We start from the raw sequence: 124975 nt of genomic DNA on the forward strand, positions 1-124975 counted from the left end.
GCAACTGGAGCTAGTCAAACGTAGCTTTGAAGAGTATGTCGGTCAAGCTGCCCAAGTCGACGAGTATGCGCCTGACCTCAAAGTCGTTGATTCTTAGCTTTATTACGAGCGCGTCATGGGGGTAATGGACCCCTCGCGCATCATCTTTTGTGAAGAAAATTGGCTCCTCCATTCTCGGCCGCTTTGGGGGGTTCTGCTCCTCCCGGGTGACCTCACGAATCGACGTCCGAGCTACCACTGAAGTGTAACCCGCAACGATTCAACCTCCCACTATTATGTGGATGGTCCCCCAAACTGGCCTCTCCTCTGGAGGCTACCTCTGTGGTTATTCGGTCGGCCTGCTGCTGGACTCGAGAGCATCTTTACCGTGCTCCCCTTGCTGACCTGCTCTATTACTATTATTATTATTTTGTACAAAGTTTCTCAAATATCCGCGACGGATGAGTTCTTCTCTCTCGTCGCGGAGGTTCTTACAACTCTCGGTACTATGACCGTGGTCTTTGTGAAAACTGCAATACAGACTTATTTCTTTCATTGGGATTCCCCCTCAGACGGGGTGGCCACTTCACGTACGGGGCGTCATTGATCGCAATCACGATTTCTGCCCGCTTCGCGTTTAGTGGGGTGTAATCTGCTCGGTCTGGTGCAGGAATTCGGAATAATTGACCCGACCTTGCACCCCAAACTTTTTCCTTTTTTCTTCGGGTGTCCCCTTGACTGGAAGGTCCTCCTTTTCTCTTTCTTTTTTCGGGTGTGCCCTCGCCCTTCTGGTTGATCTCCTCTTCAGTGGCTATGAACTTATCTGCAAGCTTTAGGAACTCGGTTATGGTCGCGGGTTGGTTGACGACCATGTGCCACTTGAACTCTTTGTGCATCATGCCCTTCTTGGCTGCAGCAAGGCGTACGGCGGGGTCCAGGCACAGTATCTGCATACAAGTGTCGTTGAATCGCTTGATATAGCTCCGGATGGACTCTTCCTCTCTTCGTGCTACGTTGAAGATGCTTTCTTCGTTTTGCGGGCACCGTTTGCTAGTGACAAAGTGGGACGTGAAGGCTTGTGCGAACTGCGCCCAACTTCTTATTGACTCGGGTGCCAAGTTCCGTTACCACGTACGGGCCACTCCCCTGAAAGTAGTGGAGAAGGCCACGCACATGCATAACTCACTGGCTCACGCCAGGTGCATCTGTGACTGAAGGGCATCTACATAATCATTCAGGTCGAACGACCCGTCATACTTGTCAAGAGGGGGGAGCTTGAAATCCCTGGGCATCGGGACCGCCAGGGGGGATGGAACCAAGAGGAGGGGAGCTTTGGCTTCGGCCGAGCCTACCTCTTCTTTGCCCATGAGCTCGGGCAAATCACGCGTGACAGATCGGCAAGCTCGGCGGCGGCATCTCTGCTTCTTGATGGGCTCGGCGTTCGTGCTGCTCACCTTCGCGCTATCCAAAATGGTATGCGTCGGGAGTAGCCCGATCTGCTGGTGATGGCTACGGACAGAAGGGTCCTGCTTGGAATCTATTGCTAGGATCTCGAACCGGTTTTCAAGGATCAGGGTTCCAAACTTTGACTGTCCAGGCGACGTAGACTTGCCGACTCGGGGTCCTCTCGACCTGTCCGCTTGCGACGAGATCGGGGTAGCCGATCTCTCCCGTCTGCTGTGGGGGGAGGCCTGATTTTTTGAGAGATTTTGGGGGGGCCGCTCCTCGGCCGGAGGGGTGCTCACTCTGGTGGTGAGACTTGGCTTGTTGTGAGGCTAGGCGCTGAGGCGGGAGTTGAGGCTGCTGAAGCTATGGTTGGGGCAGCTGGGGGAACTATTGCTGATACTGATACTGGGAGACCCGGTGCAGTACGTGCTGTTGATAGAGTTGAAGTTGTTGGAACTGTTGCATCTGAGCCTGCATGGCCCTCATGCACTGCACTAGGTCCTCTATCTGGTTCGGGCCGGCCGTCGGGGGCACGATCAAAGGTTTGGTGAATGTCAATCCGACTGTAGCAAGAAGTGGGGCGATGACAGGTGCCATTGTGAGAGGCACGCTTAAGCTGGGGATTCTGTCCGCTGAGAGGGGGACGGTGAACTATCCGATACAAACAGTAGGAAGCTGGGGTTGTTCCTTGGAGTTATCCATTTCTGTGCTTTGTTCGACGTTGCTAGAGGAAGCCATGAGCGTTGGATCGTTTCAAGGAAGAAGAGGGAACTGAAAAAGTTTAGAGAGAAAGACTTTTTGAAGCGTTTCCCACAGATGATGCCAAATGATGTAGCGTGATCCGGACACTCCTAGTTGACTGCTGACTGGCTCCTTGTTGGCAACAAACGACACTTGAGAAAATGAAAGGAAGAATTCCCGGGGATTTACCCGGTGGGAATACTCTAATGCTTAAGTTAGTATTGTGTATGGGAAGTAAAGAAAAAACCAAGGCTAAGAGTGGAGGTTGCGCTTTATCACTATATTCGTGCGATTAGAGTTTTTTCAGAAGAGGTTTCTCCTCTGCCCTGAGGGATTTTATAGAGGCGCTATTGTGAGATCGGGCATAACTGCCACTGGGCCCCTGCCATAGCCGTTACGTGCCAGGGCTATGCAGGTGGCCGTTGTGACGCACTCCTTGCCCGGGTGAGTGACATGTCTCCAAAGTAACAGGCACGCCTCCGCCTGCTGATAGATGTTGGTGCAGACTGTCGAAAGGACAGGGACTGTGCCATCAGTAAGGGGCGTGGCGCAGTCTGATTGGTACGGCCTGTTGGATAGAAGCTTCCTGAGGAATGCTCGTGCGGCCCATTCGCAAGCTACTTTGCAGCGGGCTCGGAATACTTCAGAAGTGCCCTTAGTAGAATTGGTCATCGGGGTGACTTGTCTGCTTGGGAGCTTGGGCGAGCTGGTTTTCTTAGCTTGCAAGTTAAAGTTGCTTCGGAATATCCCTTTAGAGGTAGCTCAGGGAACCCAGAGCTCGCGTCGTGGCGAGCTCCTCCTTTTGCGCGTTACTATGTAGCATGCTACTTTATGGGCCTGTTACTTAGTTGTACTGGACCACAATGCTGAACTGTCGCTTACGTTGAGTCAGTATCCACATGTCGCCATTTTATAGGTCGGGTCAAATCATCCTTCATCAGAAGTCATAGAGATGATAAAAAGTAATACAGTTTGTGTAGATCCTAGTGGTGGTAGGGAGATCACTACCACTTGAACTAATAGTAATTTATATATTAAAGTTACAATCAATTAAACCCTATTCGTATGCCAAGTAGATCGATAGGCTTGCCCATGAGAATGGCCATGAGTTTGAGTTGTAACTATCAAACCCTATTATATTTTTGGTAAGGCTCAAGCTTGTATAAATAAGCTTCACTCGATAATATTACATATAATCAAAAAATGTTTGTTAAATATTAATAAAAATAATATTCCGTATATTAGTAATATATAATACAAATATTTATTAATAATATAATAAATGTTGCTTGTATATCAAATTTATTTTTACTTCCTATTTTGACTAGCCTTCAAGCTTGGAATGAGCTTTATATATTAGGGTCGGGTTGGGCTTAGGCTCAGGTATTTTCTATTGATAAGTTGTAAAGCCTGCCCCCACATTGGCTTGTACACAAGTCTATAATTAATATATGATAAGGTGGATTATTAAAAAAATATTTGTACTTAATTAACTTATAACTTGGGAAACTTAAGCTTTAGTATTTACACTAATTTGACTTTAAATTTAGTTAGAGTAAAAGTAATTATTAATAATTATTATAAATTAAATTATTTAATTATTGTTTATGTAAATATTCAAAAGAAATTCAATATGGCTTTTACTATCAGATGGTTACTTATGCCTAACATCTAGATGTAATTAATTTTAATTGTTGTCAAGAAAGCCATAAATCATCACTTAGGGCTCTTTGTAAAGAAAAAAGATATAATCTATACTATAAATAAAAGTGTAAATCTTTTTTTGGAGTAAAATTACCTTTTTCTTCATTGTTTGAGAAAGGATATAAAAGTCATTTTATTATAACTTTAATGCCATCTTTAATGGCTACTAAAATGTCCATAATTGTGCATTTAGTCCATGTCTAATGGTAAGATAGAAAATGTAACTTCAATTATTACTTCCTACCTAATTTAATCATCTCTCATTAAGTCTTGTACTTAAATTATTAACTCCCATTTTCTCTTATTAAATTAGATTTGTGCCAATATTTTTAACATTATAAACCCATATATTTTAAAACTAACTCTAAAACAAAACCATTTTTAATCCAAGTGGTGGTTAAGCAATTCAATCATCCAAATCAAATTAATTGATCAACCTATGATGACATAGTTAGGTAATAAAAATTTTAAAATAGAAATTAATGTAGAAACTTACAAAAAATTAGACACATTTATGATATTTTTATTAATTTATGATATTTTTATTAATCACATTAAAAAAATAAGTGTAATAAACAAGAATTATTTTTATTGGTAATGGAAATGAAATACATAATTTAGAACTGACCAAAAATGAAATTGTTTTATTGTTTGGAAAAGATCAATAGTTCAAATTTTGGGTCAAACATGTTAACCTTTAATGTCAAAAATAAATAATAAAAGTTAATAAAATATAAAAATACATAATTTTTACAAAAAAGCATTTAGACACATGTATAATATCATATATTTGTCATATTAAACAAAAATTAAGTGTGGCATATTAGAATTATTTTCACACAAAAATACAAAAAAAAAGTTATAAAAAAATTGAATACATCTATAATTCTATACAATGTTTTCAACTCACCATTGACCTAGTCGGTTGAATCATTCGAATCGTCACCCGATCAGGTTTCCGGGTCCAGTTCAGTTAAAACCTATTAGATGGTAAAAAGCCATTGACTTGATCAAGAAACGTTTGGCTTAGTCAGGTCAATCGTTGACCAATTCGACCCGGTCATCGGGTTACGGGTTGCACACCCAATACTTGCAAACTTTCAGAGGCCATAATTTTACACTCCGATGTCTAATTGGGGTGATTTTTTTTTTGGTAACTTTTCAAGGTCTATTCGTCCCAAGGGGCCATCCCGTTATTTTTGCGAAAACCCCTTTTTTGGCCTCAAATTGCAATTTTTAATATTTTTACAAGTAAAAAAAATAAAAAATTGAATTAAAGAAACATAAATTTAATATAGAAATACATATAACATATCTAAAACATAATTATACATTATTTATTGATAAAATATATATTTACACACATACGCACACATATGTATGTATGTATGTATATATATAAATACATGTGGGGTGGCCTGATCTGTTTGACCCAGACGATGACCTGTGACTCAGAGGCAAAAATGGTTCGGCCTCTGGTCGGTTTTAAAGCATTAATTCTATATTTACACTACTATTAAAAATATGAATAAGATTGTGGAACTTACTTTTTAGTAAAATACTAATTTCTTAATTTAGTTTCTTTTTAATTATGAGGTTTAATTTGTAAATCGAATGACTACTTTTCATCCAATTCAATTCCTTCTATTTAAATCTATATTTTTTTATAAATGAACAAAAAAAAAAAGATACACCAAAAAAATTAAATATTACAAAAAGAAGAATCTAGCCAAGCAAATAGGCTTATCGATGATACTTGAAACTTCACAACTTGATCCGATTATCACATATTTGGATAAGGTGTTTATGTAATCAAATTTGGATTTTCAATCCACATCCAATTAATAATGAAAACAAAAAATAAGAAAAGCATAAAGTTTATAGAAAAATTTGAATACATTATTATTATCATTATCATTTAGAATTACCACATGCAAAGCACATGCATACTTACTAGTCTCGTAAACATAAAAAATTGAGTTTCATTTTGGAAGTAGCACAAATACAAATACATAAAAACACATCGCAAAATACAAGGCTTTGCACTCTACATGCATATTTGTATCTTTACTCTTTTCAAATTGAGCCTATAAAACATTAGAGCACTCCTTTTATCTCAGTTTTACTTAACAAACCACATACATCACATGAATATGAGATCTTATTATAATCATGGGCCAATCTGTATAATCTAATCCCAAACCGACGCATGTCCCATAATAGAATGCTCAAGGAACTTGCCCAGCCAACCTACCCAACCAACCAATTTGCCTAAACATCTCCAATGCATCTGAATTCTAGTAAGGGTATTATCGAGAAACTTGGGCCAAGTCCAACAACCATCTCCTAATAGAATTAGGACACCTCAATGAGCACAATATGTCTTCCATAAATGGATTAAGGCATTCCCAAAAAAAGGTACACACATCATAGCCCTCTTGTTGCCCTCACCTCATCCTCTTGCTTTCATGGTCGACCTAGCCTCTTCTACTTAGTCTGGTGACCCCTTACATACTTATTAACTTAAGCATTATAGATTTCTCTTTGGGGATAGACCTTAGGATTTTCTCTTTCGCATGTATCTCCAGAAGCCATGTAACTTATTAACTCAATCTGATATTTTATTGATAATTCCTTGAAAGAAATTTAAAGCCAATCCCAAACTAGTAAAGCCAAAGCATGGTAGAAAATTGATGCACCATGTCTAGCTAACCCATATCATCTTTCCTCTTTTAATTTTTCATCTTACATTTCCTTGCTCTCTATTTGTTTGTACCAGCTATGACATGCTTGTTTATGTTGTGTGTGTGATTGCAACAATGAAACCTCAATCTCAAATAATTCCACTCTGTGTTGGTGAGCAAAAAACCGAATCGAGTGCTCAAGAAGGAAATTAGATAAGAAACCTCCTTCTTAGGTAATGAAGCTTTGAGACATGCAACCATTGTAATAAGTTTTGCCTTTCCTTCACTTGCCCAAGTTTGCAATAGTTGTATGGTTTTTAACAATTACAACTTCTTATTATTTTAGACATTACCCACAACTTAAGAGAATTCATTCTCTCTATCTTCTCAATTGGTCTTGTTGCAAAATAATCATAATCCAAATTTCATATTCATAATCAAATCATCCATTTTGTTGAGTTTGAGACTTTTGATTGATCCTTTTTATACTTGATATCTTCAAAATGTTATGGAATGAATGTTATAAATATTTGAAAGTGACAATGTTCTCAACTCCATAGAAAACATAAAATCTTTGTACTTTGGTGGGTGGAGTGTGATTACAGTTTTGCATGAAGTTAAGGTAAGGCATCTAAGAAAGAATGATGACCATCATCATCTCCTTTTCCTCTACCCTCTAGAACATGTGATTTCATTGTGACTACAGTGTCCTCCATTGCAAAAATAGATATCCACTGACCTCTAAGTGAAGCCCTTTGATATCTAATCTCCCTATTAGATAATTCTTTGAGAGAAAATTAGTATCACTACATTAGTGTGAATTTGGAATGAGTTAATGATTCTTTGAAAAAAAATCTTAATCACCATATCAGTTTGTTGATTGTTCTTCCACTTATTGTCATTGTTGTAATATGCTCATAGCACGTCTAGGTTGGAGGAAAATAGGGCAGACTTATAGAGGGGCAAAAAGGGGGTTTTAAATGTTTAAACAAGTCAAGTAATGTTAATAGAGAGTATGTTTAAGACCAATGGAGTCAGCACATAAAGTATATTTAAGGCTAATTGAAAAACTAAGGGTATGGTTAAATCAATTTATGAAGGCTAGATATGTTTAAGTCTTTTACCTCATATTTATATTTAATAAAATCTTATTTATGAAAGAAAATATGTATATATATGGTTTTAATTTATATTTTATTTTACTTTTTTATTTTTTATAAATAAAATTCTAAAAATTTTCTAGCTAAGAAAAGGAATCTTTTTGGCAAAAATTAGTAGGGTGGTGCCTTGGAACGAGAGCGCATTTTGTGCACCCGTGGGTGCACCAGACAAGTGCACCGTGAATAGCATATTGACACATCAACCAGGCTAACATTAACGCATTTTTGAGCATTAACGGGGTTTAATTCGATTCATATGGAAATGAACTGGTTTGTGTGAACACGAATTGGCTAAGTGCCCAAGCAAAAAGCCCATTTTTCTAGTCTTTCTTCATTTTTTCTTCAAATTCTTTCTTCCATTTCTCTCCACTAAACCCTACCCATACAACAAACCCTTGTCCATCAGTGGCGACAGAGCTCTAGCGACAAATCGACAGTGATAGAGCTCCGGTAGCGATATATCATTCTTCTCTTCTTTTCTTCAACTATCTATTATTCTTCTTCTTAGTCTTCTCCAGTGGTAGCTTCGATCTGAAGGACGAACAAGTATGACTGCTGCTTTCTCTTCCATGTTATTTTCTTCTATGTTGCTTAAATGTGCGTTAGGTAAAACCGAACCTAGATAAGCATATTTCTTCTTCAATCTTAAATGGCTGAATTGAAAAACTTATTATCTACAAAATGGTTCTTTCACAAGTTTCAAATGGATTGAACTAAACTAGTGTCCCTTAAAGGGGTTGAATTTTTAATATTATTAAAAGTTAAATGAAACTTTAATTGTACCGATGAACTGATCAAATGACCTATACAGCAACAGGTTGGACATCTTGTTTAGTAGGAAAAATCATTTTGAATAAAGAGAAACCAATAGAACTTACAATAGGTTCACCATTACTATGGTCAACTCTACCATTAGCAGTTGTTGATGCATAATTTGGAGCCTTAGTTTTCTATTTTCTTTTGGTTGCAAAGACATGTAGTTCAAAGTAAAAAAAATGGTATCCAAAAGATTTAATTAATGAAAAGAGAATATTCAAACATAATAGGCTAAAATATAAAATAACTATTTGGTCAGTTTACAATGGACTAACCAACCCTTCATAGACAGTTTTTTCTTGTTTTTGTATATTTGTTTTTACTTGATGTGAATGATTAATTCTGTCATCTTATATAATTTTGCTCCTCAACTTTCTCTTGTTTTTGTAGATTTGTTTTTACCTGATGTGAATGATTAATTATGCCATCTTATATAATTTTCCTCATCCTTTTAGAATTCTTGGAATGGGTACTCAAGTTGAAGATTGTAGTAGGATTCGCAATGAAGATGAAATTCTTTTAGATATTGATTACCATACTACACGTAATTTAGTGTTAGATGATGTAAATGCTGAGGAGGTAGACAAAACAATATAAGAACTAAGGTTGGGAAAGATGTTTGAAAACGTTGATGATGCTTATTGTTTTTACAATGAATATGCTAGAAGAGTGGGGTTTAGCACTTGGAAGGGCAAGGAACGTAAAACAAGGAGTGGGGTAATAGAATACAAGATATTTTGTTGTTTTTCCAAGATTTTCGCAATCTCAAACCATGAGATAATGTGAAATACTATCGTGACAGTACAAGAATTGGATGCCAAGCACATATGCTTGTTGGATTGAAAGAAAGCAGTCAATATAGCATTATCGATTTTGAGAAGCTACACAATCACGAGGTTGTAACTCCAAGCAAGACATACATGTTAAGGTTAAATAGGAGAAGGGCAGTGGCCCAAACTTCTAAGGATATTTTTGTAGACAAGTCAGGGATAACACCAAAAGCCACTATGGAGTATATGGCCAATCAAGTTGAAGGTGTTGAGAATCTGGGATTCACTCATTCTGATTATTGCAATTATCTGTGGGCAAAGAGGCAAAAAGATATGGAAATGGGAGGTGCATGAGCCATTTTAAAATTTTTTGAAAAGTTGCAGATGGAGAACTCCTCATCATTCCACTCCATACAACTTAGATTCTACAGATTAGATTACAAATGTCTTTTGGGCTGATGCAAAAATGGTAGCTGATTATAATTTTGTTGGTGATGTAATTTTCTTTGATACCACCTTTAGAGCCAATTGGGATCATCGGCCATTTGCGCCATTTCTTGGTATTAATCACCATAGGCAAACAGTAATATTTGGTGTTGCATTAATATACGATGAGACTATTGAATCATTTAAGTGGGTTTTTAAAGCATTATTGAATGCAATGGATGGCAAAAAACCAATAACAATCTTAACGAATCAATGTGCAACAATGGAAAAGGCCATTCAATATATTTTCTTGGAAGTTAATCATCGCCTCTATATTTAGCACATTTATCGGAGTGGAATTAAACACTTGTCTCATGTATTTTGTGTTTCCAAGACATTCGAGAAAGATTTCACAAATTTGATATATGACTATGAAGCAGATGATGAATTTCTAAAGGAGTGGAAAGAAATGCTTTATCAATATGGTTTGAAAGAAAATACATAGTTGAAAAGGGTTATTTGAAGTGAAAAAGAAGTGGGTATTAGTTTATGGGAGAAACTACTTTGCTAGTAACATGAAGAGCACTCAAAGGAGTAAAAGCATGAATAGTTTGTTGAAGGGTTATTTGAAATCATCACTGAATATATCTCGATTCTTGGAAGACTTTGAAAGGGTTGTGAGAGATAGACGCCAAAAGGAATTAGAGATGAATTTCAAGATGATTCATAAAATCCCCATTTGAGCATATAGTTACTAATTCTTGAACAAGCTGCTATGGTTTACACCCCCACAATTTTTAGAAAATTTAAAGAGTACCACAACTCTATGATTTACTTTGTAGACAACAAAATTAAGGTTGATGAAGGGGTCAAGACTTCTATAAGCATGTATGATAAAAAAGGTGCATGTTGTATTATTTTGATCATTGGATTTATCAGTTTCATGTAGTTGTATAAATTTTGAATTCACGAGGCTACTTTGTGGTCATGCACTGAAGGTGCTTTATGAAAATAGGGTAATGCATATTCCATCTCGATACATCTTAAAATGATGGACAAGAGAGGCAAAAGATGGGATTGTAATAGACTATCATGGTTGTGCAATTAATCTTGATCCTAACAATTGATATATTATGAGGGCAATTGAAATGGTGAGGATTTCACGAGACATATCCAATCCAACTGCAAAAAATGAAAAATGTTACCACTTTGCATTGAAGATGTTTGAATAGATTTGTAATGGAGTTGAGAAAATAATAAAAGTGGATGTTTCAGCTAATGCACAGACTAGTCATTCTCTTAATGTCGAAGATGATTTGGTTCCATATCTACAATATGACAGTCAACTAGGATCTTGTTAGCTAGATGATGCTGTTAATTCACAAAAGGAAAGGGACACTGGCCGAATCCATATTGTAGAACAATCATGACCTCACACACAAAGTGGTAGGATTTGCAAAGAAGCCCAAGAGTGGCAAGACTAGTCATGGTGGTGGCAGAATAAAATAGCCATTTGAGAATAAAAAGAAAAGTAAAAAAAATAATCCCGATTCCAACCACAAAATCCAACTACTATGATAGTTGAAATTCAGCCTTCAATACATCTTACTTCGATATTAACCTAACTCACATATGTATTATGTAGCCATTTTTACTAATATATTGTTTTGGTTATAGTTTATTTATTTATGTATATGTCATTTCTCATATGGTAGGAATCATATGGTGTTGGTCCAAGCATGATTCAGTTAGATACAACATGTCAACCATATGCAATGAATATTGACACCATTGGATTGGCACATACCCTAGATCTTAATCAATTTGCATCTCATAACCCCATCTGCATGATAGGATTGCTACATGCTTCAGGCACATTTCAAGAACAAACAAGCCAGATATGTATGGAGTTAAATATAAAAGTTATGAAGATAAAATGCATTTTTTTTCAAATTATTCAACATTTTCTTATTTGTTGTAGGAAAATGTTATAGATTCACAAAACTAGTGTTTTGGCACAAATTTAGTTGGAGGATACCAACCAACATCTCAAGATAGGCAATAAAACCATGTTGGTGAGTGCACTTTTTTTTAAACAAATTGTTACTTGATTCATTTTTTTCAAAGATTTTGGCATTTATTTATTTTTAAATATATACATTATTGGAATTTATACTGAGATTCCCTCTTCCTATCTCCATCACTAGCTATCTATGGATCACTAATTGCATTTATGGTTTCAAACCATATGAATTAAAAGAATATAGCTCCACTTAGTAACTCTAAAGGGCCATTACCCAACTTATTTGGTCATAGCTATCTAAACTTGATAAAGGTAGATTGGATATGGACTTAATTATCCTTCAGCATTTTTGTATAAAGTGATTGTTCTCTGACTTAAACTTGTGCACTGATGCTTGTGGGCCTAATATTTTACCACTGCAATAATTATTGAAAAATGGTTGCTTACACATTAATAATCACCAAAGGGTGTTTAAATAACATCCATTTGTAACAAATAAAACAATAACTTAAGATCTAAGAGAAATCCAAATTCATAAAAGACTTCTAACCCAAATCTATAGTTGACCTACATTGTACAATAAACTATTAACTTTCTCAAAATGTATATCATTCAAAAGTGATCTCTTTGGATAGGACTAATTTTATGAAACTCATCTTAAAAACTAGTTAAATATCATTTCTAATATTTCCATGTTTGTTTTAACTCTAATTTGTATCAAGAGCTTCCTAAAAATCTTGAAGAATTTGTGAGAAGGTTATACTGCTCTGTCTTACATCTCACCACCTACACCTCATATATCAGAAGACTCTAGTGCCTCACATCATGCTACCACATTTCAAAACATTGGTGTTGATCCTTAAAAATTATGAAGCAAGAGAAATGATGAACCTAAGACACCAACAATTACTCGATAATGATAAAAACACAAACATCAAGTCAGTTGACAGTGTTTCTTGGACCAACTTTGGTACTATGGTGTTTTAAACAAGTTTTTGGGTCTTAGTCTTGCAACAAAGTCCAAAATGGATTTAGTTTATTTCTTCTTTGAAATATTCATTTATGTTAATTTCTTATTTGGAATGTTTGTTGAAACAGGGCTTTCTTAGGGAGTGTGAGCTGCTAGTGTGTTCATCATTCATAATTACAAATGTCTTATTCTTGTAGTGAAGAAACAAGAAGAGAATGTTGGATGTCAATGTCTTGACAAGTTGACATATCAAGTGAATTTGAAAGTTTGAATAGCTCTAGATCTGTTGATACTATTGTTAACACTTCCTATCAATGCCACCTTTGGATGCCAATGTTTTTCACTTTGCACTCGCAGTAAACTTATATTCAGCTTGCTTTTGTTGGTGTCAAAGCTGGATATGGGTCACAATGAAATGTGCAATCAATGTGCGTTTTTGTTGGTTTATAGTAAATTCTTATGGAACTTAGGCTGATGTGATTCCATTGCGGTTGTATTTGAAAGAAAAAAATTTCTCTTAAAAAAAAGAGAAGCCCTTTCCTGTTAAGAAATGAGAAAAGAGACCATTTTGGGAGTTCTTGTAATGCAACTATCTTTCATTACTCGAACAATCGGGCAGGTAAGTGGTGAGCACTCAATTTTGCAAGAGTAGATGACATTATCGGTTCAAGTGCCATTAGGAAGTAAAGCCATTTTTATCCACACTACCCCATGGTAATAGTGCATTGGGTTATAATCATTATCGTTTTGGTATACACACATAAGCTAACTTTGGGCTCCAAATATTTATATGACTGGTTCTTTTGGTGTTTGTCACAATTTGTGGCCGAGCTGGACCCTGGGAGCTTGCTTAGTTCTTTGCTTGGTCCTCTGAACCCAACCTCAACATATACTGAGAACTGGCCTTAACAGAAATCTTAGTCCAAGTTTAAGAAAGTGTGTACGACATGAAGTGAATTGATCCACAAATTCTAAGTGAAAAAAGACTATTATAGGCTGGAGGGCTTGCTATATGTGATGGAACGAGCAACAGAGAATAGATAACTTGTGAAGATGGGAACTGGTAAGGGTTGGGGCAGGGTGGTCCCAGTCCTGAATTGATTAAGGACTAAATATTTTGCTGGTGCAAACAACTAAATATTTTGCTGGTCCTATGGTGTAAAGAACATTAGTATAAACAACTAAATATTTTGCTGGTATCAATCCACATTAGTGCTCCAAATCAAAAACTAAAAATTGTTTCACATAGGTCATTAATGGTTCATGAGTTGGGGGTTGGAGGTTATATTGGGATTAATTCTTATGCATATATACTAAAATAAAACTAATCATAAAAATAATAATTAAAAAAAGTGTCGTCTTCATCCCTTTAGTATGTATTTGGTGGGAAGATAACAATGATTTCAGTATCTTCAGGCGACTATCCATATTAGCCACTAACTTGTCAAGCTCATCAATTCAGCATTTTAGATCTTGATTATGCATGTTTGAAATGTCATCATCATCAAACCCTTTGGGAATTGCCCACACAATATAATCACAATGCTTACCATATGATTTGTTTGCCTACATAGACACAACATACTAGTCATCAAATCTTTCAATTGTCATTATTAACATACATAGAACATGAAAATGTGTTATTTCACCAACGACTTTTCCGGAATAAGTGTAAAACAATTTGTACCGATTTTGAGGTGTTTTTGATACTCGAATTATGTAGCTCCTTCCACAATCACAAAACATTGGACTATATTTCAAGTCCTTATACGATGAATGATCACATGCGGATTGAAAACTCATACCTTTGCACAATAGTGTAAAAAGAATTATAATCCAAATGTATGATAATACTTAGGGATTCTTCAAGTCTAAAATGTCACAAGCTTAAGGATTGTTGAAGATCTAAAGAACTATTGAGTGTAGCATATTCTTGTTGGTAGAAAAAAAAATGGGGAATTTGCATAAAGTTGTAAGAACATCCTTGGATATAAACAAAAATCGGCAGAATTTTTCCTTACCAAATAGAGACATATAGAGACATAAAAATAAATCCTATGACTATAAATTCTCTTATTTATATATGATTTTTTATTTAAAGAAAATCATACACATAGAGACATATAGATTAATCCTAGTCCTACAAATTCTCAAACATACAGAAAGGTATTTGTGTCATTTGATATTAAGTATATTTGTCAGCTACTCTATGAAGGTAGTTCTTTATACCCTCTCTTGTTCTTTTATTCAAGTGAATCAGTTCATTTGATGGGCTGATTTTTGCTTTATTAGAGACACATCTTGTCTTCTCTCTTACCTTTTCTTCTCTTTTCTTCTATCTCTATCTGAAACCAAGAATCAAAATTGAAACTTGTAATTTGGCATGTGAACCCCAAGGCTAACCCTCACAAACTAAAGTTGATTGGGTCATAAAGCACCTGAAACATTCCAATGAAATTACATAGCTAATTCTAATAAACAACTTTGAAGTCTTTAGAATCATGCATCACATGTCAACACATTTAGAGGGTTTGATGATATTTGAAATTGTGTGCACGGGGCCGAATGTTGCAAAAATCCCTTTAAGGGACTACTAGTTTAGTTCAATCCATTTGAAACTTGTGAAAGAACCATTTTGTAAATAATAAGCTTTTCAATTCAGCCATTTCAGCTTGGAGAAGTAATATGCCTATTTGGGTTCAGTTTTACCTAATGCATATTTGAGCAACATAAAAGAAAATAACATGGAAGAGAAAGCAATGGCCATACCTGTTCGTCCTTCAAATCGGAACTACCACTGGAGAAGAAGAAGAAGAAGAAGAAGAAGAAGAAGAAGAAGAAGAATAGAGAGTTGAAGAAGAAGAGAAAAATGATACATTGCCGCTGGAGCTCTATTGCCACCGATGGACAAATGTTTGTTGTATGGGTAGGGTTTGGTAGAGAGAAATAGAAGAAGAATCGAAGAAAGACTAGAAAAAGTGGCTTTTTGCTTGGGTACTCGACTAGTTCGTTTCCGTGTGAGTCGGATCAGACCACGTTAACGCTTAAATGCATGTTAACATTAACTTGGTCGACGTGTCGATACACCATTTGCGGGTGCACTCGTCCAATGCACCGATGGGTGCACTTTTTGTGTAAATCTCAAAAAGTTACCCAAAATTAAAATACTCCAATCAGACAATGATAACTTTGCATTTTGATGCCTTAAGGGCATCGATTTAGGGGTATTTTTTGCTTAAAAAAAGTCAAAATGTGTCATTTTCTCAATTAAAATAAATTATGTGACATCAAAGGGTCTCTATGCAAATTATGTAGAAAATTAGAAAGTTTTCTAGGTTGAAGTGCAGTTTTTGGGAAGCTGGGGTGAAGACCAGCTGAGAGAGGGGGTATTTTTGTAAAGAATTGAGAACAGGAGGACGCCTCTTATCTGCTAAACCCATTTGGCGCCCATCCTATTGTATTACTATGCTCCCCTCTCCCTAACAAACCCCAGGGAGCCTTTTTAACCTAATATTTTCACTCTTAGCAAACCCTAGCCGCCCCTAGGTGTTTAATCTCCACCCTCCATCTCTTTTAATCTCAACCACTCATTTTAGGGCTCTCCTTTATAGCTTTTAAACCCTAGGGCGCCACCTATTCTGCTAATCTTCAACATTCAGCCCCTCACCTCCAAATCTCACCCACTCCCTCCATCTTATATCCTAACCATTCAATGTAAGGCACCACCTATTCTTTTAATCTTAACCCTTCAACCCTAGATGTTCTAATCTACACCCTCCATTTTTAGGTGCCTAAATCTCAGCCCTACATAATATTGGGCGCCCTCTCCTTTTATTTTCAGCCATAGGATCACCCCCAAAATCATCTTAGCCATCCATTAGAAACCCTAGGGCGTCTCTAACTTTGCTAAATTCCAACTGCCGCCCCCCATCTTTCTCTCTAATTTCAGTTATATCCACATTTCTCTATAAAAGGACCTTAGGGGCCTTGGAGTCAATTCACCTAGGTAAGAAGAAAGGCTGATCTTGAGAAGTTCAAGGGTAGAGGAAGAGGAGGACCCCCAGGCAAGAGGAGAGGTTCCTACTTGCATTTCGCCAACACCACTACTGCCACTTTTGGATTTGAATGCCAACCATATTTTCTTCAATTTTAGAATTACTTTATGTTCTTTAATTTCCAGTTTAATTTTTCCCTCTTGCAAATTTATTTTTATTAGATTTAATTTGTGTTTTATTTTTTTTCTGCAGACCTAAAATTTGGCCAGGTAAGACGGAAGGCCTAGCTCGAGAAGTTCGAGGGTGGAAGGAGAGATCTGGAAACTACTACCTCTTATCGGATTCTCTGACATTTTTATTTTGTTTCTTTTATTTATTTGTTTTTGTTATTTATTTATTTTTATGCACTTATTATTATCAGTACTATTCAAATTTGGTTTTCATGAATTCTATTTTTTTAATTAATTAATTTTATATTTCTACAACTCCCATTTGTGTTCTCTTGTCCGGATATAAAAAAATATTAATTTTTCCCTCGCTTCCCTGTGGATACGATCCGTTCTTATCCATTTATTATGTTAGTAGTTGTTTGAAAATCAGAATAAAATTATAAATGTTTAAACTGATGTTCTGAAATATTTAACGACGTACTTCCAGATACAGCAGACAACTAATTACGAAGTTATAGCCTTTCAATACAATGTGAATCGTAGACCTAATGGTTCGGTCAAATAGGTCAGTGGTCCAACTGTTTGAAATGACTAATCTCTAATACCAGGCTCCTATACAATAAATATCAGCCAATAAGAGCCGATAAGTTACGAGATTTTAATCCTTGTCTTAAAGTCAAAGCAGCTCTGTCCAATTCAACCAAAGCGTCAGCTAAACGGGCCCAAATTTAGTGCCTGTTTGGAAGCGCTTTTCCTGAGCGCTTCTGGTGTTGCAAGGTAGAACCCCACGGAAGGTTGGCAAAAGTTGATCTGAGAACTCAACTTTACGGTGAAACTAGCTTTGATAGTTTCTTCCCTCAGTCAACGGAGCTCAATCAACTTAAAAGCCCTCCCAAACGGGCTATAACATGTATGGTCTAAGCTGGATTCCATTTAATTACCAAAAAAAATCTAGCCCTGCCCAGCTTGTATCTTCGACCTTGTGATAGCATTGTAATTTACTAAATTCTGAACAGGCGCCCTCCCCATGCTCCCATTGTCTAAACTCTGAACCATCCCATTGGATGGACCCACCTAGCAGCTTACTTGGGCCAAAAGTGATCCCATGCCGCTAGGATTTTGGACGGTGGACAAAAGGTCGAAAGCTACTGATCAAATCGGAATCTCTCTTCATCTCTTGGTGGAACCGTCCATTAGTCAAGTGGGTTCTGAATACTACTGATCTCCTAAAGCCAGGACATTCGAGCTCACTGTTTTACCAAAGCAGAATTACTGTTCGTAGTCCGATAACGGAAAAGGTATCATACCTGCAACCATTCCGTCCAGGTTCATGTGGGTTTTTGATTGGTTGAAGTTGTTCAGTTATGAACTTATGATACCTTTTCGGTATCATAAAGATTGCCTACTCCGTATCCCTACTCTTTGTGTACAGCGTGTCAAAGAGGATGGCGTGTAAGTTTCCATTTCCTTAGTTCTTACTGGTTCGAGTAGCGGTCGATTTCCTCTGTAGTTGATGAGAAAACAACAAACGCCTACCCTTCTTCATACGGGTAATTATTGACTTCTTACCTCAGCATCCATTGATTCTTTTTCATCTGGGAAATAGTGCCCGTCCTATCTAACCCCCATCTAGTATATTTGTTTATTTTGCGGTGGGTTGGGCTGAATTGTAGTTGAATCTTGATTAGAAGAAGAATCTTGTGATCTTCGTTCGTTCTGAGACATGGGTTCCCAAGGGGAGGATAGCTTGCTCTTGGAAGATGGGCTTCTGAAGGAGGTTAGCGCAATTGCATCTTTGAACTTCTCTCTTTCTGTTTTGCTGGTTTTATTGTTTGTTGAATTCATATCTTTAACTATCTCTACTCGGAATTTTTTAACTTCATTTTTTTTCTGTTTGGTGTTTATTTATTTATTGTTGAAAATGGAAATTTGAGCTGTTAATTTACTTCGATTGTTGGTTTATTTGGATCGGTTGCTATATCAGCTGATATGAAGGGAAAAGGAAGGGGTTGTTTTGCCAGCGATTATAAAGATCGTCTTTTGGCTGACCTAGAAAGGTTTTGTCATGTTATGATTAGATCGATGTCGTTCTGTTTCCCCGCTAGTCCAATTCTAATTTATGAAGTTTTTTTTTTATTTTTTTTATTTTACATTTTTTGGTTCTCATGAGGATTTGTACTCACTTGATTAATCACCTTGCTAACATGAATTTACCAGATGGTTTGATAGTTTAATTTACTTCCCAAATTCATTAAGTTGGGAAAGGGTGACTGAGCAATGATTATTAATAGATGAAATCAACATATCTGAAAATCGATTTGGATTCATGTTGGGGAAATCAAGTACCGAAGCTATTCTGATTGATAAGAAGTGGGGAACACAGGAGAAATCTCCACTTGGTATTTGTTAATTTTGAAGAAAGATATGATAAGGTCCTTAGTGAAGTCGCTTGGTGTGTTTTGGGAGAGAAAGGGGTTTTAATTAGGCATGTTTGACATCACTTATCAAAAAAAAAGTTGGGCATATTGACATCATTAAGGATATGTATTAAGGAGCAATAATCAATATGAGAACTCAGGAAGGGGAGACACAATAGAAATACCAAGTGCCAGCACTTAGACCATATTTTTTTCACATTGTTTATGGATAAACTAACTGGGCATTTAAAGGAGACGTGGTCTCATGTTTTGTGTTGTTTGTTTGATGACAAAGTATTCATTGATAGGACTAAAGATGAGCTGAATGCAAAGTAGAATATAGAAAAAGGTTTCAAAATAAGCTAGGCTAAGACAAAATATACGTTGCAATTCTAGTAAAAGTATTAGTAACAATGGTGGTGCAATTTAGATGGATGATCAAGAGTTTTCCCAAAGTTATCACTTCCGATACCTTGGATTGATCATTCATGACAAGGGAGAAATTAAAGAGGGTTTCGTACATAAAATTAGAGCTGGGGCTACAAATGGTATCTGTTTGTCCAAATCTGAATTCAAACTTGATCTGATTAGGAGTGGTTTGAATTCAACCCATTTATAATTGGATTGAATATGAATCCATATATTTATACATACATATAAATCCAATGGACAAGATTCAATTTGAATCTGAATATTACAAATCAAATCTGGATCTAAGTATATCTGATTCAATCTGATCCATTTGTAGACCTAATGAGGGCAGGATGTTTAAGTGGAGAAGTTCATATGGTAAGCTGTGTGACCCATACCAATTAGGCTACAAGAAAATTTTTATAAGATAATCATAAGATTGGCATTACTATATGGGACAAAGTGTTGGATAATCAAGAAGCAGCATGTTTAGAAAATGAATGTAGTTAGAAAATGAATGTAGTTGAGATGGATGAGTGACAAGACTGAAGGGACAGAATCAGAAACAATCATATCACAGAGGATGTAGGAGTAGCTCATATCACAAAGGAAATAAAATCTAACCCACCAGGGCAGGTTTTGTCACAATTCTTCCTTGTTAGTTCCTTCACTAGTATCCATCTAAACAAGGTGTTCATGATGGCTGCCAATGATCACATTTCTCTATTATTGGTAAATATATAACCAGCGTATGGAACTTTCTTTTCTCATCTACTCAATTACAACTTGAGACTGCCCTTTAATATCCAATCTAACATACCTGAACCAAACACGATATCCAATTTCAGTCCTTGTATTATGTAAAGTAGTTTAGCCTGAATTGGGTTGTCATTACCGATAGAGCCAATAATAAATGGTCAAGACCCTAATGATATGGCATATACGTCATATGTCTGAGGTGCTAGGATTTCCAAGACTACATGATAAGGAAAGCAAAGGATCTCAAATTCAAAACTATAACGGAATTACTTGAGCTTCAAGTTGAAACTTGGGAGGCATATTTTTAATTAATCACTGTATTTGCATCCAGAATTCGAAGTATCAAAACTTGTTCAACTGTCTTGATTTTGGTATTATTAGAAAGGTCATTTAAATGTCAATCAAACAAGTCCAAAATCTCATGAATTGGGCATAAAGTGATCAAGTGATGCCCAATTTATGGACAGACAATGAATCTATGATGTGATTTCTCTCTCTCTCCAATTGTTTCGAGTTAAAGTTCTAGTAGTTTTAACCTTCTATGATTTATTTTGGTAAGTATTTGTTTCAGAAGTTGTTGCGTTAATAGAAAATATGTCATACTTGTAATTAATCAAGCCAATAAATAGAAGAGTTCTAAAGAATTTTAGACAGTTGAAGTTGATCTAGCGATTGATATGAGTTCGAAAGTGATTAGGAATCATTAGGTTAGGGAAATAAGTCTATGTAAGTTTCATATTTTTGTTTTCAAGGAGGAATTTGAGAACTAACATAACATTTGCCTTTGGCTTTGTTCTGTTTGGTGTTGAGGCCAAGTTTTCTTGATGGTGCTAACTATTAGGTTTTGAATCCTAATAGCTTGTCCAGATGCTAATTCCTAGGGAAGCCTAGGTGCTAATTCCTAGGTTATTCTATTATTTTTTTCTTATTTTTCAGGTCCATCCTGCATGCTGCACATACTGCTGCCTTTGAGGAAATTATCCATGATGAAACCCATAATTTTTCCTACAATGATAACTTTGCAGACTTCTGCAATGCAGTCAACCCCATAATTTTTCCTGTAGAGAGTAGGTTTTGTCATGCTCTTACATATGCACACCAAAGTTTGAAATGTGAACAAACTACACTACAAAGCCCCATAGCTCAAACAAGAATCAATGTCTCTGATGCTATTTACAACAGAATCAATGTCAATTATATCTCTCCTGTCCACTTTTTTTCTATAAATCACAGTTATTCTTTTATTTATCTTATAAACCTTGCTCTGGACCTATATGTGACGTTTTCTGTTACATTAGAATGTAATTAGAGGATCATACACTGGAGATGGATCGGTTGACATTAATGGAAATCCAATACTTAAGCACAATACAGGAAACTGGAGAGCATGTCCTTTTATTCTAGGTACACTAAATTCTCTGCATTGTCCAAATTGCTGTTGCCTATGTGCTAAATTCCATTTTCTTCTAACATTTGCAAATAAAATACAGGTACTGAATGCTGTGAGCGCTTGGCTTACTATGGAATTGCAACCAACCTTGTTACTTATCTCACCAACAAACTACATGAAGGAAATGCTTCTGCTGCAAGAAATGTTACCACCTGGCAAGGAACTTGCTACCTTGCACCCCTCATTGGAGCAGTTTTGGCAGATGCATATTGGGGAAGATACTGGACTATTGCAGTTTTCTCCACAATATACTTCATTGTAAATATACATTTGAATGCTTTTTCTTTTAGTTTAATTGAATTGTTTACTGGTATATGATGTTGATAGCTTTCAGAGAATATGTGATGAACCTCATATTTATGGTCCTGACTCCTGAATGGGCATTGCCCCCTAATGAATTATCTGAGACCTCTTGCCCCTTGCCCCTTTTTTTGAAGGCAATACATACAAAAAAAAAAAAAAAGAAAAGAAAGAAAAAGTAAAAGCAAAATCTTAATTGCCCATATGAGTTATACCTGTCCATTTAGAAGTAAAGCATGGATGGCTGAAAAGAATCAAGTTAAGAGTTAGTACAATAGTATTCTATTCTGCTGCTAGAAATTTCCTTGTTTTTTTAGGTCCTCTCTGCTCAATTAGTGTCATTCACTCATTTTGTGGATGGACCATGTTTGATGATGGTGGAATAAAGACTTTCTAGAGAATGATATACCTCAGTCATTCTTGCATCTCTTAATCTGTTCTAGTCACTACTTTATGTAATTTATTATCCTCTTCTTCTCTTTCACAACTGATCAGATGTAAATATTTTCTACACATGCATAGGGAATGGGTACTTTGACTCTGTCAGCTTCAGTTCCTGTCTTCAAGCCTCCTGCTTGTGTGGGGTCCATTTGCCCAGCTGCAACTCCAGCTCAGTATGCTGTATTCTTTTTTGGTCTGTATCTGATTGCACTGGGGACTGGAGGGATAAAACCTTGTGTCTCATCCTTTGGGGCAGATCAATTTGATGATACTGATACAAAGGAGAGAGTTAAGAAGGGGTCTTTCTTCAATTGGTTTTACTTTTCTATCAACATCGGGGCTTTCGTATCAAGTAGTTTTCTTGTTTGGATTCAAGATAATGCTGGGTGGGGCCTAGGATTTGGCATACCTACACTGTTCATGGGTCTTGCCATCATAAGTTTTTTCTCAGGCACGCCCCTTTATAGATTCCAGAAACCAGGTGGAAGCCCCATTACAAGAATGTGCCAGGTTGTGGTTGCCTCTCTCCGGAAATGGAATGTGAAGGTCCCCCATGATAGTTCTCTTTTATATGAACTGCCTGACAAAACCTCTGCTATTGCAGGGAGTCGGAAACTGGAGCATAGCAACGAACTCAAGTATATTTCCTATTCATCTTCTTTCTTGAATTCTAACATATCCTTGGATTTGAGAAAACCAATTAGATTCTATTCTACCTCCAATACAATGGCTTATTAACTTGATTGCAGTGCATCTGATTTTTCTGTTTCCTTTTCTTGGTAAGATAGCATTAGTTTAATTAGGATTTTGTAACAAGGATACCTAGTATTCTCTAAATTTTATTTGATTTTAATCAAACATATATGGCCATCCATGACCTCTAAAAAAAAAGAATTTATACTTCTTCCTGTAGTATGTGTTCTGCTATGCTAACAATGTAGAAGTACCTCTTATAAGAAATTAAGCAATATCAAAGTAACACAAATTCAAAAGAAAAGTGAGCATTTTTAGTTAATTACATCTTGTTCCTTTTATGGTGCTAGATTTTGAGAAGAAAATGATATACAAGTAAAGCACTTCTATATATTCTTTTATGGTCTTTAACTCGTATTCCCTTACTGTTAATAAGCATTATTTTACATTGTATATAATACATGTGTCATAGCTGCAAGAATTAGAGAAGTAACAAATAATTAAATGACTTGTTCTATAATTCCACTATACATAAACATATATGTACATGTAGACCTGTTCACGGGCTGGGCTTCAGGCCTGACTTACACTGTGTCGGGCTTGGGCTTCAGGCCGGGCCCCATTCAAAATTTGGCAAAAGCCAAACCCGAGCTCGACCCATGAACAGGTCTATGTACATGTATGTATATCGTTTTTATGCATATATGTATTGTATGTTGAAATATATATTTTTCTTTGTTTTTCTTAATTAATGTTGTATGTTGAATGTGGTAAACATTTATGGATGCTCTGTAATCTTAGATTAATAGACTAACTAGCTAGAAATCATCACACTTTACTTTCTGTCCAGGTGTCTTGATAAAGCTTCTGTGGTCACTGATCATGAATCTGAAAGTGATGACTTTTCCAATCGGTGGAAGCTCTGTACTGTGACCCAGGTAGAGGAACTGAAGATACTAATCCGCATGTTTCCTATCTGGGCTACTGGTATAGTTTTTTCCGCTGTCTATGCACAGATGTCTACCATGTTTGTGGAACAGGGAATGGTTATGGATACATCCATTGGTTCTTTCACCATTCCTCCAGCATCTCTATCAACTTTTGATGTAATCAGTGTCATTGTTTGGGTCCCAATCTATGACAAAATCCTTGTCCCAATTGCAAGAAAGTTCACTGGTAAGGAGAGAGGCTTCTCGGAGTTGCAGAGGATGGGTATAGGCCTCTTCATATCAATACTGTCCATGATAGTTGCTGCATTAGTAGAGATGAAGCGGTTGCAACTGGCAAAGGAACTTGATCTGGTGGACCAAAACGTAGCAGTGCCTATCAGTATTTTCTGGCAGATACCCCAGTATGTCTTAGTGGGGGCTTCAGAAATATTTACCTTCATCGGGCAGCTCGAGTTCTTCTATGATCAATCTCCAGATGCAATGAGGAGTCTATGTAGTGCCTTGTCCCTCCTTACAACAGCATTAGGTAATTACCTAAGCTCTTTTATTCTTACAGTTGTGACAACAGTAACAACTAAAGATGGAAATCCTGGATGGATACCTGATAACTTGAATGAGGGGCATCTTGATTACTTCTTCTTGCTCATAGCTGGCCTCAGCTTCTTGAACTTGCTGGTTTATGTCTTATGTGCTGCTAAGTACAAATGCAAGAAGGCTTCATAAGGGGTTTTCCAACAAGATGGTACAATGCAATTTCCAATACATGCAACTTCTTGTATGAAGACATGTAATGTAAATATGGTTCTGCAGCTGTAAGATTTTTATGGTGAAATCTGTAATTATTTCTATTCTACTTCCCTTTCATGTGTTTATATAATTATAAAACTGACGTTGTATTTCTTTTGGAATAAGCTAATACTTCTTAGATACATTTCATTTGTTAGTACTTAGAAGATAGGGCTTTACTCTGTAGTCCTTGTAAGTGGCATATTTTTGCCCTTTCTTTTGAAACTTGTGTAACTTGAGAAGATGGAAAGATATGAGGGTGGGCATGTTCTGTGAAAAAGTTTCAAAGGTTAGGACTGCACTTGGTCTACCCGTCCCAAGACCCCAGATAGCTTGGACTAACATTGGGTAATGGCAATGCATTGCACATATGATGTATTTGCACTTTTAAAAAGAAAGCAACAAAAAGAAACCTAAACAAAAGGAAGACAATCCGCTGCCAACACATCCTCCAACCACTAAGGGCAGGTCTCTATCCATTCATGGGACAGAGACCGTAGAAGCCAATAGGTGGACTGCTGCATTACTAGATCTGGGCAAAAAAGAAAAAGAAAACATCAACTCCTCGACAAGGGTGGTGTTCAGTTTCATGGAACAGCCACAAAATATTGCATTTTGGGTTTAGGACATTCGGCTGGTTCATGGTGTGGATCACACCACGAGCCAATTTCTTGTCCACGGGTTTATCTTGTGGATTAAACCACACTACCTTGTTGTATGGGATGAAGAGTTATCCCATGCTTTGCATCTCATATTTACCCTATGTAAGTATGTACAGTTCACCCAAACCTTCAAAGAACACTCAGACACCAAGAGTAGCACCACAGAAGCACTTATGAGTAGTTTGCAATCAACCCTCACGCTGCGATAAACTTGCGGCACATCGCCACCTTTGTGATAAACCCACAACGCATTAAACAAAACCACGATAAACCCACGGTCTACCAAGTCCAATCAACACCCGAACCTAAATAAACCTTAGAAAGACCCTTCCAAGAGACCCAAGCACACCTAAGTGTGCGATGTTGCCACACTCGCTACGACGTGCGATGAACTCACAACCTGCGAACTCGCTCTTGATGACGGGTTGGCGAGGCCCATATTTGCTCGGACACATGTGAACCCACTGACAGCAAAGGACTTTGCGAGAGCCGCCACGTGGAATTGACGAAGTACCGACCGTCGAACGATGACGTCACTGTTGCCACATAGGACTAGTTATGACATGCAAAAAGGTAGTAGCACACGTGAGTAATGAGGGATTTCAAGGATAAGGAAAGCCAATCCTTGAGAAGATCCTCATGAGACACATGGCGATACCCTAGTAGTGCATCCAATAATTGACAGCGAATCAAATACTCCCTTCCTTGATATGGAGCGAATATCTTCATCTCCTACCTTTTTTAGGATCTTGGGACCTCCTCCATAAATAGAGATTCTCCTCACATTAGAACTCATCTGATCCCAAGCCATCTGTCACCTAGCATTCCCAAAGTACATCCCGAGTTTTCCCTTATCTTTCCCGCATCCTCGACCTAAGAGGATCCTCCCTTCTGTTCACGAGACCCTTCTCTGTCTTTCAAAGAGACCACTCTCTACCCCAACCTTCCGCCGCCTATAGTAGAATCTCTGGTTCATCTTTGATCACAGAGAATGGCCTCAAGAAGAATCAACCTCACCACCATCCTAGAGGAGCATAGCAACACTCAAGAAAACGCTAACCTTGGAGCTGAAAACTGGCCCAAAATGCAAACGCCTATCTAAGCTGATATTGAGATCTTGTCGAACAAGGTCCATCGGTTTGAGGTTCTCTTCGAAGAACGGTTCAGAAAACTCAAAGAGAGCCAGGAGGAGACAAGGAACACTCTCCAGATCCTGCTCAACCATTCAGCTCAAGCCGAACAGACCCCTGGTTGCTACTATCCCCGGCGTCCCAAATTCCAACCCCAACCCCAGTTGTCACACCTCTAACCCTACACCCACTGTCCTAGAACAGCCCAACAGGGCCAACCCGACCCCAACTCAAGTAGGTTACCACACCACCCACCAATTTCACACCTTCCCCCACATCGACCCAATAACGAAGACCTCTTTCAGTCGGGGCGAGCTGAGGGAATATGTCTAGGGGATGGTAGTCGAAAGCTGCAACTGGGTCCAAGATTCAGCCGTCTTGCAAAAGCCCTACTTCGATCGCATCCTATACAAGCCCTACCCTATCGGGTACACCCCTCCCCAACAATGGCCTCAATACGACATACAGAGATGTAGCCTGTAAGAGTACATCAGCAAGTTCGAGGACATCCTTGGCTCCTTCCCTCTCGATGGGGACCTCAAAGTGCAAGAGTTTTCGAAGTCGTTGACCAGCCCAGCGTACACATGGTTCGTAAGTCTCACCCCTGGGAGCATTGATTCATGGGGCGAATTAGCCAAGAAGTTCTTGTCAAAACGATTCATCTTAGAAAGGAAATTGATAATGGACGATATACGGAACGTAGAGCAAGGACCAGAGAGAAGATCTCCTGGCCTGCGTCATGAGATTCTAAAAACTTAATCACTCTGTCTTCGATGAGCACACCATCAAAAGAAGTTTTGTTGAGTAGTGCGTTCAGGGTATGTACCCTACCCATAAAATCGGCATCGAAAACATTGAAGTCGAAACCTTTAGCCAACTCTGGAGGTGCGCGGAGAGAATAGCACGAACTATCAAAGACACCTCCCCATATAACAGAAATGAGGCATACATAGTTGACAAGAGACCCAAGAACAATGGAGGAGCTAGACAAGGGTTGTATTAGCAAGACAGTGCCCAAGGGAAGAGAAACCCACTGCCACCCCTCCCTTCTCCTGCACAAGGGAGGAGGTGGTCATGAACATGAACAACCTAGTGGAAGACAGGGTCATAAGCCTACCGCCGCCACCGCCAAGAGTAGACCTAGAGAAAGACAAGCGCAAAGGAAGGTGGTATAACTACCATCAGACACCACACCACGACTTAATGGATTGCTTCACACTGAGGAGGATATTCATGCATAAGGTAAAGTTAGACCAGTTCGTAAAGAAGGACCCAACCCACGTGAAAACTGATCCCCTCCTAGCCCATACCCAGGGAGGCAGCATCAACATAGTTGGGGCATCCAGACAGTACCAGGCTGACATTCTGATAGAGAAACTAGAACAGAGTGAAGAACTACGTCAGTTCTTCACCAAACAGGGGGCCAACACAACAATACAGAAGTTGGCCATCAGAGCATTAGCAGAGATATTCCAACACCCTCTACAACCCTATAGTCGCGACTGCAATAGTGTAGACTTCATAGCGGATGACATGTTGGTTGCTGACCCCCATCACAATACATCATGGCAAAGATAGGGGGTTTCAACATGAGAAGATTGATGGTCGACCTGGGAAGTTCTATTAACCTCATTTCCATCCATACACTAGAGTTAATGAATGTTCAAAATGAGGACATCAAGGGATTGCCTTTAGAGGTAACAGACTTCAACGGGAACCCGTCTATCACCGAAGGATCCATCGAACTATAGGTTACGATCGGGCCATTCACCGTAGTACAAGAGTTCTAGGTAATCTCGGGAAGGACCTGCTATTACGCTCTCTTGGGGCACCCACTGATCCATGACCTCACCCTCGTTCCCTTGACGTACCACCAATGCATCAAAGCCAGATAGCAGAAGACGACGAAACAAGGATAGCCAAGGTTGAGGGAACGAAGCTGCCACACCCACCTGAGGGCGAACCTACAGGAACATCAAAACATCGAAAGAGAAGTAGATGCGTCTGAATGATAAGGGATGACGGGAAGGAGTACTACACCATTGTTGAGGACCATGAGGACGACAAGCCACCTGTAGCTAAGAAGATCATTTCTGAGGTATGATTCTATAATTTGTTTAGCGTAGCCTTATCGCAACATGTACCAAAAGCAAAGTATATTTTCCAAAAAAGGGGATTCAACCTTGATCTATTATAGATATTTTTCAAAACAAATAAACATTTATTTGCTACAAAGTCACTGCATTTCTCTAATGAAAAACTCTAAGTAATGTCTCAACTAGTACCATTTCACCACATCGCAAATTGATGTCGCTACAGTCACGCCATCAAGCAATAATCCAACCATTGGATATGGCACAAAGTTACAACATTTAAAACACAGACCCGTATAGACATGAAGCTCCCAAAATTTGAGACAAATAATAACTTGAACAACCTCAGGAGTTGAAAGAAGATACGTTGGAATACTACGATGAGGTCAGAGTATCTTTGAGGTTTATGATGGATTCCATCGATACGGTTGAGGAACCATTGGAGAAGATCAACCTAGCAACTGACAGAACAGACAAAAGACTTTTATACATATCCGCTAAGCTAGCAGCCGAGGACAGAGGAAAACTCATCGCACTTTTAAAAGAATTTTAGGATGTATTCACCTAGTCATACGACCAGATGCCGGGACTAGATTTAGAACTTATCTGCCATTCCTTATGCATAGATCCCAAGTTCCGGCCAGTGAAGCAAGCACAAAGGATCTTTAAGCCAGAAATAACTTTAAAGATCAAGGAGGAAGTAGAGCAAATTTTGAAAGTAGGCTTCATTAAACCTATAGCGCATCCTCAGGGGCTTGCTAATGTGGTCCTTGTAAAGAAGAAGAACGTACAATTGAGATGTTGCATCGATTTTAGGGACCTAAACAAAGCCTGCCCAAAAGATGGGTTCCCTCTTCCCAACATGGAGGTATTGATAGACTCAATCACAGGACATGAGCTCTTCTCCTTCCTAGATGCCTATAGTGGATACAACCAAATCTTCATGGATCCTGCAGACGCACCCCACACAGCCTTCAAGACACCTATAGGGAACTTCTATTACAAGATGATGCCCTTCGGCTTGAAGAATGTCGGGGCCACATACTAGAGGGCAATGACTAACGTCTTCCACGACATGATCCATAAAGAAATTGAGTGTTACGTAGAAGACATAGTTGTCAAAGCAAGGAAAAGAGAAGAGCACTTAGAGGTTTTGAGAAAGGTGTACAAGGTGCAGAGAATTCAAGTTGAGATTGAATCCACTAAAGTGCGCATTTAGGGTACAGTCCGGGAAGTTCTTAGGCTATTGGTTAGATCAGACCGGGATACACCTAGACAAAAACAAGGTTAAAGCCATCATAGACCTCTAGCCTCTAGCAAACGAATCCCAATTAAAAACCTTCATAGGAAAAGTTTCATATTTAAGAAGGTTCATCCCTGGCCTCGCGCACGCAGCTCTGCCATTGATGAAGTTAGTCAAGAAATCTATCGAATTCAGATGGACTCAGGAGCATCGAGATACTTTTGAGCAATTAAAGACAGCACTGGCTAGGGCACCGACGATGTCACCACCCAAGGACGAGTGAGAATTCAGAATATACATTGCAATAGGGATTGAGGCCATAGGATGCCTATTAACATAGGAGGATGAGAGCAAAGTGGAGCTCCCCATCTATTATGCTAGTAGGACCCTCAAACCGGCGGAGAAGAACTATTCCCACATGGAGCAACAATGCCTGGCCCTTTTCTTGCTACACAAAAATTCATGCACTGCATACTAGGGCAAAAGGTGAGACTCATCGAACAAAGCGACCCAATTAAGTTCTTCATGGACAGACCTCCTCTTTCTGGAAAACCCATCAAATGGATGATGCAGCTCAATGAGTATGCAATAGAGTACACACAGCCTAGAGCTATTAAGTGTCAAGTTGTAGCAGATCTATTGGCCACTTTCCCATCGAGCACAAACTTTCCTATATCAGATAAGGTTCTTGGAGAAACACCCATGATTGCCCCAGTCAAAAGAAGAGAATGGGTCCTAACCTTCGACGGGAGTAGCACGAGTACATCGGTCGGTGCTGGAGTAACCCTAACCTCGCCTAATGGACAGACCTCCTTTAAACTTCAATTCCCCTGTTCCCACAATATAGAAGAATACGAAGCACTGGTCCTTGGCCTGGTCAAAGCAATAGAAGCTGGCGCGAAGAAAATAAAAGTAATTGGTGATGCCAAACTGGTGATCGGATAGCTCGATGGAAGCACGACGGCGAAAGAGCTAACCATCCTACCATATAGGACCCTGATCCATAAGCTAATCTGCAACATGGACGTAGACTTCAAACACTAGAGTAGAGCCAAAAAACAGGTTTGCTGACGCATTAGCCACCTTAGGGTCCAAAATGCAAGCCAGCCCAGAGCCAATAGAGATTACCATCCAATCGGTTGACAAACAATAGATGATTGGTGATATGAAGTAATACAGAAGCTAAAAAGTTAGGCCATAGGGACACAAGACATCAGGCTAATCACAAAGTTCCAACTAGTGAATGGGGTGTTGTACTACAAAGAATTAGATGGTGTAAGGACAAGGTTTCTAGGCAAGTCAAAGGTGGAATCGGTGTTGAATGAAGTTCACAAGGCCATTTGCGGGGATGTCACAAGTACACTATTCCATAAACTGCAGAGTTCAGGGTATTACTGGTCTATGATGAAGTGGGACTCTACTAAGGTGTAAAGAGAATGCGACAAATTCATCCCATAGACAAATGACAGAGAATGTTTAGCAATCTGCGAAGAGAACTAGAGACGGATGTATATAGAATACCTACAGGAACACACATTGCCTATCAACATTACACTGAGGAGGAAGCTATTGTCTAAGGTTAAGAGGTTCTACCTCCAAGATGGAATGTTGTAAAGAAAATCATACACAGGAAAGCCTCTACGATGCTTAGCTGGTGAAGAGATTGATGATGTCCTAGAGGCAACCCACAGTTCTGAACTTGCAGCCCACCAAGGCCAGCTCGCCCTACATAACCATACCCTACACCTAAGCTTCTACTGGCCAACTACGATGGAGGACACACAACGACATGTGTGCCGATGCCACAAGTGCCAAATCCACGGTGAAAAGATCGATAAGCCTGCCAACAACCTTCACCCGATCATTACACCCTGGCCATTCCACACTTTGGGGGGTAGATCTAATAGGCAAAATACACCCACCCTCTAGAGGATACTGTTTCATCATCGTAGCCACAGACTACTTCACCAAGTGGGCAGAGGCCATCGCCCTATGACGAATCTATGTAGCTAACATAGCAAATTTTCTAAGACAACATAATCCACACATTCGGAGTACTAATGTGGATATTGACTGACAACAACCTACATATCAAAAATCAAGAAGTCCATGACCTCCTAGGGCAATATGGGGCAAGATTAGGAACATTTACAACATATTACCCCCAACGAAACAGTCAGGCAGAGGCCACAAACAATACATTACTAAGAATGTTGAGCAAAACAGTGGTTGATAATCAAAAGGATTGGATAGACAAGCTATCGAAAACATTTTGGGCTTATCGTATATCTATCAGAAAGAGTACATAGGCGACACCCTACTCCTTAGTCTATGGTCAAGAGGTAGTACTCCCAACAGAGATAAAAGCCGTGTCCTCCAGGGTAGCTTTCGCGATGGGTAGGAAGATCAAGCCAGAAGACTTAGATGCACTACTTGCAGACAGACTCGAGGTAATGGATGAAATTAGAGGCACAGCCTCTCAGAAGCAAAGCAAGTACAAACAGGCCCTAGCCAACAATTTCAATAGACACCTAAGGCCTAGAAGTTTCAAAGAGGGGGGCAAAGTACTGAAGACGGCTCTCAACGTTCGGTAAGGCAAGTCTGTGGGAAAGTTCGCACCAACGTGGGAAGGGCCGTACTTAATAAAGAAAGCCCATGGTTCGGGCTACTATGTATTAAAAACCATAGACATGAATGAGGATGATGAAACCATAAACGGTTATTGGTTGAAACCTTACTTTAATTAGACATATGTTTTTGTAATCACATAAACAGATGTACATGTTTTACATTCATGATGTTTTATATGACATTTTTTTTCTTCAATCACTCTTTGACCTGCGATGAAGTCTAGCATTCTAATTGCGATAAAGTTGTTCTACCCTTCAATTAAGAATACATGTATCTGTAATACAATGAATGATACTACTATTTGTTTTTTTTACACTTGCTTACATACACATCTTGCTTATTGTTACACAATCTGTTTTGTTATACTCACAAAGCCCTGACAACCCCAAGCACTCTCATTCCATGGTCGGTTCAATGATGCCACATGATCCATGCAAAAGCGCTAGACACTCCGGTCACTCCACTAAGTCCTGGAACCCCAGACACACATGCAAAGCCCCAGAACCCTAGACACACATACAAAGCCTTGGATACCCCAAGCACTCTACTAAGCCCTGGCACCCCGAGCACACATACAAAGCACTAGACATCCTAGGCACTCTACTAAACCCTGGCACCCTGAGCACACATACAAAGCCCCGAACACTCCAAGCACTCTACTAAGCCCTGGCACCCTGAGCACACATACAAAGCCCAAGACACCCTAGGCACTCTACTAAGCCCTAGCATCCATGGTACACACACAAAGCCCTGAACACCCCAGGCATTCTACTAAGCCCTAGCACCCTGGGCACACATACAAAGCCCCGAACACCCCAAACACTCTACTAAGCCTTGGCACCCTAGGCACCCTAGGCACACATACAAAGCCTCGGACACCCTAGTTACTCTACAAAGCCCTGTCACCCCGGGCACACATACAAAGCCCCAGACACCCCAGTCACTCTACTAAGCCTTGGCACCCTAGGCACACAAACAAAGCCTCGGACACCCTAGGCACACCACTAAGCCTTGGCACCCCGGGCACACAAACAAAGCCCCAGACACCCCAAACACACCACTAAGACCTGGGACTCCGGACACACAAACAAAGCCCTGGACACCTTAAGTAGACCACTAAGTCCCGGAACCCAAGGCACAAATAAAGCCCTGGCAACCCTAGGCATAGACAAGCCCTAACAATCCCATGCATAGATAAAAGCCCTGACAACCCTAGGCACAAACAAGCCTTGACAACCCCTAGGCACAGATAAAGCCCTGGCAATCCCAGACACTACCAAAACCTTGGCAATCCTGGGCATAGCCACACCCCCCCATGTTACCATTGGGGGGCTTCATCGACGATAGATGCGATTCTTATCCAATTTATAACTACAAAACACTTTGTCAAATTCTAATAAACTAACGACAGACAAACTTCATCTGTCTCTACATTGGCAATAAACCTCTTCAAAGAACAACACTTTGCTTCCCCGAACATGGTTGCGATGAAATTCTAACCTATGCTACCTACTTATAGCATGATTGAGGCCCAACTATATCGCCCATGAAGAGCCTTGCCTTCTTAAGGTACAACAACCAATGATAAAAAATGGGGCAATACAAAGAAGATTAGCATGACCCTTGACCCTTATGCAAGGATTACAGACATCCACAAAATCATTGGGGGGGGGGGGGTGCTCCGCCATCAGGACGCATGACCCCCCACCGAAATTCACAAACATAAATACCCATTCCCATAGCAAAATCTGGAAGGACAAATCTCACCCATGCAGCATTAGCGATAATACGTCACTTGTACTATCAGTTGCGATAGACCCAGCAGTCATTGCACAACTCATGAACAATTTACGATAAAATGACATTCCACATCACTTAGCTTCTCCACATCTGGGAACCGCATTTCCTATTTTAGAAAACTACAATTTCAATGATCAATCTTGAACCAAACTGGACCAGATCTGAAACCAAAAGGGAGGAGAGGAATATACCAGATACGAAGTAGTAGTAACTCCCAATGAAGGTGTTCACACCCAAGGAGAAAACCAAAACCTGCTTCCACTGAAGATGACACAGTGTGAGGTGAAGCAGGATCAGTAGGACGACTCTTTAGTAAGAACCAAATTCTTCAACAAGAATGGAGTAGAGGGCTAGTGAGCACGATTTCAGATTGCTTCTTTTACCAAAAAACAATATCAAGAACAATTCTTGATCACTCCCACAAGTGGAAATCGAATTGGGTAGGGGCAGCAAGAACAGGGAAGAACTCTGCGGATTGCTGTGTTGTGTATAACTGAGGAATTCACCCCCTTTCTTTATAGCCTTCTCAGGATCAGCCTCCTAATCCAATTAAGAGAGAGTTCCTTAATCCAAATCTAATAGTTGGATTTGGACTCTTGAATGGATAAGACTTATTTTATCCTTCTACTAATCCTAATCAGATTATAAATCATATCTTGCCCCTTTTAATTAACTAACTTAAGCCTAGTTCGAATTGGGCTTTAGACCCATTAAGTTTATGTGTTCACTTAACCTCTTAACCTGTTGCCTAATTAACTCTTTTTGTATGGTGTGGAACTCGAACATTGATCTACACATCAGTCACATGAATTCAACCCAGCCTTTGTTACAAAGCCTGATTGAATTCATTGTAGGAGATGATCACCCACTCAGATGAATTTTCGGATTGTCCCTACATACCCAGGTTTTGATCCCCTCTAAGGATCTTATTGATTGGCATATCAAAGACAACCCGATCCGATACCTAGTACAGTACCATAATTAAGTTTAGGGGTTAGGTGTAACATTCCAATTTTGCCTATCTATCCCCAAGATTTAAGAAAATACTAAAATTTTGGTCTGGTTCCGGGTTTCAAGAAAACCCACACTATATGTACCTCAGGTCTCAACCTGACAACCGAGACAAGTCACCCCAACCAACTTGGCGACACATCAATGTCAGTCTTGACATGATAAATCTCCCTAAATTTATCCAATGACTATGAAGATTCTAAACTAACACGAATCTTATAAGTGTCCAATTTAAGGGTATTACATAGAAACACACCAAAACACATGAATCAATTATATACTTTTATTCATTTACAATAAATATCATCAAATACATCAATGTGATTGAAACTAAGGCTCTCTAACCAATCAATCTAATTGGTTAGCGTGGTAATGGTGATTAAAGCATGATGAGTCTGATTGGAACTAATGACATACTCTCTAATTAATGCAGTACCCACAATATGGATGCAGCCTTAACCACTTTGCACCAATCGTATTTGACGTGAACTTGGCAACGATGCTGGAAATGCTGTACTGCACACAATTGCCATAAACCTGTACCGACTCCACCACCGGGAAGAGCAATAACGGGAGATTGTGATTATCGCAGTACTCCAATAGTTCCCGCCATATCTAGGCCAGCTCCTCCTGGTATGACAATTCTTCGGAAGGAAAAGTAAACTCGGGTTCCATATCTTCATTTCCCGAGTGGCGTTCCATGTCACCCGAAGCCTCAGGTGCCACAAAGTAGTTGACCTCACGCTGTGGAGAAGCACCCTCGGAAGCACCACTCACCGCAACATGGGGGGAGGCTCAACAGATGTCCTCCCCCTATATCCCAGAGACATCAGCATGACCAACAGCAAAAGTAGACTCTACATGCTGTGTCGCTGCCTCTCAACCCATAGCCGGCTGACTAGCCGGGTGCACTTCCTGGACAATGGAGTCACAGACGTCGTTGCCACCTTCAACATCCTGCGCAACCATGGATTCGACTCTAGGGGGCTGCATTTCCCTAAACTCCTCGGCTAGATGCCTAAAGAAGGGCGTGTTTGGCATCCCGAGTAGAAATCCAGAGAAGAAAGCCTGCGATAAAGCCAAGTACAAACAGTCAGTTTAACGATACCGGTCATACGCCAAATATTGAACGAGTAATGAAACACAGTCGTGGCCTACCTCTTGATCCGCTTCATTAATGCCCAAAAACATCCTCACTGGGTTGAGTTTCATCGTGGTTAACCCACTTCAAAACAAAGGATTGTTTTACGATTAGTCCTTGCAACATATACTAACAATCACACATTCAAATTTAACACATAGGCTTAAGTACTCACCAAACCCGCTCCGACAGAGGAGGTGACCGGGGCCTCTATCGTCTAATCCGGAGGCACCACCCGAACCTCCGTGTCCACATGAGTACCTTCACACTCCGCAGATTGCAAAAATGAAAGGGCAAGCAACATTAACGCAACTCTTTGTTCAACCAAGCATAAAAATGTAAGGTAGAGTGCAAAGTAAGATAAGCTTACTGAACCATCACCCCCGATACCACGCTTCGGGTGAGGGGGAGCTTGCCTCTTCATTCGCCCGCTCGATAATCGGACGATAGCACCCCCGGGAAAGGATACAGTGACTAACAGCTCCACCGACTTCATGATCGGAGCAGCCCCCCCAACGGGAGCCGTTGTCCGAGCCCCCTGATCACTTGCAAGCTCATGTGATGAAGACACAACCGGAGGCTCCGGTACCACACCAAACCACGGATGACAGGGCACCCTCACAGACCATACCCTCTTCGCAACTGGAGGATAACTGCTCTCACCCTCCTCCAAGACCAGGAGTCCCTTCTTGCGTTTAGCTCCAACCATCTCTGACAGTCGCAACACAGTAGGGGGTGGGACGACACCCCGGTTGGTGGTATGACCCTCGTAGGAGCCAAAGAGTGACAAAGTGGAGAGGTTCTCCTGACTACCTCTTGAAAGCCCACAAACATCGCACAAAGATAGGACAACTATAGAGCCCTACATCTCTACACCCTGAACAAGCCAACAACTGGCAGACGCGAGCACTCTAGAAAAGCACAGTTGTGCCGCCGAGTCCAAAGACATTATCTCCCGAACACCACAAAATTGGCTACCCAGATCATCATATCCAAACTGGCGCATCACTCGGTCCAGACGATAAGCAGCCATCTCCAGTGTGATCAAGATAGGCCACAACCCCGGGTCACGTGACCAAATGGACTATGCCTGCAATAGGACTCGGACATCCATCGCACACTGTTGATCGGCGTCATTAGGAACAGGGGCACCAACATAAAACGGGATCGCGTTGCGCACTGGGTGAGCGTACAACCTCCATTCAAACCCGTCCACAAAGCCAACAACACGCCCACCATTTCCCCTAGAAACATCGAAAACCTTCTCCTCGAACTTCTCCCCTGCAGAGTAGCAACAAAGACCTGGAAACGCGTGAGGGGATGCGGAGTGATAACAAGATCAAACCTTTCGCATAGAAACATCCAAAGAAAGGGCACACAAAAATGGCTGACACGCGGATCCGCTAACTGCTGAACAGTGTTGTCCAGCTGCTCATAGAGATACCCCACGTACATAAAAGCAGAGGAAGTTGATGACCGGATGTGGCAAGAATAGCAAACACCACCAAAGAGGTACGCATACCATAAGGACAGGGGAAAAGGAAACGAGAGACAACATACAGAATGAAGGCCGCAAGATGGCACTGACTATCCGTGCTTCTCACCGTTACATCCTGTGCGCTGTGGGATTCGAACCAGAATTCTAGCCAGTGGTCCAAGGACAGCTTCCTACGTGAAGTGGTCTGAACTTCTTGCGCCTTGAACACTGCGATCTCCTAGAGAAGTTTGTCGCACAACCCCCTGTAATCTGCTAGAATAGAAACTGAACTAGCGAAGAAGACAACTGGAGACGAAAACAAAAATTGAATGCGATAGGAGGTCACCTAGTTTCCCTTTCGCTAGTTTTATAGACTTTCCGATACTCGCACACGTAGCAGATCAAACGATGCCAGCAAAGAGGAAAGGAAACTTGTGCAATGCTCGAAATAATACTAAGCAGAAAAGCAATCGAGACAATTACCTCAATACCCCTAGAAAGGCGGGACCAGAGGCGCGTTAATTTAAATGAAGCGACACGTCAGTAACCGCCATTGGAGGTGTAGAACACACAATTCACCTGCAATACTAACTACTGTTAGAAAACAAATCACCAGATAAGCGTTAAATTATGAGCGGCCAAACGCAAATACAAGGTACATACGATCTACACAAAATTACAAAGCAGGTAGAAACACCAGACCTAACGCACATAGACCAACCTACAGCAAAACCGATGACGAAAAGGCAATATGTTTATCCATAAGCTCCTATTTATGGATAAAATGAGGGGTTAATGTAAGTATGTATAATTCACCGAGAACTTCAAAGAATACTTAGACATCAAGAGTAATACTATAATAGCACTTATGAGTAGCTTGCAATCAATTCCCATACTATGATAAATTTGTGGTACACCGCCACATTTGCGATGAATCCACAATGCATTAAGCAAAACCATGATAAACCTGTGGTCCACCAAGTTCAGTAAACACCCAAACCTAAATAAATCTCAGAAAGACCCATCCAAGAGACCTAAGAACACTTGAGTAAGCGATGAAATCACACCCGCTACGACGTGTGATGAACTCACAACCCGTGAGCCCGCTTTTGATGATGGGTTAGAAAGGATAGTAGACTGAGCCCACGGTGAGGCCCGCGTGTGCTTAGACACATGCGAACCCACGACAACAAAGGACTTTGCGAGCCGCCATGTGAAATTGGCGAAGTACCGACTGCTGAGCGGTGATATCACCATTGCCACATAGGATTAGTTATGATGTGCAAAAAAGTAGTAACGTATGTAAATAATGAGTGATCTCGCGGATAAAAAAACCTAATCCTTGAAAAGATCCTCATGAAACACATGGCAATACCTTATTAACGATCCAATAATTGACAACGAATCAAATATTCTCTTTTTCAATATGAAACGAATATTCTCATCTCCTATCTTTTAGGATCTCGGGACATTATCCACAGAGATCCTCGTCACATTAGAGCTCATCCGATCACAAGCCATCTATCACCTAGCATTCCCAGACTACACCCTGAGTTTTCCCCTATCTTTCCCGCATCCTCGACCTAAGAAGGTCCGAGACCATTATCTACCCCAGCCTTTCACCGCTTACACCCTAAAATAAGCCCTCTTTGTTTTTACCATTGAAACTTGTCATAGAGCACCGCCGCTACCACTACTCCATTTGCCGCTGCAATTCCGACCACCGCTTCTTGCTTCATCACTTGCTGTTGTAATTCCGTCCAGCACTGCACCGAACTGTCGGCTGTAAGTTCTCCTTATCCATTTATTCTTATAAAACCCTTGTTTCATATTTGTTTCATAGCTGATTAACGAGTGTTCATTCTCTGATTCTTTTGCTTAGTCACTGGTTAGATCCACATGTTTATGTATTGTGAGAAACAAACTTCATCAACCCCATTAATGCCATTAATCTTCTCTTATCCTCTATCCTCATCAACAAACACGATCCTCGTAGGAGCGCTCACCTTGAGTGCCCAATCTTGGTGCCTACACGCACTTGATACCTAGATTGGAGAAAAACTAACACATGTTCCATGAAAACCACCGCTTTTACAAGCAATAAATCTAATCCTTGTGGGGTTGTTGGATAAAATTCCAGTTCCACGAAAACCACGACAACTGTAAAGGAGTTATTCTTGCTCATCCTTTTGCAATTCTTTGAGCAATCACTTTCGGTCCACCCTTGGTCTCCTTGCTGTTTACACGCAATAAGAACATCAATTAAAATAATAAAGGTTCAGCAATTTGTCATTTGTTTGCACCATGATATCATATATGAGAAGGGATGGACTTACCGAGCAAAGAATCCATAGGTTCTCTTATGCTTGATGTGGCTGGGTTTGTGTGTTATTTTGGGAAGCAAGAGCATTGTTGCATTGGTAGAACCTTCTCCTAAATAACAAAAATTTGCACAAATTTAAGATATTAATAGGACACACAGAAACTAAGAACCATAAGGTCAGAGGCATCGAAGTATAAACATGATTCAGACAATCATGTCTGTTCCTAATCATATGATATGTATCTAGATTTTGGGATAAGAACTTCAGAACAAATGAAAATTCAAACCTAAATTCCTTCCAAGGTTTCCTTGTTTTAACATATGGAACTAGACCTACCAAGCAGGGGTTTACCAAGGCATTGTTGGCCTTTATCCTATTTTTTTACTCTGATGTATAAGTTGATATTTTTGCTTCATTTCTTTTCTTTTCTTTTTCTTTGAATGGTTTATGGAAACTTTAATTTTTTAAGCACATAAAAAGCAGAAAAGTATGTTCACCAATGGATTTACCAAAGGATCACCACTACTTCTTGACTCCATTTTTATTCATCTGTTCTTTTAACAAATACATATTTTTCTTAATTTTTATGACTTTTGAAATATTTGAAAATTGGCATGCCACAATTACAAATTACATACCAGAATAAATAACTAATAAAATCAAATAATGTTAGTTTATAACATTTAATACCTCTTTTGCATTCATCAATTTCTACAGTATTTTACCTATACCTGTCATATGCATATCCCTTATTACATCATTAAAAAAGGAATAGAGCAATGTCATCAAGACCATTGTCAAGGAAAATAGTTTGTCTAGAGACACCTAGCCATGACATGCCTAACGAATTCATACTTGTATCTTTAGTGGTTAACCCAATGGTTATCCACAACCCAACCCAACCCAACCCATTTAAATTGACCCAATGAATGGTCAACCCATTTCCAACCCGTCAAAGTAAATTGGTGGGTTAGATATTGGGTGGATGGGTGAAAAATTGCCACCCTTACCTGTTGCCATTGTAAATGGCTGTTTTTTGCCCTTTCTTTTGAAATTTCTGTAACTTGAGAAGATGGAAAGATACGAGGGTGGCCATATTCTGTGAAAAAAGTTTCAAAGGTTAGGACTGCACTTGGTCTACCCGTCCCAGAACCCTAGATAGCTTGGACTAACGTTGGGTAATGGCCTAAGATGGTCACACCATCTCAAAGTGCATTGCACATATGATGTATTTGCACTTTTGTCTTTACTAGCAAATGTAAATATGCATTGTACATGACAACTTGAGATCATGCCAGTTAATAATTTTAGTATCCAAAACCCATGCAATAAAGATAAGTAATGAAAGCATGGCATACTGGTGGATTGGTGGATTTGTTGCCTTTCTACCTATATACCCTAACTTCAAATCTTCCAACTTGTAGATTATATCTTTTGTTTTGGGGTAATGAAAGGAGATATCAATAAACTAGAAATAAATACAAAAAAAAAAAGAAAAAGAAATAGAACAAAGCATCCAGACACAACGAGCAAGAAGAAACTACAAGGACTAAAAGAAAGCAACAAAAAGAAACCTAAACAAAAGGGAGCCTATCCGCTGCCAACACATCCTCCAACCACGAAGGGCAGGCCTCTATCCTTTCATGGGACAGAGACCAGCTTTTAGAAGCCAATATGTGGGCTGCTGTATCACCGGATCTGGGCACAAATGAAAAAGAAAACATCAACTGGTGGATTGGTGGATTTGTTGCCTTTCTACCTATATACCCTAACTTCAAATCTTCCAACTTGTAGATTATATCTTTTGTTTTGGGGTAATGAAAGGAGATATCAATAAACTAGAAATAAATACAAAAAAAAAAAAAAAGAAAAAGAAATAGAACAAAGCATCCAGACACAACGAGCAAGAAGAAACTACAAGGACTAAAAGAAAGCAACAAAAAGAAACCTAAACAAAAGGGAGCCTATCCGCTGCCAACACATCCTCCAACCACGAAGGGCAGGCCTCTATCCTTTCATGGGACAGAGACCAGCCTTTAGAAGCCAATATGTGGGCTGCTGTATCACCGGATCTGGGCACAAAAGAAAAAGAAAACATCAACTGCTCGACAAGATCTAAAATGTCCTGAATCAAAAAGAAAATGGGCATAAAGCAGTCTTTGCCTCTGTTCTTCAGTGAAGATAAGACTTCCTGACAGTCTGATTCAAAAACTACAGAACTGGCACCCAATTTTAATGCCAACTTAATTCCTTCTTTCAGAGCGAAAGCCTCTGCTTCTAGAGATGACCTAGCATTTGAAATACCCGATTTTGCAGTAACAGAAAGAGCTTGATGATCCCTCACCACAATCTCAAAAGACGCACAAAAAGGATTCTTAAAACCCGCATCAATGTTTACCTTTAGAGAGTCTCTAAAAGGAGGTTCCCAAACACTCATAGCTTGGCTACTTGTAGATTGTATCAATGTTTTAAACTTGCCGGAATAGTATGAAGCTGATTGACTCCTGAGCCTCTTTAAATACAAACCACTTTGTTACAAAATTTGTTGGCATAATCTACAACCTGATGATCCAAATGGTTGAATCACTGACCTGCTTGACCTGGTTACTGAGTTATGAGTTAGAATTAACAATAACTCTCATTAATTATACATATTTTTGTTTAATATAATTCCAGAGACATGCTCCGTTTTCTACAAGTATTATGATTTTTCATATTATTTTTCATTTTTATTATTTAATTTATGATATCACAAGTTGACTTATAGAGGGAAAGGCTATTTCAAGTAATTTTGAAAACATTGGCCTTGGATCAGTGTTTTTCATCTTGGTCGATTACACAGGAATTTTGGGTCCATTAATTTCATCACTAAGATGCTTGCCTCTGTTAACTCAAATAACAATGTGGTGACCTAACTAGTTGAACCATTGAACTGTTTGATCCAATCGGTAAGGTTACTGGTTAGGCATTTATTTTTTTTAATATCCACTTTGTTTTATTAGCAAATTTAGTTATATTTAGGAACTAATTGTAAAACCAGTGATAGGGAAGTGAGAAGTTTTCTAAGGACCAAATTACCCCTATATTGAAAAAGAACGAAAGTTAAATGAAAAATTACTTATTCCTGTGCTTTGACCTTTGCATAAGCCCTCCTTCACCTTTCAAATAAAACATGCACACCCTTTTGTTAAATTTCTCAACGGAAATTGCTAATATAATGCTTTGGGAAATTGTCTAAAACTCACCATGAATTTTCAATATTTTTCTTAAACTCACAACTTTTCAAAATGTCTAAAACTCACCATGTCAGTAATTTTATTTTCCAAAACTCACCTTCCATTAGTGCACCACCAATGCTTCTTAACAGATGTGTCCATGTCAGCCTAAAAAACATTTTTCATGACCAAATTACCCTTGAATGGTGAGTTAGAGGAAAAATGGTCTTTTTCAGTTTTCAAATTTCTTGTTTTTTTTTTTTTGCTTTTTTAGTGTTTTGCTATAATTTCCGATCTTTTTTAGTGTCTGTTTTTTACATTTTCTATTTTCTACAATCTATAAAATTTCCTGTATTTTTTGTTATTTATTTGCAATTTCTGTGTTTTTCTATACTTTTTTTTGTGTTTTTTCTATAATTTTTATTTTCTGATTTTGTTTTTCAATTTCTATAGTTTCTATAATTTGAAAATAATTTTTTATTTTGTTTGCAATTTTTATAGTTTTTTATATTTTTTGTAATTTCTATGTTTTTATGTATTTTATATTTGAAAATATTTTTTTAAATTTTTTATTTTTTCATGTCTAAATATTAAAATGGTAATATATCAACACCTGCTAATTCATTTTGTATATATTTTATATTTTTCTATAAAGGTTAAAATGGTAATATATTAACACCCGTTAGTCTGTTTAACATCAAGTTAGTGACATGGTAAGTTTTAGACATTTTGAAAAGTTGTGGTGAGTTTAAGAGAAATGTTGAAAACTCATGGTGAGTTTTAGACAATTTCCCTAATGCTTTAAACTTATATCTCTATTTTACCTGTGGAAACCATATATTAAAGTTCCTCCCAACAAGGAGATCAAGAAACTCAACATGGTTGTCAATCACCTTGAATAATTGTAGATATTTAATAAGGGATTAGTCATAAAGTGGCATTTTGAAATATACTTTTCTGTCTTAATGGCTTATAAGGGCATAGTCATAATTTCAGCATCTCAATTACAGGAAATTTAATGGAAGGGGTGTTTAGGAATGTCAAATTTCTCCATTTCATCAATCTTTTAGGGATCCACTCCAAATGGAGCAAGTATGAGGATGCTTTTCTCTCATGGGGACAGGGATGGGGTTCGTCCTTGTTGGTAAGGAGATGGGGATGGAAAACCATCACCTTGATATTTGTGTTTTTGATAAATGAGTTTAAGGTCGACTTATTGAGAAAGTGGAAAAAGATAGCTACCTCTGCCCAATGTAAGAGGATTCCTAGGCCCTTTTGATCCCCCTTCCCTTTGGATTCATAAAACTGAATTTTGATGGTAGTAGCTAAGGAATCTAGGGCCTTTTGGGATTGGGGGAGTGTTCAGGAATGAGGATGGGGTTTTTACTGCAATGTTCTTAGGTCCAATTGAAGTGAGTGACTCTCTTAGGGCTGAGATTTTAGCAGTTCTGGAAGGAATCCAAAGAGAAAGAGAATTACATCAGATGCTTGGACCTTGAAGGGGACTCAGAGGTGGTGATTAGGTGGCTGAACGGAGACAACAATGGTTTGTGGAGTTACAACAATGAAAAGAAAAAATGTAAATGGCTGAGTAGGGATTGAGGTGAAGTACAACTGGATGAAGAGAAGTGCTAACTGATCAATGGCTGATGAGTTAGCCAAGCAAGGGACGTTTAAGGTGGGCTAATTTTTAGCTTCTTTCTTTGCTCTTTTGTTGTTAGGGAGTTAAGATAGTTTACCTCCCCCTTTTGTTATTAAAGTTTCACAAAACTTATTCATTAATAAAGCTTTTTGCTATTGATCAAAAAAAAAAAAAGAAAAAGAAAAAGAAAAGGACTTTAAGATCTTGAGGCCTAAAACTTGGAGATTTATGTTGAGTATTTGTGTTTTTCTTATGAATTAGTTGTTGAATTTGTGTCAATATCTTTAAAAATATAGTTGAATATATTTGGATTTGTAAATTGTAACCATTTTATTTAAAAAAGTTGGAATGGAGTAGAAGTTATCAAAAATAGAGTGAACTTGGCATCATAAAAAAATGGCAGGGAATTGGGATCCCTGCAAACATGGGAAATACCTTATCCCTATTTTTGATTTCTACTTAATTCCAACTTTTTAAATAAAATGGCACCATAAAAAAGGTTGGTGGAGAATTGGGATCCCTACAAGGATGAGAAATTCCCTATCCCTATTGGTGGGGATAGGGACAGGGATTTCCATCTCTTTCCCCATTGACTTACATCTCCACCCTGTCGAGATCAGCTTCAGTCAGTGCGAGGCCCGTTCGAACACCGTTCTAATAGCTTTTACAGTCTTACACTGGGAATATCTAATTACCTATGTGTTTTACTTCATGGGAAGATATTTTCAATGCAACGCAATAAAGGCTGTATGAACGGGCTTTGCACTGACTGAAGCTGATTTCCACCATGCTCCCTTGCCTAGGTGTTTGCATATTTTATTTAAAAGGTAAATGGGGGGTTTTTTCAATGATAAAAATAGAGGGAATATTTAAGTAATTTATGATTTTCTGATGACCCAATAGTTGAGATTGTGACTTGGCATCCTCCAAGGCTCCAAGGGGAACGGGATCTGCTCCTCACACATGGGCGCCTCACATGTACATTAACCGTGCATTGAGAACATCTCCCGTGAATAATAATTTATAAATACAGGAGATGTTCCCAATGCATGATAGGATGTGCATGTGAGGTCGGTGTGAGGAGAAGATCGGGTCGCCCTCCAAGGATGGAGGCGTGGTTTTGGCTGTTGGGGCCCAACAGGATAGGCTGTTGAGAGGGCTGGTCACGTTCTGGGCAGTTCACTTATTCATGCCCGTGCTTTGGTTTTTTCTCTTCTTTTTTTCTTTTTCCTCCTTTCCATTCTCCCCTTCATCCATCGTTCAGCCACTATTTATCTTCCCTGACCTTGCAACACCCGAACCGCGGTGGTGCGGCGATCTGCGTCTTGTTCACACGAGAATGGCGAGGAGCCATGGACAAGAGCCGGAGAAGACAACTCACCAGTAAGAGATTTCACGTGAAGAAGGATTTCACGTGTGGATACCTTATCTTACTGAAGAGATATTCGCATGAGAAGAAAGAATTCACGTACGGATACTGATGTGGCGTAATCCGCCTACTCTCTATTGGAGGTGACCTGGCTTCCAGCGACGATGAGAACGGGTTCCTGAAAGAGAAGAGCTCAGAGATCCCGGGGTGAGTCACCCGGCGTGGATACTCTGATGGCTAAGTTAGAACATAGTGATAGCGTAGAACTTGAAGATGATAACAGTTAGAGCTTAGAGAGTAGAGATTTCGCACAACAATGATAGTAAAAATAGAACATACCCTCACCCCAGGTGAGTGTTGTTGGACAGTTTTTGTATGCCCTTAGCTTCAATCAGTTTTGATGTACTTTTGATATTTAATGTAAATAAATAAAGTACGTATTTGATTCATGTTGTGTGGTATGCTTCTGTGTAAATCAGTTGGTCTTACCGAATTGATTCAAGGGTTCGGATTAATCAATTGGTCATCGATCATAGGTAAGCTTCGGCAATCTTGCAATTCAAGCATTTAACCTTAGATTTATTAACATAGCCATAATAAACCTTGTGTTTTCCTAAATCATCCGACCAAACCCAGCATTCGATCAACACTTATCACTAATCGATTGGGTACGATAGCGCTCCATATTAACTAGTGATAGCATTAAACTTTGTGAAAACAGTTAAACCAAAATAATAATAATTGAGATAGCTGCAATTGTCGAATCTTGTTCCATTGATTCCCTTTAGGTTAAAACATGTCAATGCATTGGTCAAAGGCTGTCAATTGACCCAAAAAGATATTAACCTAATTGCTACTTGTACAACTATTCATGACAATTACGGATCACCGAACCATGGATAGCAGTAGGAAAATCAATATTAATTAATTTGTTAGACTAATTTACATTAACATCCATAGAGAATAAGCACAAGAATCAATGAATACTTGAATTAAAAATCAAGAACTTGAATTAAATACAGAACCTCACGATGACACAATTGAACCTCCTCCCTTGAACCAGGAAAAAAAAAGCTTAGCTGCTCATGATTTTCGAATCCTCCAGGCTTTACTTCTAAGAAGGCCGAACTGATCTTTCTTGATGGAGTTGCTTGATGCTTGATTGATGGATTGTTTGATTGATGCTTAAAGCTAATCTGCCCCCCCCCCCCCCCTTTATATAACTGATGGAGAGGGCTGTTTTCCAACTCCTTTTAGGAGATTAACCTCAATTAAGAAAGTCCTGATCTGTTTTGAACTAATCCTATCCTAACTCTTATCTAGTGATCTAATCTCAATCATCTTATCTTTTTAGGATTACATTCAAAACTTAAATCTGATAAGACTCTCTTTTTGGATATTACATTCAAAATTGAGACTCTTGGCTCTTGAATTCGAGTTGGGCTGCTTTAATGACTTGGACTGCTACCAGGCTCTTCTACGAATTGGGCTTCAGTTGTGAAATGGGCTTTGCTACAAATTTGCTCCGACTTCGGGCCCAATTTTGACCTCGATTCAGACCGAATCTGTCAAAACCCAGAACATAAAATTTGTGGAGTTCTCCCTTATCTTTCCAATTCATCTTGAATCATCCAAATCGGAGTCCAGATGTGAGAGTTAGGCCTAGATTACTGAACGGTGCCGAAACTGTGCAAAATCGTCCGATTAGACTTGTTTTCCTCCGTCGCCTTCTTGCTATCCCTGAATCGAAATAGAAGAGTAATAAGTCCAATTAAGTGCTAATTTAATGTAAAATAATGAACATTTGGGGATAAAAATATGATACTTTTTATTCCCATCAAATCCCCCCACACTTAAACCTTGCCCGTCCTCGGGTAAGACAAAATTCAAGCAAAAACAAACTAACTATCTACTGATTTTTAAACTCAACTCTCCTTCATCTTTGTCCACAAATATTCTAGGTTAAATATTGTGAACTGTTAAATCAACACAACCAAGCCATACATGACTCATTCATCAGTCAATCCAATTTTTGCTACTGCAACCCAGGTAGTAAATAAGGGAAAACCTTTTTATCTTTTCTCTCTTTTTATTTTTTTCTCTGCTAAGAAGTGAGTGCATTTTATGCTCCATCTCACTTGTGGATTACTTGGTCAGTAGGTGCATTTTATGCTCCATCCTACTGTTTGAATTACTTGTTAGTGTGTGCATTTTATGCTCCGTCCTACTATCAGATGACTTGGCTGGTAGGTGCATTTTATGCTTCATCCTACCATCGGATTACTTGACTGGTAGGTGCATTTTATTCTCCATCCTACCAATTGTGGCAATGGCGAAGTATTTACCCTATTTACTTAAACTTGAATTTAGGACTAGCTTAAAAGGGATGGCTTTAGCTGAATGGCGTACTCCCTGATCATATTTCTTTACTCAATTCACAAGAATCTTCCTAAAACACTGTTTCAATTGATTTAAAAAGAGTTGGGTTTTTTTTTTTTTTGGAAAGCAAATGCAGAAAAACGCGACGTAAATCAAATTTTAAAATGCAACCTAAATTCAAACCTAAACCCCCTCCCCCACACTTAAAACTTACATTATCGCCAATGTGAGGTGAAATGCAGAGAAAGGGCAGAAAAACTAAACTAGAAATGTAAAAACAAAAAGAAAAAGGAAAAACAAACTTTCCTATTTTTAATAATCATGAATCGGATCCTCTAACTCTCGTGGTTGTAGCTTTCTGTGTTTTCCCCTTTCATGCATCATGGGCGGGGTTCAAATCTGGAATAGGGGCATGCAAAACAGAGGGTGACGTTTTCTTCATATCCAATTGTGCACTTAATTCGAGCTCCTCATTCATATCATCTTCTCCAAAAACTTCCTGCACAATTGAATCAATAGTGTCAATAGAACAGATTGAATGGCATTCATTTGGATATTTCATAGTTTCAAAAATATTAAATTTTACAATCTCCCTGTCGAACTCGACGGAGAGGGTACCCTCATCCACATCTATTTTGGTCTTGGTTGTTTTCATGAATGGCCTGCCTAATAAAAGTGGGGCTGAACTTGTGACCGTGTCCTCCTCCATCTTCAGAATGTAAAAGTCGACTGAAAAGATTAGATCATTAACCTGCACCAACACATCCTCAACAATCCCTTTCGGATAGGCGTTAGAACGATTAGCTAGCTGAATGACTACCCTAGTTTCCTTTAAGGGACTTAATCTCAAAGCACAATAAATCGAGTATGGCATGACATTGATGGATGCACCTAAATCTAACATGGCACGCTCGATTCTTTTACTGCCAATCACACAAGGTAAAGTGAACATACCTGGATCAGCACATTTTTTCGGCAAGGTCCTCTTAATGACAGCTGAAATGTTTTCTCCAACCCTTACCTTCTCATCGATTTGCAGCCTCCTCTTGTTAGTGCACAACTCCTTCAGAAATTTTGCATATTTTGGGATCTGTTTGATGGCATCTAACGAGGGTATATTTATCTCCACCTTCCTGAAGGTCTCCAATACTTCTTGCTCATATTCTTCCTTCTTGGATTTTTCCAACCTACTAGGAAATGGAGGCACAATGGCATTAGTAATCTTTGGGAGAGGGGGGTCAGATATTACCTTAATGGGGCTCTCGTTTGAATCTTGTTTCTCCTCTTCCTTCTGTCCCTTATCTGCCTTCCTTGGTGAGGTAGGTTGTGGCTGCAATTCCTTCCCGCTTCTCAGCACCGCTGCACTAGCATTTTCCTTGGGATTAACTACCATCTGTGATGATAGCTTTCCAGAGTTCTGCGCCTCCAACTTGTTAATGGAAGTAGCAAGCTGACTGATTTGGTTCCCTAAGTTCTGTATGTTGGCCCTTGTTTCCTGTTGAATTTGTTGAGTGTTAGTAGCAAGAGCCTTAACGATTTCATCTAATGACATACCTGAACTTGAGGGTTGACTTTACGCTGAGATAGGTGCTGAAATTGGGGGTTGTCTGTTGAAAACTTGGGGCTGATATCTCTATGGTCCTCCTTGATTTTCGTAGCTCAAATTTGGATGATCCCTCTACCCTGGATTGTAGTAATTGGAATAGGGACCATACTTGCGTTGAGGTTGGCCTGGAAATCCTCCAATGGCACTAACTTGCTACATCGAACCATCCTGCAATGATGGACACATATTTGTAGGATGCCCAGGAATCAAACAGACACCACATACCCTTGCCGTTTACAATTGCCCTATAGCCAATTGTCGAACCAAGGCAGTTAAATCAGAAATTTGATTTTCTAAATTAGAATGACTTACCTCATTAACACGCTTGATAGTACCATCTGTTCTTGCTTCGAATTGTTGTGAATTTTCGGCCATGTTGGAAATCAATTCCCTAGCCGCTTCACGTGTTTTATTGACCAAGGCTCCTCCACTAGTTGTGTCTACCATACTTCTATCCATAGGTTGGAGTCCTTCATAGAAGTATTGGATCAAGAGTTGTTCGGGTATTTGGTGGTGGGGATAGCTAGCACAAAGCTGTTTAAATCTTTCCCAATATTCGTATAGTGTCTCACCACCAAACTGCCGAACTCCACAGATTTCCTTCCTAATATTTGCAACTCGGGATGTAGGAAAATATTTATCTAAAAATATTCTATTCATCTCATCGCATGTACGTATCGAACCAGGAGGAAGAATGTATAACCAATCATTTGCTTTATCTCGTAAAGTAAAAGGAAAAGCTATAAGTTTTACTTGATCCTCAGTCATACCCTGTGGTTTCATGCTTAAACAGACAACATGGAATTCCTTGAGATGCTTATGAGAGTCCTCACCTGGAAAGCCATGAAAAATAGGAAGTAGTTGAATCAATCCAAATTTTAGTTCAAAGGCTACCTCGAGAGTGGGATATATTATGCACAGGGGCTATTGGTTCATGATTGATGCAGCCAACTCCCTTAGCGTTCTCTCTCTGTCAGCCATCCATTCTTCCTCTTCGAAAATAGGTGGATCACAAGTTGGCAAGTCGAATTCAGAATTCACCCTTGGAGATGAACGGTCCTTCCTTTGCTTCGCCTCCTTCCTTAAATGACATGCGGTTTTCTTAATTTCGGGGTTGTACTATAGTTCATCTCTTTGAGAAGCACGAGTCATAAAACAAAGAAGGTTAACACAAATAGAAGGTAACGAGCTAAGAAATTAAAGTAGCTCCCTGGCAACGGCGCCAAAATTTTGACGAGTTGTCAAAGCCCTCAAAATTAATGCTAGTCCCGCAATAGAATTTTTGTAGTAATAGTGGTACTAGGTCGAATCCCACAAGGAGCTAGGGAATAATTTCTTAGCCGAATGCACAATATAATAGAGTGGGAAAATTAAATAATTAAAATTTCTAAAAGAACAAGAAAGCAATAGCAATATCAAACAAGAGAAATCAGTCTTACCGAATTTTGATTCAAGGGTTCGGATTAATCAATTGGTCATCGATCATAGGTAAACTTTGACAATCTTGCAATTCAAGCATTTAACCTTAGATTTATTAGCATAGCCATAATAAACCTTGTGTTTTCCTAAATCAGTTGACCAAACCCAGCATTCGATCAACACTTATCACTAATCGACTGGGTACGATAGCGCTCCATTTTAACTAGTGATAGCATTAAACTTTGTGAAAATAGTTGAACCAAAATAACAATAATTGAGATAGCTGCAATTATCGAATCTTGTTCCATTGATTCCCTTTAGGATAAAGTATGTCAATACATTGGTCAAAGGCTATCACGAACAATTGACCCAGAAAGATATTAACCTAATTGCTACTTGTACCATTATTCGTGACAATTATGGATCACCGAACCATGGATAGCAGTAGGAAAATCAACATTAATTAATTTGTGAGACTAATTAACATTAACATCCATAGAGAATAAGCACAAGAATCGATGAATACTTGAATTAAAAAGCAAGAACTTGAATTAAATATAGAACCTCACGATGACACAATCGAACCTCCCCCCTTGAACCAGAAAAGAAAAGCATAGCTGCTCATGATTTTTGAATCCTCCAGGCTTTGCTTCTCAGAAGGCCGAACTGATCTTTCTTGATGGAGTTGCTTGATGTTTGATTGAGGGATTGTTGGATTCTTGATTGAGGCTAGTCCTACCATCCCTTTCAAGTGCGGGGTCTTTTATACACTAGCTCAGGTGGGGAGGTGGAACGGTCACTAAACCCCTATTACGATGGGACCTGTCGCACGTTAGGTGGTTGAAGCGCCATCAAGCAGTAATACTGTCACTTCCCGCCAGAACGGGGAGTTGGTAAACTAATGTTACTGTTATAAGTACGGTCCTGCAGGGTTCAAGGATGGGGGTGTATTCCTTGAGGTGGCCATGCGGAGATCTGTACGGTAGATAAGCTACCTGTAGGATACTGTGCTCCTCGGTAGTGAGCTAATGAGTAGTGAGCTTCTCGAGCTCGCGCTTTGGTCTGCCCTTGCAAACGCCGAAGTGTCTTTGGCCCGAGGTGATCCCAGTTGGAGTATTAGCATACTCGAGCTTACTTTATACCGAGCTGGTTTGTGCCAAGTTGTCACTTGCGTCGAGTTACGTATACGCGTCGTCTGTCTATGAAGTTGGACCAAATCACCCTTCATCAATTGCCCCCCACTCCCTGAGCTAGGGGTCCTGACCTGGTGTAGGGAGTTCATGATGTGACAAATGGATTTGGCTTAGAGTTTAGGCTGATGTGGGACAGGCCACATGTGATTCACGTGCGGATGTCAGGCGATCTTATAGGCTCTACGGATGCCAAAAAATGTGCTAAATTGATTTCTATCTCGAGGGTCGTGCAACTGGTTTTCTTAGGAGCCATCAGATCGCTTTAATCTAGACCATTGCTTTCTAGGCACATTGGCTATAAATAGTGTCACCCGAGACCCATTTTCCTTTGCCACAAATCCATCAGCTCTTGTCTTGAGGTCGTGCTTGCTTCTTCAGCTTGGGTTTTCCTAATTCATCATTCCTTCCTAGTCAGGTCATCCATTTTTTGGTGAGTCTTCCTTTGCTTCTTCTTTTCTTTCAATTTTATCACCATGTCGTCTTCTAGTTCTGATGGCCCTCTTAATGAGGCCGATGTGGGTGCCCTAGCCTTGGTCGGTTGCCAGGGCGGGGCTGTCATGAGTTCAGGGGGCAGCCTGTGACCCTTCAGAAGCACAGGCACCTCGAGAGGCCCGAGAGGCCTCGGGTGGTCAGGCATCCACTTCCTACCAAGGTCGGGTGCCAGACAACTTCGGTCCTTCAACCATGACTTCAGACTGACTTCAGGCTTTAGTTCACCAGTACCACCTCCCAAGGGAGTTCTCCTATAGTCTTCATCTTCCGTTACACCCTTTGATCACCGAGGCCCTAAAGTTTTTTAATATAACCATAGATCAATTACACCCGAACTCTGATCGTAATGTGGTATGGACCATTTCGCTCTTTTACGAGTACTATCTTCCCCTTGTTCTCAACACCTTTTCCACTATCCTGTCTATCAAGAAAAAATCCTCTTGAGTTCTTCCCGAGCACAGGAAAACCTACTACTTATCCCCTCACCTGGGGTACAAGTTATTGCACAAACTTTCCAACAAGATTTCAGCATGGAAACGGGGTTACTTTGTAGTTCGTAACCCCGGGGGTGGCCCTTTTCGACCCAATGGAGGCCGATAGTCCAGGTACCTGGTGTTAGGCTAGGCTTGAAGATGAGAGAGACACTTAAGTCTTGCGCGGAGCTCGGCTTCCTCTATTCGGACTACCTTGTTGAAGATAAGCTTGTGCAGGCCGACTTGAGTCCTGGTAGGTTGTATTGGGTTTTTACTTTCTTAAGATCTTGATTAGTTCGTGACTAATCTTACCTTTTATTTTTGGCAGCTACCATGCCAGTCAACGCTGAAAGTCTTCTGAGGAGCTCCCAGAAGGGGAGAAAGGAGGGCGCGAAGAGACCGTGTTCGGAGGCCGAACAATCACCCGAGGTCGTAATCGTGGAACCGTCTCCCATACCTTGGGAGGAGGCCCAGTTTGCTGCTCCTGAGACAACTTCAGCTGAGGTCCAACACAAGGAAGTTCGGTCCCAAGAGTCGGGGAGTTCGTCCATACCTGTGGATGGACCAAAAGGCTACCTTCTAGCCCTGAAGGATAGCATCATGGATCATGTCAAAGCCATGCGTAAAAGTCGAGAAGCTGTCTTTGAGGATGAAGTTTCGAAGTGGGCCAAGCTAGCTCTAGGCGCTCTCCTGGGACTAGTTGCCAGCCACTGTATGGTGGTGAGCCTTTGACCTTTCCTCTCCCCCTTTCTCTTCCTTTTCTTTTTTTTTTTGATTCCAGCTTTCTCGTTTGCCGGTTAACTCTGTTGGTCGCGCGTTGGCTTGCCAAGCGGCGATCTGTATGAAGGAAGCTATCGACGTCAGGACGTAGATGCAAAGTCTCCATCTCGAGCTGAACCCTGCTCAGGGCGAGGCGCTCAGGGCCAAGAAGGGGGTTGAGGCCCTGAAGGAGCTTATCCTAACTCAGGTGAGGCAGATTTCCTCACTGAACGAGGAGAAAGCGCATATGGAGTAGGAGATTGCAGCCCTTGAGGCTTCTATCCTGCAGGAGAGGGTCAAGGTCATTGAGAGCTTCAAGGAGTCTATGGAATTCGGGGCTTTGCAAGTTGAATACGGATCAGACTCCTATTGTGTAGGGTTTAAGCTTTGTCGTTATTTAGTTCGTCAGAAGTTTCCCAACCTTGATCTCGATGGGATCACAATGGCAGGCTTGGACCCTGAAGTGGCCAAGTGGTGGATGCAGAGCCCGACTCTTTGGGGGAGGATGGCGACATTGAGGTCGAGACGGTGGACCCTTCCGAGTGATGGCTCTTTCTTTCTTTTTGAACTGTGGATGTACTATCTCGAGCTTTTGAGTTTGGGTGAACATTCTTGTATCTGAACCCTCTTCTGCTAATGAAATATAGTTTCTTTTGAGTATTTCTGAGTGCAAAAAATACTTCTAAGTGTGAGTGGACTCCGAGCTGGACAATTTAACGTATAGGTTGTCTGAGCTGTTGAGCTACTTGGCTAGCAATGAGTAAGGATAGCCGAAAGTGAAGTTGTGTCACTTCGGGCTGTACGAGTTACCCCAGACTATTGAGCTACTGAGCTGATAAGAGCAACAGGGCTGGAATAGACACCGTAAGGTTCATACTCGAGCTGTCCTTTCCTTGGGATAGAGATAACCAAGATTTTCGTAGCGCCCATGTCCTTTTCAGTTTGGCATTTTGTGGCCCTTAGGCTTGGAGAGGGACCCGTAGTCTGCTCTTGAATTTTACCCACGCCGAAGTGGCAACTGGGGTCTTCTTGTGGCCCTTAGGCTTAGGGAGGGACCCGTAGTCCGCTCCTGGATTTCACCCAGGCCGAAGTGGAAACTAGGGTCTTCTTGTGGCCCTTAGGCTTAGGGAGGGACCTGTAGCCCGCTCCTAGATTTCACCCAGTCCGAAGTGTCAACTGGGGTCTTCTTGTGGCCCTTAGGCTTAGGGAGGGACCCGTAGCCCGCTCTTGGATTTCACCCAGGCCGAAGTGGCAACTGGGGTCTTCTTGTGGCCCTTGGGCTTAGGGAGGGACCCATAGTCCGCTCCTGGATTTCACCCAGGCCGAAGTGGGAACTGAGGTCTTCTTGTGGCCCTTAGGCTTAGGGAGGGATCCATAGTCTACTCCTAGATTTAGTTGCTCCTTGGAGACCTATAAGGAACTAAATGCCAGAGGACCTGGGGTACTAACCTGGCGGGGTCGCTCCGATGGCTAAGTTAGTACTCTTGTATTAGGCTGTGGGCTTAGAAATCACAATCTAAGAATTAGGGCCTACTTACTTGTTTTTGGGGCTGATGCTTTCTTGATTCGTAATCAGAGATAGTACCGCCTTAGGTTGCTGATGTTCCATGCGCGGGGCACTTTCTTTTCTTCTAGGGTTTTGAGTTCGTACATGCCTTCTCCTAGTATCCGTTTCACTCAGTAGGGACCTTCCCAGTTTGGTCCGAGCTTACCTACACCGGGCTCGGGCACCATAACTTTCCGGAGGACTAGGTCTCCAACGTGTAAGTATCGCTTTCTGGGTGTTACAATACCGAGCTACTTTTTGTTGGTAAGCTATGGTCCGGATGTATGCAAGGTCTCGTACTTCTTCTATTAGGTCGAGGTTGGTGCGGAGCTCATCATTATTTCCTTCTTCGTCGTAGGCTTCTAGACTTAGTGTGGGTACCTTGATTTCAGCTGGGGTTACTACTTCCATGCCATAGGTGAGGTTGAAGGGGGTACCTTGATTTCAGCTGGGCTTCTAGACTCAGTAGGCCCATAGTACGCTAGGCAATTCTTCTATCCATAGCCCCTTAGCTTGGGATAAACGAGCTTTCAGTCCGTGGAGTATAGCTCTGTTCGTGACTTCTGTATGCCCCTTCGCCTGGGGGTCTACTATTGAAGTGAAGTTCTGTTGTATCCCCATTTCCGCACACCAGTTCTGGAACTTGATATCTTCAAACTGCTTACCATTGTCAGAAATAAGCACTCGGGGCAGTCCGAAGCGGCATACTCCCACTTTGTGAAGTAATCTACTGCTACTACTAAGAATTTCCTCTGTCTTGTCGCTGGCGGGAATGGTCCAAGGATGTCGATTCCCCACTGTGCGAAGGGCCATGGGCTAGTGAGGTACTTCAGGTCAGCAGTAGGTCGGTGGTGGATGTTGGCGTACCTCTGACATTTGTCGCATTTCTTGGTGAGCTCGAGTGTGTCTGCCTTCATCGTGGGTCAGTAGTATCCTTGTCGTAGTGCTTTTTGTGCGAGAGCCCTGCCACCCAAGTGTCCGCCGCATAGGCCTTCATGGGTGTCATGGAGAACGAGCTCAGCTTCTGATGGTCGCAAACAACGCAAGTAGGGGGGTGTGTAGAATATTCGGTACAATCGTTCGTTTATCATGACATACTTGGCCGCTTGTCGTTCTATTCTTCTGGCTGCATTGCGATCTGTAGGTCGGGTTCCGTGAAGTAGGTAGCTTGCGAATGGGTCGATCCAGCTTGGTTTGACTTGTGTAACAGGAGCGACCTCTTACTCATGCTGGCTAACCGGGATAGTGCATCGGCCTCAGCATTCTCAGACCTTGGAATCTACCTGATAAAATAAGACTGGAAGCCTTGTAGGATTTCTTTGGCCTTGGTCAAATAGGCGGCCATGGCAGGATCGCTGGCTTCGTAGTCTCCGGTGACCTGATTGACTATGAGCTGGGAGTCATTGCAGATGACGTTGTGCTATGCTTGCACTTCTTTTGCTAATGTGAGTCTGGCTAGTAGTGCCTCGTACTTAGCTTCGCTGTTGGATGCCGCGAACTCGAACCGAATTGCATACTCTAGTTTTACCCCGCTTGGTCTGTGCAGTATGGCGCCGGCTCCGCTTCCTTGTTGGTTGGACGAGCCGTCCACATGAAGGATCCAGGGTTCTTCATCCCAAGTTGGCTTTGCTTTAACCAAGATTGGTGCCATACTGATTGAAGCCTCTTCTCCGTGTCCGACCTCTGGTAGTTCGGGGATTGCGGTGCTAAAAGTACACTCTACTATGAAGTCGGCCAAGGCTTGGGCCTTAATTGCCATCCGAGGTTCGTATTGGAGGTCGTATTCGCTGAGTTCGATGGCCCACTTCGTCAATCTTCCAGATACCTCGGGCTTGAGTAAGACTTGTCTCAGAGACTTGTTTGTGAGGACTACGACAGTGTGGGCTTGGAAATATGGGCGAATCTTCCAACCTGCCGTGACTAGTGCGTACGCCAGCTTCTCGATCTCTGGGTACTTAGTTTCCGCGTCCTGCAAAACTTTACTCACACAGTAGATAGGTTGTTGGACTTGATCTACTTCTTTTATTAGTACCGAGCTGACCACCTCATCGCTCGCGGAGAGGTATAGCTTTAAAATATCGCCCTCCTTAGGTCGGGTTAGAATCGAGATACTAACTAGGTACTTCTTTAGCTCGTTGAAGGTGAGCTGGCACTCTTTAGTTCATTCGAAGTCTTTACTTTTCTTAATTGCCTTAAAAAAGGGAAGGCAGCGATCTGCCGACTTGGACATGAAGCGGCTTAAGGCAACCATGCAGTCATTTAGCCTTTGAACCTCTTTCAATTTGCAAGGTGGCTTCATTTCTAGGATAGCCTTGACTTTTTCGGGGTTTGCCTCAATTCCACGCTAGTTAACTATGTAACCTAGGAATTTACCCGAGGTGACACCAAAGATACACTTACTAGGATTCAACTTCATACTATACTTACGCAGGATTTCAAAAACACGCTGCAAGTCACTTATTAAACAGTCTGAAAACTGGGTTTTGATGACCATGTCGACTACATAGCACTCAACCTTATCACCAATCAACGGCTCAAAAAGTTTGTTAACAAGTCTTTGAAAGGTTGCCCCGACATTTTACAGTCCGAAGGGCATAACCTTATAACAGTACAAGCCTAGCTCGGTTATAAACGTTGTTTTTTCCTCGTTGGAGGGGTCCATCTTGATCTGGTTGTAGCCCGAGTATGCATCCAAAAAACTCAACAATTCATGCCTTGAGGTCGCATCCACTAGACGGTCGATCTTGGGGAGAGGGAAACAATCCTTCGGGCAGGCTCGATTTAGGTCGGTGTAATCGACGAACATGCGGCATTTACCATTGGCCTTTTTACTAGAATAGGGTCAGCCACCCAGCTCGGGTAGTGGGCCTCTCTAATGAAACCGGTCGCGAGGAGTTTCCCGACCTCCTTATCGACTATCTTCCAACGCTTCGGGGCTAGGTTGCGTTTTTTCTGTCTAACTGCCCTGACTAAAGGATCATTGTTCAACTTATGAGTTATAACCTTAGCATCTATGCCAAGCATTTCTGTCGCAGACTAGGCAAATACATCTAAATTCTCGAGTAGAAAACTTACCAGCTGAGAGCGAAGGGGCTCTTCGACTGTTGTTCCAATCTGGAGAGTTCTAGCCGGATCTTCCGCTGAGGTCGGAATGTGGATCGTTCCTTCGGTGGTTGTGGCTCGTTCCTTGAAGTATTCCGTAGGCCGCTCTAATTCAAGGTCATCTGCCAGTTTGCTTTTTTCCTTTGAGGGCAGCAATGTAACACTTTCGGGACTCGAGCTGATCACCCCGTGCCACCCCTACCCCGAAGTCCTTGGGGAACTTCATGGCCAGGTAGTAAGTAGACACTACTGTGCGAAGCATGTAAGTGACGGGCCGCCCTACAATGGCGTTGTACGGGGAGGGCATTGCGACCACTAGGAAGGCATGCTTGAGCCTCACGATGTTGGGCCATGTACCGATCTCCACAGGCAAAGAAACTCGTCCGAGGGGTCTGACCTCTTCTCCACTGAAACCCACTAAAGGAATACTGGCGGGCTGGAGGTCACTTTCCAGGAGCCATAGCTTGTCGAAGGTGCTTTTGAATAGGATATCGGCCGAACTTCCCGAATCTACCAGGATGCGCCTGACTTCGAAGTCGTTGATCTTCATTCTTATGACCAACGCGTCGTCGTGGGGGTATTAAATCCCTCACGCGTCGTCTTCGGTAAAGAATATAGGGTCCTCAGTTCGTGGCCGCTTTGGAGGGTTCTGTTCTTCATGCTCTAGCTTGCGAGCTGAAGTCTTTCCTGCTGCCGTAGAACAGCCCACAACAATGACCCGCCGGTGATCGTATTGATTACCCCACGAACTGGTCTTTCTTCCGGCAATTGTCTCTGTTCACTTGGCCTGTTGCTGGACTCGGAAGCATCTTTCTTTTGCTCCCCTCACTGATCTGTCTGGCCTTTATTACTTCTTTGTACAAAGTTTCTCAGGTACCCGCGACGGATGAGCTCCTCAATCTCATCGCGGAGGTTTTTATAGTTTTCGGTGCTATGACCGTGGTCTTTGTGGAAATGACAATATACATTTTTATTTCTATGGGTTGGGTCGCTTCTCGACCTGGGTGGCCACTTTACAACGGAAGCATCCTTTATGGCCATGAGAATTTCCCCATGCTTCGCGTTGAGGGGCGTAAAGCTCGTTCTTTCAACCGGAGGAGCTCGGGGGTGGAAATTTGACATGTTCCCCCTGACAGGGGACCTGCTTTTCTTTCTCTTGCCGACTTCGTTGTTCGAGCTGTGGTCTTCCCTCTTCCTCTTCTCTGTTGGGGCTTCAGTCTGCTGGTTCATCTCTTCCTCGGTCCCGATGAATTGATCCGCGAGCTTAAGGAACTCTGTAATGTCCTTGGGCTTGTTTGCCACCACGTGCCACTTAAACTCTCTATGTGTAATCCCCTTTTTGGATGCTGCAAATCTCACGGCTGGGTCTAAGTCTGGGATCAACAGACAAGTGTCGTTGAAGCATTTGATGTAGCTTCCGGTTGACTCCCCTTCCTTCTGGACTATACTGAGAATGCTTTCTTGTGACCTCGGGTACTTCTTATTGGTGATGAAGTGCGAGGTGAATAATTGTACAAACTGCGCCTAGCTTTTAACTGTTCCAGGCACGATGTTTCTATACCAAATGCGGGCTACTCCTTTGAAAATCGTGGAGAAGGCAACACACATGCAAGCCTCGCTAGCCCTGACGAGATGCATCTGGGACTGGAATGAATCTACTTGGTCACTAGGGTCAAAAGATCCATCGTACTTGTCCAGGGGAGGGACCCTGAAGTTTGTTGGCATTGGGGAGGCCAAGAGCTCGGGGGATAGCGGAGAGGGTACAGAAAGGAGGGGAGCGGTTTTGGTGACCTACCCATGCTTTACCTTTAGGCTGCTTAGGTCGGGTGGATGCTTCGATGGGCCTTTGGTGTTGCTCGGATGGTTCCGTAGCGGTGCTGCTGACCTCCGTACCTTCGGATGGCGCTTTGGTCGGGTGTGACTTGGACTGTCGGCTGTTGCGGGCTGAGAAGCCCTGCCTGGAGTCCTTGGCTAGGACTTTGAACCGATTTTTAGCAAGAATGCCTTCAGGTCGTGAAGGTCGAGGTGGACTGATTCTAGTGGGTCGAGTATCTTTTGACTTGCTTACTTGGAGTGAGGTGGGATGGACTTGTTTTTCTTTTCTGCCGCGAGACGAGGCCTGGGAGGTTTCCTCCCAGTCAGGGCGGTTGCATTGGCAGCGAGGCTTACTCAGGGTGATTGGGCACTGAGGTGGGGTAGGTTGTTGGTTCTGTCGTGGCGATGGAAACTGCTACTGGTACATGTGATGCATAACTTATTGTTGGTACTGCTTGAACTGTTGGACCTGTTGCATTTGGGCTTGCATAGCCCGTATGCAATATACTAGGTCATTCAGTTGGTTTTGTCCTGCTCCCCGGGGGACTATGGACAATTCAACGGAGGTTGGGCCTACTATAGGAGGGAATGGGGCACTCACAGGCCCAAATGATTGAGGCACGACATGTACTGGGATCCCATCCGCGGGAAGCAGTATGGTGAACTGGCCTACACAGACAGTTGGGGGCTGGAGTTGCCCCCCCGAGGTGTTCGTTTCCCTGAGTTGTCTGGCATTGCTAGAAGAAGCCATAGGTCTGGTTTCTAAGCTTTCTAGGTGTTTAGAATGGGGATAAGAGGGCTTTTTGTAAGAGTTTCCCACAGGCGGTGCCAATTGATGTGGCGTAATCCGGTTACTCTCTATTGGAGGTGACCTGGCTTCCAGCGACGACGAGAACGGGTTCCTGAAAGAGAAGAGCTTAGAGACCCCGGGGCGAGTCACCTGGTGTGGATACTCCAATGGCTATGTTAGAACACAATGATAGCGTAGAACTTGAAGATGATAACAGTGAGAGCTCAGAGAGTAGAGATTTTGCACAACAATGATAGTAAAAATAGAATATACCCTCACCCCAGGTGAGTGCGGGGTCTTTTATACACTGGCTCAGGTGGGTAGGTGGAACAGTCACTGAACCCCTGTTACGATGGGACCTGTCGCGTGTTAGGTGGTTGAAGCGCCGTCAAGCGGTAATACTGTCACTTCCCGCCAGAACGGGGAGTTGGTGAACTAATGTTACCGCTATAAGTACGGTCCTGCGGGGTTCAGGGATGAGGGTGTATTCCTCGAGGTGGCCATGCGGAGATCTGTATGGTAGATAAGCTACCTGTAGGATACCGGGCTGCTCGATAGTGAACTAATGAGTAGCGAGCTTCTTGAGCTCGTGCTTTGGTTTGCCCTTGCGAATGCCAAAGTGTCTTTGGCCCGAGGTGATCCCAATTGGGAATATTAGCATGCCCGAGCTCGTTTTATACCGAGCTGGCTTGTGCCAAGTTGTCACTTGCGACGAGTCACGCGTCTATCTATACAGTTGGACCAAATCACCTTTCACCTTATCCTCCGAGAAGGCCACGTCGTCTTGACGAAGGCCCTTCCTGCCTTTGTATATATAATAGATGCCTTTATCCATTATCGTAGCCATTAGCGAACATCCATTGAGATTGAGAGAGACAGGGTGAGACTGTGAGACAGTGAGGGTAAACTTGACCGGAGAAGAAGGCTTTACTGATGTGCTGAGCCACCGACTGCCACTGCTCCAAAGATCTCAAAGTTCAAACTTGAAACTGACGAACAACAGGTAAATCTCGTTTTCCTCTTTCTTCTTCCTAATTCCATGCCCTGTTTTGATTTTTAAAGAATGATTATATTTGCTTATTTCAGTCTTAAATTTTAATGGCTTTTTCTTCTTCGAAGTTCAGTTTTAAACTCTTAATAGCTCATTAGCTTGTTTCTGTGGTAACCAGTAGTACCGCATGGCTAAACAAATAAGTGTGAAAATAACAACCGTGGAGAGGATAACGCTCGTGAGCCGGTCAAATCCAAAATTTTGCGGGATCAAGATGCTCAATAAACCTCGAAGAAGAGCAATCAAGCATCCATGGAGAAAATAGCTTCTGTCACTAGTGAGGAATATAATCGGTCTTTCGATAGCTTATATTGCTTACCAGGTTGCAGGAAAGCTAAAAGAATTTTGGTTTTTTATGGCAATGTGGTAGTGCAATATAGGGCCAGGGGCACTTCTTGTACCCGCGGCAGGGGAAGAGTGGGGAGGGGCAAAAAGGTGGTGCTCTGAGGGTGTTAAGCTTGGGTGTTGGGCCCTTCTACTTGCTTGTAGGTTTCGGTTTTGGGTCATTTTGTCTCGGTTGTTTGAGAGTGCCGGTTTTGTTGGCTGGGGTTAGAGGGTCTGGGCTGGATCCCCTGCTCAAGCTCCTTCCTCAGGTTTGGCTAGTCGAGCAACCCTTTTGTGAGGAATATAATTGGAGGGGGGCCTGCGTTGCAGGGGATCACTCATAAACTATCAGGCTCGATCTCGATTCGAATTAGAGACTTGAGCTCGAGCTTGAGCTCAACTCCAATCAAAAGTTCGGAAGTTCGGGTTTGGCTACCTTTGATTGTACGTCTCTCAAGTAGCCGAGGTCTCCCTCAGTTGCTGAGGTGCCAAATCGAGGTCTTCCTCAGCTACTGAAGTGTCGAGCTGAGGTTTGCTTATTAGGCGAGGCGTCGAGCTGAGGTCTCCCTTAGTTGACAAGGTGCCGAGCTGAGGTCTCCCTCAATTGTCGAGGTGCTGAGCCGAGATCTCCCTCAGTGACCGAGGTGCTGTGCCGAGGTGACACCCTATGTACACACTCGATTAGACTCGTGAGACCTTTGATTGCAGGTCTCCCTAGCAGCCAAGGTGCCGAGCCAAGGTCTCCCTCAGCTGCTGAAGTGTCAAGTTGAGGTTTCCCTAGCAGGCGAGGTGTCGAGCTCAGGTCTCCCTTAGTTGAGAAGGTGCCGAACTGAGGTCTCCTTTAGTGGTCGAGGTGTCGTCTAGCTCGAGTTTGATTCAAATTAGAGACTTGAGCTTGAGCTCGGCTCGGCTTGAGCTCGACTACCTTTGATTGCAAGTTCCCTAGCAGCCAAGATGCCAAGTTGAGGTCTCCCTCAGTTGGAGAGAGAGTGGCATTCTTGTAATTTATAAGGAGAGAGAGAGATAGAGATGGCATTCTTGTAATTTGTAAGAAAGAGAGAGAGAGAGAGAGAGAGAGAGAGAGAGAGAGAGAGAGAGAGAGGCATTCTTGTAATTTGAAAGAAAAAAAGCAAGAGAGAGTTGGTAGGAGAGAGTGGCATTCTTGTAATTTGAAAGGAAAAAAAAACAAAACTTACTATTAAATTCCATTTATTGGCTTCTCAGGCCTTATTTCGTACACATTCCAAGTTAATGTATTTATATTGATTTTACTTTGTTTTTTCCTCGTAAAAAGTGTGAAAATAACAACTGGGCTCTAAGGTCTGCACCTTTCCTACTTTCCAAGTGTTGCAGAGCTACAGGTTCTAAGTTGGAACTACTATGCTCTGGTCGGTATTACATTACTAAACAGATAAATGTAAGGATAACAACTGGGTTCTACAGTCTGCACCTTTCCAACTTTCTAAGTGTTACAGAACTACAAGTTCTAAGTTGGAATTTGTAATTTGGAACTACTAATCTCCGTTAATAAGTTATGCAGCTTTAAGTCATCGATACTCTCACACAAAAAAAATCCAACTTCTTTTTAAAGATCCTGAAGCTCAAACATATTTTATCTTTTTGATAGGGCTCAACATTCCTCCAACCTATTACCAGATTTGGAATCTCCTTCCACTTCTAACTGTTGCATTCTCCATTGCTTTGCCAGTCTGAGACCTTGGAGTAAAGCAATTACTTCTGCCTTTAAGGAGTCTCCCATCCCTATTGGTCCTGAGCCAAGGTCCAGAACTCTTTCCTCATTTCTGAAAACACCTACAATTCCTGAGGGGCCTGGGTTACCTAGAGAAGTAGAGAGCTTCCATCAAAGTTCAATTTCACTCTAAAGCTAGGTGGTGGGGACCAACTTTTCTGAACTGTTGGAGAAGAGGAAGAGGAACCAGCTATAGCACTCCATCCTCTAATGAAGTCCAGCTATAACACTGGATGGAGAACTTTATTGTCTCAAATGTGGAGGAACCTCATAGTTCAAAGAGTAGGAGGATTGTGCTAACTTTCATGAAGCTATTCAGTCGGCTTTTTTTTCTTTATCAGCAAAAGGAAATTTTATTAAAGAAAATTTTAAGAATACATCAAGGTGGAAAAAATTCCACCCTAAGCAAACAAAAGATTACAATTTTGCTCAAAACAATTGATTCCTAAAAGCCCCTTGTTTAGCTAGAGTATCCGCCATCCCATTAGCAGTTCTCCTCACCCATTTAAAGTTGACAGTTAGCTCCCTTGTTATACTTTCAATCTCCCAAAAGGTGTGTCTATTAGATCCAAGGGGTTTGGGTATTACTTCTTGTCCATGAAATTCCCACCTAAGAGTCCCCTTCCACCTCCAACTGTTGGAACCCAAACTGCTTTGCAAGCTTTACACCTTGGAGTAAGGCCAACAATTCTTCTGTCACTGAATGACCATGCTATTTAGTTGGCTTTTGGCAAAGGAATCGGTATGTGGAGCTGGTGGTCATGGATCTATGTTGGCAGTCGCTAAGGTTATAGCAGTGGTCAAGACTGTCACCGTAGCTCTATGACTGTTGGAATTGGTGAAAAAATGCTTATTCTTCCACATTTTTGGCAGTTCCTATAGATGATCCTAGTAACCCATGGAAATTATAAAAAATTAACTATAAATGATTTTTTAGATATTTTAAATGATTTTCATTGCAGAAAAGAACTATAAATAGATCTATCAATGATATTTTAAACTTGTTGATCTAACAATAATTTATGCCAAAAATGATTTTTTTCTTGTTTTTTATGAAAAAAATTTGAAAACTGAAAAACATCATTTATTTTATATATTCTATATGATTATCATATAAGGAAGAACTATGGATCTCATAATAATCTATCAAATTCATTATCCAAGAACAATTTAATGCGTCTTGTAGTGAACCTTTAGTAGATTGGAAGCTCAAACATTGTTTGATTTATTATTAGTGATGTTATTGTATGATATGTATATGTTATAGACTCCCAATATTATTAATTGTAATGTATCTCTTTATCTAAACTATGAAAGTATGCATTCCTTATGTGTTTATACCTATTCATATCCATTTCAACTCTAGATTTATTGTTATTGATGTATTTGTGGGACTTGTAAGAGTTTCCTAATGCATCCAAGCATATCCATATCTTTCCACCATATCCATGCGCATCTAAAGTATATCATGATACATATCCATATCCAAGCTTACCGATATGATGTGATACTGTTTTTTGAACCTTAGGCTCACCAATTGTAGGTGATCCATCCATTTGCACCTTAGATGTATCAGACAGACATGTTCTGAATTCAAAGCTCTGGATTATTGTGCAGAAACCTCAATACTTCTGCTAATGGCAGAATTTGAAGATAATGACCTCAAAATTGTGGCAAGAAGAATAGCATCAGTGGCTAATCATTTAGTCCCCGTTCACTCAACATCAGAACACACACTTGTTCATCTATCCAATGCTTCTATGAAGGATAGTTACCATCAAATACACGGTGAAGTCCCGACCCACGAAGCTGAATGGAGAGTTTGCTGCAACGAATCAGGGAAGGAGTTTACGGACATTATTTATGAGAAAGCCGTTGGGGAAGCAATTGCTAAGGTACTGTTTCACCCAAGCATATTGAAGGAAAATTTTCTTCTGAAAATGAAACTTTGATTGTTGAAACCTAATTATGGTTAGTTGTAAAAAAAAAAGCACCCTTTAACAAGTTTCAATTGAAATTCGAGTGAAATAGCAGAACTTTGAATGCAGCTAGTGCCATGGGAATCTTGCTTATTTATGGTCTGTGGATATTAGATGCTTCCATTTTTGCTAGAAAAAACAGTGAAGTTTTCCTATAACTTTATCCTCACCTGGACACCTGGACTTAGCTCTCTTTCTTTCACTTCCGTTTGCTACTATACTACTAGCACACACCACTAGTGCCATGGGAATCTTGCTTATTTATGGTCTATGGATATTAGATGCTTCCATTTTTGCTAGGAAAAACGGTGAAGTTTTTCTATAACCTTTTCCTCACCTGGACACCTGGACTTAGCTCTCTTTCTTTCACTTCCGTTTGCTATTATACTACTAGCACATGCCACTATTGTATCCAATTGCAATTAGAGCTTTAAATCCACTCTACTTCTACTTTGCTTGAAGATTACAATCAACCGGCCAGAGAGGAGGAATGCTTTCAGGCCACATACTATTAAAGAGCTTATTTATGCATTTAATGATGCTCGAGATGATAGCTCTGTGGGAGTCATCATCTTTACAGGCAAGGTACCTTTTCAGTCTAATTATTTCTCTTCTGTTTTTGACCTTTTTTTTTTATTTATTTATTTAAAACACTGTCCAGTTCTTGATTGAAGTTGTATCTTTAATTAGTTGAGTTAGTATGGTCATTAAGTTATTCACACCATCAGATTTTCCCATTTTAGAGTAGGCCTGGTGCATCTTTCAAGGGCCCCTCTTTCACTAAAAGGAATGTTGAAATCATGTTTATATTAGGGTACCAAGGCATTTTGCAGTGGCGGAGATCAAGCATTGAGAGACAAGGATGGATATGTTGACTTTGAAAGTTTTGGTCGACTTAATGTTTTGGATTTGCAGGTATTTAGTTTTCATGATTGAGCCATTTTTCTTTGGATTTTAAGTCCCATGCGTGAACTCTTTACGTCAACCTCAAAACAATAATGGCTTTCTTGAAAATCAAGCGCTTATATAGCATTGGTTCTTGTGCTGGCATATTATTCTTCTTTTCTTGCCAATAAATTTCTTTTGTCTTTATGAAGGTACAAATTCGACGTCTTCCCAAACCAGTAATAGCAATGGTATACTCTTCTTATCTCACTTTTTTTTCTCTATATGATCTTTTTGCTTGACCTGTGCGTAATATTTATTTTCACCATTTCTAGGTTGCAGGTTATGCTGTTGGAGGTGGACATGTATTGCATATGGTTTGTGATCTAACAATTGCAGCTGATAATGCCATTTTTGGTCAGACAGGCCCAAAGGTTCTCATCCTTTATGGCTAATCATATTCAATTACAAAACTTGTAAATTCAACTGCTAAATGATGTCAAAATAATCACATATAACAGAGGATAGCTTGTTTGGATAGCAAAAGGAAAACTATGTTTTAACCAGTGTTACCTTTGATACAGATAGCCTTGTAGTTCTACAATCCATAGATTTTTGGTGATCATTAAGATTCATAGAAACCACTAAAATCTACAATGTTTCTTTTTAATATCTGACCCTTGTCATAGTTATGGAGATGAGTGTGTCTTTCATTTTACAACCTCTGTACAATTTGCAGGTTGTTAATGATCACTAAGATGGATGGTAACCACTGAAATCTGCCTTTCTTAAGAGAAATTATGTGACAACCCTTGTCATAATTATGCAGATGAGTGTGTCCTCAATTGAACATATTTTTTCTGGCTTCTGACCAATTTGCTTTTTGAGAAAGCTTGACTTAAAATTCAGCATAATGTTGCCATGAAGCTCTTTTAAGTTTGATGTTTAATTTTTGTTATTGGCCATTCAATGACAAATAAGGTCATTTTTGATAACTATATTTCTTCATGTTTGACATAGTGGTTCTGTATTTGTGTTTGAGAAGACTTCAAGTGTCAGAGTTGCTTTAATTAATGGAAATAAAAACCTTAAGAACTTTGTGCATTTTTAGCCAACTAAAGCATATTATTTCTGCATGGTTTTGCTTTCATATCCCTGTATGGACAAATATTGTCAAATTGTCACTGGGGCATTTTTTTTTATTTTTCCCTTGATATTATTGTATAGCCATCTTATTCTTTGAAGTCTCAAGAATAGTTCTATTCAAAAGTTGTTGTAGTTCTGCCAATCAGTTGGAGTTATTAGAATTGTATCTCCTAATCTGAAGATCTTGGAAGTCTTATGCTCTATGTGCTTACCTTCTACAGTTCCACTACTTCCTGTTTAAGTTGTTTTTCATGCTTGTTGGAACCTCTGCAAAAACAACACATTGCATAAAAGACACTATCTTGAAACAGTTGCATTAATAAAATGTATTAGGCACTTAAATCTACTTCCTGTGCTGTGATTCTTTCAGGTTGGAAGCTTTGATGCAGGCTATGGATGTTCCATAATGTCTCGCTTGGTAAGCTAATAAAGTAAGATGCTTTTTGGCATTTTGTGCAGAACTGTTATCATCTCATGAAGCAAACGGGTATGGAATCAAAATGGTGTGGTTTCAATGGGAATGGGTTCTTTCTTGAGCCATGACATGTTTGTGCATGTGCATCTGTAAGCTTTTATTTTATTTTAGTTTACCCTGGGATGTTGCATAATATGGGCCAATCCTAGTTTTACTTTGGATGACTTTAAATTGTTGCTAATTGTTTCATTGAGAACATACTCTGCAATGAGAATGGTTTCTTTGGTGTTTTTTTATTTTTTAATTACTTAACCTTTTTCCATTTGTTTTGAAATTTCGAAATTTTGATTCTGGTTAACCAGATTGGACCTAAAAAAGCACGTGAGATGTGGTATCTAGCGAGATTTTATACTGCTTATGAAGCAGAAAAAATGGGACTAGTGAATGTTGTTGTACCGGTGAGTCCATAATGGAATCATGTCTAAGATATACCTTCATTTTCATAATTATGATGTTTTAGTCTTTGAGTTACATGTTTCATATGTTTCTAGACTGTAGATCCAGCCATTGTAGAAAGATAGCTAATGGCCAAGTTGTTTCCTGCTTGTATCAGAAAGAAAAATTGGAGCAAGAAACATTGAAATGGTGCCGGGAGATCTTAAGGAATAGTCCTACTGCAATCCGGGTTCTCAAAGCTTCTCTAAATGCAGTTGACGATGGTCATGCTGGCCTCCAGGTATCTCTTAACAGCCCTTTTAGATAATATTGCTCAATTTGGTGGCTTGCAAGCATTTGTGCAAAATATGCACAGGAGACATATAGGGAGAGATAATTTGGTGAGTTCAAATGTAATAGAATTCTGTCTTAAGAAGGAATGAGGGTAAAAAAGGAAATGGTTGAAGAAAAATATTCCAAATGTGTTAGAAAGCAAGCAGGTGAATAGAAACATTCTTCCAGATATTGTTATAGAACCAACCATGAATATTTTATGCTTGCTACTATACATAAAGCCTAAAACCATAATTTAAGGATGATCACTTGAAGATCAAGCATAAAACTTAACCATAAATAAACCCAGGAAAACTTTTAAGTCTCTCAAAGCACCAAAAATATCAAATCTCAAGATAAATAAATCTTAAATATTACAGAGGGTGAAATATAAGATCAATAATAGTCTTCCTCCCCCTCTCCCACTCCCCCCAGGTAAATAAATAAACACTAAATATTATTTCTTGTTTACAGTAGGACAAGTATGTTTTTGATACCTTTCTTCTATTCCCTTACAGTGAAAAGCAGTGAGTAAATTCAAACCTTAAGTACCTTAGTGGATGATAAAGACAATATTAGGAGTAAATGTCAAATCTTAGGTTACTTAGAGGAAACCAAAGGGAAATCCTCTGCAGTTCACAAATGCTCAATGAAACTTGAAAGCTTAAAGACAGATTACTATTCATTAATTAAAAACATTCATTGCAGTTGCTTTATAATAAAAAAGCTTGAAATCTAACATAAGGGTCCAAGTTCTTTTCTCATTCTTTTTTTTTTTTGTGGTAAATGGTAAAATGTGATTGTATTACTATAAACAAGGGAGAGATGCCCTCAACTCTTTACGGTTGTATATGACTATAATTTTTTTATAGGAAATGGTAACTTTCATTGAATTTAGTTTAACATGAAACATACAACTATCAACCACCTAAAACATGAGGGTGCTGACCCAAGAAGCAAAACTAAGTTACAATCCTGCCCAAAACAAGTCCTGTCTGAAGGTCCCTTGCTTTGCCAACATATCAGATAATCCATTAGCCGACCTTCTGACCTAATTAAAAGAGACCCCCTAGCTCCCTTGCTAGCCAACTTATTTCCCTCGAGAGCTGTCAGCTGTCTATATACCCAGATCTCCAAATTTTGTGACTTCATCCAACCAATTACTAGCTTAGAATCCTCTTCTGCCTCAATTTGATGAAGACCCATCTGTTTAGCCAATTTTAAACCCTATAGTAAAGCCAATATTTCTGCTCTCAGTGAATCTCCCACTCTTATTGGCCAGGAGAACATAGCCAAGATTCTGTCCCTTTCATCTCTCAAAACTCCACCTACTCCAGAAGGGCCCAGGTTGCCTAAAGAGCTCCCATCAAAGTTTGACTTCACCCTTTGGGCTGTAGGAGTCCAACTAACCTCGGTTTCAATCTTCAAGGAAGTAGAGGCTGCCACTGCACTCCAACCTCTTTGTATGACATCAACTGAGAAATTCCTGAAAAGTTATAAAGTTTTCAGCCAATGTATAATTTTAATGGTCATTCCATCAATAACTTTTCCTTGGACTTCACAACACCTTTGAATATCCTGTTGTTCAGTTCTTCCCAAATTGACCAAAGTTTAGCTGCCCTTGTAGCTCTCCATGTAATTTTACCCCTCTTCTTTGGTTGCCTAAAGAAACTTGGATCAAAAAGGCCCACCACATCCAGGGGAGGGTCTTCACTTGCAGCCAAAGAGAGAAGAGAACCAAGTCCAAATAAAAGACACAAAGGGAAGAGATTAACAAGTGGGTAAGCGTCTCACAACATCCCAAACAAAGGCTACAAACATAAATCATTTAATAAAATTCCTTATTGCTTATCAAAAAGAAAGAAAAAACAAAGTTTACAAACATAAATCATTTAATAAAATTCCTTGTTGCTTATCAAAAAGAAAGAAAAAACAAAGGCTACAAACATGGGGAGAGATGCACCAGTTTGGTCTTCTTCTTTGGAGCACATCCCAGCAAAAAGCCCTTACTTTTGGAGGCACCAGACTACACCAAACCTCCTTTTTTGGAAAATTTCCTGTCAAATTAGGACTGAAGAAGAGTATTGTAAAAAAGAAGAGCAAGTGAACACACCAGAAGGGGAAGGTGACCAGATTCAACTATCTAAGAAAGAGTGATCCAAAAATACTGAGATTAGAAGAGAGATAACAAAAATCATAGCCATAAGGCCATAATTGAGTGTCCAAGTATTTAATGTTTTCCATCTATAGAGTGACCTGAAATATCTTAAAAATCATAGCCATAAGGCGCAGGAAAATAACAAAAACAACAATACCATTTACATTGTCTAGATATTTTTGACAAGCCAATAATAATCCAAAACAAATTTATAAGCATCAAATATTGACATTATAAACCAGACCACCTTATTCACCCATATGATTCAGAAAGTCCAAAATCTCTTTTGTTGTCATCTCTTCATCTTTCCCGCACTTCAGTATTTATAATAATTCGCTTTTTGCTGGATTTGGATTATTTACTTGGATTGTATTAAAATTCATACAAGCTACAAAAAATTTGGTTCCCTTGGTTCAGACGCTTTATATTGCAAGCCTCTTGCTTGAATCACATGCTGTTATTTACTTGTATGAACATGGTTCAACATTATGGGTTACATGCTCCAAGATGATGGTACCTGTGGTGCTATTTAAAAGCAATATTGTTAATATGATTTTGTTTTGATCCTAATCATAGGAGCTTGGTGGAAATGCTACACTCATTTTTTATGGCACTGAAGAGGCAAGTGAGGGAAGGACAGCATATATGCAACATAGACGCCCGGATTTCTCAAAATTTCCTCGGAAACCTTAGCAGAAATTACTGCAATGCCATGCACAATTCCCATTCGCATTCTTTTGTTTTTTTTGGGTATAAGGGAGACATTGCACTAGCAAACACTAGGGCTAGTGCAGCCCTAACGATCCTCAATTGTTGTTCTTTCTATCAAATGCAAGAGTTTTACTCGACCATTATCCATATAACCTTCTTGTTCAACATTTGCAATGAAGTCTGCAAGTTGATTTGCTTCTCTAAAGACATGCTTGATGTGGTTGCTTTCTGCTTTGCTCGACCAAAACCTGGGTTGTGTTGAATAATCTGCTTCTCTAAATACGTGCTTAATATGGATTCTGTGAGGATTTTGTTCATTATTAGAAGCTACATGAACACTTTAATTTCTGGCTGAACGTTTAAATGCCATATGAAGCTTTTGAGATCAAGAATGGTTCTATGGTCCGCGGTATTTATCACTCTGGTCATATTTGGGTGTATAAATTCCTCTTATCTTGTCATGAGCCTTGGGGGTACCAAACTATTAATCTGGCCAAGGTTCCAATTATCTAAAATGGGCTTATCTGTCCATATCACCATCTTTCTAGATTGTTCGCATTGTGGGGAATCTTATATGATTTCATTTCATGTTCCACGTTTTTATTTTTCAGTTTTAAAGCTTTATGGATTGCTTTGCAAGACTTATTAAGGTTAATAAGCTACATACATTAGGTGGGGTGGGTGTCCCAACCCTATTAATCATAAGTATCAATTTTGTTACAATTAAAATTATATCTATCATGGGGTGGACTCAAATGATCAATTTTTCATAAAGTCTGCCACATGGCTGAATACAAAAAATTAGTGGTTCTAATGCATCTTAGTGATCATGAACAACCTGCGAATTGTACAGAGGTTGTTGAATCAGGGACACAGTCATCTCTATATCTATGACAAGGATTACACATTAAAAAAAAATGTAGATTTCAATGGTTTCGATGCATCTTAATGATCACCAACAACCAGTGAGCTGTTTGGAAGATTATCTGTATCAAAAGTAACGTTGGTTAAAATATCTCCCCAAATAAAAACATACAAGTAAGCAGATGTTCGGCTGCAACTTGCTATGAGGTGACTGTGAAGAGGATTCTCTGATAAGGAAATCTTAACTCCAACTAACCACCCTATCACCTATGGCTATCCTATATATAGCCCAACACGTTTCAACATGATCACCCACCAATAGAAATCCCCACCAACACGTTCCAACATATCTGTGTCCACACATAATATAGGATACTAGCCTACTAGGATCCACCATACATGTGATGCATGAGTATACTAGGATCCACCATACATGTTGGAACGTGCTAGTTGGAATTTTTGTTGGCAAGAGATCCTGACTCATAATATAGATATCCACTAGCACACTCTGCAAGTATGGAGCGTGCTAGTTGGAATTTTACTTGCAAATAAAAGATCTGCACACTCTGCAAGTATGGAAATCCAGTGGCACATTGGAGCATATTTCCATGAATTTAACATACATGTAGTGGAGATATTCTTAATGTGTGGTTAGATGCTGTGTATAGAGTTTTTTCTTGAAGGAGATTAGGACACTATAATAAAAGACGATTTACAAAACTCCACAGATAGATCTACTTCGTAAGAATGAGGGCAAGGGGGAGAGAAAAGGTGCACAATGGTGTGCGAAATGGGAGAGACTACACAAGGATCATTCTAAAATATCCATTTATTTTGATTTAAATAACAAGAATGCCCCTGCCATGGACAATGGAAATGCATGATCAGCATGTTGGTGTTTGGTATTAGAGTATTTACTCCAAGTCATTTCCTCCAATCAGCACCATGCAGGATTTTGTTCTTTCCCTCGCTTTTTCTTGTTTGGTTGAGCGTTTTCAAGTAATGTTGAATGCCTCTATGATAACAATTTTCAACAAAACATCATTTTGATGTTTCTTGTAATGGAAAAATCATTTCTACCTTTTTGTCTATGTGGCACCTAATAGTGTCTATCTAGCACTAAATAACAATATAAAATATACACAGAACCTGAAATTATTTTACCAAATTCCAAATCGTGGCTTGAGAAAGCAGTAAAGATACAAAACATCCCCATCATCAACCATGCAATATGCGCCACTTGCTTTGTGCGGGAAGCAAAAGCTCAACTAAGAGGATGGAGTATTTGTAGTGAGATTAAAGATTAAACTATAATGGTTAGATTAGAGTTTCTCTAACCCATGGATTAAAATATCAATACGATACTTCCGATATGGGGTGTATTGTATCTGTACTCATGGCCACAGATACAAGATATGCCACAACTGTGTATGTATCCCATGAGTAATGTGCATTATCACTCGATAAGATATGTTTTCATATTAGGCTGTATTGTGTCATATTAGTGGATACTGTCCAATACTGATGCAATACGAGATTCGGGCCAATTGAATAAGTATATACAAAGTTGGTTTTCGAAAACTCATCTTAGTACATATAGGGTAGGATGATGCAGTACAAGAGGAGACCAATAAGTTCTATGCAAGCTAGAACTACTCTAAGACACATAAGAAGCTTGGATGATGTTACTGATCCAACCGAGATAGCGCCAACACAAAACTTCTATCTTAGTTTGAAATTACCAAGTTAGCATTAGATTGTGATTTCTGAATTTTTATTCAATTTAGACTTTCTTTTTGAAGAATTTTAGTAGGATTCTATTATATTATGGAGTGTTTTCTTAGATTATGATTGCTCAATTAGGATTTTCTTTTTTGAAGAGATTTAGTAGGATTATAATAAGGAGTGTTTTATTAGATTACGAAACTTCTTTGTAGGAGGCATAAGGGTGTAGGTCTATATAAAGAGTAGCTAGGACAAAGCTCTGGAAGTTTTGATGTTGATTTTCTCTTAACTATTCAGTGAAGAGTTTTTCCTCCTGTTTATTTGGCTTTTGCTATTTTCTTTGAAGCTTCTCTGAACGTGGTTTATTTCCGTATTGCGCTATTTGGTATCAGAGCTCATGTTTGATCCTTCTTTGGATTATGGTTTCTACAAGAACACAAGTGACTCATATCATGGAGCAGAAACTCAACAATAAAACACAATAAAGATGTGGCAAAGTTGAGAAGACAAGTTGGTGCATTTGCTCAAGAGTTGAAATCGTTGCGAGGGAACAGTGACTCCAATGCAAGTGTCTCTGTTTGTTCCTTTTCATTATCAAGGCAAGCATCTAGGTCGGTTATAATTGCGAGTGGTGATTAGAAACAGTGGGAAATGGGTTTCAATATTGAGATCCTAAAGTTTCAGAGAGGCTTGTCTACTTGGAAAACAACCAAACTGGCTATAGTTGCAAGTGGTGAACAAAAGTGATGGAAAACAAATCTCAAGTTTGAGTTCCTGGAGTTTAATGGAGGTATAGCCTCAAATGAATTCATGGACTAGAGTTCTATGGAGGACTTAGCAATTTCAAATTCTATATGTAAAACCAAATATTATGACTTTGTTGAATGTGTTAATATTGTTGAGGATTGTAATGAAAATCTTGTGTGGTCATTCTCCTCAACAACATCTATTGAAGAACATGTTGATTGGACCAAACCTCCAATCTATGATGAAGAACCCATTGCTTAGGAGGAGTATGCTATCATTCATAATGAATTTCAAGATGATAGAGATAATACCTATCATTGTGAGGGTTATGATCACATTGTCTTCATGCAAGTCTATGAAGTTAGCGCCAATGCAAAACTTTTATCTTAGTCTGAAATTACCAAGTTAGCATTAGGTTATGATTTCCGAATTTTTGTTCAATTAAGACTTTCTTTTTGAAGAGTTTTAGTAGGATTCTATTATGGAGTGTCTTATTAGATTAGGACTACTCAATTAAGACTTTCTTTTTTGAAGAGATCTAGTAGGATTATAATGTATGTGCTTGGAATGGTGGGCATTTTTTCATTCAACATTTGTACTTTGTTTGCTTACAAAACCAAAAAAGGTAATAATTGCAACTATTTATGACAATTAGGCGCTACTAGGCACCACATAAGCATAACAATGAAAAAATGCCTAACTGTTGGGGGGAGTTTTAAAAAATAACTTCCCTAAATGGTAGGCATGCACAAAAACCGAAGTCACCTTTTGCTATTCTCAATGCGTACGAAAGAGCATGAGAGGAGAAATGCTTAAGTGATACCTATGTGGCAGCGTTTATTGAAAAAACACCCACACTTCCAAACATAGAATAGTGAGTGTTTTATTAGATTAGGGAGCTTCTTTATAGGATGCATAAGGGTGTAAGTCTATATAAAGAGTAGTTAGGACAAAGCTAGGGTAATTTTCATGTTGATTTTTATCTTAATTATTCAATGAAGAATTCTTCTTCCTATTTATTTGGCTTTTTCTCTTTTCTTTGAAGCTTCTTTGAACATGGTTTGTTTTCGTACTGCACCAAATACACACCGATACAAGAGCGTATCGGTGCCTAATTTAACAAATCTATATATTCACTACTTTTGGATTGTTTTCAAAATTTAATAAAAATTTAAAATTACAAAAATAATTCATTTTGTCTACCTTAAATGATTTATATGTTTTATTTTACATATAAATTATATGTTAAAAATGAAAAAATATTCATCATTTGAAAATGAAAGAGTTATTATTTTTAAAATACTAAATAAGTAAATTTTTAACAAAGTTAATAAAAATTTAAAATTGTAAAAATAATTTATTTATCTACCTTAAATGATTTATATATAAAATAGTTATATGTTAAAACCGAAAACATGTTTATTAATTGAAAAAATAGAGTTATTATTTATAGGTGTGCAACTTAGGTTGGCCCAAGGTAGCATTTTACACTACTTTGGGCTTGGGCCTTAGGTTGAGCCTATTCAAATATTGACAAAAAGCTCAACCCGAGCCTGTCCAAGTTGCACCCCTAATTATATTTATGTAAAAATACTAAAAAATAAATTTCCCAAAAATTTAATAAAAATAAAAAATTATAATTAAAAAACTGAATTTGAATAATAATTATAGAATGATGTGTACATGTTCTAGAGTCTTGGTATTGTTGATTGTATTCCTTTACATAACCTATTAAAGTGTGCATTTCTCATGTGTTTATACCTTAATCATAGATAATTCAGCTTTAGATTTATGTGATTTGTATATATTTCTCTAGTACTTCCAAGTATTTCCATATCTTTCGTGGTATTTATAGTTTCCAAAGTCTATCACATTTGATCTTGTTCTCACTTGTCTTGTTGTATTGGAGTCTTTCATCTCAGTTCACATAGGAATATTGTACAAGAAGTTGAATCTTCCAATAGAAGTCTTGGGTTTGTGTCATATAAAAAAAATTGGGAAAATATATGATGCAGGAAAGACATTGTATCAGAAGAGTTTTGACCAATCAATACCCACCCATGAATTTTAATAAATAACACCTGATTGGCTACCACATTTATGATACTAGTTGGTTAGTCAAAAATTTTTTAGATATCATATAGAAATATGGGACTATTGGCCCAAAGCCATGAGCCAATGGCAAGTTGACAACAACTAGAGGTGTCAATTGGACTGAATTTGGTCCAATCCGATCCATAGGAGTGTCCATGAAAAACTGCAAAACCAAACCGAACCACAAAATGCAGTTAACTAAACCAATCGATTCAGTTTCAGTTTGGAATTTTTGAAAAATCGAAGGACCGGTTCACTTTCAGTTAACCAAACCGACTGGTATATATATTTATATGTATATTTTTAATATATGTCACATATTTTCTATATATTATATATAAATATATATTCATTATATGTAATATAAATATATACTTATATTATGTTTATAATAATCTATTTATAAATATATTATATATTATATATTTTTAAAATATTTATAATATATTATATATCATTCATTATTTATGATATAATGTTATACATATATTTATATAATATATTATAAATATAAGAAACAGAAAAATTGAAGAACCAAACCGATCAAAAACCGAAACCAACGGACTGGTTAACCAGTGGTACTGGTTTGGTTTCGGTTTGGAGAACTGGAAAACCTCGTGCCATAGTTCAGTTTGCAAAAATTGTCCATGGTTCGGTTACACCCCTACCGATCCAATCCAATGTGAGTCCACTTACAAATGGGCTGGACCTAATCCAGTTCAAATCCATTAAAATGTAAATGGATTGGATTGGACCCAATTCAAGATGAATGAAATATCAAAAATTACAAAAATCCTAGCCGGGTGTATGACTTGCTTCGGTTTCCGGTTCCTTTCTCTTTGGGTTTCGGCTATACATTCACTTGTAAACATACCAGATGCCACCCATTTGCAAACTGAGCCTCTGTTTAGTCGTAATGCAATTTCATTCACAATAGTTCAAATGAGAAAATTCCAATGGTAGTCTATTTTTACTTGGGGTTTTATTTTATGTTGCTTTAGGTTTTATGTAATTTATTTACACAGAAACAAATAAAACAAGGTAAGACTTACAATAAAATTAAGAGAAAATCTATGATACCGGAAAGACATATCGGATGAGCTTTGACCAATCAAAGCACCCCCATGAATTTTGGCGAATATCAATTGTTCACCTATTTTATGATAATACTGGTTGATTGGCTATAAGTTTTTCTGATATCATGTCTTTCTAGAATCATAATCAAACCCAAGAAATTGCACTTCAAACAAACAAGGCCTAATGAACGAATTTGGCAGACATTCATTTACACTTTTTTGTCAAGTAGGGCTTTTTATAAGAAGACCCAACCTGACCAAACCGACCAACCCGAATCGATCGGGTTTTCTTCAGCACCGGTCAGTTTCAGGTTGTAAAAAATCATAAACCAATGGTTTGGGTCGGTTTTGGTTTTCACGAACCGAACCAAACCGACTTAGTAGTTAGTAGTTAGTTCCTAGTTAGTATTTACAACCTACTTAGTTCCTACTTAACTAAAGTTGTCTCTATCCTAGTTATAACCTAACTTAATTTCTAGTCTTCTAGTTAGGAATAACATTAATGGCAAGTGATGAGGGCGGATTTGGCCCTCTAGTGAAATTGTGACACCTGGCACCTCATGCAAACCAAGCGCAACCTCTTGACAACTGGGCAGCTCAGCAGAGCTTGCCACAACTTGCCACTTACAGACAGCTCGGCATGGCTCACCACAGGCAGCTTGGCAGAGCTCGCCACAAGCAGCTCCACATAGCTCGGGGAGCTCGGTATAGCTAGGGGCAGCTCGGCATAAGCAGCTCGCCACAGGCAGTTGGCCACTCCACAGGTAGCCTAGCATCTTACGAAGAGCTCGCCACTTAGGGGTAGCTCGGCACTTACAGGTACCTCGGCATAGGAAGCTCGCCACAGGCAGCTGGCCACTCCGCAGGCAGCCTGGCGTCTTACGAAGAGCTCACCACTTGGGGGCAGCTCGGCACTTACAGGTAGCTCGTCATAGGTAGCTCGGCACTTAGGGGCAGCTCAGCGTATCGCAGGAAGATCTCCTACCTAACAACCGTACCTGACAGATCTGGAGACCTGCGCCCACGTCTCTCGCTAGGTGGCACCATGCTTGCCAATCTTGAGAGTTGTCCCTTGATTGGCAAAGCCGTACTCTGCAGCAGCCGCCTACACCCGCCACCTCAGCTCTGACAGTAACGGCTATGGCAGAGAGATAGAGGCGGTTACGCCTGACTTTTCAGAGGCTGTTACGCCTGATTTGACAAGACACCACTATATAAGGACTCCAACCCCCAAAGACAAGGGGGAGAGAATGAAAAAATGGAGGTAATCCCTGCTCTCTAGCACTCTCATTTCTCTCCAAGCTCCCTACAATCAGAATGCTAACTTAGGCATTGGAGAGTCCCCATCGGGAAAATACCCCCGGGTCATCTGATTCAGTTCTCACAGGTTCCTCAGCTCCTGCCGCCTACAAAGAGGAGGAAAAGATGGAATTCTCCCAGGTCCCTCAACTCCTACCGCCTACAAAGGAGAGGAGATCACCTCATGCAGAGGGCAGTCAGGTTACGCACCACCATGGAGCTCGTCACCAGGTAACTCACCACCAGGGAGCTCGTCACCAGGTAGCTCACCGCCAGGGAGCTCGTCACCAAGTAGCTCACCACCGGGGAGCTCCACCATCCTCTCCTGGGAGCAGGTCAAATGGCGAGGCACTTAGCCAAAAAAAAATTGATACGTCACAAAAAATTAGTACATTACCAAAAATAGTTACCTCAACAAGTATTGTAAGACAACTAGACAAGGATTTTCTTTGGAAAAAAAAAAAAAAAGAATCAAAGGATCCTAGTTTTTATGGTCTTTTACACCAAATAGGCAACCAATTACAATTAGAATTATGTGTCATTTTTTACTTAGATTAGAAGGTTAGGTGTCATTTTTTACTTAGATTATAAGGTTTCTTGAAATATACAAATTTCAGTCTTCTTTCTTTAATACAGTTTGGCTTTCTATTTTCTTGATAACTTCTATTCTAACTTGGTCCGCCCCCTACCAATTTCAGTCTTCTTTCTCTAATAGAATTAGGTGTCATTTTTTACATCAAATTTCAGTCTCCTTTTTCCAATCTACCAATTTATTACCATGGTTGAACTTAGAGCCGAAACCGACCCAAACCAACCCAACCCGACTCAAACCGACCAGGTCGGTTTTGTTTAACACAAGGTCGGTTTCAGTTTCAATTTCAGGTAACCCGACCAGGTCGGGTCGGTTGAAAAAATCTCAGTAAACCAACTCAACCCGACCCGTGAACAGCCCTATTGTCAAGGACATAATCATGTCTCAAGTCATGACTCATGAGGGGAGGTTGTTCCAACTTCGAAATAAATGATTACCCAGGAAACAACTTTGCATATTAGAACAACAGATAGATACAGCATCTGAGATCTGAAACATTTATTTGTTACACATACAAGTATACAACACAATCAGAAAATTATTATACAATTTGTAAGACTTCTTTCCCATGGGTCAAGGATCATTTGAAACATTTTACCTGGACAGAAGTTTCAAGTATTTTGTACACCAGATACACCACAACATGTTCAAGAAATGGATCAAGTGGGAATAACATCGTCCTGAGAATCCCCTAAGATACCTTCTTGTATCTGTACCTCACAGAGCAGACGGCATAAACCAGTAAGTTCAAGAAACTGAGACCAGCCAGGAGCCAGAAGTAGTAATCAAGGTGCCCCTCGTTCAAATTGTCAGGTACCCAACCAGGCTTTCCACCTTTAGTTGTTAGGGCTGTGACAATGGTCAATATCAGGGAGTTTAGATAACTTCCCAATGAGGCTGTAAGAAGTGAGAGGGCAACAAATAAACTTCGCATTGCATCTGGCGATTGATCATAGAAGAATTCAAGATGCCCAATGTTTGTAAATACTTCTGCAGTCCCCACCAAGAAATACTGAGGTATCTGCCAGAAAATGCTGATGGGTACTGCAACTTTATGGTCAACTAAATCAAGGGCCCTTGCAACCTCCAATCGCATGGTTTCTACCAATGCTGCTGCTACCATGGCTAATGTTGATATGAAGAGGCCAATGCCTATCCTTTGCAATGATGAGAACCCTCTCTCTTTACCTGTGAATTTCCTTGCAATAGGGACAAGGATCCTGTCATAGATGGGCACCAAAACAATAACACTGATTACATCAGCAGTCGACAAAGATGCTGGAGGGATTGTGAAGGAACCAACAGTTGCATCCATAACCATTCCCTGTTCCAGGAACAATGTAGACATTTGAGAGTAAATAGTAGAAAAGACGATTACAGTAGCCCAGACAGGGAATATGCGGATCACTATCTTTAGTTCTTCCACCTGAGTTACGGTGCAGAGTCTCCATGAATTGGAGAAGTCCTTATTTTTAGCTTCGTGATCTGACACCACAGCAGCTTTATCGAGACACCTACAGTAGACATGATGTTTCTTAGATATGTTAATAACTCCGCAAAATTTGAGTGTATCTACCAAGGTGCATGTTCCCTCCTTGTAGTTATCTCCATGTATGAAATGTGAGGACCTCCCAAATAAGGAAGATGCCATGAAAGCTCTCAAGTTCTGTATTCAACAGGGGTAGCAATACCCAATAAATCAAACAAAACTAAGGAATCACATTATATCAAAGTTTACTTTTAGGTATCATACTTTTCCGGTATATTTAATAAGTGTTTCTTCATTCATAGAAATAAATAAATAAAAGAACCATCACCCCTGTGCAGATATTAACCATGAAAGAAAAGATGAAGCTAGTTCAGTTGTGGGGATTTATGAAAAACTCAATAGATGATTGGAATTAGTAAATAAATACTTACTTGAATTCATCACTATGCTCCAACTTCCGAGTCCCTCCAATTGAAGAGGTCTTGTCTGGTAGTTCGTACAGGAGACTACAATCACGGGGAACCTCAACATTCCACTTACGGAATGATGCGACCAAAACTTGGCAAACTCTTGTTATAGGGCTCCCTCCAGGCTTCTGAAATCTATAAAGAGGCGTTCCCAAAAAGAAACTGGCAATTGCAATTCCCATAAACAGTGTAGGAATTGCAAATCCTATACCCCACCCAGCATTGTCTTGGATCCACACAATAAGACTACTTGATATGAGAGAACCTATATTGATAGAGAAATAAAACCAATTGAAGAAAGGTCCCTTCTTTACTCTCTCAATCAAATCAGTATCATCAAACTGATCTGCCCCGAAGGATGAGACACAAGGTTTGATACCACCAGTCCCTAGTGCAAGTAGATACAGACCAGAAAAGAACAAAGCATGTTGTGCTGGAGTTGCTGTTGGGCAAATGGATCCGACACAGTCAGGAGGCTTAAAGGAAGGAACTGATGCTGAAAGAGTCAATGTAACCATCCCCTAGATAAAATACAAAAACAAATTTAATCAATTATTCAAGGAAATATTCAGTCATAGGAGAAAATGAACTCAGGGTGGTGTAATTAAAAAGTGGGATATACTTGACCAAATTTTTAGGTTGAACCAATGTTTAAAAAACCAACACAGAACCAGAACCACTTTGGCCACTGGTTTCCAGGTCAGTGGTTCGCCCATCCGGTCTGAACAGATCAGTCCATGACATTTTAGGATTTTAGAAAAATAAAAATTGGCCCAAAACATTGTCTGGGTCGAGTGGGTGGATGGTTCGACCACCCAGGTCAGCAGATCACTGACCAATTCAACAGTTTTTGGGAAAACAATAATTTGGGGCTAAAATGGTACCCTGGCCAGTTTCCAGCTAATCAATCCAATCATCCAGGTCAACAAAGGTTTTAAAACTTTGGGTTGAACTTTGTTTTGAAGCAATCAAAATTAAAATATAAAAAATCTCATTGCATACTTACAATAAAGTAAACTGTGGAGAAAACCGCAACTGTCCAGTACCTTCCCCAATATGCATCTGCCAAAAAGGCTCCAATAAGGGGTGTGATGTAGCAAGTGCCTTGCCATGCGGCGACATTTTTTGCTGCATAAACATTTCCTTCCTGCAGTTTGTGTCTGAGATAAGTGATGAGATTTTTTGCAATTCCATAGTAGGCCAAACGCTCACAGAATTCAGTACCTGCAATTATTTTACAACTGTGACATAAGAAACAGACACTGGCAGATACTAATATTGAAAATCATCAAGTGTTACCTAGAATGAAAGGGCATGCTTTCCAATTTCCAGTACTGTACTTCAGGGCTGGGTTCCCATTGATGTCAACTGACCCATCACTTGTGTATGATGTTCTGCTTACATTCTTCAAGGAGAAACATTAGATACCAATGAAATTTCACACAATTCATCCTATTAAAATGACAAAACAGCAATGTTTTTTCATCCTCAGCATCATAATGGCTGTTGTTTTTATTACTGTTTATAAGAGCCAATCCATCAAATTTCTAAAGAGAAAACAAAGAAAAACTATACCTTGAATATTTCAAGTTTCAGGTGGTTACGGTTACCAAAAACATTCCATTGTTTTGTGCTTTCCCTGTCTCATGTAGAGAACCACATTTTGAAATGAGTACCAAATGCAAATAAGTGGGGGTTTGTGTTTTTCCTTTAGTCAGCTATGTTAGGTGGGTTCTTCAACATGGTTCCATATATTTTCTCTGGAGGTTCAATTTCTCACTAATTTTGGCATGTCATATAAATGTCCTTTGCTTGCCCTAGCTAGTTAAGTTCACCAGAGCTACATCATGTATAAAAATGACAACAAAAATATGAAGACCCACTTGATCAAACTATCAGATTGAGAAAGCTCTATTTTATTCCATATCCAAAGCACTTGTTTAATGAGCGGTTCAGCAAAGAGATTCTTGGAAACAAAACTAAACCTACACATGTGAGGAAGCATAACTGAGTCATACAAATGACAGAAGTATTATTCCTTTGATGGATGCTAGGATTTAGACTGCTTGTTCTTCTGGCCACTTCTCTTTTGCTTCTTTTACAAATCCTTATCTAAAAATCCTTCTAGCTTGAGAACTTGTGAAAGCTGTTGGGGGGAACTGACACCTCTTAAGGTGAGGGCTTTTTGTTGTGGGGTGACTCACCTGACAATCAACACTTATGAGAATCTCCAAAAAAAAAAAAGAAAAAGCTGCCTTGGTGCTTATCCCGTCACATGTGTTTTAGTAGAGCAAGCAGTGAATCCACTTACCACTTACTAATCTCCTACCCTTATGTGTTTTTCATTTGGGGTTTTTTCTCTCTTTTTAGATGCATGTGGAAACTCCAAACAATGTGAAAGACCCATTCCACACCTCTTTTTTCTCACCTAAAAGGAAGAGGGGGGTATGTAGAGATGCACAAGAGTGGCATCAATTTGGGCCTTTTGAGAGAAAAGAAACCATAGAGTATTCATGAATAAATGCAATCAATGGAAGTGTCCATTGAAAATATCACCATCAAGGTTAGTCATCGGGTAAAATCCTTGGAAATGTTTCAGCCATTCTCTATCAACGACATCATATGGAATTGGCAAATAGTAGTTGACTCTTCAACAAATAGAGTGATCCCTGCCAAAATCTGACCCCCTCCATTTGCAAAATACTATCAATATGAGTTTTGATGTTAGCAGCTTGGGAAATCCAGGGATGAGGGAAGACATATCCATAAACAGCCAAGCTCTGCATCATATAATAGTACTTGGTACAATTTTCACACTTATCAACACTCTCACATTGGAATTGATCTCACTTTGTCTTGAATGTTCTTTTATCTTGCTATTTCCAAACCACCAAATAAAGGGAACAGCTTGGCATGGGACAAACAAGTAAACTTTTCACTTGCATCATTTCATATAATGCATTAGTCCAGTATCCTGATAACTCTGTGGTTGAGAAGTTCAATTGTCAGTCTGTTGTCTAAAAGCATGTTCAAATTTAAATTTCTACACTAGATGGGTAGGACCACTTCACTATCCAAGTTATCCTCAATTCCTCCAAAGAAAAGTCATAAAAAGGATCAAACACTACCTTGAGACCTGGTCTTACGTGGACATTTGACTGTTTGACCTACCATCCATCAGCAAACCAGGCCAAAGAAGGCTGAGCTTGGTAAAGTTTCAGAATATGTATTAAATATATATAAAATATATGCCTTATATAGGCACAAACTATATTTCTAGGATTGTTTATTGAGTTTGATTATTTTCACTTGCCTTCAGAGTATTCAACTGAACATTGGATGCATCATTCCAAGACCACTATAAATCCATGGTGAAACACTTATGGCTAGGAAATTAATGATGCCTTTATTTGGTAGATGTAAGAAGACTGATTTCTAAAAGCAATTCATTAGATAAAATAACAGATCAGTGTAAGCATCTCATAATTTATGCAATTTTAAGGCAGCACTAAAACAATTTGCTCAAACATGAATATGTTCATTAGACATCAGATTCACTTCACATCTGAATTTCTGCAGATCAGCATGGGCTTACAATAGGTTTACTTCACAGTCCATGTGGATGCACACAAGCTTTTCTAATAAAAAACAGTGATTTCACATGCTAGCACACACGTTCACCAACTGGGAATTGTAGCATGCTATTTCCTAGGGATAGCTTTTCACTAAACTAGATTGGAAATCTTATTAATTGTTCGAATATATCTTTAAGTTATGTTTCAATTTTTTCAGCAAAACTTTAGATAAATATTTTATTTCTTTTCTTCAAAGTGCTTTTTCAAGTTACCATTCTAACAAATAAAGGCAAAAGTCTCAGTAATGCATTTTCCGCAACGCAAATCAGTCGACTGAAGTACATAAAATCTTTCAACCAAAACATAAGGGGATCTCAAATTAATTAACTTGGGAATATTTTTACTGCAAGGCACTACAACGAGCCTACTTTGGACATAAACACGATTTAATCCAAGTGATGAAATCAAAAGAGCATTTCAATTGGATGAACTTACTAATTCTGGGTGTGTTCAATAATATGCATGATTTTGTGTCGAAAAAAAACTGGCATGTTAGCAAAAATAAAATCATGCAAATTTGGAAGTACTAAGGTTGTCAGCGGATGACCTGTCAGCCAGTAAAACCATAATGAGGTATCAGGTAATGTCAACCAAAATCTACCCTAAAAGAAGGGAGGATTAGGAAACTCGTAACTATAGTTTTAGTAACCATACTAAACTATATGGTATATTTGCTTGAATTTCCAAATCTATAAATGTCTGAATCGGCCAATTTTCAGGCCAGATTCTGATTTTCATATTGATACTTCAATATGTTTAGTAAATTTTTATGCCTTTTTTTCTTTTTCCTTTGTATCACAGAGACCCTTGACTTGACACCGAGATTTTTGCTCAAGACATCCACACTTGATAATTAGGGCAACAAGTAAATCCAATAAAAACTACTCCTGACAAACTAGAAATGGATTATACATACCTACATGCCATACACTCAACCGAAACTATTCGATACATCAATCAAAATTTTCGATTAACGAGTCTAAGCTTTCAACCAAGTGAATTAAAACGCGCATAGAGCACGTACTCTTCAACAGATTTGTAAGAAAAAAGAAGAAGCTGAGAAAACAATGTAAGAAGCACAGACCTCCAAAGGTCCTTCTTCCAAGAGGCGTCTTTCCTCCTCCACCTGAGAAGTCATCGTCAGATAATCAGAATTTTCAGTCTGAGTTCAATGAAAAAAAAATATAATCAACAAACAATTATTCAGTTTCGACAAAGTGATCAACTAATGAGTGTCAATTTATCTTTTCCTACGGTCCTACCTCACCAGTCACCACCCTGCTCGAACAGTGTCCGACTCATCGGCCTATCATTCATAGCCCGGGCTTGGGCCTAGGTTTTGGAGTTCATGCCCGGGCCCACATAACAGGCGAAAATTTGTAGGCCGAGCCTGGGCCCAATGCCTTAAATCCATCCATTGCCTCATTGGTTTGAGAATTGAGTGTCATCAATTTTTTGCAATGATGATGTTTTAATCATTTAAAATTTGGGCAATTGTCTAAAAGTCACCACAACTCACCATGTTAATAAGCTTTTATTTTCCAAAATTTACCTTCTGTAAGTGCACCGTTAATGCTTCTTAACAGAAGTGCCCACATCAGCATAAATAACAAATTTCATGACCAAATTACCCTTGGATGGTTAGTTAGAGGAAAAGGGTCTTTTTGGTTTTCAATTTTCATGTTTTTTGCATTTTTAGTGTTTTATTATAATTTCCAATATTTTTTATAATTTCTGTTTTTTACATTTTCCTATTTTCTACAATCTATGAAATTTCTTGTATTTTTTTGTTATTTATTTGCAATTTCTGTGTTTTTCTATAAATTTTGGTGTTTTTTCTACAATTTTTGTTTTCTGATTTTGTTTTTCAATTTCTATAGTTTCTATAATTTGAAAATAATTTTTTATTTTACTTGCAATTTTATAATTTTTTATATTTTTTGAAATTTCTGTATTTTTATGTATTTTATATTTGAAAATATTTTTTTGAACTTTTTCCTGTTTTTCATGTCTAATTATTAAAATATATGTATATATTTTATATTTTTTTATGAAGATTAAAACGGTAATATATTAACACATGTTTGTTCAAGTTAGTGACATGGTGAGTTTTAGACATTTTGAAAAGTTGTGACAAAAGCTTATATTCTAGGCTGGGCCCAGATTAAAGCCCTTGTCAACGATGATGGATTTTGTCCTCACATGAAATCCAGATTTGTAGCGCTAATGATGCCATTATATAATTGAGTTTCGATTTCCTACCCACTTGACATTGCAGCCATACATGAGAATACCTCATGCTCTTACATGTTATTATGCACGGGAGATGTTCAGCATCGGATGTAGTGTTTTGTAGATAGGTGTAGATAGGAAGAGATTCGGAGTCTAATTCCGGATTTCCTACATAGCAGCCATACATGGGGAACATCTCATTATCTTATATGTTATTATGTATTCACAATATATAATTATATTTTAAGTGTAGTTTATATTTTTATTTTAATTTTTTTATAAATTAAGAAAGCTAAAATTGAGATTTGATTTCTTTTGGCAAAATTATGAATCAAGGCGCCTTGGGCCCCTTATGTTGCATAGATCATAAAAAGTCATAAAAAATGATCATCATCAAGCCCAAAGTTTTAGCTTTTGAAGATTTTCTAACTTTGTAACATGTTGATCACTTCAAATGGGTCAATTGTTCAACCAACCAGGTCAACGGGTTATTAATCAAGTCAATGATTTTCAAAGAATTAAAGAGGCTATTTTCTTCAAAGAAAGATCAAAAGCACCAAGGTTGTTTGGGTTCTCTATGGCATTTTTCCAAGAATGCTCAGAGGTCTTGGAAAAGGATTTGAATGAGGTGTTTGATGAATTTTATCAAAAATGGGATATTTCATGAGGAACAAATTTTACATTCATTACCCTACAACTTAAGAAAAAGGAGGCCAAAATTCCAACGGACTTTAGACCAATATGTTTGGTGGGTAGCCTATATAAAATAATAGCAAAAGTCCTCTCATGTAGAATAAAAAAGGTGCTACCCATAATAATCTCACAATCTCAAAGAGCTTTGTTGAAGGAAGGAAAATTGTTGATCAGATATCAATGGCTAATGAATGTGTTGCAAAGAAGAAAAAAGGTGGAAAAGAATTTATCTATATATTGGATTTAGAAAAAGCCTATGATTTGGTGGATTAGTCCTTTCTTCTTGAAGTTATGGAGAAAATTTGGTTCAAGAAAAAGTGGAGGTTATGAATGAACTAAGGGATGCTTGAGCATAATGCAATATTCAATTCCAATCAATGGGTTTATTAGAGATTTTTTTTCCCAGCCAAGAGATGTTTTGAGATAGGGTGACCTTTATTCTCGTTCCTTTTCATCTTCATTGCAGATGTCTTAAGAAGAATAATCACAAAAGGTGGATTTGAATGCTTTAATTAGAGATTGGAAGGTGGGGAGGGATGAGATTATAGTTATCTGCTTACAATTTACAAATGACATAATCATATTCGGCAAGGAAACTAGTTTTAAGTCATTGGGAAGCCTAAAAGAATTGGTGAGATCCTTTAAGAAACTTTCTTATTTGGTTAACTTAGGAAAAAGTTGTTTGGTGGGCATGAACTTACAAGAAGAGGAATTTCTTAGTGTAGTAGAGTTCTTAGGTTATGAAGTTAAGATTTTTCCTTTGGAGTATGTAGGCCTCTCCTTGGGTGGAAACCCAAGATCTGAGAGTTTTTGGAAGTCTGTGTTAGATAAATTCACTAAAATTTCTCACTCTAGAAGAGGAATTACATTTTTAGGTGAAAAAATTACTTTGATCAAAGCAACCTTGGCTGACCTACCTATCTACTTTTTGTCCACTTTCCATATACCCATTAAAATTGTTAGACAAATAGAAAAGCTAATATAGGATTTTTTGTGAGAATCGAGGAATAGAAAGAAAAATCACTTGGTGAAATGGGATTAGGTTAGTAGGCCCAAAGAAAATGGTGGGTTTGGATTAGACAATTTACTCCAAAAGAACTTAGCTCTTCTAGGAAAGTGGCCATGGAGATTTTACTTAAAAATAAATAGGCTCTAGCACAAAGTGATTGAAAGAATACATGGTCAGTTACACAATATTTAAGATGCAAAGGTAGCCCCCAATGCAAATTCCTTTTCCCTTGGAAAGTAATCTATGAGGTATATCCTTTCTTTATTAATCTCATTCGGTATGGTGTGAGTGGTAGGTTAAGAGTATTGTTTTATGAGGACCTTTGGATGGGTATTCAACCACTAAAGGTCCAATTTCCACACTTTATGCATTTTCCAATTATAAATGTGAACCCATTTCCAAGTTTGTAAATCTCTCTACCTTGGGGTTAAATTGGGATTTTGGTTTTAGAAGAGAGCTTGGGGAAATGGAGTGTAAATCTCTTGTCCTTCTTTTGACCAAACTTGACTCTATCTTTTTGGATCAAAATGTAGAGGACAACACATTGTGGTCCATTTCCTTAAATGCATCTTTTACTTGCACTTCCTTCTTTAATTTCTTAATTCAGCCTTTTACCTCAAGGTGAATTTCTATTAAATTTTAGAGTAAGCCAATCACTCCTAAAATTCAAGCCCTTTGGTAGGAAGTTTTCCTTGAAAAGATTAATACCAATGACATGCTGTAAAAAAGAAGGCCAAATATGTGCCTTTCTCCTTATATGTGCTTTCTAAACAAAAGCAAGGGTGAAACTATTTCCCACATCTTTTTATCCTGTCATTTTATACTTTGTATTTAGGCCCCATTTGCTTTTTGGTAAGTTAATTGCCTAGGTAAATCCAATTACCTGGGTAAGTTTTTCCTGGGAAACACTTACCCGGGTAAGTGCATTTACCCATGTTCTTTTATTTCTCATGTAAGCAAGGCAATGACCATTTTAACCATAAAAATCTATTAATAAAAGGGACATTTTTGTCCCATTCAAGTGTTGGCAACTTCCCCCTAGGTGGGAAAGTTATTTACCCACTAAGAGATAGGTATCAAAGTGATACCTGGGAAAATAAACTTTCCCTAGTCCCAACATAAATCTGAAAAAAGAACATGGGATTCTTGGTCAATGGGAATCAAAATCCCATTGACCAACTTTCCCCCATCTCAAAATTTGAAAAAAGAACGCCCCCTTAGGAACAAATTTGTTCTCTCTTTGGGTTTAAGTGGATTTCTCTTCAGGATGTGGTGGGTCTCTTTGATTCAAACTTCTTGAGACAAGTAAAGAAAAGATGAAGGTTGATGCGGAATGCAATTATAGCTACCTTAATATATATGGATTGTTTGGGAAGAAATAAATGAGATATTTAATGAAAAAGAGTTGGACATAATTAAAATTCTTAGAAATAGTAAAAATAAAAGCATCACATTGGTTAAAGTCCATAGAGGACTTTCAAAATTTCTCACTAAATGAGATACTGAGAAAATTGAAGGAAGTGGCACAATCAATTCAAAACAAGGAAAGAACAATGATATAGTGGAGACAACCAGCAACCACCTTTATGAAACTTAATTTTGATTGCAGTTATATAGGTAATCAGGGACTGACTAGGATGGGAACAGTTTTCTGATATTTAGAAGGGAAGGTGATGACCTTACATTCAAGACCTGTGGCTAATGGTGATGCATTGACAGTAGAGTTGTTTGCTCTACTCTAGAGATTAAATTTTGCTAAGCAATTTGGATTTCATAACTTAGAGGTGGAAGGGGATTCACAAGTGGTTATTTCGTGGACAAGTAGTACCCAAATATAGGCCTATCAATGAGTTAGTTCTGGGTCAGAATCAGGTGAACCGGTCTCGGAACCGACCCAAACCCTATAGGGTCTGTAATATTGGAACCAGAACCAAACCAATCGGTTCTTGGGACAATCAAGTCCAACCCGATGGACCCGATTATAATAAGCGGGACAATAACACCTCTGCTAAAAATACAATGAAAGCCCTACTAAAAGGCTACAAAAATATGAAATTCAGAGAAATGGCGGAGAGAAAACAACTATTAAAAATTTGAAATTCATCAATAACTATGAGCAATGGTGGAGAGAGAATAAAAATATATACCTCTAACTCTCAGTGAGGAGAATGGTGAGGCCCGTGATGACAGGGATGGCGGATGGGCTGGATGGCATTGCTAGTGGCCAAGGTTCTAAATATCGATACAGGCTGATGCGCCTATGTTTTATTTATTTATTTTTCAAAACTAGTTTAGAGGGGTTGGTTGAAGTCCCAACTACCCTCTAAACCATGGCCTAACTTGATACACCCCCTGGAGGGGCATATCGAGAAGGCCCCAATATGATATTTAACAGTATTTTGAACCTTGCTAGCAGCCTCTTTTTCTCTGTTCGGTGTTGGCCTTGATTTTAATAGTTCCACTATCCCATGCTTCACAGTTGACAATTCACTGTTTGTTTGGCATCGGTGATGATGGTTGACATTTGGGACGGCAGTCGGCATCAGGTTTTGAGAATAAATGATCAAAGTGTTTGAGAAGAAACGATTGAAGTTAACTATGTCTTTCTGAGAGAGTGTGAGTGTCTCTCTATGTGAGAACTGAGAATAAACAGTCAGATAGAACAAAGGGGAGAAAGAGCCGAAGGGGGGAATGTCATTTCAGTAGGGTTTTGAATGAAAATCTTACCAAAATGATTATTTTAGACATGCTCTGTTTAAATATTACCTCTATATAATTTATTAATTAATAATTATTATATATTATATATTTAACAATACATACATATATATAGGGTCGGCTCAAGACATGGTGGACCCAGTTCCGACCCGATAATAACCAAGAAAATATATGAGGAACCGAAACCAACCCATCGTGACAAGTTCTGGAACCAAAACCGGTCTAGTCGGTTTGGATCCCTCAGGTCCATTGGATTGGACCCCACCCATTGACATCCCTACCCAAATACTATGGATTTACAGACATACCATCAATGAAATAGAAAGTTTAACAAGGGAGATAGAATTGATGCACAAGTTCATCAATTAGAAATACTCTTAGGTGTGTTAAGTTGGTTTGAAGTAATTCCTAGGGACGATAAAGTTCAAGTGCTCTAATTTGTTGATGACACTTTATGCTTCATTGATGCACAAGTTTATCAATTAGAAATACTCTAAGGGGGTTCTTTTTCTGTATTTTGAGAGGGGAAAAGTTGGTCAATTGGAATCAAAATCCCATGTTCTTTTTTCATATTTATGTGGGGACTAGGGAAAGTTTATTTTCCTAGGTATACCCATTTCCTAGGTGGGTAAATAACTTTCCCACCTTGGGGGAAAGTTGTCAACACTTGAATGGGACAAAAATGACCCTTGTAATAATGGATTCTTATGGATAAAATGGTCATTACCTTATTTACATGAGAATAAAAGAACATGGGTAAATGCACTTACCCGAGTAAATCTTTCTTGGGAAACAATTACATGGGTAAGTGCATTTAAAAATTACTCTTTATGCTTCATTGATAAGTGTGTTAAGTTGTTTTGAAGTAGTTCCTAGAGATGATAAAATTCAAGTGCTCTAATTTGTTGATAACACTTTATGCTTCATTGATACACAAGTTCATCAATTAAAAATACTCTTAAGTGTGTTAAGTTGGTTTGAACTGAACACTTTGAAGAAGTTATAGGCCTAAAGGTTAATTGGAGAAAAAGTAGCTTAATCCCTATGGGGAATGTGGAGAAACTTGCTTTCGTTGGGGACCAAGTGTACTTCAAATCTAATTTGTGAACCAATTTCGGAGTGGTTGGAAAAGAAACTTACTTCCTAAAAGGCTAAAGACCTGTCTCTAGGAGGCATGACCATGCCTTTGAAAAGTTCCTTATCCAACCTTCCCACCTACCTATCTCTTTTTCCCATTCTGTGGAAAATGGCACAAAAATGCAAAGAGATTTCTTATGAAAGGACTGGGGGAGGAGAAGAAGATTCATCTCGTTAGTTGGGATTAAATTTGTGCTCCAGTGGAAAAAGGTGGTTTGGAGGTGAGGAAACTGAAAGTGTTCGATTCAGCTCTGTTTGGAAAGTGGACTTCTTCGTTGCCCACTTTAGGCTATTCAATTTATCCTCCCAATCTTCTATAGAGGATTGAGTCCTAAGTTGGGTAGTAGAAATAAATTGGCCTTGTGAAACCTTTGGTTCTGCAACAGTCCTCTTTCAGAACACTTCCTTCAATTGTTTCATCTTGCAAAGAATCAAGAAGCGGTAGTGGCTGATTGCCTTAAGTTATTTGGGGAGGCTATTGTGTGGAACCCTACCGTTAGGAGGAATTTTCATGATTGGTTGATTGGCAGCCTAGCTGAGTTGCATGAATTAGTCTCAGTTCAGGAACTTGACAGCAATAGAGAATACAATTGGCATTGAAACTAGGAAGCAGATGGTTTGTTCTCCATGAAATATTTTTCCCTCAAATTATATAAGAGCAATCTTAGGGAGGTCCCAACAACTAAAATCTGGAAACCCTCCTCCCATCTAAACTGAATGCAATGGTTTAGGTGGCTGCTCTAAACAAGTTGTTGAGTTGGGCCGATTTCTAGTTATTGGACCCAGTTATTTATTTCTTATTTTTAAGTTGTTAAGTTAGGAAGTTGTTGTGCTTTAGGCCCATTAGTTTATGTTTTTTAAGTTGTAACTATTCAGCTACTTAAGTAGCCTCCCTACTAAGGGCATTCTTGTAGTCTCTTATTCTTTTAAGTTAAGTATATAATACAAAGAGAGGTTGGCGACCAGAACTAATTCAATTTTGGTTGACATCCTACTCCTTTTCTTATCCTCTTTTCTTCGCTACTACTGAAACTCTTCATCTTTTTCTTTCTCTTGACAATGAATTTATCTAAAACTGCAATCGGTGATTTCTACTTGGTATTAGAGTAGGCCGGAGGTTCCTTGAGTTGTTCTATCATGCAACCCTAGATCAACCAACTGAATGATGATTTAAGGGGCTGATCAAAGATCTCACGTAAGCCTAGTTTTTTTTTATTTTTTGGTGGATCTGTTTTGCCCTGTAGTTGGTCTAGGGTTTCTCATCAAAATTAGGAAAAACTAGAGAAAGGGGGAGAGTCATGTTTCTATTGGACTCTTTAATTTTGACCTAGGAAGTGGTGCCCTAATTTTTTAGGGTTCCTTGGAGTTTTTTGAGAGGGGCGGTTCAAGTCCTACCTGTTTTATAGGTTTAAAGAGGGAGTGACAGCCTCTTCTCTCTCTTGGCTTGTCCCATAGAAAAGGAATCTTTTGTAGGAGGACCATCTAGGGCACCAAAAGGGTGTCATTGGTGCCAAAAGTGATATGTTTGATATTATTGCATATTACAATAACCTTCTACCCCCTTTTTCATAATTATAGAGGGTAACGGAGTTGAAAACAAGCCCATGAGTGAAATTGAACCAATGAGAGGAGGTATCTGAGACCTTTACGGGGCTAGAACCATTACTACAGTTAAGTTGGATGGTTCAAATTACTTAGAATGGTCACAATCTACAAAGATGGCATTGGTGCTTGTGGGAAGTTAGGGTATATCACTGGTGAAGAAGTGAAACTCGAAACTAACATCTCCCAGTGGGTACAAGAAAACTATATGGTGATGATTTGACTATGTAATTCGATGCTGCCCCATATATGTATTTTTTTTTTGTGGGCAAATACAGTTAAGGAAATATAGGATGGGGTTGCAGAAATCTATTCACAAAAGAAGAATGTTGCTAAGACTTATCAGTTGAGAAATCAGATTATTGCTACAAGGTGGGGAGATAAACCTATTTTTGTTTACTTTTCAGCCCTTAAAACCATGTGGTAGGAGATTGACCATCTGGAGATAGTTGTTTGGGAAACCACTATGGTTGCATCTGCCTATCAGAAACTCCTAGAGAAGTACAAGGTTTTTGAATTTCTTGTTGGCCTTAATCCCGAGTATGATATTGCAAGACATCACATTCTTTCCAGGGGCAGTGTTACTCTCTCCCAGGCATATGCCTTTGTGTCAGGGGAAGAGAGCAAGAGAAATGTAATGATGAAAAATTCTGGTTTTGATCAATCTACCATGGTTAGCACTGCGAGACCTAAACAAAGTGGAGACCGGGGTGGCAGTGAAATTAAGAAGGAAGACAAAAATGATTTGATTTGTGACTACTGTAAGAAGCCTAAACACAAAAGAGATACTTGTTGGAAGCTTCATCCTCATCTGGTGCCGAATAAACTAAAAAACAAGAAGGGAAATGCTCACATGGTAGTCACTAGTGACATACCAGCCCCTCCCATTACAGCTACTCTAGAGTTTGTTGTAGTTGTAGTAGTGAGGGCCGAACTTGAGAGATATGGGCAGCTCTTGAACCAACGGGATATAGTTAGTTCTAATTTAGTAACAGGTGGACAATCAGGATAGGTGGTTCTAGTGGAGCACATTCTACTTCCTTTACTCACACAGGTAGTTCACATGCCACTGCAAATTATGTTTCTACGACAAATAAGGAGGGACATCCTTGGATTATAGATTCTAGAGCCTCAAAGCACATGACCACACTATCTTTTCCTCTAACCAGCTCTGTTCTAGCAGAGACAGAGTCTCCATAGCTGATAGATCTCATGTTCCCATTGCTAGGAAGGGGTCTATCAAGATTAATGATTTCATTTTCCTTCCCTTTGACGAAAGCATAAAAATGTATATCTAAAGTGTGCTCAACAATTGACATTTGTAAATTAAAGATCTTAAAAGTAATATTTTTCCATAATAATTTTATAAATGTCAATTTTATTACTTGTGCAATTTTTATGCTGGAGGAATTAATAATTGAATGGATGAAAGCCCAAACATAGGTCAAAGAAACTCAAATCCAAGTTCCATGACCCAAGTATGAGTGCTGATTCGTTTCCCGCTTTACTCTGAACAAGGTCCAATATTTTGGGCATATCTTTCTCTATAAATATCGAAATTTGATAATTATTAAGGCTATGGATAGATAAGAGATAAATATACAATTTATCTGTTGATAAGTTCATCTAAATCAATCTCTATCTAGGCAAAAATTGGGGGATAAGACGTGGATCCAAGCTAAGCAGATTGAGGAGCTTGACAACACAATAAAAAGGAAAAATCTGACCAAAAAGGGGGACGACTTTCAGAGGTTATTTGGTATTATTTTCTCAGTCTTTCATAGAGGAGAAGAGGGGAGAATGACGTCCAAGCGCAGATAAAACTTCAACAAGGCTAGGGAGGATCTTGATCGATGAGTTTTATTTGTTATTTTACTTCGATTCCTTGAGAGATTTCAATGTTTAATTTTGTTCTTGAGAGATTTCTTTTATTATTTTAAGAAACCCTAAAGTTATTTTCTTCAATTTCAATATAAGATTAGTCATGCTCTTTTAATGTGCAATTTGTTAGAAAATAATTCATTGGGTAGATTTATTTTATGAGTTGATCATTGACGACAATACAGTCAATCTGATATATTGTTGTTCTTGGGTAGCTTGTAAGAATAGATCATTTTGTCCTTTATCGAAAAATTAGTTCTCTCAGAACAAATACTTTTGTTCCTGTTGTTGACTTCAAAGTTGTATTTTCCGATTGTTTGTTTGGGATATGAAACTTGCAATTGAGTGATAAATAGGAATCAAATTCGAGACTAGTTAAATTAAATCGATCAAGTGAATCTTGAAACCTTGTTCATCACAATACTACTTTTCATTATTTAATCATCGTTACTTTTATTCAAATATTTTTGTTCTTCTTTTTATTTTTAGAAAATCATTTTTCTAGGTTATTCATTCTTAGTGATAACTCTTTTTGTTGGTTTAATCAGATTCTGTGTGGATTTAACACCTAAAGCTAGACTTCAACGACCGCTTAGGCAAGGGTAATAATTTTGGGTGAGATGCAAAATTTAGCGTTGTTGCCGGGGAAGCCAAATCAACAACTGAGTTTGAACATTTTTTACTTCTCTTTTATTTCTTCTGTTCGTTTCATTTTCTTTAGTTGCATTTTATTTTCTTGATTTTATTTTCCTTTTCTTCTTTTTGTAAGCTAAACAAAAAACAAAATATATATATATATATATAGGAGCCTAGGGAGTATGAATAGACCAAGGGACAAAAGAGGGAGATTTGCTAGACAAATACGAATAGACCCACTACCACTCCCTAAAGAAGTAGCATTTAGTTTGTCCTTTGGTTTTAAAACCATGAGTCAACATGAGGATAATTCTATTAGGTCTTTAAAAGACTACCTACACCCATTCCGAACTGCCACACCATCATGCATCATGTTCCCTTAGAATACACCACAATTTGAGTTCAAACCTGGAATGATCCAACTCTTACATAATTTCCATGGTTTAGACAATGAGAATCCATATGTGCACATTAGGAAATTTGAAGAGGTAGTGGCCACCTTTCATAACCGAGCTGATATTGCAGACATTGTTAGGCTGAAATTTTTCCCTTTTTCCCTGAAAGAGAGAGCTAAGAGTTGGTTATACTCTTTGAGATTGAGATCCATAGGAAAATGGGCGGAGATAACCCAAGTTTTTTTTAACAAATACTTCCTACACCATAAGACCAACAACCTTAAGAGGCAGATCTCAACGTTTTCTCAAAAGGATAGTGAAACCTTATACCAAGCCTGTGAGATATTCAAAGAGCTATAGAACCTGTGTCCGCACCATGGGTATGAAAGTTGGAGATTAGTCAACTATTTTTATGAGGGTTTAAGTAACAGGGAGTGCCAATTCATAGAGATTGTGTAATGGAGAGTTTTTGCAAAAGGATCCTGAAGAAGCCATAGATTACCTGAATGAGTTAGCTGAGAAAGCCCACACGTGGACTGGACCTAGTGCTACTGATTATACTAATAGGTCACGTCCAACTGTGATTTACTATCTTAAGGAGGAAGACAATCTCAAAGCCCAATTAGAAGTTGTAACAAAGGAACTTGAGGCCTTAAAGATGAGAAATAATAAAGTCACCCACACGGTTGCCAGTGTAGAAACTCAAATTTCATGTTTTGTTTGTGGGGGATTGGATCACTTAGCTCAGGATTGCCCAACCTATGGTGATATGAGAGAAGTTTATGAAGAATAACGTAATGCCTTAGGAATGTATAAGAAACATTTCTCACCCTATTCAAAAACCTATAACCCTACCTAGAGGAACCATCCCAATTTTAGTTGGAATGCTAATCAAAACCAACCTACATAATCCAACAATAATTGGAGTGTAGAGGCGCAACCATCTAGATTTCATCATGCACCTCAATACAATGTTCTTCCGAATAGGAATCCTTTAGAGAAAACACTTCAAGCATTTATGGATGAACAAAATAAGACTAACCAAAAGTTTGAATCTGTTCTTGCACAGGTGGTTGAAGAGAATAAGGATATCAAGAGTCAGATAACTAAGCTTACCAATTCTCTTACTATACAAGAGAGAGGCAAAATTCCATCTCAGCCTCAGACCAATCTGAAGGGGTCACATATGGTACAGGAATCCACCTCTGATTCAGAGAACATTATGGGGGTCCACACCATCACTACTCGTAGCGGTAAGGTTTTAGATGGGCCTTTGCCAAGCTCACCTCGCACAAATGTCACAACTTCAAGAAGAACTGAAGATGCCCCCTCAAAAGAGCTAGAAAAGGAGGCTACGATCCAAGTGCCCTTTCCCCAAGCTCTCTGATCTGGAGGAAAAATTTTAGACAACCAATGTGAGATTTTGGAACATTTGAGAGAAGTTAAGATTAATCTACTTTTATTGCATGTGATTAAGCAGGTACCAGCTTATGCCAAGGTGATCAATGATCTATGTACCATGAAAAGGAGACACCATGTCAAGAAAACAGCATTTCAGACAGAACAGGTAAGTGCAGTGATTGAGTAGAGAACATTGCTGAAGTACAAAGATCTAGGGTGCCCCACAATTGCCTGTCATATTGGGACACAAGAGTTCGGTCAAGCTCTCTTGGACTTAGGAGCAAGTGTAAATTCAATGCCTTATTCGGTTTACTTGCAATTAGGTCTTGGAGAGATAAAACCCACGTCTATGGTGTTACAGTTGGCTGACCGTTATATTCGGAAATCGAGGGGGATAGTAGAAGACGTTTTGCTTTAGATTGATAAATTCTATTATCCTGTTGATTTTTTGGTTTTAGATACTTAATCTGTGATTGATAATGAGTTGAAGATTCTGCTTATTTTAGGAAGGCCATTCCTTGCTATAGCCAATGCTCTTATTAATTGTAGGAATGGTTTGATGGATATTTCATTTGGGAATATGACTCTTGAGGTGAATATTTTTCATGTTGGGAAGCATCTCAGAGACGAGGACGAGTGCTATCATACCTACATGATAGACTCTCATTGCAAAGGAAGTAGAAGAAAGGGAAAATTTTGAATCTTTAGAATATCTCCTCTATAATTCTAATTTGAAATCTGAATTTTTGTTTTATCCTATTAATGATGTCTTTAATGCTTCTTCTATTTCTAATGGCATGCATGATAAGTAGAAGAAGTTTTGACAACCACGCTTTAAGGAGTTGCTGCGTGAAAGAGAACAGTTGAAGCCATCTCCTATGGAAACACCAAAAATAGAGTTATCCCCACTTCCTAAAGGATTGAAACATGCATTTTTTGGACCAAGTATTGTTTTGAGACATATCATGTCTGAAAGGGGAGAGCTCTCCGAGTTAATAGACAACAGTTGAAGCATTATGTGGAGAGCGTAAACCAACCTGAGAAGATCACTCTTGTAACTCTAGTCTACACTGCTTAATCAGGTTCTATCTTTTTGCACTATCATTTTATCTTTATTTTCTTTTATTTGTTTTTGTTTTTCTTTTTTTAGTTTTTTTTTTTTTATGTTTCCTTCTTCTAGTTGATAAATTTGCAGGTCTGGTCTTAGTCCATTGCTCAAGTGTCCCCTACCCTTTGCTTTGTTATTTATTTTATTTATTTATTTATTTATTTTTTGCAGTGAGGACACTGTCTCATTCAGGTTGGGGGTGGTAGCATTGCATGTACATAATATGCACACTTTTTATATACATTCTTCTTGTGTGAAAGAGAGACAACCAACACTTTACTTATTGTTTTTATTATGGTAGTTTTTGTGTGAATAAGTTTGCATTGCATGTTTGAGAAGCTTAGATTGGATTTTCTGCTTTTCTATCTAGGTATGATTTTAAAATTATTTGGTTTAAGTCACTTTTTCTATCTTAATTATCAAAGAATAACTTTTGAAAACTTTTTTGTGCACAATACTAAGCTTTGTGGTTTGATGGATGTTCAATATATATATCTAAGAGAATTGTCATGTTTAAGCGCACATTTATCTAGACTCACACATCTTTTGTGAGTGAGTGGAGAGTTGAGGAAACAACTTATGAACTTTCACTGATTTATTGAATTGGTTAGTTGTTGTTTAGAATGACATTACTTGGTTTGTGGAATGTTTGGATGATAAGCTGAATGATAATATTAGTCAATTTTCAGAAAAAAAAAAAGAGAGGGGGAGCTAGTTCGTGTTATGTTACGTGAAGCCTTTGGAATAACATGTGTAATATTAGTTATGTGAGAAACTTTGCACTTTCCCTACTTTGCATTATCAAAAAAAAAGAAAAAAGAAAAAAGAAAAAAGAAAAAAAAAAGAGAAAAAAATTGAAGAAGAAGACTCAGTACAATAAAGTTTCCATCAATTCAAAAGACAAACTTCTTTTCTTAGGGAACAGTCTTTTTCACTAGGCTCGATTTCTATTTGTATTGCTCTCGTATTTGATTTATCGAAATCCTGAAACTGGTTTGTGGTAAGAATGGTGGAGTTCTAAACAGCTAACTTTCCTATCTTCTGATCAGTGATCGTTTGTTTATTTAACCGTAAATTTGCCTTTTCATTGAGTGATTATCTGATTTCCAACTCCATAAAAGAAATACATTGCCTTAAAATAGCTTACCTGTGAGGATATGGAGTTGAGGCTTTTACTTTGATTAATTCTCAAGGCTATATGTATTGTGGTTTGTGGTACGAAGGTTTTGTTTAGTTTACATACATTCAATTTTGGAAGTTATAATTGAAGTAATTTTGATAGCATTGGTGATATTTTCTCGACCTTTTTGTTTGAAATGCCCAAGTGATTTTGCTAGATTTCTGTTTAAGCTAATCATCATGCTTTGTCTTTTTATTTGCATTTAAATTGTTAGGGACTAGCAATAACTTGGTTGGTGGTTGTGATGAAAGTATGAAAATGTATATCTAAAGTGTGCTCAGCAATTGACATTTGTAAAATAAAGAGCTTAAAAGTAATATTTTTCCATAATAATTTTATAAATGTCAATTTTATTATTTGTGCAATTTTTATGCTGAAGGAATTAATAATTGAATGGAGGAAAGCCCAAACATAGGTCCAAGAAACCCAAACCCAAGTTCCATGACCCAAGTATGAGTGTTGATTCATTTCCCGCTTTACTCTGAATAAGGTCTGGTATTTTGGGCATATCTTTCTCTACAAAAGTCAAAATTTGATGATTCTTGAGGTTATGGATAGATAAGAGATAGAGCTATAATTCATCTATTGATAATTTCCTCTAAATCAATCTCTATTTAGGCGAAAATTGGAGGATAAGACGCGGATCTGGGCTGAGTAGATTGAGGAGCCTGGCAATACAATAAAAAGGAAAAATCTGACCAAAAAGGGGGACGACTTTCAAAGGTTATTTGGCATTATTTTCTCAATCTTTCACAGAGGAGAAGAGGGGAGAAAGATGTCCAAGAGTGGCTAAAGCTTCAATAAGGGTAGGGAGGATCTTGATCGATGAGTTTATTTGTTATTTTACTTTGATTTCTTGAGATATTTCTTTTATTATTTTGATAAACCCTGAAGTTATATTCTTCAATTTCCATATAAGATTAGTCATGCTCTTTTTATGTGCAATTTGTTAGAAAATAATTGATTTGTTATATTTATTTTATGAGTTGATCATTGACTGCAATATGTCAATCTGATATATTATCGTTCATGGGTAGCTTATAAGAATAGATCATTCCATTGTTTATCGAAAATTAATTATCTCAGAACAAATACTTTTGTTCTTGTCGTTAGCTTCAAAGTTATATTTTCCGGTTGCTTGTTTGGGATGTGAAACTTGCAATTGAGTGATAAATAGGAATCAAAGTCGAGACTAGTTAAAGCAAATCGATCAAGTGAATCTCGAAACCTTGTTCATCACAATACTACTTTTCATCATTTAACCATCATTACTTTTATTCAAATATTTTGCTATTCTTTTTATTTTTAGAAAATCATTTTTCTAGGTTATTCACTCTTAGCGATAACTCCTTTTCTTGGTTTAATAAGCTTCTCTGTGGATTTGACACCTAAAGCTACGCTTCAACGACATCTTAGCCAAGGGTAATAATTTTGGGTGAGACACCCTCTATCCTGCATGTTCCCAGATTGAGTACTAACCTGTTATCTGTTAGTAGTTTGACTAAGAACCTTAACCAATCAGTAATTTATTCTCCTAATCATTGTATTTTGCAAGATCTGGAATCAAAGAGGACGATTGGGAGTGATCGTGAAGTGAACAGAATCTACCTCTTGGATGTGCTACCTCCTCATCAAGGTCATCATGTCAGCAGGGATAGTGAGTCAGGGTTTGTGAGTCAGATTATGCTTTGGCATAATCGTTTAGGTCATTTGTCTTTTTCTTCTTTGAATTTCTTGTTTTCAAAGCTTTTTGAGTCTGTTAATTTGTCAAGTCTAGAATGTGAAGGTTGTCAACTTGAAAAACATTGTAGACATTAAAAGATGTCCATCTCCTTTTGATGTTATTCATTTTGATATGTGGGGATCTTATCATGTTCATTCTATGGGTGGTGATCGATATTTTCTCTTATTTGTTGATGGTTTTTCTTGATATTCTTGGATTTACTTAATGAGATTCTGAGATGAGGTACTATCCTTGGTATGACAATTTCATCAGATGGTGCTAACACAATTTGGGATACGAATAACGGTGTTCAGATCAGACAATGTTAGGAAATATTTTGAAAAACATCTTGCTTCGTATTTGTTAGAATATGTTGTTGTCCATTCGAGTAGTTGTTCCTACAGTCCACAGTAGAATAGTGTTGTAGAGAGGAAGAACAGGCACATTGTTGAGATTGCAAGAAGCATGATGATCACATTTACAGTTCCAGTTCATTTTTGGGGTGATGCAGTTATCACAATAGTCTTTTTGATTAACAGAGTGCCCTCCCGTATACTTAGATTCAGCACCCCATTCAGTCTCCTTTTTCATGAGGGGGTGATGTTCCATATTCCTCTCAAAGTGTTTGGGTGTTTTTGCTTTGCACCATTCTTGGTCCTAATTGTTCGAAACTTGATCCGAAGGCAAAGAAGTGTGTCTTCCTTGGATATGTAGAAAATCAGAAAGGGTACTACTGCTATGATCAAGTCTCTAGGAGTCGGTATGTTACAATGGATGTCACCTTTTTTGAGTCCACATCCTTCTTCTCGAAGAATCATTTTCAGTGGGAGTGTTTTGGGGAGGTGAGTGAGCAGTCTATCCCTCTTCCGGTTCCAGTTCCTGTGTCCGCTCTAGTGTCTAATCCTCCTATGCCACCTACCTTACTACATCCCTTGCATCCTGCTTCTCAATGTTACTCACGACAAAGACTTCATAGGGAAGTTGATTCCACTGCAGCAGAACTCACATCACTTTCTATCGGTTCCTTGGAGACTCCAGATTCAACTGACACGGATTCAAGTATTCCTCTTGATCTCTCTATTGTTTCAGTTCCCATTGATTCTACTAATCCCATTACAAATAACCTTGACCTTCCTATTGCTTTCAAAAAAGGAAAAGAAAGTGTACTTCTCATTGTATTTCATAGTATTTATCATATAGTAGACTTTCTCCTTCCTATCGTGCTTTCTTTTTCTCTCTTGATTTTGTGTCTATACACAAGGGTATTAGTGAAGCTTTCTCTAAACCTGAGTGGAAGACATCTATGCAGGAAGAGATGAAAGCCTTAATTAAGGAAAAAAAATGGGAGATTGCCGACCTACTTGAGGGCAAGGAGACTATTGGATGCAAATGGGTTTACACTGTCAAATATAAGGCAGATGGAAGTATAGAAAGATATAAGGTCGGACTTATTGCAAAAGGGTACACACAGACCTATGGCATTAATTACTTAGAGACCTTTGCACCGGTTGCAAAGATGACTTCTATTTTAATACTTCTTTCTCTTGTTTCCACATACTTTTTGCCCCTGTTTCAACTTGATGTGAAGACTAATTTCCTAAATGGAGATCTGCAAGAGGAAGTGTATATGAATCTTCCTGCTAATTTCTACAGTGATGCTGAAAAGGGAAAGGTATGCAGACTTAAAAAGTCACTTTATGGTTTAAAGCAGTCACCTATAGCATGGTTTGATAGGCTCAGGAAGGACTTAGTTGTTTTTGGCTACTCTCAGACTCAATCTGACCATACCTTGTTTGAGAAGCGGCGGGAATTCTTAGTGTCAGTCCTAATTGTTTATGTGGATGATATTGTTGTTACATGGAATGACCTAAGTGAGATTGACAGTCTGAAAAAGAATCTACATAGGGAATTTGAAATTAAGGATCTTGGAGAGTTTAAGTACTTCTTGGGCATTAAAATTGCAAGATCAAAACATGGAATTTTTATTTCTTAGAGGAAGTATGTTTTGGATCTTCTACAAGAAACAAGGAAGCTTAGGACAAAGGTAATCAGTATTCCTATTGATCAGAATAACATAATTAATGCATCAGAAGGTGAGCTGGTAAAGGACATTGGGAGATATCAGACTTGTGGGGCAGCTACTGTATTTGTGTATGGCAAGACCAGACATCTCCTATGCAGTGAGTGTGGTGAGTCAATACATGCATGCCCCACGAGTTCAGCATTGAGAGGTTGTTGACATGATTCTTGTTTATCTAAAGGGACATCCAAGCAAAGGCATACTATTTGCTAATCATGGACAGTTGAAGCTAGAGACTTATATAGATGCTGATTGGGCAGGATGCCTTGATGACAGGAGATCTACTTTAGGAGTCTACACCCTTGTTGGGAGTAACCTAGTTTCATGAAAAAGTAAGAAACAAATAGTGGTGGTAAGATCAAGTGCAGAAGTAGAATACAGGACCATGGCACATGGACTTTCAAAACTTCTCTAGATCCGTTCCTTGTTATGAGAGATTGGTGTAAAGGTAGAAGAACCTATGATGTTGTACTATCATAATCAGGCAGCAATTAACGTTGCCTATAACCCAGTTCAACATGACCGAACAAAGCACATTGAAGTGGATAGACACTTCATCAGAGAAAGGGTGACTTCTGGGGAAATTTGTCTCCTCTACATTGCTTCTAATCTGCAGCTTGCTGATGTTCTCACAAAAGGTGTTGTAAGAAATAAGTTAGAGCATGATCTACGCAAGTTGGGAATGTGTGACATTTACTCCCAATTTGAGGGGGAGTGTTGAGTTGGGCTGATTTTTAGTTATTGAGCCCAATTATTTATTTCTTATTTTTAAGTTGTTAAATTAGGAAGTTGTTGGGCTTTAGGCCCATTAGTTTATGATTTTACTAAGGGCATTCTTATAATCCCTTATTCTTTTAAGTTGAGTATATAATACAAAAAGATGTTAACGACCAGAACTAATTCAATTTTAGTTGACATCCTACTCCTTTTATTCTCCTCTTTTCTTCTCTACTACTAAACTCTTCATCTTCTTCTTCTTTCTTTTCACAAGGAATTTATCTAAAATTACGATGAGTGATTTCTACTCAAGTGTTTAACAAAATCTAATCTAACTAGAAGAGGGGTTCAGAACGTCAGATCGTTGACCAGAACTGAGTGCTTTGTGGGCAGGTTATGGAAGAAACTAATCACCTGTTTCTCCATTTTCTCATTTACATCAAGTTAGTGGGGTCATTATCTCTCTACCTTGGGGATGAACTAGGTTATATGCCCGACTCTGTTCTTTGGAGCTAGGATCTTCCTAGTCTTTCAAAGTTTGCTAGATGTACCTGGTTAGCATTCTAGCAGCAATAATTGCCACAATCTAGACTGAAAGAAACAAAAGGATCTTCCAAAAGACCTCCAAAGATTTGGGTGAGCCAGGGCCTGTTGTACTCTTTTAATAACAAACAAACAAAAAAAAAAGATATTAGGACCACATCTTTTAGTGTATGCAATTTGTATGATACGAACGAAAAACATATGCTATTGAAAAACTTTAAGCACGCAGAGACCCACGTGAATTGAATAAATATAGTTGATTGGTTACCAATTGGTTTATGGGTTGATTGATTATTAGCATTCTAGGTAACATAACTTTGGTATAACATAGTATGGTAATTTTTAAGCATTTTCTTTAAAAGCAAAAAATAAAATAAAGGAAAAAAGTATTGGACAAACCTCAATTCAGCCCAACCCAACCCAACTTTGTATCCTTCAAATTACATCTAATTAAAGTTTGAGTTGGGGTGTTAATGTTGTTAAATTCGTAAGTAAAAAATAAAAAAGCTTAATGAATCAATGTTTTATCAGTTAAACCGTCAGTCGTTCAGCCCATAGGAAATGTCAAAATTAAACTGCAATTCTGTAAATTAAAATCTAAATGCATTCACCTCTGACGGTGTGGAAATTAAGCCATGTTCATGGATAGCAAAATTTTTCTAATGGTTCTTTCCAGACAGCACATGCGGTCCATTAATACATGAATCACTATCATTGTTCACAGTGATACATCATCATAAACCACTCAAAATTGTTTCGCCTTACCATAATAGTGAAAATAAATCCAAGAAACGAACGCATCTCTAATTGAGATTCATTTACTAGGATCAACTGCAACTACAGCAACATCTCTGCAATCTGTACTGCATTAAGAGCAGCTCCCTTGCGTACCTGATCACCGCAAACAAAGATATCCAACCTGTTTGGGAAATAACTTTCTTTTCAGTATGGTGTTATGCAGTTAAAATTTTTCAAAAAAGAATTGACAAACTGTGAATGTATCTCACCCATAATTTCCATCTTGAGACAGATCTTGGCGTATCCTTCCAACCGCAACATCATCTTTGTTTGACACCTCCAATGGGGTAGGGAAATGATTAGAAGCTCGATCATCAACAATCACCACACCTGCAGCTCTCTTCAGAATATCCCTTGCAGTGTCCTGGACAGAAGTTAAAAGAAAAAAAAAATCATCATTATCTAATTCTAAGTCTTATTACAGCTATATGGGTATAAATCCTGTTTTACCATTCTGCAATGTTTAATGCCATATCCATTGGTAAATTTTGAGCACTCAAATCATTTCTTACTACTTCGACCCATGTCCTTTTTGATCTGCCCCTAACCCTTCTCGCTCCTTCAAAAAACATAACGTTCAAATTCAAAGTATAAAGCATAGGATGCAATTAACTTGAGGAAAGAGGAGATGGTGGGTGCAGTGGGGTGATGCAGGGACATCCAGTAGACCATCTCAGATCCCATGATGAATCACATCTGAAGTATGATAGGAGTCATAGGATCCACAGATCTCTCCCTACAATCTGTTGATATGGCCAAGTCAGAATTCTCAGATACCATCCTTGGGCCAGTTGTACAGCTTGAAAAGGTGATCTAAATTTGGTTGCTTGTATAAAATTAGCGCCTCATAGAGTGAATCCCACACATCTTTGATAGGATCTTAATTGATCTGTAAAGGATCATACTTTGTTTCACTTGCTTAGATCTGTGAGACCAGAGAATGCTGTATGTTTTCTTTTATTAGAGCTATTTTGCAAGTAGGAACCCACAGTGCAGGTTGCCTCTGTTCTGTTCTTTGATAACAATTCCCAGTAGGTGACTAATGGTTGGATAACTTATTAGTTCCTAAACTAGAATACTAACTTGAGAGTAATCCAGGGCACATCGATCCCCCCCCCCCTAGGTGATGGTCAGATAACTTATTAGTTCCTACAACTGTTCATTAACTTGACAGTAATCCAGGGAAACATCGATTCTCTCACTCCCTTGATTAGTAATGATGATCAAAGAGATCCTATTAAAGATGTCACAATTCATCCATATCATTCTACTGAAGCTTTTTGGTAAGGTTGCTGCTTCATTCATTTCTCAGTCCTGATCTACTAAAGGTCACTACCCAATGTTGGTCCCAGCCATCTGGGGTAGACTGGGTATGGTCCTACCCAATGATCAGCTGAAGTTTTAATTCTGGGGTCGTGTTTTGGTTTGCTGAGAAAGGGCAAAATGGTAATTTTCGGTGGGGTATCTTAATTCTTGTTGAGCATGATTTAAATAGGTACTTTGAGGTTTTAGAAATTAAATCCATTAATAAAGTTTGTTGATTCAAATGCTATATACAATCCATTTCATATCAACCTTCTCTTCAGGAATTGGAGGTGTTTTTAGGGATGCTACAGGGAAAGTGGTAACTTTGATTTCTGGGCCGATCAGAGTAGGGGACTCTGCAAGAGAAGAATTATTAGCCGTACACCAAGGACTGAAACTAGCAAAGCAACAGGGTTCTAAGAATCTGGAGATTGAAGACAACTCAAATCTGGAATCTCTTGGATGAATGACAGCAGTCCAGGTGTTTGGATGTTCAGAGATACAATATGAGAAATGAAGAACATAGCAAAGGAATTAGAGGCAAATTTCAGATGGGTAAAGGGGACAGTAAATAGGATGGCGGACTGTTTGGAAAAACAAGGGATGTATAGGGATCAATTGCTTTGGGCAGATCTGTAACAGGGGCTATTTAAGTTTGAAAAGAATTTATTTTCTTTTCCTTTGTATCAGCAACACATTGTAATGTTTTTCAGCAATTTTTAATGAATTGATTACTGACTACTGATAAAAAAAAAAGTCAATTCCATTAATGAAGTATGTTGATTAAAAGGTTCAGGTCTGAAATGTGTTTTTTTAAATAGTATAGTTAACAAATATTCTAGTAAATTAATGTCCTGAAAAGTGTAGTTGACAGGCAATTACACTTTGTTCCAACCTTTTCTTGAATAAATAGTATCATTTCTGAATCTATTGAAGTTCTTGCTCCTCTTAGTAGGTTCAACAAATAATTATCAGCTTATTCTTCATCGTTCTACTTAGTTCTATTTTTCATTTCTTCCTAAGGTCAAGTTCACTGTTGCTCTACTTCTTAATCTCGGATTCGTGTGGTTCTTCTCGTTATTAATATCCTTATTGAATCACTTGGTGAAAGCACATCAAAAGGGAATAACATTGTAACAATTGGGTTTCAATTACGGACATCTACTTTGTTGAATGGAATTAATTTAGGCACTAGTGAAATAAATTAAGAATGTTATACAGTTGGGAGTTGGAAGCTTTATAAAATGGGGTTCAATTCTATTGTTATGAAGTAATAAAGCCCAACACATCCTTCATTAAGGGGTTTCTAGCCAACAGTTTTGGTGTTAGCCATTTAATTAAAGATTTACCAGCCAAGATTGCAGGGCTCTTTCATAAATGTAAACACATTGATCTGAAGGACTAAAGTAAAACAATTTACAATGGAAAACCATGATTTCTTACATCTCATTGCAAGTTATATAGAGGAATCATAATCAATGCAGAGTGATTGTTAATTAGGAGCATTTTAAGGTTATCACATTCACAGCAACGATGAACACCCAAAAACCTAACACCTACATAAAATCACTACAGGAATTACACAATTAGTCTACAATCAATGTTTTGAAAACTAGAGAAGGCATCAAACCAGAAAGGGGACTGGTTTTGGTTTTCCTAATTTAACCCGGTGGTTCCACTTCAAGATTGTCTGAACCAGTTATGTAGGACCAACTGCTCTGGTATCAATTGAACTGAAAGGGGGCCCCTTCAGTTCAACTGGTCAGCTCGTCCAGTTGTTGAAACATTGATCACAATAATGACATGGTTGAACATGAAAGCGAAGCTAGAAGCTCCAGATCTACTGCTCTGGTATCAAATGGTTGAACATGGGCCCCTTCCGGTTCAAATGGTCAGCTGGTCTGGTTGTTGAAACAATGATTACAATAAAATGCTTGAACATTAAGGTAGAGCTAGAAGCTCTAGACCTACAAGAAAACATATGCAACACCAAAAAGATGTTTTTGCAGAAAAATACACCAAACAAGAAACAAAGGCCACAATAAAATAAGATATCCACACAACGTCAATGCTCAACTGCAGAGAGTATTTTGTCCCAATTCAAACCTGAGACCACTTGCCAGTGGAGGTGGTGCCACAACCACCCAGATAAGAATGGATTAGCTAGAAATAGGCACTTCAAACATTCAGAAGAGATTAGTATTAACACAAGAAAAAGGCTAAAAGAAGGACTTGCAGTAGAACAACAATATTCAGAGTGTAAATAAGTTGTTGTCAAACACTATTAAAGTAGAATATAACATGATATAAAACAATCCCAAAATATACCGACATAGATATCATAGAATTTGTGCATTTTGAAACAATCAGAAAAGCATGCATATTCATTATTTCAAGGTTTTTAATAACATTTAAATCCAAGTATTTATATCTCCATGAATAATGGGAATTTGAAAAGCAACAGTATCCAAATTTCAGTCTTACCTCATCAAGTGACTTCTCAAATTGTAAATTAATGCTTTCAGCATGTGCACGCATCACAGGGACTCGAATACAAGTGGCAGTCACCTTGACATTCGGATCATTCTGAATAAAATTAAAGCAAAAGTACTTTAGGTAGATTCAATGGTCATTAGCTTCTATCATCAAGGGAATTCCAAGATGATCAAATCTTAAAGAATGCCTAAATATAATATTTAACTAAGAAAAGCATATGAGATAGGTTAGATGGTTTGTGGCTTATAAGTTCAAAAACCAAGGGAACTCCAAGGAAGAGTTAGATGACTAAATCAAAAGAATGAGAAGATTCAACCAAATGCTTACCCAAATTTTCCTGGTCTCCTTCACCATTTTCATTTCCTCTTCATTATACCCATTTGAGAGGATGGGTGCATTGTGTGAGAACAAATTAAAAGCATACTGCATAAGGTGCAGGATAAGAAGTTAGTCTCACTGATTGGATGAAACATGCATCTAACCATGCTCACTAAGATAGACAACATGTGGATGAAATAAAGACATACCTGTTGCTTAAAAATATTACAAGTTGGCCTTTTCCCCTCCAGAACCTTATATTACAAACAAACAGAAATGTTAGCTTGGCCCAGACAATAATAGCAATCAACTTTGTCCTCTGTTAAATGGTTTAAAAAGCAATGGCTGAATAATAATAATAATAATAGTAGTAATAGTAATAATAAGGTATAGTGAAACAGAAGAAACCTCACGTGTCTGCAGTTCAAGCTCTTCCATTGCAGCAGCACCAGCACCACTAGCTGCCTGATATGTGCTCACGACCATTCGAATTACCTACAACATTTACATAGCATACAAAGCCTTAGTGTCCATTCTGAGTGCTAAAAATTGCAACTTCCAATACATCATTTAGTTCTTTATGATGGAGGCTTGCAAACTCTCACAATGACAAGTAATGCAAAGTTAACAAGCCACTATCATCAAATGACCACAAATATTTGAAGGAAGAAAGGACAACATGACTAGGATAGAATTGTGCCAAGTCACCATGTATCGGTTGAATTTTAACCAAACAAAACTGCCTGAAGTAAACTGCTGAATCATTTAACTCTAACTATAATGGGGGTCAGATGTGGAGAAAAACCACGAAAAGCTAAACATTAAAAGTTCCTACAAAGCATTCGCAAGTTCTTCCAATAATCTAGCATCATTTACCAAACATTGTTCTCTAGCGTGCTACCTCCAAATCAATGCTGAACTTAAGGAATAAAAATAATGTCACTTAACCTCTACATTATGTTCATCACTAGTTGGCTCGAAAATAAAAAGGAAAAAAAAAAATCACTACTTTCTTGTCTGAAACTTCAGGCCAATGAAAGATAAGCACAATAGGGTGCTCATAATTTAATACGAGCATCCTTGTAGAATCATCACTGATTTCTATTCTCTTCTCTCTCAAAATGAATAAGAAGGATTAGTTCAGGCACAGAAAAGAAATGGAAAAATTAAAAAGAAAAAGATTTTCTTTTTTGGAAAAGGTAAGGCAATTTATGCAGATACTGTGAAGACTCCAGGCTTGACAAACCAACCCCCTCCCCACCCTTTCGAAATGAAGTACTCAATGCCAAGTCTGGAAAGGACAGACCCCAAACTAGTTCAGCCTCCTTACTCTTCTCCTAGTTAAATCATCTACCAAGTTGTTAGCAGATTTCCATATCCAATGGAAGTGAAATGTTCCTTATTGCTACTATGCTTTCACTTATCCAAGATGGTGATGAAGAAACCATGAATCCTTTCTCTATCCCTTATCCATCCAATCATAACCTGTGGATCCCTTTCCACTGCCACCGTATAGTAAACTAGTGGTTGAATCAGCAGTTAGCTCATTTGGAGAAACAACAAAGAAAAATTCATGTTCCGTTGTTACTGGTATATCTAGGCATTGCCTTATGTCCATAATAGCAGTAATTATTTATGTGTTATAGGTCCTCTCACCCTACTACGGGCAGAGCAGCACCTGCTTTTGTTATCACACTCGAGGATGTGAAAATTCTGAATGGAGGGCACTTGTTCAAGTTCAAGAAGAAGCTAAATCAAGAAATTACAAACATGTTCTTTCTGATGCAGAGAGCATGGCGTGGAAGCTGAAAAATCCTACTCTCGACTGTGATTGGGTTGAACAATCTCTGAGGGAACAAGCTCTATCTTTAACAAAATGCTTTGAATCCTTTTGTATATATCATATTAATAGAGAACAGATAAAGGACTAGATGTACAAAGTTCTGCTATGCAAATATATTCTCTTTCGAGTTTGCAAAAAATTGAAAACAAATAAAAAGAAATGTACCTTGGCATGGTGATGTAGAGGCGTGGCAGCCATCAAACATATAATAGTAGAACAATTAGGATTAGAAATCAGAGCTCCCTTTCCAGACCCAAGCTTAATATGAGCCATTGCATCCGGGTTCACCTCCGGAATGACAAGTGGGACCTTCTCATCCATCCTAAATGCAGAGCTGTTATCGACGACAATGGAGCCACTATCAACTGCAATTGGTCCAAACTTTTTACTAATGGAACCTCCAGCACTGAAGAGAGCAATATCAATGCCATTGAAGCTGTCTTCAGTTAGCTCTTCAATGACATAATCTTTGTCCTCAAAAGTCAGCTTCTTTCCGGCTGAGCGCTTGCTGGCAAGCATGCGAATGTTTCGGTAAGGGAAATCTCGGTCGGAGAGGACTTGCAGGAACTCTTGGCCGACGGCGCCTGTGACGCCGACAATGGCCAGTGATGGGCCGTCTTCCTTGAGACCCATCCGCACAGTGAAGGCACCGCTTCTTCTTCTGGAAGTGGATGTGTTCACTGCGAAGCTGGTGGCACGCCCATTGAGTGGGTAGTGATATTGAGAAACAACTGCAGCCCCCATTTTTTTTTTCTTTCCGGGATTCTGTGCACACTTTCACTGTAGAAACAATGCAAGATGAGATAGGGAAAGATGAAAAGAAAGCAAAAACATATCAAAATCGAACTAACGCATAAACCCCAAATTTCTTTCTTGATTTGCAGATGATTAACAGGAAATACAAACCGACTCTTACCGGTAACAAGAGAAGCTCGAAGAGAACTGAGACTCGGATAAGAGTAGGTGCTCTACTGTTGTTCTTCGAGCGTTCACCGCGTAAACAAGATAGATGACGTTTTCCCGACTTGCTGAATAAACTCTGAAATCTGAACACGGTGAGATACTGAGACACCAAAGTAGGATTTATATATACATTCAAAAAGCAAAGCAAAACATAGGGCTGCAAATGGTATGCTTCGCGGGTGCCAGAAGCCTGCGGCTAAACGGGTGAAGTCTCAAGCTGATTGTAACAGAGACCTGGTATCGAATCCCGTCACTCATTTGGGCTGGGGGTAATTAATGCCTTTAGTGTGTATTCCATTACCCACAAAAAAATCCATTTAAATATAAAATAGTAAAATACTTTGCAAGTTGAAGTTGGTAATATTTAAATATAAAAGTTACTTTTAAAATAAAAAATGTATCGTAAAAGCTATTTGTAAAGAAAAAAAAATTACTTTTGGGTTAAAAATATAGAAAAGAAAAAATACTGAAATTAATTATAGATTACAGCTCTGTAGTCTGTGGACTCTGTACAAAGTCAAAACCGGTGCGCCGCAAGGAGAAGAGAACGATTCAATTACAGATTAGCGCTGTGTACTTCACTTAGTGATAGTTCCCTAAATTTTCATTTGAGACAAGAAGACCCTTCTAAAACTTTAAAATTTCAGTACTTTGCCCCCCCCCCCTCCCCCATACGTGAATTACATTTACATGAAAAGTTGGTCTTTATTTAGTGCCATGCGTCATTTACCAGAACATCCTATAATTTTACAAATTTAGTTAAACCTATTCTATAGTTTTTATTTTATTAAAACACCCCTATAATTTATAACCTATTTACTTGATCGACATTTCATCAAGAAATATTTTGTCTTGTCAATATGAAAATGGTAGCACGATCACTTAAATTGAGTGGAAAATGTTCAAGGGCATAGATTCATGATTATTTATTCCAAACGTTCCCTTAACAATTCTTCATATAGAAAATAAAATTGACCAAATAGAATTGTTGCCCGTGTCTTATTAGGGGTAAAAATGACCAAATAGAATGGTTGCTTGTGTCTTATTGGGGGTATAAATGGTATTTTTATTTTTATTTTGTTTTGATTAAATTTATTCAAATGGACAATATGATCAAAACTATCATTTTCCAATGTCATATAATTGAAGGTTGATTAAGTAAATTGATTCCAAACTATGTGGGTTCTTAGTAAAATAGAAACTATATAGTAGGTTTTAGTAAATTCGTGAAGCTATAAGGGGGTGCTTAGTAAATGACCATTATACTTCCAATGTATCAAGTACAAAGCACCTGCGATACTTCAAAGACCATTTAGGTGAAACTTAAAAAAAAATATTTTTCAAAATAAAAGTAAATAATGGTGTTTAGATATAACAAGATTACATGTACTAATGACATGTAGTATATGTATATGCTACCATATGTCATATATATGTAAATACATTAATCAAATGTCCCAATGCATCCATATATGCTGCCATATGGCACACACGTATCATTGATTACATACATGCCACCATGTATTATGCATGTGTTATTGACTTGCATTCAAATGTCACATGACATACATTTGTCACTAATTTGTCACTAATTATGCTCAAATGCCATGTGTCATCCATATAGATTATCACATAGCATACATTTGTCATTATGCTCAAATTCCACATAATATTCATATATGATGTCATGTAGCATCTAAATGCCACCACATGGCATATATATGTCATTGAATATGTTTAAATGCCATGTGACATTTATATATATTATCAACATGGTATGATGTATAAGTACCACATGTGTGATTGATACATACATTTTAAAAAATATAAAGTATGTCAAAAGGCCAAAAAGCACAAAGTATCAACAATTGATTTTTTTTGTGCTTTTACTTAGGGCTATCAAGTTTGACCCCAACCTATTTGACCCACCCAATCCACCCACTTGAAAACCTACACATACCCACCCATTTTAGTTGTGGATCAATTTGAGTCAAGTAACCCACTTGGGTCAAGAGAAAAAGGTTAGGGTGGGGTTAGGTCGAGGGTACCCATGGGTCATAAGTCAAAGATTAGGGTTCTCTTTTTCTTTTATTTTCTTTTTTGATTGTAATACTAAAAAAAATGCTAATGGCATTAGTGGGAAAGTGGGCCGTGAGTTGTAAGAGGGGGGTTGTTTGAACTTTCTTTTTATTTGGGAGACTGCTTAGCAACAAAAGGAAGAAGTGTGTTAAGAATAGAAAAGAAAACCTAAATTTTTAGTTAATGCAAGAAACTCTTTCTTCTTTTCTCTTTTCAGATGTAAGAGAAGGTGAAGACAATCCATCAATGGTGAATCAAGGTAGGGATTTATCTTAGTGATTCTTTGGCACCAAATCACTCTTAAGTAAGTCTTTTTCTCCCTTGAGTTTCGTTTTTCGTTTTCTTGTATATTAAACTTAAAATTAGGATATTTTTCGAATAATCATTTTCTAGCCACTCTCTAGAAAAGAAAGTAATTCTAATAGAGATCTCATGACATTAGGATCCCAATGAATCCAACCTTGTGTCTTTTGGATTTGTGGAAGGAAAGCAAGGTTAAATTTTTTATGAAAACACAATGAACCTCAACCAACTTTAAGCCATCAGAAACTAGCATTATGGCAACATTTTTTTACCAGATTTTGGTTCTAAATTGTAGTTTTCAATGAGATATTAGGAACGGTACCTAGAACTCCTTCTTTGGAACTTTATACTAAAAGTATGAATTTTTCAATTCGATATCCTAAATATGTTAAATCTAGGAATTCAAGAAAAATTTAGTGATCTTTGGCTGGGAGTGATGTTTAAATTGTAGTAGGTCGTGAGACCTTCATAGCGTTATGCACTTATGAAATGGATATTTGAGTTGGAAGTTAAGAATCTTAAAAGTTGGGTCCATGAACAAAATAAATATGGAAATTAATTCTGGGAGTATTGGTCGATAGCCCAAGTTACCGTAAATCAATTGTTTTGTGATATTTTCTGAATGGGAATTGATTCTAAACTGTAATATGTTGTGAGAAGCTTATGTTCAAAAGAATAAATTCTTATTTTAGGTGGATGAAGTATATGTTACAGATGTCGAAATTTGGTCCTCTAAACATTTAGGCTAAAAACTGAAAATCTAGGAATCTCAAAACCTAAACTAGTAATAAGCTAGAAATTTATACATCATAAATTTAGTAATATAAATTTTAAAATTAGTTGTAACAAATTACTCATTAATTTATAGGCTTTTAAGATGTACACTTATATTGGTGCTTTGGACTCTATGTGTTGAGTGACTTTTCATCTTAGTCTTTTTCTTCTTTCTTTTTTTGTTAAGACCTAAGCATGTCAATATTATGAATTTGGAATATAAATGAAATAATTTTTTGTTGCCCACTGTGATACACTAATATTTGATACCTTGTTGTTCCTTAAAAGAATCAATTTTTTTTTTTTTTTGAACTTGTTATTCTTTATTTAACTATATTATTATTCTTATGTCAAATTCATTTTGTGAAGCTCGTGTGTGGATTGATGTGTCTATTATATTATAATAATATGACTACATTTTAGACCCCACAATTGTAGATGAATACAATGGCATCTTAAAATAATCCATTTTGAATTTGGGCCCTCACTACAGAGCATATACGTTGTCCCTTATCATTGGGTTGAAAGTGGTCATATTCTACTGTTGTGAAATTTCTGTGCAACTCTGAATTTGAATTTGAATATATTGACACCAATTCACGACATGTGTTCCATCTAACTTGTATTATGATTTTGTAAACTATTGAAAAGTTGATACTTTTTTTTGAGTATGTGAATATTCTTTTTTAGGATGGGTTAAGTTATTTAAATCTGATCTTGTGAATAATATGTGGTTTTTATGAATTATTTATTGTTATTAGTATTATTATTATTCTTTAGCAAGCTTGGTCCAACTACAAGATGAAATATTGCTTACTGAGGGTTATACTCATTATTAGTTTATTCATGACTTGTTTGCTTTCTTTTTTTGTTAATGCTTTTAGATAACTAAAGAAATATTTGTGCATATTTGGAATCCCATGTAGGACCCACCTATTGGACCCTGGAGAGGGGTGTCTAACCCCTTCCCTCTCCCATCCAAGTCTTACATACCCAGACTGGTTTAGCCAATGTCTTGGGCTTTGGAGTCACTAATGAAAAACACTTTCCGATATAAATCCCAGAGGTCCAATCACCTTATTTTCATTCACTTGAAGGGTGGCAACTCCATTGCAGCCCAAGTGAGCCATTTTCCGACGCTCACAGTATAGGCATTATGAATTTCTAATGATGCCATTTAGATTAACTAATGCACCAACATTTATGTACTTGATGAATAGGGTCTTCAAACCTTTCCCATATTGATTTATTGTTGTATTTATTGATGACATCCTCGTATACTCAAAGAATAAAGGAGACCACGAAGAACATTTGAAGCAAGTATTCCAAGTTTTAAGGGAAAAGAAGCTTTATGTGAAGCTTAAGAAGTGTGAAGTTTCATTGGATAGCTTATCATTTTTAACACATATGATATCCAAAAATAGAGTGTCAATTGATCCAAAGAAAGTTGAAGTAGTCGTGAAATGGAATAGGACAACTACTGTTGTTGAGATCCGTGGCTTCTTGGGTTTAGCTGGTTACTATAAGAGGTTTGTTGATGGTTTTTCTCACTTAGCTATGGTATTAACTCGGTTGACTCAGAAAGGGGTTTAATTTGAATGGTCAGATGATTGTGAACAAAGTTTTCAAGAGTTGAAGAAATGGTTGGTGTTTACTCCAACCGATGGTTAGTCATTTTGTCAGAAAAGTTTGCATAAGGCTTTAGGAATTCACTTAAACTTTAGCAGGATTTTTTATCCTCAAAACCGATGGTTAGTCAGAAAGAACTGCTTGGATTCTTGAGGATTTATTAAGAGCTTGTACAATTGACTTGGGTGGCTTTTGGAATGAACAACTACCTTTAGTAGAGTTTGCTTATAATAATAATAGTTACTAGGCCAACATCCAAATGGACCCATATGAGGCTTTGTATGGGAGGAAATGTAGATCACCTATTTGTTGGGATGATGCGGGTGAAAGGAGATTATTGATAATAGAAGACGGTGGATATATTTCATCTAATCAGGGAAAGACTGTGTGTAACACAAAGCAGACAAAATAGTTATGTTGATAATAGAAGACAATACTTGGAGTTTTGAGTAGGAGATCATGTGTTCTTGAAAGTGTCTCCTACTAAAGGAGTGATGAGATTTGGGATCTGAGGTAAGTTGAGCCCTAGATATGTGGGTCCATTTGAGATTTTAGAGAGAGTTGTTAAAGTAACATATAGAATTGCTTTGCGTTCATCTTTGATTGGGGTACATAATGTGTTTCATGTTTCAATGTTAAGGAAATATATGCTAAATCCAAGTCATGTGATAGATTACCTTTCTTTTTCAACTTAGAGAGGGTCTTACTTATGAGGAGCAATCGGCACAAATTGTACACATGAAGGAGCAAGTGTGTTGAGGCGCCATACTAGCTGTTTTAAATTTCTTTTATTTGGGGGACCACTTAGCAAAAAGAAGAAATTTGTTAGAAATAAGAAAGAAAACCTTTTCTTTTTTTTTTTTCTTTCCGCTTTTCTCTTTTTAAAAGTAAGAAAGGTGAAGTTAATCTATCATTGAAAAATCAAGGTGGGGATTTATCTCAATGATTCTTTGGCACTAAATCACTCTTTAAGTTTTGTTTGGTTGTAGTGCAATTTTATTTGCACTAGTACAAATGCATGGGAGTGCAAATGAAAAAATAAATGCAATTTTTTGTTTAATTTTGTTTTGGATTTTTACTTTATTATTATTCATGTCTTAATTTACTTCATTTGTATTGTAATCAAACAAAATAAGTTAAAATTTGAAACAAAAAATAGGTCAGAATTTACACTCAAATCATTTGCACTTCCACCCTTTTGCATCAGTGCAAATTTATTTGCATTGCAACCAAACATAGCCTTAGGTAAGTCTTTTTCTCCCATAGTTTTCATTTTTCATTTTCTTGTGTATTAAACTTAAGATTAGCATATTTTCCTAGTCTACCCTTGTGAAAATTCTGTCTCTAAATTTAAATTTGAATATATTAACATCAGTCCGCAATATGTGTTTCATCCAACTTGTTCTTATGATTTTGTAAATTGTTGAAAAGTTGATATTTTTTTGAGTATGTGAATATTCTTCTCCAGGATGGATTAAGTTGTTTGAAAATTATCTTGTGAATAATGTGGATTTTATGAATTATTTATTGTTATTAGTATTATTATTATTATTCTTTCGCCTGCTTGGTCCAATTGCAAAGATGAGATATTACTTATTAAGGGTTGTACTCATTGTTCTTATTTCTCTTCTTTTTCAGATGTTGAAGAAGAATAGCTATTGTATGTGATTGCTTGGGAGAGAGAGAGTGCTAGTACAAATTTCTTTACATTAGAACTTTGTAATAGACTTTATTAATTTGATTTCAGATTTATTATGTTTGTAAACAAGAGTTTTCATTAAGGCCTTAAAGTTTTAATGGAGCTCAATTTACTAGAAATTATATGATTTTATATTTAGTTATGATTTATTTTGATTTAAAGGTTTATTGTGAGGAATTTGGATTTTGATAGTAAGCAAGTAAAGCCTTACAATGCTAATAAGCACGTGGGTTGTCCCATGCCTAACCTTAGTTGGGGGTGTGACACTAATAATAAGTTTTAGGGTTTAAAGGTTTTGTTAATTCATATTCTATAGAACAAACCACAACTGAGGCAAGACAACACATGGAGTCTTGCACCATGATGCTAGCATGGAAAAAACTTTCTATATTCCTCCCCTTTTCTATACTAGTAATTAAGCACATGCATTGCAAGTGAGAAAATTTTCTATATATTAATTACTTGAATTTTAGATATATCATAGTTAAGATAGAAATTTGAAAATTAAAAAAAGTAATAATATGATTAAAAATAAACTTAAATGCTTGTACTAAATAACAATTATTATTATTATTATTACTATTTATTAATATTATTATTATTATTATTATTATTATTATTATTAAATTTTGTATCCCATTTCTATCATAAATAAAAATAATTTTTATTTTAACAATTATTTTATTTAATATGATGAATATATAACATTAAAAATGTTCTCAAATGTTTTTGACAAAATTCTGTACATTTTCATTTTTGGTGTTCTATCATTTTTTTAAATACTTATTATTCAATTATGATATCATGGGTTTCTGAGAAGAGTTGAATCATTGACCCACCATCTAGATGAGAAAATAACTTTGCTTTCGGTTTAGTTTTAAATTAGGGAAAATTATAGTCAGAACCGGCTCTACATTTAAAATTGGGTTATAGGTTAGTCTAGAAATCAACAAAACTCTGACAATCAACTCTACATTTCAAATTATAAAAACCCCTACCATGTCATCGGAGGCTTAGATGGCTATTGCCAACATGGGACTCTTAATCCATATCGGACACAACAAAAAGCTTATGTTGAAATTGTCCTTTAATGGTAGGTGATTGGAAAATAAGAAAATGGTTTTTAGTCTCTCTCTTTCTCTCTCTCTCTCTCTCTCTCTCTCTCTCTCTCTCTCTCTCTCTCTCTCTCTCTCTCTCTCTCTCTCTCTCTCTCTCTCTCTCTCTCTCTTCTTAAGAAAATAAATAAAAATGGTTTTCGGTTTTTGTATTTGCATTCTCTCTATCGATTTTTCTCATTCTCTCTCTATCTATCATTCTCCCTCAATCTCTCTCATTCTCTTGTAATTTCTATTGTTCTCTCTCAATTTCTCTCACATTCCTTCTCTTATTCTTTTTTTTTCTTACACACTTATATGGTATTAATTAGGTCGTATAAAAGAACATGAGACCAACTTGGTATAGTTTCAAAAATCATTGCAGCAATTTGATAAAGTTCACAAAAAACTCTTGACTATAAAATATACACCAACTTGATAGAAATTTATAACTTGATTGTACAAGTGGTTGGTCCCTTTAGCTATTTTATATGGTCTGATTAATATTATAAAAGTTTGTAAGAAAAATAAAAAATGAATGAGAGAGGTAGCGGGAGAAAGACTAAGGGAGTACGGTAGAGATTGAAGGAGAATGAGATATTAATCGAGAGGGAGAGTGTGGAAGAAGAATGAGAGAGATTGTGTGTGTGTGTGTGTGTGTGTGTGTGTGTGTGAGAGAGAGAGAGAGAGAGAGAGAGAGAGAATGAGAGAAAAAACCGATGTTTTCATTTGACTACATACCAAAGTTGAGAGAGTGGGAGATCGAAAGATGATTGTGAGAGAGAGAGAGAAGGGAAGAAGATCGAGAGAAGGAGCAGGAGAGAAACTAAAAACTTATTTTCGGTATAGGCTTCTTTTTGTGTCTAACATGGATTAAAAGTCTCATGTTGTCAACAGCCACATAAGCCTTTGATGACATGGCAGAGGTTTTTATAATTTGAAATGTAGAGCCGATTGTCAGAGTTTTGTTGGTTTCGGCACCAACCTACAATCAAATTTTAAATGTATAGCTGGCTTTGGCTATAATTTTTCCTTTAAATT

General features: G+C 38.4%; 5 protein-coding genes, 1 long non-coding RNA gene, 1 other non-coding gene and 1 pseudogene across 11 annotated transcripts; 3 read left to right on the forward strand and 5 right to left on the reverse strand.

Annotated features, from left to right (window-relative positions):
* The first annotated feature begins 8995 nt into the window (after nucleotides 1–8995).
* LOC148855434 (protein FAR1-RELATED SEQUENCE 5-like) lies at nucleotides 8996–11351 on the forward strand (annotated as a pseudogene).
* A 6647-nt stretch (nucleotides 11352–17998) lies between these two features.
* On the forward strand, nucleotides 17999–25236 carry LOC148855435 (protein NRT1/ PTR FAMILY 8.3-like). Of its 2 annotated transcripts, XM_088941907.1 has the most exons (6): nucleotides 17999–18434; nucleotides 18573–18661; nucleotides 21770–21875; nucleotides 21962–22179; nucleotides 22744–23300; nucleotides 24206–25236. In XM_088941907.1, the coding sequence occupies exons 2-6, from the start codon at nucleotides 18608–18610 to the stop codon at nucleotides 25026–25028; spliced, it is 1758 nt and encodes a 585-aa protein (XP_088798033.1). In that variant the 5' UTR covers nucleotides 17999–18434; nucleotides 18573–18607; the 3' UTR covers nucleotides 25029–25236. The 2 variants fall into 2 exon arrangements, with proteins under 2 accessions (XP_088798033.1, XP_088798032.1); XM_088941906.1 differs by lacking the exon at nucleotides 17999–18434 and having other exon boundaries at nucleotides 18541–18661.
* A 10678-nt stretch (nucleotides 25237–35914) lies between these two features.
* Nucleotides 35915–37931, reverse strand: LOC148855436 (uncharacterized). Its single transcript, XR_016113436.1, has 4 exons — nucleotides 37173–37931; nucleotides 36978–37063; nucleotides 36820–36886; nucleotides 35915–36729 (listed from the first exon to the last, which is right to left on the reverse strand). It is a non-coding gene; the product is annotated as an uncharacterized LOC148855436 (long non-coding RNA).
* Nucleotides 37932–39686: 1755 nt separating this feature from the next.
* Nucleotides 39687–73795, forward strand: ECHID (enoyl-CoA hydratase/isomerase D). Of its 2 annotated transcripts, none has more exons than XM_088941908.1 (10): nucleotides 39687–40064; nucleotides 67146–67423; nucleotides 67970–68092; nucleotides 68321–68422; nucleotides 68605–68643; nucleotides 68728–68826; nucleotides 69909–69956; nucleotides 70316–70411; nucleotides 70567–70689; nucleotides 73456–73795. In XM_088941908.1, the coding sequence occupies exons 2-10, from the start codon at nucleotides 67166–67168 to the stop codon at nucleotides 73570–73572; spliced, it is 1005 nt and encodes a 334-aa protein (XP_088798034.1). In that variant the 5' UTR covers nucleotides 39687–40064; nucleotides 67146–67165; the 3' UTR covers nucleotides 73573–73795. The 2 variants fall into 2 exon arrangements, with proteins under 2 accessions (XP_088798034.1, XP_088798035.1); XM_088941909.1 differs by having other exon boundaries at nucleotides 39730–40064; nucleotides 67072–67423.
* On the reverse strand, nucleotides 42552–43040 carry LOC148855438 (uncharacterized). The gene has a single exon (XM_088984912.1). The coding sequence runs from the start codon at nucleotides 43038–43040 to the stop codon at nucleotides 42552–42554; it is 489 nt and encodes a 162-aa protein (XP_088841038.1).
* Nucleotides 73796–82425: 8630 nt separating the features above from the next.
* Nucleotides 82426–88814, reverse strand: LOC148855439 (protein NRT1/ PTR FAMILY 8.3-like). Of its 3 annotated transcripts, XM_088941912.1 has the most exons (6): nucleotides 88663–88814; nucleotides 85243–85348; nucleotides 84950–85167; nucleotides 83908–84464; nucleotides 83414–83501; nucleotides 82426–83311 (listed from the first exon to the last, which is right to left on the reverse strand). In XM_088941912.1, exons 1-6 carry the CDS (start codon nucleotides 88714–88716, stop codon nucleotides 82679–82681), a joined length of 1656 nt encoding a protein of 551 aa, XP_088798038.1. In that variant the 5' UTR covers nucleotides 88717–88814; the 3' UTR covers nucleotides 82426–82678. The 3 variants fall into 3 exon arrangements, with proteins under 3 accessions (XP_088798038.1, XP_088798036.1, XP_088798037.1); XM_088941910.1 differs by having other exon boundaries at nucleotides 82426–83501; XM_088941911.1 differs by having other exon boundaries at nucleotides 82426–83501; nucleotides 85243–85337; nucleotides 88495–88792.
* An 11343-nt stretch (nucleotides 88815–100157) lies between these two features.
* Nucleotides 100158–100264, reverse strand: LOC148855440 (small nucleolar RNA R71). Its single transcript, XR_016095173.1, has one exon. It is a non-coding gene; the product is annotated as a small nucleolar RNA R71 (small nucleolar RNA).
* An 8950-nt stretch (nucleotides 100265–109214) lies between these two features.
* On the reverse strand, nucleotides 109215–116655 carry LOC148855441 (uncharacterized). The gene is made up of 8 exons (XM_088985120.1): nucleotides 116310–116655; nucleotides 115559–116173; nucleotides 113959–114045; nucleotides 113760–113804; nucleotides 113560–113655; nucleotides 113221–113322; nucleotides 109641–109795; nucleotides 109215–109552 (listed from the first exon to the last, which is right to left on the reverse strand). The coding sequence occupies exons 2-8, from the start codon at nucleotides 116135–116137 to the stop codon at nucleotides 109471–109473; spliced, it is 1146 nt and encodes a 381-aa protein (XP_088841246.1). The 5' UTR covers nucleotides 116138–116173; nucleotides 116310–116655; the 3' UTR covers nucleotides 109215–109470.
* Between the last annotated feature and the right edge of the window lie 8320 nt (nucleotides 116656–124975).

Source organism: Nelumbo lutea, chromosome 4 (assembly GCF_056320005.1).
Source record: "Nelumbo lutea isolate HS-2025 chromosome 4, American lotus-T2T, whole genome shotgun sequence".
NCBI lineage: Eukaryota > Viridiplantae > Streptophyta > Magnoliopsida > Proteales > Nelumbonaceae > Nelumbo > Nelumbo lutea.

Excerpts from the sequence above, each read along its gene's own strand:
- LOC148855435 (XM_088941907.1), top strand. The coding sequence starts at position 18,608 with ATGGGTTCCCAAGGGGAGGATAGCTTGCTCTTGGAAGATGGGCTTCTG. Across the intron at positions 22,180-22,743 it reads TCTCCACAATATACTTCATT|GGAATGGGTACTTTGACTCT; the intron begins GTAAATATACAT and ends ACACATGCATAG. Across the intron at positions 23,301-24,205 it reads GAGCATAGCAACGAACTCAA|GTGTCTTGATAAAGCTTCTG; the intron begins GTATATTTCCTA and ends CTTTCTGTCCAG.
- LOC148855438 (XM_088984912.1), bottom strand. The coding sequence starts at position 43,040 with ATGAGTGTTTGGGAACCTCCTTTTAGAGACTCTCTAAAGGTAAACATT.
- ECHID (XM_088941908.1), top strand. The coding sequence starts at position 67,166 with ATGGCAGAATTTGAAGATAATGACCTCAAAATTGTGGCAAGAAGAATA. Across the intron at positions 68,093-68,320 it reads TCATCATCTTTACAGGCAAG|GGTACCAAGGCATTTTGCAG; the intron begins GTACCTTTTCAG and ends TGTTTATATTAG. Across the intron at positions 70,412-70,566 it reads TAGTGAATGTTGTTGTACCG|AAAGAAAAATTGGAGCAAGA; the intron begins GTGAGTCCATAA and ends TGCTTGTATCAG.
- LOC148855439 (XM_088941910.1), bottom strand. The coding sequence starts at position 88,716 with ATGACTTCTCAGGTGGAGGAGGAAAGACGCCTCTTGGAAGAAGGACCT. Across the intron at positions 85,168-85,242 it reads AGCATGCCCTTTCATTCTAG|GTACTGAATTCTGTGAGCGT; the intron begins GTAACACTTGAT and ends AAATAATTGCAG. Across the intron at positions 83,502-83,907 it reads GAGCATAGTGATGAATTCAA|GTGTCTCGATAAAGCTGCTG; the intron begins GTAAGTATTTAT and ends TGTCTACTGTAG.
- LOC148855441 (XM_088985120.1), bottom strand. The coding sequence starts at position 116,137 with ATGGGGGCTGCAGTTGTTTCTCAATATCACTACCCACTCAATGGGCGT. Across the intron at positions 113,805-113,958 it reads TTGAACTGCAGACACGTGAG|GTTCTGGAGGGGAAAAGGCC; the intron begins GTTTCTTCTGTT and ends TTGTAATATAAG. Across the intron at positions 109,553-109,640 it reads TCTCAAGATGGAAATTATGG|GTTGGATATCTTTGTTTGCG; the intron begins GTGAGATACATT and ends TTTCCCAAACAG.